The following is a 144,179-nucleotide window of genomic DNA, read 5'->3' as shown; positions in this document are numbered from 1 at the left end:
TTGCTATTCTTATATTATTATTTTTTTATTATTGTTTTATCTTGTAGTTACTGGATTCTCATATTATTTTATTATTAGTGTATAATTTCACTACTACTGCATTGCTATTCTTATATTCTTTTTTTTTATTATTCTTTTTATTATAGTTGCTGGTTTTCGCATTGTATTATTAGCATTGCTATATTATCATCATATTTATTCTCATTGTATTATTAGCATTGCTATATTATCATATAACCTTATAATAATCAGATATATTTGCAAAATGTTTTCGTGTCAATATTAACCTATTATTAATATTATTATTATAACCATTACTATTATTACTATTACTACTTTCACGATGAGTATCATATCCATATCTAATTGAACTACTACTGTGTTATTGTTATTGCTATTATTTTTTTTATTTTATAGTTACTCGATTCTCATATTATTTTGACAACTCTACTTAAGCTTCTCCCACTATATGACTACATACTTCCGACGGGCACTGTACTAGTACAGCTAAAGTCAGGAAATTGGCTTTTTTACAACGCAAACAAGTAATAAATTTGACCTTTGACTCATGCTAAGGGCAAAAAGTCTTTCACAACCCATGAGCAAAAATGGGTAATGATAGATGGATGGACAGTGAAACAATGCAGCATAAGAATATAAAGGTTTATTTTGGTGGTAAGACTTAATAGGAGTGTGAGTGATTGTCTTTCTGTATGTTGCCCTGTGATGGACTGGTGCCCTGTCCAGGGTGTACCCCCGTCTAATGCCTGAAGAAAGCTGGAGATTGACGAGCAGACCCCCACCACCCTGAAAAAAGGAGCAAGTGGGTCAGAAAATAGATGGATACTTCATATTTTGATCAATGATGTTTTAACATTTGTCTTTGTGTTTCCAGGTATTCCTGCTCATGTCTCCACCTCCCAGTGATGTCAATGCGTTTGTGTTGTGAGTGATTAGCTGCGTAATGTTTGGCACTCAGGTTTTTCTCGTTACCAATCAAGCCTCCCTCACTATTTAGCTGAGTGGTCACAGAACAATTGCTGTGTCATTGTCATATCTTGCCTCCTTAGTTTGAAGTTTCATTAAATGACTTCTTGTGTCCAAATCCTGGCTCTGCCTACTGCTCTGCATCTGGGTCCTCCAACACACATCTGTCTTGACACCTACAACCTGTTTTGTTATTTGTTACCTTGCCTTTCATCTTAATTATATGTGATGGGAAATTCAGTAGAATTTGCATTTAGTTTTCATGCAACTATTTTCTTCAAAAGTCCAAAAGCATGTATCACTGGATTTCTAAAATGGTCTGCCGTTCTATGTGCAGAAATAGACATCTGATCAGGATTAGAATAATAAAAGCCACATGGAATAAGAGTTTCTGTATGCATTCTGTGTACAAGCTGCATAATTGCAAAAAAGTTCTTGAATGACTCTGCAGTGGTTGGATGTATCAGAGAGAGGGGATGAGGTGGAGTATAGGGCTGCTGTTGGAGTGAGCTGAACCATCTACAGTTAAATGTGACAAAGACTAAGGAGCTGATTGTGGACCTGAGGAGAACCTAGAGGCCGATCAGCCCTGTCTCCATCCAGGGGGTCAGTGTGGACATTGTGGAGGAGTACAAATACATGGGACTGGAAACAGTTGATAAACAGGACTGTGGGAAGAACACTGACTCCACCTACAGAAAGGGCCAAAGCTGCTTCTATTTCCTGAAACTGCTGAGGTCATTCAACATCTGCAGAAAACAGCTCAGGATATTAAATGAGTCTGTGGTGGCGAGTGCGATTCTCTATGCTGTTGTTTGTTGGGGCAACAGGCTCAAGGTTGCTGACGCCAACAGGCTGAACAGACTCATCCACAAGGCCAGTGACTTTGTGGGGGTAAAACAGGGGTGACAGAAAGGAGGACGCTGTCCAAGTTAAAAAATCTATCTCGGTCAATGTGTGCCACCCACTCCATGATGATTAATCCTGATTATTCTGATTTCATCCTTATTTGATATTCAATCCTTATATGTATTAATGTGTTAATATAAACACTGCCTTGATCTCTCTGTTTACTTTTACTTTGTAGTCATGAATACTTTATTTTTTTGTACTTATTATATCTTGTCTGTACATGCTGTCGAAGGTCACTCAACACTATATATAGTGCAATCTTTTCACAACAGCAATGCATGTTTTATTATTGATATTAAATATTGACTGCATAATTGTGATCATCACCAGCCCTCCCTTAGAAAAGAAGGGTAAGAAAACTTTGTTAAAGGGATAATTTAAAAAGAGAGGGCAGTGCCACACCTACGAGGGGGAGGAGAACAGGGAAGAGGGAGTCAGGGTGGACTGGTAGTCATGTATACTTTGTTAGTGTTTCTTTTCACCTTGTTAGAATTTTTATAAGGAGCCACTGTAACTGAAGTATAACTTCCCTCTGGAATCATTAAAGTGATTGTGATTCTATACGTGTTGGAGCTGTAAATGCAAATTAGTCTCTGTGAACATTGCCTATGAAATCTGGAACTGAAAACCCATAAGAGCATAAACTAAAATAAAAATAAAAACTCCAAACAAAGCCAAAAGGGAATGGATTCATTAAAAAATCCCAGTTGTCTAATTCATTTTATACTGTGCTGCAAGCCACGTGGAATGAGGAGAATGAGGATTATTACATTTGATTATAATTGCAAATGAGAAAGTATTGATCTACAGCAACAATTTCATCAGGATAAGTGTAAATGAGGCTACTTAATGATGCCCCAGTGTAATTACCAAATAAAAAAATCTAAATAAAAAGATGTCAAGTGAGAATCATTTTATAGTGTAATCAAATATAAGTGAAGACAATCCCTGGCTTTCAACATGCTTTGCTGTAAGACTAAATAATAAGTAATTTATTCGACATCTACTGTATCTCTATTGATTTTGCTCCTGGAAATGAGCCGCCAACTCTGATGCTGGGGTTACACGGAGCCCCGAATCATTACAAATGCCAGAGCTTCATATTCGTGACAGAGTGCCTCACATTTCAAGTTAAGTGTAGAAAAACAGAATTGGTAGGGTTAGGAATCTTTAGACTTCTCACAGTTTGATTTGATTACAATGAAATAGACTGCACTTTTCACAGCATTTCTTAGTTTCTCACCGTGACCACTGATGAATTTCTGTTTTTAAAAACATTATAATTGAATTTAGATAGGAGATAAATGCACCTTTTTATTAAAGAAGCAGAGGCAGAGCTTAATTTTGAACGGCACTTATATGATTGTCTCCAGCTCCTCATTTTTTTTTTCAGAACCTCATTTGCTTTTAGGTGTTTTGATTAAGTATTATATTTGGACAACTGCATTTTTAATTGAGTACAAATCACTGGAACTTTCATTGTACACACAAAAAGGAAAAAGCACGAGTGAGGAACAGAGGGGAAAGTCAGGCCACGCCCACGTTACGTCTAAAGTGCGATTTTCTGCAAAAATTGTGTCTTATCAGCTTGGAAGACGGTAGAAAATGGCTAAAAATGCAGTTGAATTTAAAGAGTTTTTTTTAGCCAATAAGTGAAGCAGGTAAAGGTTGTTCCTGTGAAAATCGCACAGCAGCAGTTAGCAAAGATGCTAAGGCAGGAGAACTTGCCTCTCGCAGACAGGACACAGGAGGAGAACTATCCAGAAACTATCTCAGTTCAAAGCCAAGATGAGCTGCTAGTCTTGGCTTATGAAAGACAAGGCAAAGTTCTCCATGTCTGTTTTTTTTTTGCTGTTTTAGACAGACACAAGGTACGCACACGTTATATTTAAAATTTCTGCTGTGCTGCTGATTCATTAGAAGACTTATGGACTAATGTTATGGATGTAAAACTTTGTAAATACTTTGTATTTGTGGGTTTCGTGTCCTGAAAATGTAGTGGGCTTTGTGTTGAGTGGCTAAATTAGGGGTGTTTTGTGTTGTCCTTGGTGCTGAAACATGGAAGATTTGACAGCTGTCACTCAGAGTGAGAGAAGGATGCTCTGTAACGCCGATTGTCCGTGCGTCTTTAAATCTGATACATAATTCTTTTATTAAACATTTAGATTAATTGGTATTCACGTGATATTACTGGCCCATTTAGGCGCTTCAAATAATGTTTTATTTCGTGACATTTTTGTCTTTCTCTTACGCAGCCGGTGTTCTGCGACATCATGATTTACAAATTAAGCACTGAGCTGAGGATATCTGTAAACTGTTCAGTTAGAACTGTACTGCAAAGTGCCAAAATAGCAGCATCCATCTTTGTAACATATGCAATAAACAGAAAGGGCTGTTCTAAATGCTAGATTATTATACACATGTAAACTAAATAAGCAGCTCAGGTACTATAGTGCTTTAAAAACGTTAGTTAATTCATTAAAATATCCTTCTACAGCTTGGGTGTCAAACTCTGGCCCACAGTGTAATTACATTTGGCCCGCGAAGCAATACCAAATGATTACTAGGGCTGGCCCGCCAGTGCGTGGATGATTGCATACATCCGTGTGAGTTCCATAATGTAACAAAACGATCCCAAAAAATATCCCCACGTCTAGTGATGGCGTTCTCCTCCTTTCCTGCAGTTGTTTATATTTCACTCCAAGAGTTCTGAGCCGTCTGGCTCATCATTTTCTTTTAAATTGTGAGTTTATCGATGGGGAGATGGGGGATCTCCTCACACAAGGACCTGGACATGACTCAAAGATGCCAGAATGTAGAAAAAATGAAAATAAGTTTGGTTTCACAACAGACTATGTTCAAAAAGCCACATCACAAAGTGAAGCTGCTGTAAAGGCTAGTTTTACTGGCAGCAGAGGTCGCAAAATCAACCCGACCCTTCAGTGAGGGAGAGTTTGTGAAAAAGTGCATGAAGAACTCATTTGCCCACAGAAAAAGCAAGCATTGTCAAATGTGAGAAGGCTGCAAAAAAAAAAAAAAGAGGAATACTGTATGATCTTTATTTGAATTTTATTTAAGAAATTAATGCCATTGAAGTGTTTTTTTTTATTTGAAATTCTATTTTTTAAGACTGCAATATTTAATTATATACTGTATAGTATTGAACTTTGCTTGTTCTAAATTCAATGTAAAGCAAAGCAAAACTTGTGTGGTCCCTTATGAAAATGTTGTGTGAAGAAGATTATTACATAAATATCAGTGTTGGCCCACGACTTTGTCCAAGTTTTACATTTTGGCCCACTGTGTATGAGTTTGACACCCCTGTTCTACAGTATGAATATTGGAAATGTATGAATAATTGATTACTATGTCAGTGGCAAATTGGCTCTGTGATGCTGGGCTAGTGCGGATTGTCACAATACATTCTGTTGCAGTTATGGTAGATATTTTTTAAATTCATCCCATCACATCTTGGAAACTAGTTCACATCGCACCACAGTGCTCCATATTCTTCCATCACGTCATCAGGCTGCTGTTATGGAACTGTCAAAAACTTCCACACGACCGCTACGTGCTGATACATACCCTCTCCAGTTAGGCTGAGCTTTGTTACGAGTATCACGAATCACACAGATTTGACCTTGGTAACGTGTCGGGGCTCTGTGTAATCCCAGCATAAACTGCTCTGCGGTTAGAGTCTGTTTACTAGCATGTTTGTTATACACAATAGGGAAGCACATATACATGTCATTGCATGTCCAATCCATTTGAGAGCCCTGATTAAAAAGTGATCAAATCAACATTAGTATGATATACCTACATGGTCAATAACTGCAGGAGTCTCAATGAATAAGTGGAAGTGAGAACATCTCACCTTCTCTCCATCAGTCAGAATTAGAAGTGTTTAGTCATGACATACAGTACAACGGCTTTTTACCAGTTAATAAATTGTGATGCTCCTGACAGTGACAATAAACAGCATGCTAAAACACATTGATGGTTTGGTTGATTTTCAAGCCATTTATTTAGGCCCAGGTCTATCTGAGCAGGGTATGTATGTTCTCCACATACATGTTTGGGGTTTTTCCCAGGTTTTCTTACCACAGTCCATCAACTTTAGGAAATTAGCAGTCTCTGGCATTTCCAACTTGGCCATGCTTGTGGCCATGTCCCAAACATGCCATCCTACAGCACGGCAGACACGAGCCAAACAATCGGACTTTGAGTGCGCCAGAGGTGTCAAATGTACACAGGCCTAGCCTGGGTTGCCAGTGTGAGCACCCAGAGAGCGTGAAAAACTCATCAGGATGAATCAGTGAAACACTTTTAAATGAAATGCAGAGATGAGAAGAAAGATCACAGCTTTTGAGACATTTTATGTCTAACAGTTTGGATTACTGTTAATAAACATCCCATGTCATGCTATTTTTCACCAATCTCCATTTGTTCTAAGAAGCCCAAAAACAAAGTATTTGAGGTTTATTTTCCCAAACGCGTCTGTTTTCCAGAGTTTTTGCCTCTGAAAAGTCACTTTCTGAGCAACTCTACACAAACAGGGTGATTTGTGTCCTACTTATGCATATTCATTAGTGGGCGTGTCTACAGACGGGACACTGACTTCCTCCTCCCCGCACGGTGACATGGGACAAGAGGACAGCCCAACCTCCTCCCACCCACTCTGTAGCAGAGCTCACTGCTTTATAAACATGAGACAGAGCGTAGGGGCGGGGCATTCACCGTACATACATAGACTGTAGAAAATACATACATAGCACAGCGCGAGGGACGCTGAAATGCTAATTTTTGTGGGCGTGTCTGTTTACATGTCAATCACGATAGAGAGCTTCCTGGAGGTGCGGCTTCTCAGCTCAGCGCTGCGTCAAATTTGTCATCAAAATGGGAACGCGTCATCAAATTGGAGTGAGGTGTTTGGGCTCGCCCTGCAGTAAGAAAGAAGCAAATCACCCTCTAACTAAAGATTGAGGGAATCAATGAAAAAACACTTTGGGCATATGTATGAAGCCCTAATAGCACTTTGATCAAGTTTAAAGCACAGAAAAGTGAATTTAGCATAACATGGGCCCTTTAAGAACTATAATTAAGAGGTTTGCATGACTTTTATTCTATTGTCAAGACTGGTTGAAGACACCTCTACCTTAGTCAATCAATTTGCACTATTTACTGTATTTTGTTTAGTTGTTCACACCGGTGCTAGGACATTTGCCGACCAGACAGTTGCTCACCTCACATTGTGAAAAAAAAAAAAAACACTTGCCCACTGCTAAAAAAAATAATAAAGTATCTACTAACCAAACCTGGTAAATCATGCAGGTTTTACTTTTTACTAGTGGTGAGACTTGTTTAAAAACAATTACAGACTTTGTAATTAATTCATCTTGATTAATCTTAAGTAATCGCATAACAATATTTGACACGACAAGACAAAATTGTGTTTATTATTTTAATCACTGAGAACATAATGTGCAATATGAATAAAGAATATTATGATTGCATTGTTCACAAAGCACAAACTTCAATTTAAGTACACTATATTCATGCTTTTCAGGACTTTTTAAACTTAAAACTATTTTGTGTGTATGCACTTTGTACAGAACATTCCAGAGAAGTGGAAACTGAAGATTGCAAAACAGTTGGCATGAAATAAATAGACTAACTGTTGAAGCTGATGAGTTTAGTTTGTAATTGTCTTTCATGCATCAGATAATGCTATATGTAGCACTGCTTCTAGCCCCGCCCACATCCTCTACCACTGAGTGATCGACTGTCCACTGCAATCATTTATCCACTGACTTTGGTCATTTGTCAGTCATGGACATATTCATTTTGGATTTTTTTTAAACTATAATTAACGCTGACAAAGCACAGAAGCGACTTCTCCTCAGGTTCTCCTGTTTCTTGTATTGTAGTCTGTGCTTCAGTATTATGTGTATATCGGGAACTCGTGCAGTGAGAAAAGTTCAGTGCAGTTTGGAGTGAAAAGAAAGAGATTAACTGTGTTATTTTTCTGTAATTAATCGTAATTAACGCGATAAAGTCCCAGCCCCACTTTTTACTTGATATTGGTGGTGGACAAATATCAAGTGAGCATTTGTACAATTGGCAAACGTCCCAGCACCAAAAACTGCAGTCCCTGTAATTGGATACAGGCAAGCAAAATCACTATCAAAGTATATTAGAAGGAAGAACTTATGTCAGTATTTGTAAATTCAATATGTGTGTACTTTGAAGTTTGAAATATTTCAGACCCCCAGTGGATCTGCTATTAGAAACCGTTGCTACCTTTGGTCTATTCTCAGAAGTACATCAATGCATGCAACTTGCACTCCTGCTGGTTTAAAAGAGGTGCAAATGGGATGTTTCTATGTTTCTCAGGTTAGCTTAAACCAAACTGTCACAGGAGATCATCATAAAAGGTAAGCATTTGTTCTAATCAGCTTTCTGTTGTTCTCTGCCAAACAAAGCTTTTCCATTTCCCCCTACATCTGCCGGTGCACGACACACTGGTCCTAATTGCACATCCTCTCTTGCTAAATCCATCGTTATCTCCTGGGAATCCATGTCATCTCCAGAAGTCAGCTCCCATCAGCCAGATGTTGAGTAGTTAGCATTACTTCTCTGCACACGTCACTGTACTGCACAATGTTAGAACAGCTGGATGAAAAATAAACTTATTAAAAAAAAAAGGTCTGCAGGGGACAGTGCATTACTGCCATCTCCATCAGACTATCCTGTAGGCTCATCAACTGACTTTGCACACAGCTGAGGAAAAAGAGTTGATGTTGTAATCTGGTGTTACCATCAAAATAACAGTTGTTGGGTCTTTGGACCTTGAGCGATCCACAGAAGAATCTTCCATAATTTAGGTCAGAGTGCTGGGACTTTAAAGAGCATGAGAGCACAAAGCGGGACGTTTCCAAGCAAAGTGAACACAAAAAGGCTTAAAGTGGTGAAAGAAGCTTAGATCAATCAGGACAGCTGAAAAAGGGATCACATTCGTACTAGAGATACTTATCTCTTGCTGCCATTGCACCAGCTGAGGCACAACAGCCTGCATGCAGCTCACTGGCTTAACACACACCTGTACAGCAGCTCAAACCCACCAGCAATCATATTAAGCATATTTATACAGCATGCCAGTTCAGTTGGTGTGCAGCAAGCTGTAACTACTGACAGCAGTTATTAAGCTTTAAACAAAACAGACGGTCTTTATACTCAAATACAAAAAGGTATTAGATACTTATACTAATCAGCTGCTCAGGTGAACACATTTTCTTTTGTGAATTTCCTCACAAATGTTTTGGATTATAAAAGATGAAGTGGTCAAATTTGTACCAAAAATCAATGTGCAATCCAGGCATTTGCAATCTGAATTGAAATCTGCATAAATCGAGCATTTCGGTAGGCAGTGTAACTCTTCTGTAACTCAGAATGTGGTCAAACCCAGTCAGGAGACACCTCATGCCTCATGCAGAGTAAACATCTGCGCGTCCTTATTCCCCACATCATTTTAATTTCAATATCCATCTCTCTCTTCATCTCTCAGTCTGCGCTTTGTGGTATATCCCCTCCCTGCCATGTCACCGTCCCTGCTCCATTAGACTAATTGTGCTCTAATAATCCCCCCTGATGTGTGCTTGTAATATCTTGAATGGTCATGTTACCCTATTTTGATTACCCCATTTCCAAGCCCCTGCTGCACTCTCTGTAATCCATTGCCCTCTCTAAATGGTTAAAAAAAAAGTGTAATTCAGATGAGTGGGGAGTGTGGAGACAGACAGCAGTATACAACTGAACAGACGGTGAAAATGTGATGACAGTGGGATTCAAGGTTAAACATCATGGAAATCCCTTCATGGTCCTGTCCACAGAGTTGTGTAATAAAATATTGAATCATGGCTAAAATATAGGTATTTGAAGAATATAAAAATGTACAGTTCAACAAAAATATTGGCTCACAGCCAGAAGATTGCTCAGTATTTGTATGTTTGAAGTTCTTCAGTTTGTTCCACATTTTTAGGCCATGTGGGAGTCTCTGAACCTGTGTATGTGTGATTGTCTGCCTGTGTTTCTAACCAGTATACCCTGGTGTGAGTCCTGTGTCAGCAGGGGTAGAAGGACCAGTTCACTACAGAAGCATTGTCAGATATTCTACCATTTAAAGAAGTGTCGACGTAGCAGTTGAACAAGGTTAACACAAATTAAATGAAACAATTGAGATTCAGGCTGTATGAAAGCTCCAGACTTGTTTCTTCTAGATAAATGAAACAAGCTTCACAAAATGTTTTGAACTGTTAATGTATCTGTACGAGAAAGAAAAAAAAATACATGTTCTATAAATATTTTATCAGATGTGGTTTAATTTGTGTGGTAAAGTGCACGTTGATGATAGAGCTTTCATAAACGGTATCGTCTCTTTAATCATGTCAACATGACATGATCACAATAATTTAGTGACATTTAGACCAATGCTACATTTAGAGAGATTAGTGCCATGTTTTAGTGCACTTATCTAATTTAGGGTCGTTATATCGGAGGAGAGATTTGAAAAGTGACTGTGGTTGTTTTGTGTCAGAAATAGATCAAATGTGATGTTGAATTGTTGCATTGTGGGTTTGTGGGACACCCCAACATGATGTGATTACCTAAAGTCGCTGTAGGGATGGATTATCCAGAATCCTGCAGACTTTACTCGCTCCCTCTCATGCTCCACGGCCCGTTCACTGCCTAACATCCGCAGGGAGAACTTGTTGACTCCTGGCTGAAGCATCGCCCCAAACTGCCGGTGCATGAACCCGGCTTGGTACAGCCGCTCGTCCTCAGGTATGATCTGCTCCGTGCCCTCCAACTTGATGAAACTTGGCGGCTCGAACATTGCAGGTTGTCCCACAGTGGAGATCGGCTGCTGGGCCCCGTGGCCGGGCTCACCTGTCAAACTCTCCACAGCTCCGGTGTCTGCCTCTAGGATGAGGTGTCCATACCGCCCGCTGATGGAGGACATGCTGCCTCTGAAAAAGCGACAGTCCCCGTTTAAGTTGGTCTTCCCGGGCAGGTCTAGGTTCTCGCTCCTGGCCTCATGAATGCTCCCGCTGCTGCTGGCAGGAGACGTGGAGGAGAGATGCTTGAGTCGGATACTTTTCCTCCCGGTGTCCTTGTCGCCGCTGCCTCCTTCGAGTTTTTGCCCGATGTTCTGCGGAAGGCTGTAGAGCCGTTTGCGCATGGAAGAATGAAACCTCTCCATGTTCTGCAGAAGCAGCAGCAGTGCGCTCTAACGGTGATGAATCATGGAGCTCATGCCAGGCGTGTTTTATCCGACACACAGGACGTGAAAACATGAGGTGCGTCAACGACACGCGGTCAGCGAGAGATGCACGGAAATCCAGGTGAGCAGACTGAGCGCATCAGAATGCAGCATGCTGCTGCTGCTGCTGCTGCTGCTGATGCTGATGCTGATGCTGATGCTGATGCTGATGCTGATGCTGAGCGTTGGACGTGCTGGAGAGGAAGAGATGCTGCCTCTGAGGCTGCTGAGCTCCTCAATGACAAAGCATCATCTCCCTGTGCAAGGTGAGCGCACCATGCACTGAGCCTCCCTCTAATAAACATCAACACTGTCTGGACTTTTACTGGCAGTCAAAGAAGCCTGGATGGCACATGCGCTCAGTCAGCTCGAACTTCAGTTGCTGTGATTTTTCCCAAAACATGCATTTAACAAAGAGCAACAGTCACGTTTGGTATATGTGGGAAAAAACAAAGAAACAACTTAATCAGAGGCGATGCTTGTTTTCATTAGAGGGAGATGCTGGAGTTTGCATATTTTATTAGAAAAAACTCACCCTCTGGATGATTGGCAATATTCTTATAAATTGGGTGTTTATAAGAATAAATATTTGATAGATTGGTTGATCTATTGTCTGACTGATATGTATTATTAAACTTTAAAAGAAAAGAAAAATAAGTAAACAAAAAATAGAACATATGCACATTAAACATTTCATATATATTACCAGTGGTCCAAACGCACACACGTTAATACACATCTGAGAAGGGACAAAATGAAGCAAAGCATATCTAGTTCCTGCCCCTTCTTTATAGTGTCCAAAAATATCTTGAGGCCACTCAGGGGTTTCAAACTCTTTTGGGCCACATTCGGCCCAGTTGGACTCCGAGTGGGCCAGGCCAGAATATTCCAATACTTTCTGTAAATAGAAATAAGTTAAAATGGAACAATATTGTACCCTTTATCAAACGTGTAATTTTGTACTTAGAGAAAATCTGCTCAAGAGCAAAGCATTCAGTCACCAATGAAAATGAGCACTGTTGTGTTTTGCTTAGTTACAGTTTTTACTGTAATTTCTACTCTGCCAATGCTTCAAGCTGAATTGGATGAGATGAGGCCTGCAGGCTTTGAGTTTGACATTTGCAAATAAAACAATAAAAGGGACTATATAATATAATATTCAAACAATCGAATGAAATTGTAATCTTGTAGTTGACTGAAACTTTGACTAACTTTACATATGAATACTAAAATATAATAAGTTAATTTGGATAATGCTTGTATATTTATAAATGCACAGAGTATACTTATAAATAACCTATGTGTGCCAAATGAGGCCCGCCATCTGCTGTTAATTTTATAATAAAATTGATAACAATTGATAACAAATATAGTATAATGGCATATTTTCAAAAACTTGTATAAAATCAATGCCAATGAGTTATTGGTCCCCTTCAGTTGACGCCAGAAGCCCTCTCTCCTCGATGCTGCCGATGCCAGCTCCAGCTCCTGGGATTCTCAAACACCAGGTGGTGTCAGGAACGGCCCTTGTAGTAGTCCCCGCACCTGGTCTCCTTGTGGCCTGCAGTCTCCTTATAAGCTTTCCCCCAATCTGATAGGCTATAAGATCAGCCAATATTTTTCATTTTATGCAATTATTGTGATCGGGTGTAATGCCTTAATTCTCAGATCCGATCAATGATGTCATTGTCATGCTGAAATATTTTGTAGATGCTCCCATTGCATTGTTTCATTTGTTTAATTTACTCTGAAGACGTTCAACACCACCGACATGTTTGCTCTACAGTACGTGACAGTACAAGATACATATAATAGTAATAGGAAATGAACTGAGGTCGGTCAGAGTGGAGCAGCTATCCCCTGTGTCACGGACTGATTTTACCTCGTACTGAGATCAATTATGAGCATATATGCGCATGCAACCTTAACCCTAACCTAATCCAACAAACGAATAAAACAGCAAAAATTCATTTTCCGATAGTGTGCTCATAATTGATCTCAGTACGAGGAAAACTCAGTCCGTGACACCGGTCTGCGTCCTGAGTCTACCAGCTCTGAAAGCGGAGTCAGTGTCTGCAGTTAGCGTCTGTGTGTGTTCATGTTTTGTTTATTCGACCATGGCAGCCGAAGTGTGAAGAAAGAGTATGAAGAGCAGAATGAGGCACTCCCGTGTACTTTCTCTTCAATACAGGACATGAGCGTGTGTGTTTGTGTGTGCGCCACACCTCCACTGTGCACCTGTAAATAGGGACTTTAAAGAGTATCTAAACTCCTGCTTAATGCTGACCTGCCACTCGGGGGGAAATTTTAAAAAAATGCCTTGATTATGGGCATTACTCCTGAAGCAATAAGACACACCCAGTCACAGCGCACAGTGCTGGCAGTGACAGAGCTCTGTCTGCTCAATTACTACACACAATAGAGGGTTTTCACCGACGTCACTTTCTGGGCAGTAACCCGGATGTGGGGCCGTGTTGGAGGTAAGCGGATGTTGACATGTTGGAGGCTCACAGAGGTGTACTCTGCGATGGATAAATCACAGAAAAGCTCCTCAAAATGCATTATAGATGCAAAGGCATACAGGGAAGAACTTGATCTGCAGGAAAGGGTTTATTGGTGGTGCAGATCCAAACGAGTCAGCTCCCTCGTCTTGGGTCAATGACGACCCGGAGAGTCTTCCATCTATTATGTATCTTGATATCATCAACTACCTGGATTTCACCAAGCCCATACACAGGATTTAAATGCAAGACGGGAGAGGAGGCCGGCGGTGTTTGCATAAACACCAATAACAACTGGTGCAACAATGGTGAGCTAGTCTCATGTCACTGCTCTCCTGGTGTAGAACTACTGACTATAAAATGCAGACGTTGTTCTCTCCGATTTGTAACTTTTGGCATTCTATAAAACACCACATGTTTTTCACGGTCTGACCACTTGGTACAGCCAAAAACATGGCAATAGTTTACCATTTCCTCTCAAAATTCAGGATTTGCTCGTTTGTGTGCTGTTTGTAAACCTGCTGCTTATCTCCAAAATGATGACTTCCGGGTTGATGACACACCGTGAAAACCCTCTATACACAGCCCACAAGCATAAGCACACAGTCACAGCCCACAGACGCTATATATATATCCTAGCTCTAATCCAACCATGAGCCTCAGAACACCCTGGCCTCACAGACACATAAAAACACACACAACAGCTTTTAACTAATTATTTATTTATTTTAGGATCATTATCCTTCATGTTTTTATTATCTTTTGTTGTTTTTATAGTTTTAGGTTTGCTATCTTTTATGTTGTTTTTATAGTTTCAGACGTGTTCTTTTATGTTGTTCTTATAGGTTTAGGATTGTTCTTTTATGTTGTTTTTATAGTTTTGCTATGTTTTAGGACCACTATCCCAGTGTTTCCTAAGAAGGAGCCCTCTGCACTAGGGGCTGTGATGGGCCTTGGCTGCAGTGGTGCTGTCTCGTGGTCCTCAGTATTGGTGAATAGCTTCTACTATTTTGCCATGCTGGTGGCTCTGTCTCTGTCTCAGCGACCTGTAACCGCGGTCTATGTACTGGTGCAGACAGCTCTGTGTGTTGCCTCCTTACCTAGATCCTCTGTACCCAGCCATGTGCCATTGTCCTTATTTTAACTTGTGTGTCTTTATGTGGTGGATGGGGTTTGTACGAGGTGGGTGTATTTTTTAACTATGTAAAAGCACTTTGAGCTGCATCTTTTTGTATGAAAAGTGCTTTTTTATAAATAAACGCTGATTTATTGATTGATTGAAGTACATGCACATTCATGCACACGCAGAGACAAATGGGGATACACACACAATGTGTCTGTACATACACACATAGCTTGATGAACCCTCTGATTAGACCAGAATTTGCTCTTTATAGAAACACAGAGTCAAAAACGTCACCGCAGGAATGCACAGAGTTCCGCATTAGGACTGTCAATCAATGCTCTCTAAGGGGCGTGATTGGAGGAAACCCTCCCCTCTCCTCTCACATTTTATAGGAGGGGCGGGGCTAACAGTGACAGTTGGTGACACACTTGGTCACGATATTCCGTCTCAGCCAATAACAAAATTAAATTGCAATAGCCCACGTTCAACCCTTAGAGAGCAGTCACTCTGACATTTTACAACTAAATAAGTATAACTAAAATGTAAAAAGTTGGACAAGGACAAATCAACAGCACTTCTTAATACCCAAATACACATGCATGCAACAGTGGGTTTTTCCGAAAATATCAGCAATCTGCTGATGGAGGCTTCAGATGTAGTTCCAGTGTCGTCTGCCGCAGCAGCTTGATCTCCAACTCAAGGAGTTCAGGGGAGTAAATTAAATGGTTTTCAAGTGCCGGAGTGAAGCTCACATTTACATGTGTCATATCTTTTGCGTGGAGGTGTGTCAGGTGCTCAGTATGCATCACATTTAAAAAAGCAGAGCCATATTTTTTACTGCTTACTATCAGCTATGTACTGTATATACTGAACCCACAGCTACTGACGTCTCTTGTGCTTGCAATGTTGTGTTCAGGTCCTGCACGGGAAATCACCTACTCTTCCACTCCCTCACAGTCACAAGAATGTGTTTAGGTACAGAAACAAATGGTACCATTTGATTTCACAGGAATCTTACCAGGTACTGTAGCACCAAAGGAATTTCATCGGTACCTAAAAATTACAGAATTTGGTATACATCCCTACATATGATCAGATTGGTGATAATTTTTTTTTAAACTCACTGATCGGTGATCAGTCCTAAAATCCTGATCGTGTAAAGCCTACTCCGCCAATCCTGCATAGCTCACCATTAACCCCGCCGCACGGCAGACTGCTGAAAATACGCCTCCCAGTCCTGTAGGCCACCGAAACACTGAGGCCTAATCTTTTTAGATCTCCTTATTGAACTCTTACTGTCTTATGGTGTGTGTCTTACACCATTGATAATGGCCAATCTCCCATGCTCTTTAAGAACCCTACTAGTACCCTAACCTGTGTGCTTTCCTCCATTTTTAAAACATCCTTCAGTGTATACTCATTGACTCCTACCTCTTTTAGCCTCCTCCTCATCACCACTCTCTGTTGTTGTATGCTTACTGCACATAAGAAAAACATGCTCTACAGCAGGGGTCACCAACCTTTTTGAAACCAAGAGCTACTTCTTGGGTACTGATTAATGCGAAGGGCTACCAGTTTGATACACACTTAAATAATAATTAGGGAGATTTTCAAAAGAGCGGGGGGGGGGGGGGGGAGTTTGCTTTTTAAAGAGAAAAATGAAATAATTCAATTTCACAGTGTTCTTTTATTTGAAAAACACATATAAAGTAAAGAACAAATTCCACAGTACCCGTGCAAATGGTAAATGGTGGTAGTAGTAGAATAAATAAAATAAATAACATAAAATTAAACAAAAAAGGCATACATTGCATAAATTATCCATCAATCTATGCAATGTATGCTTGAAATAAAAATAATCAACAAAAGGAAAATTAAACATAGCCTATACAACAACGGCTATAACCATAACAGAAACACTTCCCTACACATGGTTGGATTTCTCCCGATTTCCTCACTGACATTGTCCGGGCGGACCATCCTTCACTGAGCGTCATTTCCGGCCGGACAATAATAACGATTACACCTCTTCTTATGCGGTGTAATCGTTATTATTGTCCGGCTGGAAACGACGCTCAGTGAAGGATGGTCCGCCCGGACAATGTCGGGCAGAAATCAGGAGAAAATCGGGAGGGTTGGCAAGTATGTATTAAACACAAAAAACACTTTACATTTTAAGTGTTTATATATATGTATTGTCATTTCTAAGTTACATGTAAGTGTGATTTAAACAAGAATAGCTAAATAAATAAATCTATATATATAAAAGCTCACTGGTAAGTGCTGCTATTTGAGCTATTTTTAGAACAGGCCAGCGGGCGACTCATCTGGTCCTTACGGGCGACCTGGTGCCCGCGTGCACCGCGTTGGTGACCCCTGCTCTACAGACTCCTCTTCTCGCAGCCCTCACACAGTCCTCTTTGGTGTTTACCTATTTTTTGTCATTGTTTTATTTAATGTACAGTACCCCAGCCTTAATTGTGTCAATATAATTTCTTCTCTTCTAATTGCACTTCTAACCCTTTCAGCTTTCACACTTTTCTGTATTTCACACACTTGTCTTCCTTTACTTCTCCACCCCACCTTTTTTTTGCCACAGTTGAATACTTTTCCTCCAAATTTCACATTTGAGCTCTTCCTTATTCAGATTAACATACATTTTTATGTTGGATTTCTTTAAAGCTCTCTATACCAATTCATGCACCCTTTCATTTCCCTTGTGTCCCTGCAGATAAGCCCAGTAGTTTGTAATCAGTTGCTTTCTTCTAATTTCCGAGAGTATTTTCCCCATTTCTACTTGAACGGCAGGTACAGATAACGTTCTCTAGTTTAATATGCAAGTATACAGTTATTCAGTGCAATGCCGCCACCTGCTGCTGTATAGGAGGTACTTCTTTCCATGGCTTTTTGGTCATACATTTATAATCAGCTGTTTCTGATTCTTTGTCATGTTTGTTTTTTCCCTTTCTACCTTTTGTATACTGTATGTTTATTTGATGATATGTTTTTTTGTTAAAAATCAGTGCTGTCATAGGTAGGCCGTTTCATTTAAGCGGTTGGAGGAACAGAGTACAGCTAAGGCCACGTTTCCAGGTGCAGACCAAAGTGTATTTATTAATGATTTCCAAGTAGAAAAGTATTTACAAAGAAATAGGCAAAAAACAAGGTTAAAACATGTGCAGAGCTCCAAACATAGCTCACATCCTGCAGCACTCTTCTTCAACAATGAAGCAGAGCAGCTTTTATAGGCCGACAGATGATTAAGTCCCAGCCTATTCTGCAGCACAGGAAAATTCTTAAAAACAACAATTTTATTCTTTCACACTATACCTTACAAATCTAACAATGTAAAAACATTTCATTACCTCTACCAAATATATATGTTTTATTAAGTTAACGATATCTACATTAAAACAAACATCTAATTTAGCACAACATTAAAATCAAACACCCCTCCTGCTCCTCACACAATGGTCCCTCCTGGAACCTTCTTAAGGTGCTCCGGCTCTCTGGGGAATCTTTTAGCCGGAACACCTGGGACCAGACCAGAGATACAAAGTAAGTTCATTTATCAGACAATTATACATTTTATATTTAGTTTCACTCATACTTTACTCTCTGTTGCAGGTCCACAACCATGGGAAAAGACAATCAATAAACATCCGTTTTACAAAGATAATATGCATGTGTCTTTTGTAAACAAGTAATGGACTTGCTTCATTACATTTCCTCCCCCCTCTCCTAGGTCACAGTACCTCTAGTCTTCATAAACCCTGGAAAGACAGTCAGCCACAGTATTGGTTTTCCCTGCTTTATAGCAGACAGTAAAGTCGTATGGTTGTAGGGCCAGGTACCAACCAGCGATTCTGGTATTGGCATCTTTCATCTTGTGAAGCCATTGGAGAGCGCGATGGTCAGTCTCGAGATCAAAGTGCCGACCCAACAGGTAGTACCGTAGAGACTCTATCGCCCACTTCATAGCCAAGCATTCTTTTTCTACTGTAGAATACCTGGTCTCTCTGTCCAGCAGTTTTCTGCTCAAAAAGGCGACCGGCCTCCTCTCACCGTCCATCTCCTGCAGCAGTACTCCTCCTAGGCCCACTCCAGATGCATCAGTTTGTAAAATGAACGGTTTGTTGAAGTCAGGCGTCTGCAGCAGCGTGTGTTGGTTCATTGCCTTCTTTAGATCTCTGAAAGCAAGGTCACATCGATCCGTCCATTTTACCTTTTTAGGGGCTGAGGATTTAGTAAGGTCATTGAGCACTGCTGAGCGGTCTGCAAAGTGAGGAATGAATTTCCTATACCAGCCAATCAGACCTAGGAAACTCCTAACCCTCTTTTTTGTAGTCGGAATAGGGTAGGAATGAATAGCCTCCATTTTCCCCACCTGAGGCCTGAGTTTGCCATGCCCAATCACAAACCCCAGGTATTCCACCTCTCTTTTAGCCAGACAGCACTTTTTCGGGTTGATGGTTAGGCCAGCTGAGTGGATGCACTGTAGGGTTTTTTCCAAATGAGCCATGTGTTCCTCCCATGTTTGGCTGTAAATCACCACATCATCCAAATATGCAGCCGAGAAATCTGAAACATCTCTCAGAACATAGTCCATCAGTCTTTGAAAAGTGGCTGGTGCCCCCTGGAGTCCGAACGGCATAACTCGAAATTGGTACATACCAAATGGAGTCTTAAATGCTGTCAACTCCTGAGCCTCTGGAGCAAGTGCCACTTGCCAATAACCTTTGCTCAGGTCGAGGGTGGTGATGTATCTGGCTTGTCCCACTCTCTCCACCAGCTCGTCAATCCTGGGCATTGGATAAGGGTCACACAACGAAACAGCATTCAAATAACGAAAGTCAATGCAAAATCGTAGTGAGCCATCCTTCTTTGGTACCAGAACCACCGGACTGCACCATTCACTGCTGGAAACCTCAATTATGCCCAATTCCAACATCAGTTTTATTTCCTCTTTCAAAGTTGGCACCAACCGCTCTGGTATTCTGTAGCTCTTTTGACGTGGAGGTGCCTCGTTTTTCAGCCGTATATGGTGCTGTACCCAGTCCGTATAGCCAGGAGTGTCCTTAAAAAGCTCTGGGTTTATGAGAGCATCCACCTGCTTCTGCTCAGAGATAGACAGATGTGACGTGACCACAACAGATGACTCACCCCGACTTCCAGGTATGAATTTCTCTTTGGTTTCTTCATCCTGTACAGCACGGATCAACAGCTGAGGGACAGATTCCTGGCGAGACTGAAAATCCTTCAACAGGTTAACGTGAAACGTCTGGTGCTTTCTGGTTCTGTCGGGCATAAATAGTTCATATGTGAGCTTACCCACTCTCCTGGTGATTTCATAGGGACCATTCCACTTTGAGAGAAGTTTGCTGTCTGAGGTGGGAAGAAGTAATAGCACCTTTTGGCCTGGTTCAAAACTCCTTTCTCTTGCCTTGCGATCGTACCGCATCTTTTGATTCTTTTGTGCAGTTTTCATGGATTCCTGTGCCAGTGCAGACATTTCCTCAAGCCTTTCCCTCATCTTTACTACATAGGCCACTACATTGTCTCCTGATGGGGATGGATTCTCCCAGTAATCTTTGAGGAGATCAAGCGGCCCTCTTACTTGCCGTCCATAGAGTAACTCAAAAGGTGAGAACCCCGTTGAGGCTTGTGGCACTTCACGATAGGCAAACAGTAGATACAGCAACCACTGGTCCCAGTCTGCTCCTGTGTGCGACACAAACTTCCGCAGCATGTTTTTTAATGTTTGATTATATCTTTCCACTAGCCCGTCCGTCTGGGGGTGGTATGGGGTGGTCTTAATACCCCTAATTCCCAACAGCTTGTAAACCTGCTTTAATAACTTCGACATAAAGTTGGTCCCACAGTCTGTTAACACCTCCTTTGGTATTCCCACCCTGGAGAAAAGTTGTAACAGACAGTTGGCTATATTTCTGGCTTTTATGGTCTTTAGGGGGAAGGCTTCCGGATACCTTGTTGCGTAGTCACACAGCACTAAGATGTATCTATAGCCTGAGCTGCTTCGTTCTAATGGCCCTACTATGTCCATACCAATTCTATCAAATGGTGTTCCAATAATAGGTAGGGGTTGCAACATAGCGCGTGGAACTTGACGCGATGAGGTAAGTTGACATGTTTCACATGAACTACAAAATTTTGAGATTTGATTGTACATGCCTGGCCAAACAAATCGGCTTGCAATTCTACACAAGGTCTTTTGGAAAGCCATATGCCCTGCCCATGGCACTGAGTGTCCAAGCTCCATTACTTTTGATCTAAATTGCTGGGGTAATACTAGTGCTTCTACAGTTCCTTTGCATTGGTAAAGAATACCCCCTTTAATGATATACATGGCTCCCTCCAGACACTCTGGGTTTCCCTGTTTAACCCCATCAACTTCTGTCACTTTCTGAAACCAGGATTGAAGAGTTGGATCATTCTTTTGTAAATTTGTAACATCTGATGGGATTTCAAAGTCTATTGGTTGAGTAGGTTGAGTTGTTTTTTCCTCAAATCTACTTAGAGTAACTTTGAATTTCTCCCTTCTTTTCTGTGCTTTAGATTTAAAAGCTTTTACGTTTACAGGTTCAAGATCTTCCCCAAAGAATGGCAACTGTTTTAGGGCCTCTTTTGAACTCTGGGCCCTAGTCATAACCATGCTATACGCTGTAGGTGGGGCATTTTGTATCTCAGTTTCATCAGGTAAATTAACAGGTATATTTTGAGATAGATTTGTTGACAAGTTTTCAGGTAAACTTTCACTTTCTTGTACCAAATCTAACAGAATGGGCAAATCATTCCCAAGGATTACATCAAACGGTAACTTTGGAGCTAAAGCCACTTGCATTAAAAATGTCTGCCCTCCCACAGTTAAATACACCTCTGCTGTAGGATACAGATGTTCATCACCATGGACGCAGCTAATGCTGGCCTTATCCTCACTCCACTTATCTCTGGATACTAAGCTGGACAAAACTACAGACTGAAATCCCCCCGTATCTAAAAGTGCTGTTGTGCGCTGGCCATTTACCAAAACAGGTGAAGTGCAGGCACCCCGAGTTTGAATAGTATGATTGGGCATAGCAGGTCTTGGCACTACACAGTAAAGAGAGGGTTTTGTCTTATTGTTTAAAGGACAAGAATACTGGGTGTGACCTATCCCATTACACAGGTAACATCTAACTTCTTTACCTGAGTTATATGAACTGTTAGCTGGGTTTGACTGTTGAAACCGGCTAGATGTAAACTGTCTATTTTTAAAAGCAACCCTATCTTGACCAAAACCCCATTCACCCCCATTGGACTTACTTTGGGTTTTGTCTCTATGTCCATGCTCTTTGTCCCGGCTTCTCTGGACATGGAATGTGTCATGTCCAAATGTGGGGTACTCGGATCCTTTCCTGGCTGTGATGAAAACCTCCGCCAGCTGTGCTGCATGCTCCGCGGTGTGGGGGTCATGCTCCCGAATCCAAACTTCCAGTTCTGGATGAACCATCCTCAAAAACTGTTCCAAAATCATTTTCTCTGTGATTTCTTGTTTTGTTGATTTTTCAGGTTTCACCCATTTCGAAAAATAGTCTTTTAGTCGCACATAGAGCTCCTTTGGGGTTTCATCTGGCAGGATATCTGTAGATCTGAATCTTCGACGGTAAGTCTCTGATGTTATTTCATATTTTGTAAGTATCGCAGATTTCACTTTCTCATAATCTTCAGAATCAGCAATGTCCATGAGAACATAAGCACTACGAGCTTTCCCAGTGAGCAAAGTTACTAGGCGGAGAGCCCACTCATCTCTTGGCCACCTACATATTTGAGCCATTCTTTCAAATGTAGTCAGAAAATGTTCAATGTCATCATCTGGTGCCAAAGGTAGAAGCTTTGGTTCTCTGTAACTCACTTGCTCTCTGTAAACTCTAGCATGGCCACGAGGATTTGGATCCTCCTCTTCATCCCCATCTTGGTCTACAGAGGGAGCAGTGTCCTGCTCTTGCTGCTGCTTACTTTGTACTATTTGATTGACTTGTAACTGTATTTGTTGAAATTGGTGCTGCATGTTTTTCCATCTAATTTCTTGTTGACTTGCCTCTTTTTCCAGACGCTGGTCTCTTACTGCTTGAGACTTTGCGAGTGACTTCACCAATCCAGCCAGCTCATCAAACTTGTCTCCAACGTTGCTGGATGTCATGGTCTCCTGCTTCCCTGATGCACATGTCCCCTCGTCTGGCTCTTCCTGGCACACCTGCAGTCGCTCTGTCTTTCTTGTATTCATCCTTCTCAGTTACTCTGTGACATGGGGCCCAGCTTCTGACACCACTTGTCATAGGTAGGCCGTTTCATTTAAGCGGTTGGAGGAACAGAGTACAGCTAAGGCCACGTTTCCAGGTGCAGACCAAAGTGTATTTATTAATGATTTCCAAGTAGAAAAGTATTTACAAAGAAATAGGCAAAAAACAAGGTTAAAACATGTGCAGAGCTCCAAACATAGCTCACATCCTGCAGCACTCTTCTTCAACAATGAAGCAGAGCAGCTTTTATAGGCCGACAGATGATTAAGTCCCAGCCTATTCTGCAGCACAGGAAAATTCTTAAAAACAACAATTTTATTCTTTCACACTATACCTTACAAATCTAACAATGTAAAAACATTTCATTACCTCTACCAAATATATATGTTTTATTAAGTTAACGATATCTACATTAAAACAAACATCTAATTTAGCACAACATTAAAATCAAACACCCCTCCTGCTCCTCACACAATGGTCCCTCCTGGAACCTTCTTAAGGTGCTCCGGCTCTCTGGGGAATCTTTTAGCCGGAACACCTGGGACCAGACCAGAGATACAAAGTAAGTTCATTTATCAGACAATTATACATTTTATATTTAGTTTCACTCATACTTTACTCTCTGTTGCAGGTCCACAACCATGGGAAAAGACAATCAATAAACATCCGTTTTACAAAGATAATATGCATGTGTCTTTTGTAAACAAGTAATGGACTTGCTTCATTACAAGTGCCCTCGGGCCAAATTCAGCATCCATTATGGCCCCCAGTATGACTTAGCTACACGCAGTAAATACACCAGGAAAGACAATAATTATTAAGTATTTATACTGTACATGTTAACCCCAGAGTGATTGCATATTCTACAGTTTAGTTTAGCAGACACTTTTATCTAAAGTGGCAACAAAAGCAGTTAGGGTTAAGGGACTTGCTCAACATGTTCCAAAGTAATAGCATTAGAGGCCCACTAACATGTTGAAAACAAATTCCTCTTGCCCAGTCAGTAGGTGTTCATTCAGGGTTATATGTGCTTCGGGTCAGGGATGTGCTATCTTTGTTTTATGGATCCCAATCTTTGTTTTGTTTTTTTGGGGGTAGCCAAAGAGCTTGCATTGAACAAGGACTCTAGCTAATCAAACCACATCTCATTTCCTGCCTTAAAAATCCCTGGAGTCCTTTATATCTTGACAGTTGCAGTTCCAACTCAGGTCAGTTGCAGACCAGACCACAGAGCCAGTCTCCAGCTAGCAGACAGAATGGAACCATGAAACCCTGAGCATTCTTTAATTGAGGTTGGGCTTTGGCCACCTCCAAATTTGATCTCACTTTATATTTTTATTTTTGACCAACCTTTTACTTTTTTAGCTTCATCCTTATTATTAACATTTTAAAATTCTCCACTGGTGGATTGTTTGTAATACCAATCGGGAACATGAGCTGGGTTAGACAGAATGATTACACAAACTAATTGATAATAAGGCCATCAACAAAGCTAATGAAAAGCTTTTAATTTTTTATTGTTCTTGTGTCTTAGGCTGTATCATTATTACCACTGTGCTATGCGAAACAAAAAGTTATATTGGCTTGCTTGTGTTGCACTTATATACAGTATGTCATCTATAAGTGCAACACTGATGGCCTCTGTGTCCCAGCTCCTATTGGTGATGTTATTTAAGAGGAAGCAGTAGATTTTACTAAGTTTTACACCCAAGACTGTGAATATTGATGAAATGTCAAGGATTTTGTTCTGCGCATTTTACTCCCTCACAAAAACTATAAAGATTTTGCATAACTCTTTGTACTAAGCATTTTGATCTGTATTTATCGAAGTCCTGTATTAAGTGGCAGTGGTGGTGTTTCATTCTATTCCGTTCACTCAGTCTTAAACCGTACAGAATGGACAAAATAGTTTCTCAGTTGAACTTTTATTTTACATCTTGCCTGACAACATACGTTACTGCTAACTGCCCTAGAACCGGTCAGTGTCACACACAAATCGGACCCCCTAGGAACACAACATCAACATTGCTCTTGACACATCCTTTTTCTTTTTTTCTTCCTTCTTCCAAATACTTCTTCTCAGTGCATTGGTATTTAAACAATAAGACTTCATACAACACATTCAAGTATTTGTGAACTCAAAAATATAATACATTGCCTGGTCACATCTTAAATGCATTTTTTTCTTCTTTTCGAAATACAATCGCAGTCCGTAACCAAATAGTAAACAATCCATCATCGTCACTTACAATAGTCTTTCAGATATGCCGGTGGTAGTAACAATGGTAGTATCAGCTTTCTCAGTAGTTACTACAGTCTGTGCCTTGGTCAAAGTCTCTGTTTTTGTGGGCGGAGTAGGTGGCCTGCGGTTGTGCCTGAGATGGCGACGGTTTCTCCTCAGGACACTACCAGACTCCAGCTCAACCTCGTATGTTCTTGGACTCACTTTTGCAGTTTTCCAGGTTTTGCAAGGATCAAATGTTTGGACTGGCACACTGTCCCCTGTTTTGAGTCAGTCCAAGTCCCTTGCTGTGCGGTTGTAGTATTTCACCTGTCTTCTTTTGCTGTTGATTAGTCTTTGTTTGTTGTTTGTCACTTTAGGCTCCAACAGAGACTCTTTCGTAGGACGAAGGGTCCGAGTCCTCCTACTCAAAAGTCTCTGGGCCGGATTAGTGTCAAGACCTTGGCTTGGACTATTTCTATGATCCTGTATTTAGACTCAGCTGTTACGTTGCTTTGTGGGTATCCCGGTGAAGATGTTTGGTGCTCAAATTTTCACTTTCGACTGAATGTCTTAAAGACCTGTGAAGAATGCTGCGGTCCACTATCAGAAATCAGCACATCCAGTATTCCCTGATGAGCAAAATGTGCCTTCAGCTTGTGGATTACTGTGGTGATCTTCGTATCTGGTAGATAGTCGACTTCCCAGAAGTTTGAATAATAGTCCACATTTACCATGTAGTCCTTGTTATGCCATGAAAACAGGTCACTTCCTACTCTGGACCAGGGTCTGTAGGAGACATCATGGGGCTGCAAAGTCTCTTTCTGTTGTCTGAGGTCAACTAATCTGCCGATGTCACACTTGGATATAAAAGTTTTTATCTGTTCAGTCATGCTCTGCCAGTACAAACGCTCACGTGCCCGTCTGAGACATCCTTCTACTCCTAGGTGTGATGAGTGTATACGGTGGGTGAGGTCGGCTCTGAGCGTGTCAGCGATAACTGCTCTTTCTCCCCTGAACACAATGCCGTCCTGGAAGCTCAGCTCGTCCTGAAATGCAAAATAGTGTTGAGTGTCCTGTGTAACGTCTTTTTTGTGCTTAAGCCAACCTTTTATGATCAGCTCTATCACTCTTTGTAACTTTGCCTCTTCTTTTGTTGCACCTCAGATAGCAGACGGTCTCTCGACAGATATAGGCAGGTAGGTTCACATGTTAACAGTCTCTAGCTCTAACTCTGTTTCACCCTGATTACTGTCAGGTAAGTACACTCTGCTCAGTGTATCAGCTAATAGCATGTCTCTACCTAGCACATAAGTCACATCAATGTCACATTTCTGCAGTCTGAGCAACATTCTCTGTAATCTCTTTGGTGGCTTTCTCACTATATTCTTAAGTGGTTTATGATCACTCTGCACTGTCACCTTTCTACCATAAGTATAGTGGTGGAACTTTTCCATCCCAAATACAATGGCTAAACATTCCTTTTCTTTTTGGGCGTAACCCCTTTCTGTGGAAGTTAGTACTCTGCTCACTAAGGCTACGGGTTTACCTTTCTGAGTCTAAGGCTGTCTCTTGCACTTTGGTCCACTCCCGCTTAATGTCTTTGTGTGTAAGTTGTCTCAAAACTTTGCATTCATCTGAAAGGTGAGCACAAAACTTTGACAGGTAGTTCAACATCACTACCAGTCTCTGTACACCTTTAACATCTGTGGGCCTGGGTAAATCTTTGATTGCCCATACCTTCTCCGGGTCAATCCAAAGGGCCTCTGAGGTCAGTAAATGTCCAACGTAAGGGACAGACTTTCTCCTTAATTTGAACTTGTCCGCATTCAACCTAATGTCCTTTAGTCTGCATCTCAAAAGAAAGCATCTCAGATTCATGTTGTGACTCTCATTTGCTTTGTCCTTGTGTGTCTCCCTCACCTGTTATAAGTATATTATCTGCAATGACATACACCCCTGGCAAACCCTCCAGTGCTTGCATCAGCTTTCTTTGGAAGACTTCTGGAGCTGGGCTGATACCCATTGGCATCCTGAGCCAACGGTACCGCCCAAACGGGGTTGCAATCATGGTGAGATAGCTTGACTCCTCGTCCAGTTTAACATGCCAAAATCCATGTTTCACGTCACAAACAGTGAATATCTTGGCTTTTGAGAGCTCTGGTAAAATGTCATCAATGGTGGGAAGAGGGAAATGACTCCTCTTCAGCGCTTTGTTCAGTGGTTTGGGGTCGATGCAGATCCTTGGTTTTCCATTTGGTTTTGTCACAGACACCACACTGCTTATCCAGGCTGTACAGCTCTCAATGGTGCAATGGTGCTTTTCTTCTCCAAGTCCTTTAGCTCTTCCTTGAGTGGTGCCATCATAGCAACAGGCACTCTGCGCTTTGGTAGTGTCACAGGTGGGACGCTTTTGTCTATTTCAATCTTATACTCTCCTTCTAGGCAGCCTACACCAGTGAAAACGTCTCTGAACGCCATCTTTATTTTTTCAATATTTGACAGTTCCTTACATCTTCCTTGTGTCTGCTCCGGACATTGCTTAGTCACAATGTTGGCTATCGTCAGGATGTTCCCATACTGCACTTTGATAAGCTTCATTGCCTCACTAGCCTTTCTACCAAGTTAGGGGATCCTGTCATCCAGGTCTACTACTTGGAACTCTCGTCTGTACATTGTTGGATAACCGGGTCCCACAGCCAGCGGGAATACTGGTGCACGCTCTCTCGTGCTCTCTCTCTACCAATCTGTGGAACCTTATTAGTTGTTAGTTAACCTCTCTTTAACATTTATCATCCAGTGAGTTCTGGAATGGGGTTTTAATGGTACTGTCATCGGTAGGCCGTTTCATTTAAGCGGTTGGAGGAACAGAGTAGAGCTGAGGCCACGTTTCCAGGTGCAGACCAAAATGTATTTATTAATTGCTTCAACGTAGAAACGTATTTACAAGAAAATAGGCAAAAACAAGGTTAAAACATGTGCAGAGCTCCAAACATAGCTCAGTTCATGTGGTGTGTGATGATTAGGCCCCGTGCTATACTGGAGCACAGGAAAGTTCTTTAAAACAACAATTTTATTCTTTCACACTATACATTACAAATCTAACAATGTAAACACATTTCATAACCTCTACCAAATATATATGTTTTATTAAGTTAACTGTATCTATATTAAAAAACAATTAAATCAAACACCCCTCCTGCTCCTCACACAATGGTCCCTCCTGGAACCTTCTTAAGGTGCTCCGGCTCTCTCGGGAATCTTTTAGCCGGAACACCTGGGACCAGACCAGAGATACAAAGTAAGTTCATTTTTCACACAATTATACATTTTACATTTAGTTTCACTCATACTTTACTCTCTGTTGCAGGTCCACAACCATGGGAAAGACAATCAATAAACATTTGTTTTAAAAAGATAATATGCATACGTCTTTTGTCCAACAAGTAATGGACTTGCTTCATTACAGGTACCTTGGGATTGTATACAGTTTACTCTGTTTTGCTAGTGATTTACCCTGTCTAGCTCCCGGTAGGTCAGGAATACATCCAGTGACTCACGATATCTCACCAACGTCAGTCTGCCAATGCACTACGTTGCTCTCTATTTCTTTTGAGAAATAGAGAGGATATTCTTACCTGGGTAAGGCGTAGTCAGTCCTGGTTCCTTGGTCTTCCTGAATCAAGAAAAATCAGTACTAAAAATTTAAAGTTTAAATATATCTGAACAAAATCAGATATATTTCATTTATTTGTAAATTACAAACAGGTGATACAATTTCCCTTCAGAAAGGGATCCTCAAGAAATAAAAATAAAATCTTTCTCAATTGAGTGAAGTCCTCTTCAGGTAAAGAAATATGTAAAGTTATGCGAATTCCCCGAAATGGTAGATAGCTATAAGTAATTTGTTCAATAGGTTTTAAGCAAGTAAGCTGAGCTTCTCAAAAGACGCTCTCAAAAATTCTCCCTTGAAGAAGGGCTCTGCTCATTATCACTGTTTCTTTCATCATTGAGTATCACATTCCACAGTCTATTTGGAAGTTAATCAACTTTTTCTTCAACATCATACCTGCAAAAAGCTGTTGGCTTTTACTGTATGCCTCTTTCACTTGGTTAATTGTCTCTTGGTTTTCACACACGTCCGTTATGGTCATGATGTCCTCACATGACTCACTTGACACAGACAGTGTGTATTGGTCTGCCTTTCTTAGTTTTCTCTGTCTTGGACTTAAACTTTGAAGCAAAGTAGTTCTCTTTTCCACATTTCTGACACTTCTTGCCAAAAGCTGGGCATTTGTGTTTGTTTTTCTCATGTAGGTTACCACAGAAGTTGCAGTTGATCTCATCCTTCGTGTTTCTCCTTGGACTCCTTTTTAATGCATTTATTTCTTCCACCGTCTTCCCTTGTATTGTTTTGTTGTTCTGTCTGCTGCTCTGCATATTTGCATGCACTTATCCAGCGTTAAGTTTTCCTCTCTTAATAGTCTTTCTCTCATTACAGAGCTATCTGTACCACACACAATGCGGTCTCTTATTAATGAGTCTTTTATGTCTCCAAAGTTGCATGTGCTGGCTAAAACTCAAAATATTTGTCTATATTCTCATCTTGTCCTTGGTTTCTGACAAAAAAACTTATATCTCTCAACAGTCATTTAGTTTTGGATTAAAGTGTTCATCTAACAGCGCCATCATAGTACTCACTGTACTCCTGGCGGTCGTCCTGCCACTCTCCAGCGTGGTTAAAAGCTCCCTTCCTCTCTCTCCGAGGTGGTAGTTGAACAATTTACTCTTGTTGATTCCTCCGTGCTGGGCATAGTGAGGTCCGTGTACAATGTGAACTCTTCCTTCCAACTTTTCCATGTTGGCAGAGTCCAAAACTAGTGTGGGTGGCGGCTTCAAACCTTTCATCGTGACGTCCGCTGCTCTTTACTCCTCACTGTCACTGATCGTGTCCGACCCTGTTATCGGCCAGTCACTCGCTCTCACTTCTGGGCTAGGCTAACAGCTAATAAGCTAGCGGCACTCTTCTATCGCGACAAAACTCGTGCCTCGGGTACTTTCATGACCGCTGCCACCATGTTTCATTCTGTTCCGTTCACACAGTCTTAAACCATACAGAATGGACAAAATAGTTTCTCAGTTGAACATTTATTTTACATCGTGTCTGACAACATACATGCTACTGTTAACTGCCCTAGACCCGGTCAGTGTCACACACAAATCGGTCCCCTAAGGAACACAACATCAACATTGTTCTTGACACAGGTGGCATAACGGTTCAGGAAGCGGGCTTGTAAATGGAGGGTTACCAGTTCAAATCTAACCTGGGCCATGACTGTGGGATGTTGAACAAGTTTCTTTTTTATTTTTATTGTATCTTTTATTTGGAATGAACAAAATATCAAAATGACATCATCTGCATAGACAAATACAAATGACCATCCAGTTTTGTGATTATTAGTCCAAAAAGCAAGCAACACCATCCAGCTGAGGGAGTGAGTCCAGATACAATGTTCAGTCCCTAAACCAGGGTCAGATTTCTTCTATTCTGTGGTGGACCCACCCTTCTCTGATAAATCAAACTTCACAGGAATTTCATTTGAGTAGTTTCAATGGAGAAAAATAATAACAAAAACAAAAACAATCAGCCACTGCTGCTGTCTCACAATTAAACAGTCACAACATAAATGAGTGTTACAATATTTTTAAACCAGTAGTATCAAGCAAAGTCTGACCTCGTGGGGGCTATAAATTAAATCCAGTTATTCCAGATCTGGTAAAAAGTATCCTTTTGGGTTTTCATTTGATCGGTCAGTTTTTCCATCCTGAATATTTCTAAAATGATTCCAACGCAATCATCTGGGGTAGGTAGTGTAGGGCTTAACCATCTTTGTGTAATTGATTTCTTACTTGCCACCAAGAGTATCTGAAGCAGCTTTATCTCTCTCCTGCTTTTCAAAAACAGAACATGACCGGGATATAGTACATCAACACTTAAGGGTATTTGAGTTTTAAAGACTTTGCATACTGAAGACTGGATTCCCCTCCAGAAGCCTTTTAACTTGGGACATTCCCAGAAAATATGATAGTTAGCAATTGTCGAGCCACATTGTCTCCAGCATAGCATCTTTACACTTTAGTATTTCTCCTGATATGGTGTTTTAAAATATCTGACAATGTTCTTCCAGCAGTGCTCCCTCCACACCATGGAGCTAGATGTTGTCCACTGGAATGACCAAATATCGTCCCAGGCCTCCTCAAAAATCTCAATCCCTGATTCCCTTTCCCATTTACCTTTTATGTATAGAGTGCTATTGTTGTTAGCAGTTGAGAGGGCCGAGTACAGCTTTGGATTTGGAAGGAACAGTAGTAAAGGCGTTTTTCAGAATGTGGTGAGATTGTAATTCAAAATCTGATTGCAGGTATCTGTAAAATTTGTTTTGTGCAAAGCCAGCTGCACGAAACACTGTGTTTTTATGAGTGAATGAAAAGAAAGTTGTGAGACCAAACGCTGTCCGTGATTTAAAGCTAGAATCCAATCTATTGTGGATAAAATCAGTGTCATACGCAAACCATCTGAATATTCTCAACATGCTTTGTACCCCCAGAGTATTTATCCACTCTTGCCAAACTTGAAGGATGTGGGTCAACAAAAGATTCCCCAGTTCCACCAAGTGACCTATCAAACCCTTATCTGCTATTGCTAGGATTGGGAACTGCGTTGATATATTGGACTCAAGCTCCTTCCATTTAGCTACAGTACATATGTTTCATTGCACCAGTATAGAAGTTGAGCTATTTGTGCAGCAAGGTAGTAATTCCTTATAAGTATTGCATATAAATCTATAGATTTTAACAAGTTGCTTAACTAGGGGTGTGACAAAATAGTCAACTGATGATAAGGTATAATACGATATAGGGCTCACGATATGAAAAAAAATGTCCAATGAAGAGTAACAAATCTTTGATGAAAAATTATTTGACGGCAAAAGTTGGAGAGAGTGTTGGAATTGTTTTGCTTCACAAATGAATAATGAAAATAAATGCATCAATCTAACTGTTTTTTTAAATTATTTCTCATTTCTGTAACATAGAAGTTTCGAAAGCTTTTGTCTTTTTACCATTATACTTTCCATTCATTTACTCTTCTTTCAATATTGCACCAATGTTTTGGCCCGTGTGTGATTCAAATATCACTCGTGTTTAACTTTGGAGCACGGAGCTTTTCATTTCCCAATCATCCTCTCTGATATGTAATGACAGAACTCTTTCCTGGTCAGAATGCCCAAAGCAGGCCAGATACCATTATACACTTATAACATTCACTAAGGCCTTTGCCTACAGAGGCTCTGCTCTGTTTTGACTACACTATCAGCAACGTACATAACACTGAGAGGATTGAACAGTAGCATTCACTGAGGCACACACGCTGAAGGCTTGTTAACATCTGAGATCCCAGACCGGTCTGTTCCCCAAAACCCTTTGACATAATATGGGGTATAATAATAATGGCACACCTCTAATATATACCGTGCAGGCCTGAGTAACTCTCTAACTACCTTCATCATGACCCCTCACCAATTGATTTGATTTGATTCAATTTTATTTCAATCATGAACACAATAGCAGTGTATTCACCACAATGAAAATGATGATAATGGTAATTTAAGAAAAAATCAAACAAAGCAAAGTGAGAATAGAGGGTTTTCACAGTGCTTCATCAACCCAGAAATCGCCATTTTGGAGATAAGCAGCAGGTTTACAAACAGCACACACACAAGCAAATCTCAAATATTGAGAGGAAATGGTATAATATTGCCGTGTTTTTGGCTGTACCAATCGGTCAGACTGTGAAAAATGTGGAGTTTTATAGACTGCCAAAAGTTATAACAGATCAGGGAGAACAATGTCTGCATTTTATAGTAAGTAGTTCTACATCAGGAGAGCAGTGACATGAGACTAGCTCATCGTTGTTGCACCAGTTGTTATTGGTGTTTATGCAAACACCGCCGCCCTCATCTCCCGTCTTGTATTTAAATCCAGCTTCACGTACTCCAGTTTGTTCTCCAGGGAACGGACATTAAAACACAGGATGGAAGGAAGCGGCGTTCCCTGAGGATTAGCTTTTAGCTTGGTTGCTAGCCCCACTCCTGCTTCTGATCACACCGCTTACATCTCCTCCGATGACGGACACCGCTGCTTCCTAGGCCGCTGGATGTAGTCAGTGTAGCAATCTGAGGCTCGAGGTCCTGAGTAGTTGCATCTAATGAAATATAACTGTTTGATTTATCTAAATCTAAGATTGCCTGGCAGTCGTATACCATTTTAGAGTAACTACGCTGCAGGTCCACTGTGAGATTATTAGAACTGACTGCGTTAGCTGCCGATATACAGTATATCCGTTGCTAACGCAAGCCTCTACAGCTGCAGCCGACCTTCAAACTTCTATAAGATTGAAGGTCTTCTGCTGTGTATGGGCTTGGTGAAATCCAGGTAGTTGACAATATCAGGATACATAATATATGGAAGACTCTCCAGGTCGTCATTGATCCAAGACGAGGGAGCCGACTCGTATGGATTTGCACCACCAATAAACCATATTTTTTCCAAATATCATGCCCTTTCCTGCGGACCAAGTTCTTCTCTGTATGCCTTTGGATCTATAATGCATTTTGAGGAGCTTTTCTGTGATTTATCTATCGCAGAGTACACCTCTGTGAGCCTCCAACATGTAGTGTCAACAACCGCTTACCTGCAACATGGTCGCGCATCCATCCGGGTTACTGCCCAGTGTCGTCGGTGAAAATCCTCTATAAATGGATACAAAATCCTGCACATGTTTGAATACGAGTAGATGGAAGTATAAACTTACATGATCCTACCCCTTGTAAAAACAGATAACTTTTGGCTTTAAAAAGTAAGGTAGTGACAAAGATTAAAAACAACTTTAGCTTTACTTCACTAAATTTGGCCCAAGCCCGGTCGGACACACATTAGTCAGGTTAGGGTCAGGCTTCAAGATTTATTTTATTTTATTACAATAATATAATTTTTTAATAAATACAAAAACACTTCTATATTATTGTGGTATCATTTCTAAAGTGATTTCTGCTAGTAGTGGGGCGGGATATTGACGGTGTTGTGTTTAGTTGTTCAGCGTTCATATTTGTCACACAGGAGGGTGAGTTTTTGTGAGTTTTCAAATTGTTTCATCAGCATGTAAATCATCCACTGAGAGAAAATGAGTCACGTCCAGCTACCTTGCAAACCATTTATTTTGTGTTCTCTTTAACAATAAAAATAGGTAGGAGGCCAAGATAAAACATTCTTAAAGAGTTTCACAGCAAATGCAGTTTAAAAGGTCATTTGGTCCATCCAAACCCGTATATATTCCTTTTTCCTTAATTAAAGTTTGTCCGAGTCCACCATCCACAAGAGGGTGCTGCGCCAGGTAGAGCAGCCAACTGGATCTGTCACCCCAGTGCTGCTCTGAAGTCCAGTCTATACGTCATCCGTCCGTGGTCCTCTTCGCGTCAGCTGCAATGAAGCAACATACAGAGTCACCTTCTGATCGCCACCCACACATCAATGGAACTCTTCCCTTCCACTTATCTGGTCACGGCACTATACAGTGATCATGCTGTGTCAGATGGAACGAGCAAATCGAACTGTCCCTCAAGCGCGGCTCTGTAGCTTCAATGCGACGAGCCCTGCAGTACCCTACCACCACCGAGTCCGTGATCCACTTCCTGGCTGCGACAGGGAGGCAACACAGTCATCTGATTTCCACCCACCACAGTAGAGATCCCATCAGCACAGGTAAGTTGAGCACTTCACTTCAACTTAGCTGTCATGCGCGTTGTACGGTGATCTTTCCTTTTGTCCGTCCGGGTTCCCACTCGTCCGTCCGTAACCTTCTGGTGCCCGTCCCGGTGAAGACTGTTTGTCCACGCGTAATCCCTTGGACTCCTTGTGTCCGTGTTCCTTCCTCCTTTGCTGTTCCTCCTCTGCCTTTTCTACCCTTTCCAGAAAACACCCACACTTGTCCTTAATCAGCCGTTCATTAGTCCCATAGCGCAGTAGAGTCTGTCACTTAGCTGTTTATAGTATTCACACCCAGATATCAATCTTAATGCAACAATCAACACAAAATACACACAGGCATGAACACATCACATCAAAGTCTTATTTACATATTTGCATACTGGGTTTTCATACCATTGACAGCTTAATGTTTCCACATTTCCCCCCTTTTTTAATGGACGTCGTCCCGACCTACTGTTCATTACGGTACCGGGCTGGGGGTATGCCCAAATTATCTTGTTTAGAGCGTCGTACAGTGGGTGGACTATGCGGGGCTGCAGGTGCTGCTGGGGTGTCAGGCGGTTGGACCACAACTGCACCTTGTTCTCTAGTAGGTAGTTGATAGTTGGTGGTGGTTACTAGGCCAGGAAGCCACCAAGTTGGAGGTGGGAGGTGATCCACTAGAGGATGGCGGGTCTTCTGGTTTGAGTCTGTGCTGAAACATTTTCAAGGGGCAAGATTGAAGGTTATTTTGATGTACAGTACGAGTGCGCGCTTCATAACCCTCTGGCCGAAGTACATAAACGGGGTGATTTTCCCGGAGCTGCTTGACCACCACATATGGTTCTGGTGTCCACCTCAGATTCAGCTTCCCTTTAGCTCTTCTGCGGAAGAGCACCCGTTCTCCAGGGAGTAGCGGTGCCAGCCTTGCTTTTCTGTTGTACGTTGCTTGGTCCCGGTCTTGTTGTTGTTGGGTCCGTCGGGCTACAGTCTGGTAGGCATGGCTCAAAGCCTCCTGATGTTTCTTTACCCAACCTGCCTGATTTTGGGGCCTGGTTTCCGGTTGTAAGCCGGTCACCCAGTCCACCGGTAGCCTTGCATGTCTCCCAAACACCACGTAGTGAGGGGTCATCCCAGTAGTGCTGTGGACAGTGTTATCATAGGCCTGAACAAGAGCTGGAATCAGACTCGGCCACTGTGCGTGACTGGCTTCCTCCAAGGAATTCAATATTCCTAGCAGCGTCTGGTTGAATCTCTCGCATACTCCATTCCCCTGGGGGTGGAAGGCTGTGGTGCGGCTTTTCTGGCAACCGTAGAGTTGACAGAGGTCTTTCATCACTGCAGATTCAAATGATGCCCCCCGGTCTGTTAGGATTCGTTCAGGGCAGCCAAAAACTGCATGAGGTTGTTATACAAGGCTTGAGCCATGTTATTGGCCGACTGATCTCTGGTAGGCACTGCAAGAGCATACTTTGAAAATAAGTTCGTTACAACTAGGATGTAGGGATACCTGTCCTCAGGCCGGCCTAGGGAAAGATAGTCCACCCCAACCAACTCAAATGGGTAGCCAGTCACAATGGATACAAGCGGAACCTTTACCACCGGTCCGACCTTGGTACAGACGCATTGAGTGCAGGTAGTTGACCACTCCCTCACGTCTTCTGGCATCCTTGGCCAATAACATAGTTGTCGCAAGATGGTAAGAGTTCTTTCACTGCTTGGGTGTCCCATCTCACCATGGTAAGCCTCCCATACCTTCTTGGCTTCTTTCTTTGGGACCACCACTTGGAAGACCTCTTCTCCAGACCCAGCTGCCTGATGTAACCTTCTCAAAATGCCATCTCGTAATATTATCCTGTCCCATTCTCGACATACTAGTTTGAAATATGAAGATGAAAGATTACTAACCTCTGGGGGCGGCAGTCCTTGTTCCTTCCTGTGTCGTATCTGCAACAGTTCTGGCTCATTGGTCTGTAGGTCTGCCCAACACAGCTCTTGCTCCACCATCACCCTACTGGCCAAGGAGGGTATTGGGTCTTGTGGTTCTGGTAACCTGGAGAGCATCAGCATTTTTGTTTTGGGTACCTGGCCGGTACTTAAATACGTACTTGAAGTTGGCCAGCTGGGCCATCCACCGTTGTTCCACTGCCCCAAGCTGAGCAGTGTCGAGATGGACCAATGGGTTGTCATCTGTGAATACAGTGAACTCTGCCCCACACAAGTCATCCTTGAATTTCTCGGTAATGGCCCATTTCAGGGCTAACAGTGCTAGCTTAAAAGAACTATAGTTCTGATCATTTCTTTCAGTTTGCTGGAGGCTACGGCTGGCATACGCAATCACCCTCTCTTTCCCATTTTGCACCTGAGCCAACACCGCCCTCAGCCCATCTAAGCTGGCATCAGTGTACAGCCTAAATGGTTGTGAAAAATCAGCATAAGCCAGTATTGGTGCAGTGACAAAGGCTTCCTTCAGTAGATCAAAGGCCTTTTGGCTATCAGGTGACCATGTGATTGAGGCAGCTCTGCCATGTCTGGCAGTATCACGCGTCAAAGCATTCAAAGGGGTGGCAATTTTAGAGAAAGCAGGTATGAAGCGTCGATAGTACCCTGCAAATCCCAGAAAGGATTTTACCTGTTTCGCAGTCTGGGGTACTGTCCATTCTCTTACTGCAGTTGTCTTTGCTGGGTCGGTTGCTACGCCATGCTCACTGATGACATGCCCGAGGTATGTCACTTCACACTGGAACAAGTGGCACTTTGCAGGTTGGAGTTTCAGCCCGTGATTGTGCAGGCACTGGCATACTTCTTCCAGATGGCGTAGGTGGCTACTGAAATCAGGAGAAAATACAATCACGTCATCCAAGTATATCAACGGTGAGTCATTTAGCAAGTTGCCTAGACAACATTGCATTAATCTTAAAATGTAGCAGGTGCATTACATAGTCCAAAGGGCATCCTGTAAACTCGTACAACCCAAATGGCGTTGTAAATGCAGTCTTTTCTCTGTCCAATGGATGCATTTCCACTTGCCAATAACCACACGCAAGATCTAGTGTCGAATACCATCTGGCAGATTTCAGTCCAGTCAAAGCCTCCTCAATACGGGGCAGCGGGTAGGTGTCTTTGTGTTTAAGAGCATTGAGTTTCCTGTAATCGACGCAAAATCTCCAGCTGCCATCTTTTTTCTTGACAAGCACTATTGGGGCTGCCCAAGGGCTTTTGTGCTCCCTCACCACACCGCTTGCCAGCATATTCTGTAGCAAAGATCTCAGTTCTACGTACAAACTTGGAGGAATAGGTCTGTACCGCTCCCGACTGGGAGGTGCAGAACCTGCGGGTATTTGATGTTTAACCACCCCCGCATGGCCAAAGTCTTCATCATGGCTGGCAAATGCTTTTGACCACTTCCGCAGCAGGTTGATCATCTCCCTTTGTTGGTCTGGAGTCAAACCGTCGCCTTATAGGGCCAGCGCTGGGTGTGATTCAGGTGCATCTTCAACCCCTACCTCACCTCAACCTCCACTATATCTGCTGATACACTGTTGAGGACAAGCTCTTGGTCCCCTTGTACATCAGTTGCTGCCACTTCGGTCACTTGTGCCAATGGTTGTCGCTGGGGCACCTCTACTGGGTACGGGTTGGGGTTACACAACCGCAGTGGGACCCTTCCACCAATCAACTCTGCCAGGGTGCGACCCACTCGCCACTCTGCGTCACTTTCAGGGAGAAGTTCTATTATTACATTACATGCCTGTTTGGGGAAACCTTCTGATACCTGTGTCCATACGAGCATCTCTGTTTGGGGTGGGATGACCACTGGTTGCTGGCGTGGTAACTTTGTCAAGCCTTGGTAAGGGGGAAGCAGCTCTCTGGTGGAGATGCGGTGGCACTCTGAAAACGCTTGAACCCAAGCCTGGCCTTCAACCCATGGTATGATCGTCTTAAACGCAGCCAACCCTGGATGGTTCCCTTGAGTGAGAGCAGACCAAACAGAATTAATGATGTTCAGTCCAATAATGCCCTTATCGGGCCCCAGGCATTCATCATTTACGATTATGAGCCCCTTTCCAGACACGTGAATGCTCCCTACTCTGCAGTCGACCAGAGTCTAACCATGTATGGAATCTTCCGGCCATTCGCAGCACGTAGGTTCAGCCAGGAGGTTTCGCCAACATTGGTCAAACAGGTACCTTCAAGGTATTTCTCAAATAAACTTTTACTCAGAAGAGTAACCTGTGACCCTGTGTCAAGCACAAACGGCACAGCAATTTCATTCATTTTAACAACAACATCAGGACACTCACCGATCAAGGCGGACTTATTTTGTGACATGGGCCCCACTTCCTGGACGACAGCCCCCACTACTTGGCCCTCAGTTGTAGGGGGATTTAAAAATACCACTGTCTGGATGGGATGTGTGGGCACAGACGTCGCACATGGCCAGCTGTGCCACAGCCCAAACAAATGGGCCGGCCCTCTGCATCCCACTGGTAAGTTGGCCTGGTTGCTTGTCTTGCCTGAGGCACATGTGCTGGGGCTGCAGAACCATGCATAGGTCTAGTACTGGGATTTGGTGGTCGTTTCAAGTCTTGACCTCCTCCATCAGGCTAGTCAAAAGAGCCTTCATCTGTTCGTGGACCTCCACCATGAAGCCCTGTTGTAATTCCTGGCGTAGCTGGCTTTTCAGTTGTTCCAGGTTACCACCGTCATTTCGTGGTGGGGCTATGACCCTACAAGCAAAGGCAACCTCCTCTCCTTCTTGAAGCTCCAGTTCGAGGGCTCGCGCTTCTTTGCAGGCCGTACTGAAACTTAAGGGTTCACCTTGCTGAAGCTGGCGGTTTAACTCCTGTTTGATAGGCCCCACACGTAGACCAACCAGAAGTTGGTCTACGTCTCCATCCTCAGTTCCATCTCCATCCTCAGTTCCATCTGCATCTCGCTCCTGCCATCTGGAAAAAGATTCTCTCAGTCTTAGAATGTAATCGCTCACATTTTCTTCTGTATGCTGTTTACAATTAAAGAAACTAGCTCTCAACTGTGCCTTGATGGCTGGTTTAGCAAATAGGGTTTGTAATTGTTGCAATACTTCCACTCCAGTGTCCTTTCTTGCAGGTTCAACAAGATGCAATTCACGCTTAGCATCCCCTTCTAGAGCGCCCATCAAAAAGTCTGCTTGCTGTTGTTCATTAAGTCCTTGGGCCCTCAGCATGGCCTCCACCTGAACCCTCCATTCTCCAAATTTAGCTCTGTTACCATCAAATTTTGGGATCCATGCAGCCCCAATAAACCATGGCATGACACACTGGGCCATAATGGCTGGACTATTGCTACCCTCTGCTGGTGGGTGAATGCTAGTACCTGGAGTTGAATCCATTTCCTATCAGTAGAGCTGGTGTCCTGTCCGACAACGCCAAAATATATCACACAGGACGGTGAGTTTTTGTGTGAGTTTTCAAATTGTTTCACCAGCATGTAAATCATCCACTGAGAGAAAATGAGTCACGTCCAGCTACCTTGCAAACCATTTATTTTGTGTTCTCTTTAACAATAACAATAGGTAGGAGGCCAAGATAAAATATTCTAAAAGAGTCATTTGGTCCATGGTCCATCCAAATATTCCCTTTTCCTTGGTTAGAGTTTGTCCGAGTCCACCATCCACAAGAGGGTGCTGCGCCAGGTAGAGCAGCCAACTGGATCTGTCACTCCAGTGCTGCTCTGAAGTCCAGTCTATACGTTATCCGTCCGTGGTCCTCTTCGTGTCGGCTGCAATGAAGCAACATACAGTCACCTTCTGATCGTCACCCACAGAGAGCACACACACACACATCAGCAGAACTCTTCCCTTCCACTTATCTGGTCACGGCGATGTACAGTGATCGTGCTGCGTCAGATGGAGCGAGCGAATCGAGCTGTCCCTCAAGCGTGGCTCTGTAGCTTCATTGCGACGAGCCCAGCGGTACCCGACCACCACCGAGTCCGTGATCCTCTTCCTGGCTGCGACAGGGAAGCAACACTGTCATCCTTTGATTGCCACCCACCACAGTAGAGATCCCACCCGCACAGGTAAATTGAGCACTTCCCTTCAACTTAGCTGTCATGCGCGTTGTACGGTGATCTTTCCTTCAGTCCGTAACCTTCTGGTGCCCATCCCGGTGAAGACTGTTTGTCCAGGCATAATCCCTTGGGCTTCTTTTGTGTCTGTGTTCCTTTCTCCTTTGCTGTTCCTCCTCTGCCTTTTCTACCCTTTCCAGAAAACACCCACACCTGTCCTTAATCAGCCGTTCATTAGTCCCATAGTGCAGTAGAGTCCGTCACTTAGCTGTTTATAGTATTCACACCCAGATATCAATCTTAATGCAAAAATCAACACAAAATACACACAGGCATGAACACATCACATCAGTCTTATTTACATATTTACATACTGGGTTTCCATACCATTGACAGCCCAATGTTTCCACATTTCACAGAATATTATTTACTGATTTTGCTCATTCCTCACTTGCTACTGGAGCACAGGGAACAAATATAATTGTGTGCTTCAGTCAGGTCTGCGCTCCACACACGGGCCGCGCGGTCTGGTCTGCAATATTGTAAGGACTGGGTTCTATGTTCTGGTTATGTTCCACTTGTGTGTATTCAGTGGTTACCTGATGCTGAGACTTCCCATGGCCGAGAAAGCATCATGGTTACGTGCAGCTTTCTCTGCCAATGTGCGTCTTTGTTTACATGTGTTCTGAGTGTTGATTGGCTGGGAGGCTGGGGAAAGGGCGGGCGTAAGCAAGGAAAAGAGTGAACAATTTTCTTCCCACCTAGTGATGGAAATTCCAGGTCTTTTTTAGAGAACCGCTCAAAAAAGAGAACAAAACCTGTGTAGTGCTGACTATTAGAAATGCTTCTTTATTGACCTATTTTATCTTTTGTGAAGAAGTGTGGTCAGAAATGTTGAGGACTGGAAGAAATCAATAGGAATATCAAGAAGAACAAACAATCTGGTGTGTATAGTAGATTGTATGTTGTTATTTTTTTGTGATACCACTCATACCCTTGACGATACATCTTGTATGTTTTAATATTGCAATATCTTGTATACACACACACACACACAACATTGTCCCACCTTTATTCTTAAATTAATATTTAGTATTTTGGGTCTAATCAGTGATCTTATCTGGTCTTAATCTTGCTTTGACTATGTACAATCTGTGACCCGGCCACATTTAAATGAAAACCAACTGAGACACTTTGATTTCTTTTTCAGTTTTTTATTCTTAAAAATGATTTGAGATTCTTGGAATTGCTTCACGTGTGTCAGCACTGACATGGGCTTTTCTTTTCTCCCTCAGCTGGAAAGAATTCATGCAGCAATGTAGTATGCCATTGGCGCTCTGCAGTGATCCTACTATTTTAAAGCTTTGCCATAGAGGAAATCAAAAGCTGTGAAGATTTTTCAATATATTGATATGAATAATAATTGCATAGGATAATAGCCATGCTGTACAATACACATTAATATAAAACAATATGTTAGGGTGATTAGTACAGATCTCCTACAGTAGTTCTATACACTTTGTTTTTTTTGAATATTTTCAACATTTAAGTGCATTATATCATATGAATAGTCTTTATGTGGCGGTCTGATACATAGTTATTAGTGATTTAATACATACAGTACATACATATATTAAGTTAAGATTTAGAGGGACATTGCAAAGCCCTTAGAAAGTAATCAATATATTCTGATATGATATTAGTGAATGGCCAGTACGCAGAAGAATGATGGATTTGTACACGTCCGTCATATTAGATTACGGTGGTTTTCACAGTACAGATTATCGAAATGAAGCCACTCTTGAGAAAGAAGAAAATAAATTCTGTATCAAACAGAAGCTCAAAATCTTTGCATGCATTACTTTTAAAGTAGTAAAAAAATGTTAAACCAGTAAATCAAAGGGGAAGAAATATATTAATGTCAACATCGGCATGCAGCAACAATCAATATAAGGTTAGCAACTCCATCAAGGGACCTCCTGACTCTTAAAATCATAAGGCATGCCTCATTTAATTCCTCCACAAACATACTTTTAATGGCAGATATGTCATATTCAAAACTGGATGAAGTCCCCTTCTTGTTTACCATCATGTGGTCGATACTTGTGTAATGAGACCTGCAAGTTAAAGGACAAATTCAAAGAATCACAGGTGTGGAGTTCAAAGCCTTTTTTAACAACAGCGTTCTGGAATGAAATTACAGGGTTGATCAAGCCACAGGCTGGTTGTGCATATTTATAATCAGGATAAATAATTCAGTACCTACTCAGCAGATGAGCTGCTCAGTTTGTATTCCTCTGACGCAGATTCTTGTCTTTGTGGTTGTTGGTTGAATTAGTTTTCCTGTGACAAGAAGCAAAATACATGATCACTCTTCATCCAAAATGCTAGTCAGCCATTCACATAGCAAAAAACTGATGTATGTACAGTAGGCTTGTAAACAATCAGGAGGTACTTTAGAAAGGTAAAACCATGCAGCAACAAAAACGGCTATTTAATTGTCTTTGAATGTGATGGTATTTTAGGAACTGCAGAGCGATCAATTTTCACCAACAACTATCTCAGAGTTTGACACAGAACAGTCAAAAATCATTAATATTCAGCATACACAGGGAAGGGACGTGCCCACCAATGTAGTCTATTACAGGCACAAGGCATTCATAACATTACTAGATCATACATTATTACAAACAACTATTATTGACTGAATTAGTGGTTAAATTTATTGATTTTACTATGACAATGTAAATGAAAACTAATGCAGCTACAAATGTCTCGCTCATGTCATCAGCATATACACATTTAATGGTATTTAACATTAAAGGAAGGATAACTGCACACACTGTAGGCCACTGGTTTTCTAGTGAAACTGCTGTCAATTTGAACTAATGACTAACCATATATAAAACAAGCTAAAACTCACTGTTGATTTACAACATCCCAAGTTTGACTCATTCCACCACATCATCTCGTGTACCTCCGAACAAATTTTCTGTTAATAATGTTTTTATGGAGGTTTTATTAACTTTACTCAACAGCATGAGTTGCAGACACAGTCTGGCTTTGCTTTCTCTGTCACTGAGGGCTTCTGAGGGTACAGGGGCTTCACTATCATTCTAAAACTACCAAACATCCTGTATTCAAGTAACGCAAATGCTCCTTCTTACTTGCATCTAAGTGGTAAGATTTATTAGTAAGAGTCCACTGCTGGATTGCATGATCACAAGTGAGCAAGACAAAATGATGTTAGACGGAAACTCTTAATGATCAAAGGTGTAATACAGTTTTAACTATTGAATAAAATATGCTGTGCAAATGTAAGAACTGATGTCACATTCCATCAATGATAGGAGCCAGAGCTAAAGCACTGAAGAGCTGCATTTGGTTTGATAGATGTACGTTTTATTCAAGCACTTGCTTTTGCTCTTTAGAAAACATATAAAATTAAGATGACAAGACCTAAATAAATTAAAGCTGTGTATAAATACTAAGTCCTCCATCAGTGAGAATGTTAGGTTCCTAAACAAGCCTGATTTGATCCAAACAGCCAATAATGTGTGGGACTGGGAAGATACATTTACTGTTTTACAATCTTTTTCCAAAACTTTTTCCATTAAGATGAAAACACAGACACCTGTTTAAATGTTTGAAATTGTCAGTGACACAAATCCTTATCCTAGTGGGGACACGACAATCTGTTATTTTTCAACTCCACTCATTTCCAGTTTTTATGCATGATTACTTTCAAACAGGCTAGTGGAATCAATTAAAATAAACTAAGACATATCTAGACAAAAATGTAATTTAATGAAGGTTTGGCTGGTTGTTTTCTGTGATCTAGATTCACCACACACTGTACAGTGTGCTCCACTGAAAGTCAGTGTTGAAAAAGTCAATCATTTCAACTTGTGCTTGAAAACAATCAGAAGTGGTGAAGTGTTTGTACTTACACTGGTCCAGCTAGATCATCATCTGAGAAAAAGAAAACAGAGACATGAACACAGGAAGCATCACACAATAGTGAAATAACATGTTCAGACTGTTGTCCTGCATTGAGAGTTACTCACAAAATAACAATCTTAATCTTTATGTCATCATGCACTGACAGGTTGCAATCACAAACACCAGTTCACACACAAAGAAAAAAGACATGATAAAGTGGCAAATGGCACCTAAAATAATTTTGTTTTAAATCCTCTAAGCAATTTTTAAAGAGTTATAACGTAATAAAAAAGGGCCATCCTTTAGGTACTTAAAACCAGTCAAATTAAAGCCTATATAGTATTTATAAATAAAGTAAAAGCCAGACATTAGTAAAAAGCCAAACAAAAAAATCCATAAAGAAACATAATCCCTATCCTGGGAGCAAAAGAAGTATATCCACTTAATGCTTAGATTAATTGAGAACATTACTGCAGTAGCATAGAATGTGATTTTCAGCCTGGTTGTCCTTACTTTCTAAAATGCATACATCATTTCAAACGGGCTATCTGCAGGATAGAATGTACCCCTGACAATTTTCTAGGCCCTTTTGGTTCAGGTCCTCTAGTGTAGGGAGGAATATTGAGGTTTTGGGAAGTAGCTGATAAAACTTTGGAACATTTATGCTATGTTCTATCTGTTCCCTTAAAGATGTTTTTGATACTCGTTTATATTAAAATGTTACCCCTATAAGAGTTTTGCAGATAGATTATGTCATTTCAAAATAAAGTTGGTGGGAAAAAAAAGAGGATGATCAGCCGCTCCATCATCATCATCATCTGTCCTCTGCAGTAGCTGATAAGTCAGTGAAGCTGTATGAAACAGGCCACAGCAGAGTGATGCAGAGCAGTTAGCATTTAGTATAATAAACATGCACTTGACACTCGTGCAGGAAATGAACAAGGCTGATTGAAATTCATGAGCATGCAGTCTAACACTTACCAGCAGCATGGAGTAGGTTAGGCGGTTAGGGAAGAGGAGGAAGGATGGGAAACATTACAGCATGATGCAATCAAACATCCCAGCAGGAAAAAACATAATTAACAGAAATAGGAGAAATCTTGCTTTCCTTCACTTCACCTTTATCTATATTGCATTAATAGCTGGAGTGCGTCTCTCAATGAGGACCAAGAAACATGTGACGTCTATTTGTAAATCAGCAGAGTTCAATGTGGAGGTATCTTTTCTAAATGACAAAATGCTACTAAAGCAATAATGAAATTAATTAACCACTCTTTCCTGTAACGTTTTGAGAAAGGAAAACATTGGTCCTTAAGGATGCTTGCTATCCTGCAAAAGTGTGTCAAAACCTAAGCTTATGGGCCAAATACATCATGGTCTCCTGGAATAAGTGAAGAGAGAACTAAAAGGAAAACATTGTTTGGGAAGCTAAAGTCCCCAATAAAAAGGAAGAGCCCTTGAATTTCACCCTGCAAATCCCAGTGACCAACACAAAATAGAGTAGGGCTTTAAGGTGATGCGCTTTCTGGACCTGAACGCAGTTTGTAAACCCTTTCAAACAAAAATGACATACGGTATGTAGAATGCATTTTAAATTAGATAACTGTCACCACAGGTGACAGAGTGGGTAGTTGCTTTTAAGTTGCAGTTTTTGTACATAATATAAAATATTCGATAAGAAAAGGTAATATGCTAGAGCAGAAAACTGTTCTACATAAGCATGTAAAACTAGTACCTGTAAGTGCTAACTGAAAAGCTTCACACACAAACTATTTTGTGCGCAAAATAGTTTCTGGTAGAGGAGATTATTAATGATACTGTGGAGTATGTTTCTCTTCCTGATAGAAAAGGCATGGAAGTAGACGTACAACTTTCTTTAAGAAAGTGATGATTTAAAGGGTAACACTCTGCATCAATGCACTCATAACAGCAATAACTAAATATCCCTGTTGGCAGAGCAAGGGCAGCTCTAAATTGCCACTCTTTTACTGCCTGCTGCACCTGATCTGCATGTGACAACTTTAGAATTCAGTTTGAGGAGAAAAGGTCGCTCAAATACCAGTAATGCATAATGTATCAAAACTCTTCCACTGAATGAAGCTGTATCTGAAAGGTGCGGAAAGGAGAAGAGACCTTGTGGCTATGCTCCCTAAAGGGATGACAGAAGGTCCCTGAAAGCTAATTATTATTTTAAGTTCTGTACATGGCAGCATCGTCTTTCTAATGAATACTGAATGGGTGAAAATGTCCTGACAAGGTGAGATCTACTGCTATGGTGTCTCCCTATCAGGTCAACGTGTGCCGGTTGAATTACAGCATAGGAACTACAGAGTGTCTGATATCTGAGCTTGTGCTTCAAAGCAACAGTTTGACATCACCTGAACTCACAGAATACTTGGATCAAAAACTTCAAGATTATGAACTAAATTAACTGAGTTTACAGATAAAACTGAGTTAGTAAACTTAAACATGTCTAAAGAAACCTCAAAACAGAAGTCAGCTAAAACCTCCATGAGCTAAATCATAGCCTACTTACCGTCTTGTAAATCCTCTGGCTTCTTGCGCTTTTCATAAACAACAATAATAATGACCAGGATGATAATCTCAGCCAAAACGCCCAGAAGAGGCCACAGGGGGGCCAAGTGGCTGCGGACCCTCAGCGTAGACTTCTCATCGCGGCTGCCAAACATGTTGGTGGCGTTACAATGGTACTCGCCCGGATCTGAGACAATGTCCAGATTAGCGATGTAGAGCTCAGTGTAGTTTTCCCGGCTAGAGATGTAGAAGCGCCCGGTGGTGTTGTCAATCTCCTGAAGAAAAATAAATTGACAGGTTTAACGGTTTGAGAATTCTTTATATTCTCCATCAATCAGCCCAAACAATATGACCACATGCTTAGAATTGTATTGACAGATTACAACTTGGACACCATGATACCTATAAAAGTGTGTTTCCAGGTTTAAAATCAAAAGAATTTGCCTTAATTGTGTACAGAGTGCATGTTGTCCCTGGGCTCTGTACCCAGCCATGTACCATATGTCATTATCTTTATTTTAACCTTAGACAAAATGAGTCATATTGTTTGTCTGCTTTATTAAAACTATGCATGCAGGTATCTTTTAAGTTCATCAAAATGTTATTTTAGGCTGAAGGAAAATCTGCAGCATTTGGAAATATTACAAAATGTGTTTAATGAATGAATTGTGCCTATCGGTGTGACTCACCCTAAAAACGCCATTGTCGAACTTACGCCAGGTCCACATAGGGTGAGGGAAACCAACAGACTTACAGTAGAGCACAGCCTGCTGGCCCTCATTCCTGTTCTCACTGCGTTTGTGGCCTCTAATCTCAGGAGCAGCTAAAACAGAAGGACCAAAGATGATTTCAACAAAAAGCTCCTAAAGGTCGAAAACAACAGGCTGTGGTTTTTACAAGGAGGAGTTTGAAATAAATTATCAAGAATAACAACATTTTGACTATTGACTTTGACTCCTAGGATATAATTCAGTTCAGTGCACACAATGTTCTCAATCAGAAGAACTTATGCTGGTCTGACAAAGACCAGCTTGTGATAATAAGACCAGTGGTTTTCAACCTGCGGTACAGAAATCCGAAAGGGGTACGAGTGCATATTGAGTAGGTCCGTGAAAACATCAGATCAGAAAACAACAATCAGTGTTTACATTTCACAATAGCTATGCATCAATCAATCAATCAATCTTTATTTGTATAGCGCCAAATCATAACCAATGGTATCTCAAGACACTTTACAGTAGAGCAGTCTTAAGGATGGACTCTTCATTTTATGGATACACACATATGCATATATACGTATATACACATACATATGTATCCCACACCCAACATGAATTCATCATGGCGGCAAGGAAAACCTTCTGTTAAGCAGCAGGAACCTTGTGTGGATCCCATTCCTATGATGAACAGCCATCCACGTTATGCTGTGTTGGGTGTGTGCAGAGGAAAGGGTGGAGACAGAGTTGTTGAGACTCTGTAACTCCACACTAAGGATCCCACGGACCTGCAAGACAAAAGCCAGAAGGAGTACAGGAGCAAACACACAAGGGAAGAAGCAGACATAGAGGGAGTGTTTGAGAGAGGAATGGGACCCTCTCCGGTCCCTCTCTAACCTCAATGACCTCTCTCTTAACGCCCTCTCCAACCTCTCTCCAACCGAGCATGCCAGACCCCCCCCCCCCCCCGGCAGTCTATGCCTATTGCATCTTAATTATGAGCTATGAGCTGGTTCCTAACTAAAAGCTTTACCAAAGAGGAATGTTTTGAGCCTAACCTTAAAGGTAGAGAGGGTGTCTGTCCCCCGAACCGTGGTTGGTAGATGGTTCCAGAGAAGTGGGGCCTGATAACTGAAAGCTCTTCCTCCTATACTACTTTTAGAGACAAATGGAACAACGAGTAGTCCAGCATTTTGAGAGCGTAGTGTTCTGGGGGGTTGTATGGCACTACAAGCTCCTTGAGATAGACTGGTGCCTGTCCATTTAGGGCTTTATAAGTGAGAAGAAGAATCTTGAATTATATTCTATATTTTATGGGAAGCCAATGCAGAGAGGCTAATACAGGAGTAATGTGATCTCTTCTCCTAGTTTTAGTCAGTACACGTGCTGCAGCATTTTGAACCAGCTGAAGTGTCTTAAGCGACTTGCTCGGGCAGCCTGCTAAAAGAGAATTACAATAATCCAGTCTAGAGGTAACAAAAGCATGGACTAGTTTTCGGCGTCGCCCTGAGACAGGATAGATCTGATTTTAGCAATGTTACGGAGATGAAAGAAGGCAGTTCTTGAAGTTTGTTTTATGTGAGAGTTGAAGGATAAATCCTGATCAAATAGAACCCCAAGGTTTCTAACAGTTGTGCTTCGTGCCAGAGTAATGCCAGCTAGGGCATACAAATGCATACATTTTCAGTTCCTGAAGCATCTTTTGTATAATCTGTGGAGCTATCTAAATCTAAACACTGTCTGAATGAGCTGTTTGTATTGCTTTTTTGGTTGTGTCTAAAAACAAAAACTCTCTAACTGTTTCAGGACAGACAATACAGTTGTTGTCTTATCTTTTCATTAGTCAGACCACAACACCAACTTCCCTGTCTGCTCAGTGGGATCCAATTGTTCTAGTTAAATCAATACAAGAAAGGGACGAAGGGACAAATCTACACTACCGTTTTAAAGAGCTCATGTTATGCTAAATTGACTTTTCTGTGCTTTAAACATGATCAAAGTGCTATTAGGCTTTATACACATGCACAAAGTGTTTTTTTTCATTGATTCCCTCGATGGTTAGTTTAGTTAGAGGGTGATTTGCTCCTTTCTTACTGCAGGGTGAGCTCAAACACATCGCTCCAATTTGATGTTCCCACTTTGATGACGAATTTGACGAGACACTGAGCTGGAGAAGCTGCGCCTCCAGGAAGCTGTCTGCCGTGACTGACATGTAAACAGACACGGCCACAATGGTGAGCATGTCAGCATCCTTGGCACAGTGCTATGTTTGTATTTTCTACAGTCTATGAATGTACCGGCAAACGCCCCGCCCCTACGCTCTGTCTCGTGTTTATAAAGCAGCATGAGCTCGGCTACAAAGTAGGTGGGAGGAGGGCGGGCTGTCCTCTGGCCCTACGTCAGTGTGGGCCAGAAGGAAGTCAGTGTCCTGCCTATAGACACACCCACTTAAGAATATGCATAAGTAGGTCGCAAATCAGCGTGTTTGTGTAGAGTTGCTCAGAAAGTGACTTTCAGTGCTTAAAACTCTGGAAAACAGGCGAGTTTGGGAAAATAAACCTCAATTACTCTGTTTTTTGGGTTCTTAGAACAAATGGAGATGGGTGAAAAATAGCATGACATGGGATCTTTAAATCATATCACGACGTACACACAAAAATAACATGCTGAAAGAAAAACAAAACCTTGCCTACATTTGATTTCTGACCACTCACACAACAGTTCTTGCAGACCCCTGGAGGCTTAGAAAATAACATGATGTCAAATCATGCAGAATTGCAGGGTACTGCACTCATCAGAAGAGGAAAACACGAGATGGATTTCATTTTGTACATTTTCATCATTGTAAAAAAATAATAATCAAAACATACATAAACTAAATGAGTAGAAAATGTAATTGATCGTGTTACATTTGCCTAAAGGTCTCTAAAATATGTCTTTTCAAAATGACATTAACATTAGGCCTACTGTATGTTGTCTACTGAATTAGACAACATAATTCTGTGTTGGACTGTGATTCAGACAAATAGAAACCTGGCAAAAAATAAATAAATAGGATCCCGCCCCCAAATCTAGTGTTCCTTCACATCAAAGCATGTGTCGGCTGAAAAGGCCAACCAGATAATCCTTTCCCATCAGACAAACAAGACACCATCTGCTGCCACTGAGCCACGCATTGGCTGGATGGAGGAATCAAGGATGCTGCTGCACCCTGAGCAACCAGGACAGATCCTCACGACAGGCCCTAATAACTGCTGTAGCTCACATAGATCCACAAATTATCACCTACATTTGACTTCAATGGTGGCATTGCCCGAAGGACTTGATAGAAAGGTGAAGACACACATATACACTCCAGCATTGTCTCCTCGTGGTTTTTTAAGCCTGTTGGTGCAAAGACAAACAGAGTCAAGTCACATCCTGTTGCACAATATTACACAGCTTTTCTGCAATTACTCACTCGTACTCCATGTTCATCTTGTTGGTGAGTCGCGTTTCGGAGATTTCCTCACCGTTCTTCATCCAGAAGCTTTCCTGCAGGACGCTGTGGGCGCTGGTCAGGTTGCACTGCAGTGTGAGTCTATCACCCTCCACAGGAAGTATGGCATGTTCAGAGGCAACAATTGACGGCTCTGCAATTGACACATCAATCAGCTACAGTAAAAAATAGGCAACAGCGAAACGTACAAATCAAAACCCAGTCCTAGAGGGCTGTAATGCTGCAGGTTTTAGATGTTTATCGGCTCAAACACTTGAATCTGATTTATGTGCATTCATGCAGTTTTGTAGAAAGACATGTTGGACTGCAGTCGTCAAGGACCAGGTTAAGACAATTTGGCCATAGGTAAGTGTTTCCCAACCAGGAGTATCTGTACCAATAACAGACTACACTACTACAGAATTCTATATACTATAGCAGACTACAAGGGGTTCATAAAAACAATCATCAATCTATTTCACATAACTATGTCATTTGAAAACATCCCAAAATAGACTAATTAATAATTTAAAGCTACTCCAATCACAGGGTATAGCGTAGGGCAGCTTGCTCAACTACACCCCCCCCATTGTATTTGTTGTATGTGTGATTTGATAAAAAGTCTAAGAGTGTACAAAAGACAAAAATAGATGATTGTGAAAAGAATAATCAAACATGAAAGTCATCTAAAAAAAAACTCTGGATTTCATCTCCAGAGTGGGATGAGTAATTCTGGACATCTGTCTGTAACTAGTTACTAACGTATAGCTATACGCAATGATTAGCAATAAGATTACGAGCATGACCAATCTGAAGTGTTCATTTAATTCATCACCACTTCTATTTACAGCATGTCTTATGGCAAAACACCCAGTCCATATGTGAGCCAATGATCCTGTTAATTACTCATTTTCATACTGACAGCTTTGACTTGTTTAGAAAACCTGAAATCAAGTCCTCAAACAATGGCTATTTTAATTAAGGAGTGAGCGCAAAGGATAATCCTGATTATCTACAACTTGTTTACACATGTAGAAACCAGTTTACCTTTTAATCTGTTGTCACAGCATGAAACCTTAAATACAATGAACTCTCTCCATCTTTAACACTGACAGTATTACTTAATTACTGTCCTTAGTGTTTTCTTTGCTTGTATTTTGTTATTGGTTTAAGCACCATATACAAGTGGAACATTGCAGCACTAGTGTGTTTTCTACTGACAAATAGCTAAACATTTACTATAATAAATATTTTGAGCAACTAATTAAATTGTATTGTTTTACACTGCACATCAGAATAACTCTTACTGCCTTTTACATACAGACACAAAATTATTTTGTACATAAAACAACTAATAAATGGATAAATGGAGGGGGTTTTCAGAGTCCGATACTGATGCAAAATTGGGTGCTCATCATTAAAAGAAATGAAGGTATATATATATATATATATATATATACATATATATTAGGGATGTCCCGATACAACCGTTTCACTTCCGATACGATATTGATACTGCAGCCTTGAGTATTGCCCAATACCGTTATCGATTCGATAACAGCACAAATCATAGATACTTTAATTATTTTTACTATTAATATATATATATATATATATATATATATATATATATATATATATATATACACACACACATAGCAGAAACTAAAATTAAAGCTTTTTGACAAAAAAAAAAAAAAAATATATATATAAAATAATTGTTATTGTTTTATTGGTCATTATTTTGTCAAAAGGCTGAACTTACAACAAATTCACTTTTAACATTTTGTGGTGATTCGGTGAGATGACAGTTATGGAGTACTATGGGTTTGTCATGATCCTTTCATTTTTACTTTTAGTAGCCGTTAAACCGCCTCGTATCGCCTCTGACATGATCTGACGTGTTTGTGACCCAACGTGACACAGCGCTAGGACAAAACAATTGTCTTAAATGGACTATTCCTGTGGTTAGAAGAGGTAAGGAGGAGAAGAAAGAGACATAGCAGCTCATGTGAGTGTTTGAAACAGCTGTTCTAGAGTTAAGGAAAAGGATAAACACACGCTGAAGCAACGTGTGTGTTTTCAGAGGGCTAAAACTCCAGAAAACAGGAGAGTTTGGTAAAATAAACCTTGAAATAGTATGTCGTTGGGGTTCTTAGAACAAATGGAGATGGGTGAAAAAAAATAGAATAATACTGGACCTTGAAAGGTCCAGTATTATTCTAGTCAATCACCGACCCTCAAGTCCTCTTCATAATATATACACAGTATATATATAATTTTTGAAGTTTAACCTTGTTACAGAATATGTTCCAACTAATTAGGGTAACATTAAAAGAGGAGTTTACTGTAAACGATAAACAATAAAACCAAAAAGGGGAAATGCTACTTTCCCTTCAATTAACTGCTTATTAGTCAAAAACCTTAACATGCATTCAAAAACATGTTGCAAGCAGCATTTTTTTATTCATAAACATAAAAAGAAAGATTGTGATTAGAAACATGGGGAAAACATTTGTACTTTTGATGAGTAGTAACATAAGAAATAAGGTGTACAACCCTTGGTGTGAGAAGCTGGTCTAGGGGGGAGATGGTGACTACAGGGAAGACTTAAGGGACACAGTCACAGTGGGATCTTCTACTCTTGACCACTCACTCTGTAGCACCATTACAGTGGCCTGAGCTCGGATCCAGCTGGTGGTCGGGTTTTGGTGCAGCTCGTTGCGTCGGAGGTCATTGCTTGCCCTGCACTCGTAGGTCCCAGCATCATCCAGTGTGAGATGGGAAACCCGCAGAACACTCACAGCACTGACGCCATACGCCGTGTTAATGATCACCCGTCTCTTACGGGCACCATCCCACAACTGCCTAAAAGAGTCCGCCCGGTTGTTCTCAGAGTACCACCACTGGATCTCAGGGGTGGGGTTACCTACCACATTGCAATTCAGCTCAAAAGTGTCGCCTGTGAGTTTGGTCTCAGAGAGAGGAGATTTCATGAAGCCCGCTGGTGGAGGAGGTTTTTGAAGAGTAAGAACCAGGGATGTGGCGATGAAAGAAAACAAGCACAGCATGCAAAGAAAGGAAAATAAGAGGGCAAATTAAACAAAAAACCTGACACCATTGAGTGATTGGAGAAAATGTAAATAAAAACTAGAAAGAAACACAAAAATGTGAAACATTGGTATTTTAAATGTTAATGGATTATCTTCTAAAACCCCAATATGTACTCTACCCTGTCTTTTTTGTATTGTGTTTAAATCATGTGTCAAACTCAGTACCGTTGAATGATTTTGCAACAAGTTCCAAAGTATTGATTATTAAGTAAAATGTATTATTGTTTTGTTCCAGATATTTATTACTGAATGTTTGTGATAGCATCACACAGTTGCTGCAGATAGGATCCATACTAAAAGTGTTGGTTGACGTAAATGCATTCATTTTCACTTAGAGCCCTAATATGAACATATTTGCATTATGGCCTAATAGCTCAATTAATGGAACACACTTATAACACTGCAGGCGTGGATATTTATCATTACACAGATTTCTAAGTCTGATGTGTTATGACAATAAGCATATGAGAGGAATCTTGCTTCAATTCACCACCTCAAGGTGCTGCCACTTTTCCATGGCTCCAAAATGTTAGTGCACAAGAATGAAAATTGGCGTGCATCGGTAGGCTCATTATCACCCAAGTTTATTTTCTAAAATCACAACCTTTGCACAGGATATTACTTGTGGATTATTTGGACCCCGTTTTTGATGTAAGCAAGCGTTATAAAAGAGGCCCCAGCCCTGGTGACTGCAGAGCTCATGTTTGATATGGTTTACCCTTTGAGGCACAGGGCATTATCCTAATGGGCGACCGTGGCTCAGGTGGTAGTGGGTCGTCTTCTGATCGAGAGGTTGGGGGTTCGATCCCAGTACCTGACTATGTGTCGAAGTGTCCTTGGGCAAGACACTGAACCCTAAGTGGCTCCCAGTGGTTGACTAGCGCCTTGCATGGCAGTCTGTCCCACTGGTGTGTGAATGTGAGAGTGATTGGGTGAATGAGCTGATATGTAAAGCGCTTTGAGACTGCTTCAGTGTGGGGATAAAGCGCTATATAAAATCAAGTCTATTTTACAATTGCAGTTAATAAAGTACCCAAATGCTTCCCATAACTGGTCTAAGTATAGTATAATACTCTGTTGTTCAGAGCACCCACTTTGACACAAAAAGCCTTATGGCAGAAAGAAAGAAAGTATTTGCTAATAATAGAATAGTTATTGCATAGTGCTGGTGGTGGAGAATGATGGAGGACAGCAAAGGCAGCAGCCATCAGTCTACAGGCATCGTGGAGCGTATGAGATTGAAATGAGATTTATAGAAGCTGAAGCTCTTGATCTCTGGGGAGCATGTGGGCGCATGGTGAGAGACCCTCTCCCGTTTCCATAGAAGCGCTCTACAGCAGCAATGCAGGAAGATGGAGAGCTAGCCAGCCAGATTGGATAGGCCATCACAAAACTGAGCATCCCATGTCTTCACGTTTAAGTAAAGCTGACATCATTAAACTGCTGATCAGCCAACAATTATCTCCAGTACTGTTGACACAAACAGACCAGCAAACGCCACAACTAGAAATCCAAAACAATGCCTCAGCTGCGACAAACAAGTGCTGAGAGATGGGCCTGACACCTCAATGTCTCAAAGGTGCTGAGCCAGCATGCCTCGTCCAGTCGTGTCATTAGACCGTTCACCTCTGAAGGACTCTCATATGAGCTGGTGTCAATTTAGTCACTTTAAAAAGTGAGATCTTTGAACAGGAGCTTAACCCTGGTGAACCATCACATGATGCAATGCAAAAAACATGAAAGACAAATTCAAGGTTTAAGGAATAAAAATTTGAAATGGAAGATTGTCCAAATGTTAAAAACTGCTATATTAGGGCGTGAGATCTTTAAAACATGGCATTGCAATCCTGTTCTCCGTATCACGGTACAAAGAAATGTTGAGATCGTGATCACTGACCTGTCGGTCTCTGATACCTGGCCCTCTGATGAGCTGTTACAATTACAGTGGCTGAAAATAAACAAGAGCCAAATATCGTAGTGCTTTCATCCATTCATGTGGTTGAAAAGGACTGGATTACAACATTACTAAGAGTGATGCTGATGGAGGCCTATAGATCACTTACTTACTCTCAACCTACAGTTTATTTGTTATTTTATAAAATACCTTAAAGTCACTGTATATATCGGTACATTCCTAATATTTTTGGTGGAGTTAGTGTTAGCATTGATATGCTTCCACTCCTCCCAGCTTGAAATGCAGTGTAAAAACCTGGAACCTGCATAGAGCTAGCTTCTTCTTTCTGCACTCTGGCATCCAAAAACTTGTGGAGAGCAGATGGAAGCATTAATCCATATCAACTATTATAATCAATTCAGATTCAAATGACTTCTATAGTGATATCTCCATCCCAGGTAACTGCCACATGCAAAATAAAGTGGAGGAGCAGACGCAGCAGAGGATCCTAACAACAAGCATGAATACCTCCTCTCTACTAACAACAGCTTTTGAATGGGTCTTCTAAAGGTGTGCTTTGGTATCTTCAAATGGACCTGAACAGCAGATTCGTCAAGATCTAGAAGTTGTAATTGAAGCCTCCACTGATCAGGCTTCTGTGTCCAGCACATTCGACAGATGTTTTATTGAAAGCTTAAACAATTTGACGCCCAAATCAAGATCTCAAACTGATCTTAGCACTCTTTAAACCATCTCTGCATGGACATGAAAAGTCTTTACACTGCCTAACACAATCCTTAGGAAGAGGGTGTGCTATAACTATAATGTAAAAATAGATGATGGTTCATTCACTGCCAAACACAGCAAACTAACTGCCTTCTTCCGACTGGGAATCCTGGTGCCATGAATCCATTTTGAATAGGGCTGCACTAAAGAAACCGATTCATCGGTTTGTTTCTTGTTGATTAATCTATAAATTAGATGAGTGCAGTTTTTTAGTTTGTATGCTTAGCTAACAGAATGAAACAAAACAATTGACAAAAAATAAATAAAACAATTTTACAATCCCTTTAAAAAAAAAAAAACAACTAAATCTAAAGATCTTTGTCTCTCTATTCTTCTACATGTGTCACTGAGTAGTGCAGGCAGCTTGTGCTTCACAAATAACTAATTAGGCTAGTACAGTGTGCTAAGGAGCGGAACTCAGTCGGCAGGTCCATTGAGACTGGATATAAATGATCCATTGATCTGGATTATCTAAATTAAGTTTTAATTAGGTTTTTAAATCAAAGAAGCATCAGCCCTACAAGTTATATCAAATAAACATGTTTACTTCATTTAGTCCACCTTTCTCGTGGCTCTTTGGTCCAGTTTCAGTTTGTGTTCACAGGTCTTTAGTTGGTGCTTTTAGTGGTAGTCATGGGTCAGTCAACCATGGATATCCAAACTTATGTCTGACTTATCGGCAGCTATGCAGTTATATATAAAACAAACATATATGGACTTTGTATTCTGACACCTTTCTATCATAACTGGCATTACCTTATTCTAGATTCTGTGCAGACACGAGATCAGCAAACCCTAATTCCCAAAATACATAGTTTTGCTGACTAAATGCAATGTGTCCTGGTTCTACGCATCAACTTTGAGAATCTAAAGTCCACCTTCTGCCTAATACATTCTCTGCCAGGTGCTGGAATAATTATTTCCTCAGTTTTATGCACTTCAGCTCATAATGGTCATGTTTTTATGGTAGTTCAGTGTTCATGCTTTTGTTGCTATTTTAAAACCATGTAAATCCCTGAAGCATTCAAATCCAGTTTGAAGAAATCAGTGTTTTTTTGTTTAGTTTATTACATAAACAATTGTATGGCTTAAGAAACACGAGTTGCAATAAGGAATGTAAACATTTTTAAAAAACATGTTTCTTTAACTCAGCTAGGATCAATCAACAGCACTACCCAATACCCAAATACATATGTATTCAGCTGAAACAAGTGGGTTTGGGGTTTAGTTACTCTTTAAATTAACATTTTACTCCTTCAACGTGGAGAGGTGAGTGCACAGAAGCATAAAATGAGGCAAGTGGACTTCTCTGTCTGCTGCACAAACATTCAATAATGTAGAAAACAAAATAAACAAATACAAATTCTTTTTTTTAAAAAAACTTTAAAGCCTAATGTCACTCACACTCTGACACGATCTGACTGCTAACATTGTACGTTCATATACGACACGTCGGGGTCTTGTTTCCGGAAATCCAACGTACAAATTAGAAGAAGAACTCTGAAGCGTCGCCATTAAAACAGAAATAGAAGAAGAACCCGGAAGCAGAGACCCTCGCAAATCTCAGCAAAAAGAGCTTTAAAAATGAAAAGACGGCGATATGATGGAGTCACACTTCACAGTGTTTAAGCCTGTAACATCCTATTTTGGCTCTACAAAAATATCTGTCTGTAAGTATTTAAATGATAGTAATCTTAGCTTCTATTAGATACCAACGTTAGTCATTTTATCATGTTTCCAATTTGTAATTTGTAAGAAAATATTCGGCGCTAATACCGCTAGCATCCCTATGGCAGTTTCCATGTAAATTAGCATTGTGCAAATCGCTTGTTAATGCTGCTGTTTTTTGAGGGTTTTAGTTCATTCTAAGCTACTTATTTTATGTTGCAATGTATATTTGCCTATTAAGATTGTAATATGCATTTTCTTTGTTTCTGTATGTGGCAGTTTTACAGTCTTTCCAGTAAAACACACCAAAACAGCGAGACGCTTCCTGGTCCTCTTCGCCATATGTAAAGCTAGTTCACACACACTAGAACAGGCAGAATACCATGTATACTACACAATGCATGACACACGATTTAGCAGAGATTTGCATGATCCTACAAAATAGACGCTCAAAATGGGCTTGTGCTGCAATCATGCTTTTACAGTGTCCTCTGGGTATAAGGATTCCTCATATCTACCTAAAAACCATTAATTATTATTTATAATCTTGTTTTTATTGCGAATGTGAAACTTCTCCCACTCTCGCTCATATTGAAGGCGAGATGTGTTGTAAGTGGGTGTTCAGTATGTGTATTGTACGGTGGCTGGTAAGTGTCAGGTGAATGCATTTACAGAAACGAACACAAATGCAAACTGGCCACAATGGAAGTGTTTCCGACAGACCGGTATTACAGACGGACGGGTATTATGATATGATAGCCTGATATGAAAAATATAAGAGTATCCTAATCAACTTACTTTCATACGCGTTTCGATGTCTTCTTCTTGTTCTTAACTGTTCTGGTGGGTTAAAAACATCTGCCAGAAACGTGTCCGTCTGTAATACCGGTCCGTCGGAAACACTTCCGTTGCGGAAACCCGGTGGCCGGGAAGTGTCAGGTGAATGCATTTAAAGAAATGAACACAAATGCAAAAAGGTCACAACACGAATGCTGTTTCACTGCAAACATCCCTCTGTATTAAAGCAGGACGCTCTGTGGCCGGGTTATTTCTTCATATCAATGATCTGATCAAATCAACCTGTTATATTGTTTATCAATGACGGCATTTCATATTCCTTCAACCCACCTTCATTCACAGACTAAGTGGTTTTGCTCTACTTACGCGCGGTGGGAGTGTCAGGAACCTGGACCAGAGTAAAAGAGAAGTCTAATAAAACAAAATACTGTGATGTTACAATAGACCCCATAGTGAATAAGGTAGCGTTTTGTTTGCAGCCCCACCAAGACTTATTTCAGTGTTACAGGAATTACAAATTGCGATCCTTTGCTCTCTTTTTTTTGTGTAATACTGCAGAACTGCCGCCAAGCTAAGCTAACCGTGCTGTTGTTTGTGAACCCAGTTCACCCAGTTTGTGAACTTATAGTATTTAACACTTTTTTTTTTTTTAGCATTGTAGACAAGTCAGAATAAATACTAAGATTATACCAATATATATATATATATATATATATATATATATATATATATATATATATATATATATATATATATATATATATATAGTACTGTATTCTCCATTAGACGGCCAGCAGAGACTGATACATATCTGTTTGGTTGGGGATGAGATTGATGAACCAAGGGTCATTTGGAAAAGATGAGAATTAATGTAACTCCGCTGCGCATCTCAGGAGTTAACATATCCACGGTTGAAAGAGGACATTAAAGCCACGGTTCCCTTGTGCAGCATCTCAGCTCTAAAAATAGAAACATGCAGCAAAATGTACTGGTGCTATTTACAGAGCTTGCTCTGCTAAGGTCTAACATCTAATTAATGCTGCAAAGCAGAGCTGTGGATTTCTTTGCGTGCATGTCTGACCCTAGTGAGACAGTGTGCGGATCTGTGCATGTACAAATGTGTGTGTGTGTGTGTGTGAGAGAGAGAGAGAGAGAGAGAGAGAGAGAGAGAGAGAGAGAGAGAGAGAGAGAGAGAGAGAGAGAGAGAGAGAGAGAGAGAGAGAGAGAGAGAGAGAGAGAGAGAGAGAGAGAGAGAGAACGTCTTCATCTTTCACACCAGATTTTAAAGTTGCGCATTTTTCCTTGCGTGCACCCCGCCTTCCTAAACTCAATATTCAGCTCAACATATCAAAAGACATTTTCGGGACGTCGCACAGGCCTCAATGTGGCCCACTTATGCAGATTGTAAACCCATTCATGATTTATTCACCCCTCTGTCGTTGTGATTCGATGTGAAATTAGGATCATTTGAAAAGCCTGGACTGATGTAACGAAGGAAATCTATCACATCATGAAGATGCGACCTGTTTTCTCCTGCTGTGTGCTTACTACGGCGTGTATGTAAATGTGATGCTCTCACCGTTCTGCGATGAGACGGACTGCAGCATCAACGCGCCGAATATCAGCAAGGAAAAGGACATGACTGCAGCGTCCTGTCCGATAGGTACCATCCTCTGAAGAAGAGCGCTGAGGTGACCTGGAGATGCAGGCTTTCTCTGCGGGGATCCTATGCTCTGCGGGGCTCTACCCTCCTTGCACTAGATGGTGGAGGGTGGAGGTGAGAGCAGTCCTACCTGTGCGTATCTCTGCTGGCAGCCCCGTGCAGCGCCAGAGGCACCTTTTATAAGCCCCGTTTTAAGCCGCAAATCACGCGAGATCTCAGTGCAGCACGGAAACGGAGCTGCGCGGCCATAGACATTATTTACGTAGACGCTGCATCGACTGCTGCAGCCCACTTGAGCGGTGCGTCTACAGGGCGGCCATCTTGGAACGGTGCCACTCTACATCTATAGAGGAATGATGTGTTTTACACCATTAAAGTTGTCATAAATCACTCAATTCTCAAGCAATTTTCACGGAGTTTGTTTGTAATAAACGTCAGACATAGATAGATAGATAGATAGATAGTATTATTATTGTTGCTATTGATATTATTATTATTATTATTATTATTGCTATATTTATATTATATTATATTCTTCTTCTTCTTCATCTTATTATTATTATTATTACTATTATTAGTCACTATTAATTAATTAATATTAAATCCTTATCATCATCATCTTTATTATTATTGTAGCCAAAGAACTGAAATAGAAGAACATAAACAATCCTCACAAATAAAGAGTCTACAAGAGTATTTAGTGATTGATTCCCTGTCTGACAGTTTGCTCTGTCCAGTCAGTCATGTGTGTTTTAGTCATCACTGCAGAGCACAGACCTCTCAGATGCCAAAAAACCTCCCGTTTTATGCCAGTTGCCATTGTCTCATTAAGGTTTTCCAAAGACTACTGTCTTTGGGAATCATGTAACCAGATGTAAAGAATTGTCTACAACAAAATATTCCATCATTATCAAGGCCTGTTACTAGCTCTAATAGATGCTGTATTATAACCCATCAATTACTGCAGTTAGTCTGTTTTCATTCTGTGTAACAGGCTGTTACACGCTAGATTAATAACATCGATGCTTCTGTCCGTACTGTCGGTGTTTCTATCACTATAGCTATAACAACCTGCTGACAATATAACATGTCCATGCACCGCTGCCTCCACCAGCACCGTTCCAAGATGGCGGCGCTGTAGACGCATCCCTCCACAGTCGATGCGGCGTTTAAGTATATTATGTCTATGTGCGCGGCAGCCGGCAGCCAATCAAGAGACGGAGCACATGTCGACTTAAAATGCAAATAAATAAAATATATAGAACATCTCAAGTTTTACTTCACAAATAAGGAATGTTTAGAAAATATGAATGTTTTTATTATTATTTCTACTTTCTGTAACATAAGTTTTGGAAGCTGTATTAAAGACTTGCCAAAATAAACGACACCGCTTGTATTCAGACACTGAGCGTGGGGTTTGCTCGTTCGTTGTTCCAGTCGCCTTGTTTTCTCGGTGCATCACTACAAACAGCAGACTTTTGAGCCTAGGGAGCACCCACAGTGTCCATCATGTTGTAAACAAAGCTCTGAGGTGCTACTGGAAGAAGGAGGCTGCTGGTCCTTTAAAACTTTTTTACTTGATTTTATTTTGTGAAGGTTTTCATTTTATATTGCCGTTTTTTTCATTTGATAGTCACTGTGTTTTTGGCACTTAAAATATTTGTATATTATGTGCATTATATTAAGAATTTTTGAATTTGGGAAAACTTAAATGAACATTTTTTATCAATAAAGGGGCAATAACCCCGCAAACTCTGCATATGACATTTATTTACATTTCACCACAGGCCTCCATTTTTGGATTATTTTATTCATTTCATAGCTTAAATCTACAAAGCCCCAGATATGACATGGTAAAAAAAAATGTGGCCAAGGAATGCTAATTAATAACGTTCCTGGTGGTTAGCGTGACTTGTTGCTGGAGCAACAGCAGATGCAGTCAAAGAGGACTATTGTTTGAATAAAACCTGCATCAAAACTTTTGAATCCCTGCATCTGGGTCCTACTGTCTGTTTAACCTGGTCGGGACACAGGTACCAATCCATCCTATACACAATTGTGAAAGAAAATGAAGCAATAACCTGTAAGGGGTAGACAAGGAGTGAAATTACATTAATTTGCCTTGAGGTGTCATCCAAGATTGAGTTTATAGTGCCTTGGCTCACTAGTTATTAATAGTTATTAAGACCTTGTCATTCAGGGTGTGAATTATTGTCAAACTGTCTACTCTCCAATATAAACCATATTATATTACATTATTGCATAAACCACAAACAAATAGTCAAAATATAAACATTTATTAATCAAACAAGTTAAACCTGTTTACACAATAACTAAAAGAGCACTACGCTCACTAAGCTAAGGATAAATGCTTGAGTATATACAATTTAAAAGTAAAAAGCTAGAAGAAAGAAATAAATGAAATGAAACAGAGCATGGTTTCAGTGTGTGTGTGTGTGTGTGTGTGTGTGTGCGAACAATGATGTGATCAGCATGGAAATGAGAAATATGGGACTGTAATTACTTTTAGGCCCAAATAGATTTTGAGATTCAGAGTACCTTGAGTTCTGATGAAAGATCTGTGGTCCGGGTTGGTGAGAAGAGTCTGAGGCCGTAAGGCGCGGCTCTGGACCACTGAGTATGTTCAACATGTCTGGTTCTGGACTTGGTCAGCCTTTCGCTGGTTCTTCAGCGGGTTTCACGGTTGGTGTCAAAGCTGGTTTCACAGAGTAAGCAGGTTTCAACTGGTTCCGGCTCGTGAGAGGCCTGATGGGCCTGGTCCTTGTCCAGCACATACAGGCTTTGTTCTTGTGTTGCTTCAGTTGTTCAGTTCACAACAGTGGGAACAGAGGTTTTTCTCTGGAGCGTGCAAGCTTAGTTAAAGTCTAATAAAACAAAATACTGTGATGTTACAAAGAAAATATAAAAGTACATTGCGATGGGGTTACTCAGCGTCCTGCACCGACAAAATCCAAATATTTAAATTTTGTGCTTGGTTTTATTTTGGTGATGACATACTGCATCTGGGTTTAAGCAATTACCATTGGTTGATGTTTTGGCGGCAGCCTATCAGATTGCTTTCGGTGATTTATGGGCTTGTGCATGGATGTGTTCATGAGTGGATGAAAACTTCTTAAGAAAATACATTTTTGTGGGAGGGAGGAGGACAAATAGAGGTTCAATTCACTGTTCCTGTGGTTAAAAGGTGTGCCATAGTATCTGTGACAAGTTACAGAAAAGGTCTCCTACAAACCACTGCATGAACCACTCAGCCAACTGGGCGGTTGTGGAAATGTGTACATTTTAAAGGGGACATATCATGGTTTTAAATCCTTCCTTTTTAGATATAAATCATACAGTTGTGGTCTATATAAAGCAGAACTGCAATGCTTAGGTCTGAATTCCTCATTATTAGAGCTCCCCAGACCCCTTTTCTACCCCTTTTCTGATGTGCTTCTTAGAGCAACTCGTTTTGGTGCTGTCTCTTTAAATGCAAATGAGACACTTCATACCCCGCCCCCTCTCCAGGTTCAACTCCACCCTGCTCGGCCATTTTTGTAGTTTGATAGAAGAGATATGGCTATGTAGCAGCGCAGAAAAACTTTATTCACACGTTATTTACAAAATGTCAACAACAGAAGACTTGTCCATCCAGCCTTACATGTTCGAGCCAGAGTCTGACCCGGTGGAGCGAAATGAAAATGAAGATGATGAACCTGCAGAACCCTAACAAGTGAGCTAACACAAGCACCGAGCTAACGCTAGCGCCAAGCTAACGTCACGAAATGCATTTTAATAGTCTTTTCGGAGACAAAAACGGCAAAATAAAATGACTAATGAAAACTTCAGACTTAAATTAAATCACGTAGGCCATATCATCAAGGATCTAAAACGAGCACACAGCGCTAACATATGAAGACAGTGCAACTGCTAATGCTAACAAAACAATGACAGGGACGTCTTATCATCACACTTTTTAGCGTTATTTACAGCTTACCGAAGTGCTCTGTTCGTCGTCTCCAAAGATAGAAGGAATTGAACCCTCAATCAGACAAAGTCTTTCGGCAAATCCTTATTTATACTGGTGGAGGTTGCAGAAGCAGTCATCCTTGAAGTGCTTCGCGCACACAAAAATGACCTTACCCACAGATGTGGGTACATTTCTGTGAAAAATAAAACTCAACCAGGCACTTTGAAAAGGTTCTGATGCTGGGAGACGGTGTAATGAAGCGTGTGGGTTACTACATCCAACAACTGAACATTTTGACTTATCCTCTCGTAACTTCTGCATCCTGGAGCTTGGACTACAAAATAAAAGCGAGAAATAAAAATGGCGGATTGCTCGAAGTGTTGGACCTGGAGTCGATGTACTAATTTGGCAGTTCCGCTGACGTTATTGTTCAAAAAACGTAATAGAGAATCGAAAAATCGAAACAGATTGAAAAATGTGACCAAAACAGAATATAAAGATATCAACGGAGCACCTGAAGAGATTAATTTGAACTTTTCTGTGCTTCTAAACACTCTAAATATACATCAAAATGCATTTAAGGGCTAAAAAAGTGGATTTCGCAAGATATGTCCCCTTTAAGATAGAATAAAAATTTAAGCGACTGTAGTTGCTTCAGTCGCATTCCTTTAGTAGGAGTGAAGCACTGTGATTGTCATTACAATATGGTGCAGGCATGAAATATATCTCCACTGATCCAAGTGATGATGAAGTAAATCAATGTTTTGTAGAAGTTCAGTTAAATTCCAAAGAGTGAGAGGCACTGCAGCCGGTGACACAGAAAGTGTCGAACACAGGGCCTTTTTGCTGTGATGCAGAATTCAGAACATCAATTCTCCTTCAAAGAAATCAAAAGACCTACTATATGGCTACTATATGTATCCTATCCAAAAATGTAATTGTTGCTAAAGCTAAATCACTATGGTGTCAATAAAAGCACAGTGAGGCCATACTCATGTGGTGATAAAATGCTTGTTGGAATCAATGATAAATAGCAGATAAAACAAAAGTATGACTGAACATAAAGAAACTGCAACAAGGCATTTATTTGCAGAAATTATGGCTTTTGTTTTGAAAGCACATCAAAGCTTGTATGAGTATTGTCCAGGTAATTCAAAAATGATGTATGTTGTGTTGTTTAGAATAAAAACATTGGCTGTAAAACTGAAAGTGTGGTAGTTTCTATGTGTTGGCCCTGTGACAGGCACAAATTCTTGTCCAAGGTATCTTTATCTTTATGCGCCAACTGGAGCTTGTATATGTACCTGCAGACTCTTGCAACCCTATACAGGATAAAGTGGGTATAGAAATGTGTGTAAAATGTCTTAATAATAATAAACATGCAAACATTAAAAGGTATTTAATTTAGTCACAGAGCTTTGCTTTATTTTAAAATAGGGATTCTTCCAGATTTAGAATCAGTTTTATTTGACAAGTACAGCTTAACAAACAATACAAACAATTTAGATTGGTGAATGGCGCAAAGAACAAAAAACACTATAATAACAAATAATAAAAATAATAAACACAGTTGAATATGGTTCAATTCTTTTGGTAAGATAATTTGTGACAGAACCTATTAAGTATTTCAAAATCTAGCTTAGTATTAAGTCTCCAGTTTATACAGGAGCCACCTAACAATAATCCACTAACAGGCAGTAACTGTGCCATGAGTCCAGCAGTTTCTCACTTAGGATGATTAAGCCGAGACCTTAAGAGCCCCAGTGGCTTTAGAGCAGACTTTTAATCCCATTGCTCTTTAAGCAACTGTCAAGCTCACACATACAAAAAGGTAACCACAGCAGCACATTCTTTTCCAGTTGACTCCTCTCTCCCTGATAACTACAGGCCTATATTCAAACTCCCTTATTTTTCTAAGGTCCTCGAAAAAGTGGTTGCTAACCAGTTTATATCTGTCTTGGATGAGCACAACATGTTAAATAAATTTCAGTCTGGTTTCTGCCAGCGTCATTCAATGGAAACTGCCCTTCTTAGGGTCAGAAATTATCTCCTAATGCAGGCTGATGCTGGGAGAATGCTCAGTCCTGGTGCTCCTGGATCTCAGTGTCGCTTTCGACACTGTGGAACATAGTGTGCTGATTGAAAGACTCCAGCAGTGGGTGGGTGTCTCTGGAACAGCCCTAGACTGGTTCTCTTCTTATTTTTCAGATAGATCGTTTTCAGTTACTGTTGGTAAACATGCTTCATTTGTAGAAAGCTACTTTCTTTTGTTCCCTAAGGATCTGTTTTGGGCCCTCTGTTGTTCTTGTCGTATTTGCTCCCTCTGGGGCATCTTGTAAGAACTTTTAAAGATGTGTCCTATCATTGTTATGCAGATGACATTCAGTTGTACATGTCTTTTAAACAACAACATGTCTCCAAGCTGTCTGTTCTGCTTGACCATGTAAAATGCATAAAAGCTTGGATGTCAAGTCATTTTCTCCAGCTGAACACTGATAAAACATAGGTTCTCTATTGTATCAGAACTATCTCTCCACCCAGTTACATATTCCATATGTACGGGGACTGATCCCACTGGGACAGTTGACGTGGATATTTCTTTAAGACACACCACTACGTGGCCCATGCACAGGCTTAAAAGCCCCAGGTGTGCATGCAATCACTGATTCATTGATTTCCACTCTGGCAGTAGGAGACGTGAGGACAGACGTGTGAGGGAGATTAGCGCTTACCGTGTGTGGGAGTAGGAGTCGAGAGTCTTCGGAACCCTCACGGGATCGCTTGTCTGCCCTTTATTCTCAGTAGTGAATTGGCGAAGGGGTACCGTAGGGCGTATTGCATGATCCGCTCTGCTAACGCGCCCAGGTACAGTCCACCCCCGAAGCCGACCTGGTCGGCAGGCGTGGTGCGGCGTCCCCTCTCCGCCTGGCGCTGGAGTGACTCGAGGTGTATTGCTGGCTGTTCGGCTTCCGCACAACAGTGTGTGTGGGCTCGCTGCTGTGTCTTCTGACAGCGGTAGCAACTGTTAGCTGCTTCGGCTACAAACAAAACACAGCGTGCGAGAGCACTTCCTGGTTTGCCTGCTACGTCAGTATGGCAAGCCGAGCGGGACCTCCCTGCAGGGGCTGCGATACGAGAATGCCTGCAGAGGACGGCCATGATTACTGTGTGATGTGCCTGGGCAGTGATCATGCATTTATGGCAAGGGATGACCCATCCTCCTGTATGAGCTGTTTTTGCTTATCGGTGAGACTGAGGGAGGCCCGATGCCATGTGTTTAGGGCACAGCCGCCCACACCTGTGCATGGACTGCAGTCGGCCAAGCGCCCTAGGACTGTGGCTCCAGCAGCACAGAGCTCAGCCGGCTTGTGTCCCCCTTTGCCCCCTAGTGGTGGGCTTCTGTCGGGGCACGTGCGATCACAGCTGGCTGGTTTGACAAGCCTCCCACTCCTAGGCCCCCAGCTATGTTCTCGGTGGGGGCAGAGAGGGGCCGCCCATCTGACTCAGAGTCGGATGGTGAGGTCGATGTGTTGAGCCTGGAGCCCTAAGACAGTTATGCCTTCCCATTGGGGGAGGAAACGGTCGTGGAGGAACGGGCGGAGCCACACCCTCTCCTCCAGGAGTTTGTGAGCAGGGGGGCAGCGGCATTAAGCATAGAGCTGCCATCTGACCAGGGGCCTCCCCCCTCCCGGTTCGATGACGCGGAGGGGAGTCGTTCCACGCACTTCCTCGTCCCTCTCCTCTCGGACTTTGAGGAGGTGCTCCAGAAGCAATTCCAGTCGCCGTCAGGTCGCTGGTCTGGGCTCTGTAGACGCCTAGGGGCGGTTCACAACCATGAGAGGATTGGCTGTGGGCCTTTACCTCCGGTGGACCAGGCTTTAGCGGCTTTGGTGTCGCCGTCGCAATCGGTGCTCGAGAGAAGTAGCTGCCCCAGTAAAAACTGCCAGCCTCCTCAAACTGCCCGTAGAGCCGTTGGCAATGTTTGGGCCGGGGGGCAGCGGCCATGCTCCAGCAGGTGCAGGAAGCCCGCCGCTGCGCCCGAGAAGTAGCAGGATCCCTGAAACGGAGCCGGGACTGGCGGCGCCCCCAGCCACCGCAGCCAAAACCTCCTCAGCCTGACTGGAGTCAGGGGGATCTGAGGGGCCGGCTAGAGGCGGGCAGGCGAGGTAAGTTTAAGAGGGGGAGACGAGGCAGCGGCGGCCAGAGGCCACCCCAGCCTCAGCCTCAGGCTATGCCCTCCCACACCGGACCCTGTCCTCAGGGGGTCCATGCAGCGTGGGAGGATCTGAGGGCAGACCCCTGGGTCGTGTCTACAATGCCCCTGTGACTCGGTTGGCTGTATTTTCTGTAATCACAGACCTGCAGCACAGAGGGGCTATGCGTTCAGAGGTCTCCTCTCTCCTCGAGAAGAAGGCCAGAAGGGAGAACCATCAGGCGGGGTTTTATTCCTGTTATTTCCTCATCCCGAAACGGGATGGTACCCTCCGGCCAATATCAGACCTCAGAGGGCTGAACAAGTTCCTCCGGCCTCTGAAATGCAAGATGCTGACCATACCGGGAGTGAATCAGGCTGTCCTGGTAGGCGACTGGTTTGCAACCGTCGACCTGGAGGATGCCTATTTTCAAATACCAATCTGGGAAGGGCACAGGCGGTTCCTCAGGTTCGCCTTCGAAGGCAGAACCTTCGAGTTCTGCATTTTCCCCTTCGGAATCTCTTTGGCCCCCCGCACCTTCACCAGATGTATGGATGCGGTTTTGGGGCCTCTGCGTTGCCGGGGTCTCCGGGTGATGAACTACCTGGACGACTGGCTAATATGTGCACAGACGGAGGAGCGGTGTCGCCGCCATCTCACAGTCTTACTGGCACACATCACGAGTCTGGGACTGCGGATCAACAAAAAGAAGTGCAGTCTACAGTCGGCACAGGCCACCCAGTTCCTGGGCATGTGGTTGGATGCCAGGACTGGGTTAGTGACACTGACTTGGGAAAGGCAGGAATCCCTCAGGATCTGCCTCTCCCGGTTTTCGCTGGGTGCCAGGGTTACCTGGAGGCTTTGTCTTCGCCTCCTGGGCCTTATGGCGGCATCGGTGCAGGTGGTGCTGCTGGCACTCCTGCACATGCGCCCAGTACAGAGGTGCCTCTTTTTCTGGGGGCTCTGTCCACAGAGGCACCTGCGTGCCAAAGTGGGGGTCACCAGGAGACTGCGTTCAGCCCTAACATGGTGGGATACACCGGCCAACATCGCCAAAGGGAGTTTGCTGGGTCCCGTGCTCCACTGCCAGGTGATCTCTGCGGATGCATCCCTGACGGGATGGGGCGCGGTCCACGAAGGCGAAGGTGCCAGCGGAAGCTGGACTGGTGCCTGGCTGGCCCGGCATATCAATGTCTTGGAGCTGAGGGCCATCTTTTTGGCTCTTCGGCACTTCGAACTCAGCTTGCATGGCCGTCACGTACTTGTAAGAACAGACAGCACAGCGGCGGCGGCTTACATCAACAGGCAAGGGGGCCTGGGTTCCCCGGGCCTTTGCAGGGTGGCACACAGTCTGTGGACATGGGCAGGCACGAGGCTGGTGAACCTGGGGGCGGACCTGCTCTCCAGGGGGGGGCCCGGCCCCGGGAGAGTGGCGACTGCACCCGGAAGTAGCCGAGGAGATTTGGGGTCGGTTCGGCAGGGCTGTCGCCGACCTGTTTGCATCCCGGAACAACACGCACTGCTCGTTGTTCTTTTCCGTGGGGAGGGACGACCCCCCGCTGGGCGTCAATGCCATGGCACACCAATGGCCCCCGGGGCTGCTGTATGCTTTCCCCCCTTTCGGTCTCCTTCCCACCCTGCTGCTGAGGGCCCAGGTGGAGGAGGCGAGGCTAATCTTGGTGGCTCCGAACTGGCCACACATGATGTGGTTCTCGGGATTGGCTCCTCTCCTGGACGGGAGTCCATGGGAACTTCCAGCTCGCCGGGACCTCCTGAGTCAGGCGCAGGGGACCCTGTTCCATTCCTTTCCCCAGGGGCTCAGGCTCTGGGCCTGGCCCCTGAGAGGGCCAGCCTGTTGGGCATGGGGTTAGCCTGGTCGGTGGTCCGGACCATCCAGGGCGCTCGAGCACCATCGACTAGAGCAGCCTATGCATACCGCTGGGACCTCTTCTCATCATGGTGTAGGCTGAATCGGGCTGATGCGCTGACCTGCTCGGCCCCCGAGATACTCTGGTATCTACAGGAGCTGCTCGAGGCAGGGAGATCACCTTCCACCCTTAGGGGGATGGTGGCTGCAATCAAGGCCGCTCGTGTTGGCGATAACAAGTGTGCCGAGGTTGACTGCGTCCTCGTCTCACGGTTCCTGAAAGGCGCTGCTAGGCTCGCCCCCTGTAGAAGGTTGGCTGTCCCGACGTGGGACCTGAAGCTGGTGCTGGCTGCCTTGCGACTGGGACCCTTCGAGCCCCTGGAAACGGTGGACATGAAGTGACTGTCACTGAAGACTGCGTTTCTCATAGCGGTGGCATCAGCGCGGAGGGTCGGAGAACTACAGGCTCTGTCGATGCACGAGAGCTGCTGTAGATTCCTGCCCGGCGGTGCGGGTGTGCTCTTACGCCCAAATCCTGCGTTCTTGCCGAAGGTGCTCTCGGACTTTCACCTAAACCAGCCAGTAGAGTTAATGTCCCTCCGCCCCTCCCGGGACCGGGATGGGCAGGAAGGGTCGAGGCTATGCCCAATCAGGGCGCTTAAGGTATACATTGAGCGAACTGGTGCTGTCAGGAAGACCGACCAGCTTTTTGTTTGTTTTCAGCCCCGGCGCCTAGGTCAGCCGGTGTCTAAATCCAGACTGTCTCACTGGATCGTGGAAACGATCCAACGGGCTTACACAGACTCCGGTGCTCCGGCTCCGGGAGGGGTACGGGCGCACTCCACAAGAGGCGTTGCCGCTTCCTGGGCCCTGTGTGTGCGGCCGCTACGTTGGCGAGTCCGTCCACCTTTGCAAGGTTTTACAGCCTTAATATGGCTACCGGCACCTCCTTTGGGAAACTTGTGCTGGGTACTAGTCCAAAGTGACCAGGGTCTCTCCTTTACGCCCCTGCAATGGTGAGCTAGAACTAGGTGGCCTGGTTTTTCATATCCGTGGGCCTAGCGGCAAGGAAGGCCGTCCGGCTACCCCTCCATACACATACGCCCGATCCTTGCGTCTGGCAGGGTCGGCCATACCGGGAGCTGCGTCTGGCGACTCGGCTGGGGGTAGGCACATGCGTCTGGCGGGGGACCACGTATGTGTATGTGTATTATGTACATAGCATGGTTTTGGGTGTCATTGTTCACGTGCACTGTTGGAACACTCTGGTGGCGGTGACGTCTCATTCGATTACCAGGGTCGGGGACCCCGAGGGGGGGGGTACTAGAGGGGTGCGTTGCTCTGTCTCCTCAGTCTCCTCGCGGTGTGTCTTACAGGGTCCCCGTACATATGGAATATGTAACTGGGTGGAGAGATAGTCTCAATACGATAGAGAACGTTCGGTTACGTTGTAACCTTGGTTCTCTGAGTGGAGAGACTATCTCTCCACCACGAGGCCGCTCAGAAACCGTTCCAATCAATGTGAATCAGTGATTGCATGCACACCTGGGGCTTTTAAGCCCGTGCATGGGCCACGTAGTGGTGTGTCTTAAAGAAATATCCACATCAACTGTCCCAGTGGGATCAGTCCCCGTACATATGGAATATGTAACTGGGTGGAGAGATAGTCTCTCCACTCAGAGAACCAAGGTTACAACGTAACCGAACGTTCTTATCTCTGCTCCTAAGCATGTTGTTCCTAAGGTAAAGAAATGTCTTGGTTTTCTTCCCTCTACTGTTAAACCTGCCCTGTGTTATTTGGGGGTCAATATTGGTCAGGCTCTGAGTCTAGACCAGCATGTAAATAGTTTGGTCCTGTCATCCTTTTATCACCGACAGAATCTAGCGTAACTCAGAGCTGTTGTATTCAGAAGCAGTGTTAGGAATAACGGCGTTTAAAAAACGACGTTGGGTAACGGCGTTTGTTTTTCAGTAACGGGGTAATCTAACTAATTACTTTTTACGCCGTTACAACGCCGTTATCATTACTGAACGTTAAATGCAGTGCGTTACATGTATTGATTGAATAAACTGTGATCCGAAAGCATCCCCGGCTTCCTACTCAGCTGTAGTGAGGAGGTGGGTTAAAAACAAGGTGAGTGATTATGATTGGCTTAGGCCGCGTCATGTTTCATAGTAGCCACTCAGAACCAGTGTTTTTACACGTGCCAGCACACACACACACACACACTACAGATTGGATGAAGCAGCAGAGATGGCGAGCGTGGAGCAGTCCGATGAAAAGTTGACATTTTTAAGGTGACGATGCAAACACTACTTTAAATTAATTGTGGTCAAAGACAAGAATGTGTATGTGAAGTGTTCATTATATCCAGGAGTGAAGACTTTGTCCACATCTGTTGTAAGCAACTCAAATTTAATGAAGCACCTCACGATACACACATCTAAAAAAATTTTAATTCTTTGACATATAGCAACTTTTTTTTTTTAACAGTAATGCAAATAGTTACTTTCCTTGGTAATGAGTTACATTTATTATAGAGTAATTCAGTTACTAACGCAGTTACTTTTTGGAACAAGTAGTGAGTAACTATAACTAATTACTTTTTTAAAGTAACGTTCCCAACAATGTTCAGAGGTAAGCTGGAGATGATTGTCCATGCTTTTGTTTAATCAAGACTTGATTATTGTAATTTACTGTTTACATGTCTTAGTGTCACTTCTGTGAACCGGCTACAAGTGGTTCAGAATGCTGCTGCCAAACTATTGACTGGATCATCCAGACGGTCTCATGTGACACCTATTCTTAAGTCTTTACACTGGCTCCCTGTCAGTTTTCATATCCAGTACAAAGTTCTTATTATTGTGTTTAGAGCCTTGCATGGTCAAGCTCCAGCTTATAACACTGAGCTGCTGAGGCCTTATAATACCAGCAGGTCCCCAAAGTCCTCTGACCAAGGTCTGCTGGTTGTTCCTCGCACAAGGTTAAAAACCAAAGGAGACTGTGCCTTTGAGGTTGTGGACCCCAAAACTTGGAATAGTCTTCCCCCAGAACTGAGAGGCCTGATCTCTGTGGACATTTTTAAAAAGCAGCTGAAGACCTATCTGTTCAGACTCGCCTATGTCTAATCTGTCTGTATACTGTGACTGTTTTTGTATTAACTCTGTTTTATTTCTCTGATTATGAAGCACTTTTACTTACTTTACTTACTTACTTTGAACAAGTAAAATGGACGCTACAGATCACAACATTGAGCGGCTCTGACAGATATCAGGACTAAACGTTTAACCACAACACTTTCCACTCAGTGTGGAACTTATTCTATGCAGCATACCATAATTTTCTTCTCACATTAATATTATCTTAGTCACTAAAGTAATCCACTACAAAAATAAGACAACAAACATTAAAATGAATAACACAAATGTATCAATAAGTCTAAGTCAATATATACTACTGGTCAAACGTTTTAGAACACAATCATTTTTCCAGTTATTTATTGCAATTCAAGTCATGCCAGTCCAATAGCTTGAAATGGTACAAAGGTAAGTACTGTCACGGCAAATTTGCGGTTGACCTCATTTGGAGACATGATTTATTGCTCTGGTTGAGTGATGGAGTCCAGGCGAGGCATTGATGATTTTATAAAAAAAGGTTTATTATAAAACTAAATAAAAAGGAGTACAAAGATGGACAAAATTAGTGACCGCCCCGGGCGGACGTCCGATGACAGAGTGGCACAGTTCTAACTCATCACGTATATTCCCCCTCAGTCCCCCTCCCTCCCCCCCCAGGAGATAAAGAGAACAGGGTGGAGGTGAAAGAAGAGGGTGAAAAGAGACAGTTTCTTCTTTAGTTCAAAACAACCAGTTCTCTGGTATCTCCTGATTGTCGTGAGTGTTGGAGGTGTGTGCGTGTATGGTGTTTGTGTGTATGAATGGATGTGTATTGGGTGTGTATGTGTGACTATGTGAGTGTGTGTAGGCATGTGAGTGTGTCATGCCTCTGTGTCTGAGGGACAAGATGTGTTTTGGGAAGCTGACCTCGAGAAGAGAGCAGAAAAAATGAGACAGCAGAAATGAAAAGTCTCAACTTAAAGCCTTAAAAAGAATAAGGTCTGTGAGTAAATATGTTAATAAACATAACTAACAATTTTGCCCTGACAGTACTGAACAGCCAGAGGTTAAAAGAAAGGTTTGGTTACCCAAAACTGAAAAATAATGTACATTTCAGAATTACACAAATAGGCCTTTTTCAGGGAACGCAAAGTGGGTTAACAATGTAAAGCTGTTCTACAGCAATGGAGGTTGAATCAGCCTTGAAAGCCCAAGTTTGAATAAGTAGGGACACAATTAACATGACGCAAAAGCCCCGGCAATGTCCTTTTGCAATGAGATCGTCTCATCTGTAACGGCTGGAAGAAGTCTACCGGTGCGTGTTAGTGACTCTTTTTGCAGCAATACCTGCGTGATATCCTCCAGATCCAGGCAAAGGGGATACAATACGCTGTGGAAGGATATATTTAAAATATTAAAACAAATGGCAAGGGGACATTACAACTATCGAAGCAAAAGCATGCTAAAGGAGAAAAAAACCTATGATCTCTTTCTCAAATGCAAGGGGCACAGTCTTGTTTACAGTGACGTGCTGTGACCACTAGGGTTGGGTAGGCATGTTGCAAATTGAGACCACCAATGACAATTTCATATGTTTCTGCTGGCAACTGTTAATTCAATTCGTATCAACTTTATTTGTATAAAGCAATTTACAACAAAGTCATCTCAATGCGCTTATAAAAATATAAAATTCATATTAAGTAAGAAAAAAACCAACAAGATCCACATGAACAAGCATTCAGCCATCTAACAAAATCAACATCATAAACACCATTAAACAAACATAAACAATTATTCAATATAGCCTCCATACTCTCCCAACAAGATATATCTCATGACACGGCAGCGCATCCATTGTTTGTGTTGGAAACACAGAAACATGGAGAAAATGACAACAACAACTCAGAACAGCCTCAGTGAGGAGCATCCACAAGGTCAATCCTTCCTTTTGTACCATTCACTGTGAAAAGTATGAAACATTTTCTGACCTTACCTTTGCTGAAGCTCTGGTAACTCAGATGTTGGTCTCCCATCTTTTAAAAGCTGTCGTTTTTCCTCAAAAAAAGTTTCTCTATTGTCTCTAGGGCTGTCATCCTGCCTGTGGTGTTTTCCGGCCCACTCGCTAGAGCGAGAGAGAACGTAGCAGCAGCGGTAACATGGGATCAATTCACTAATGTACTGTGAACTTACTTATAGCATTTATCATAGCGCAGTTAGAGAGCTGCCTTTGGACGTAAATGGTTGTCATCTTGCTGAACTGACTGCGCATGCGCAAACACGTAAAAACACGCTATGGGAACAGAGGCAGAGCAGCGGAGTGAGACTGCAGCCGTTCCAGGAAATAGCGCTGTTTAGTAATTTGGGCTATGAAATGCACAAAATGCTGGCACTTTCAAACTTATAGATACTGTAGGCTATTGGAAATGGAAAAATAAATCATTTATAATTATTTTATAATTAAAACAAATAATCAAAATATCAATTCACCCTTGGGTAGACACTGCCTACCTTGCCTACCCTGACGGCACATCACTGCTTGTGTACCAGTCATGCTTCTGCACTGCTGGGTAAGTTTTCTTATATTATATTGCTGGTATCCTCCTTAAGCCAGAAGAGCGTTACCACAGCTAATTGGATAGCTAAAGGCTAATAAGATAGCAGCTATTAACGCTGGTAAGTGCTAATAAAGCCTGTTAACATAGATTGGGAGAATTGTATGTTTCAGGAGGATGTCAACTGAAATATTGATAGTAATATAGTAATATGATAGTTGCTAATAACTGTATACCCCAGTCATCGCCGTTGTCATCGTTCCCCCCACCCCCCTGTCAAGACACTGTAATATCTTTCAACACCTTATTTAATCAAAATCCAATCAAATCAAGCTATATTGTCATTTTGCTGAACATACACATTAGTGCAGACAAGATGAGAGATCGTTTTTTCTGGATCAGTACAAAACATACACATTTCCCATACTACATAATTATACACACATACTCACACACACAACCCTGAGACGTTTTTATAGTTTTATAGTCCATTGTAGACATTGCTCCAGTTGTGTTTTCGGCTTTGGGAACGGAAAGAACACGACTCCCCCAGCCAAACTCTTGGGGTACCTGGTATCCGACCTGCAATAGCACACCGCTTCAACCCTTCATCATTGTGACTGCTCTGAGCAGGTTGGACCTTGTTTGCATAGTAACGGTTGCTCGAACATATGATTGGACAATGACTGTTTGTGGGTGGGGTCTTGCAAAAGGTCAATAGGGCCAAACTGCATTCGGCAATGGTTAATGGAAACATTTTAAAAAAGAATATCTTGTAAATTGCAGGGAGATGCTATTTTTTTCCTCTAGTGCACACAAGAGACCTCTTGTTGCAAGTCAAGCCAGTTGGTTAATGGTCTAAGAATAAAGGAGCAGAAGTACAATTTGAAATTTGGGACTGCAAGGCCACTGACTGATTTCCCCTACTGTGCTGTGGAGGATTTAACACATGGATGCTTCCTGTTTCTAATTAATTTGGAGATTATTGGTTGGTTTTTGTTTCAGTATCCAGCAGATTGTGATGGGTGTTCTACAAAAAGTAAAATATAATTTTGATAAAGTTATACATGATGTTGTATACCATAGATGGATATAGGTCTGAAAATTAGACTTTGCAATTACCTAATCTCGATTATTCTAAATTAATCGCATAACAATGTTTAACACAAGAAGCAATGGTTTCCAATTTAAATGGATTTTGGTATGACTGAATCAGTGAAAACAGTAAATGAGCTTAAACAACATAATAGTGTTTATGATTTTTATCAAGTGTTAACATAATGTGTAATGTGAATAAAAAACATTATGATTGCATTGTTCACTAAGGATTTTTTTTTTTTTTTTTTTGCAAAATATGCAAAACAAATGTGTGTATGTATTTTTTTTTTCTTTATTAAAAAAACAAAAACAAAAAAAACATTGCTTAGTTCAGAACATTCCAGATAAGTGGAAACTGAACAGTGCAAAACAGAATATCTGTGGTGTGAAATAAACAGATCGATTGATGAAGGTGATCAATTTAGTTTGAAATAGTATTTCTACATACTGTAGCTGTTGAGAAGTTTGGTCAGAAGATGCTACCCTCAGCAGCGCTTCTAGCCCCGCCCACATCCTCTACCACAGAGTGGTCGACTGTCCTCTACAATCATTTATCCACTGACTTTGTTCATTTGTCAGTCATGGACTGCTATTGCTCAGCAGGAAAAAAAAGAAAAAAACAGTTGCCCTATGTATGACATGTCCTATACAAATAGATTTGCTTTCTTATATTGTGTTCATTACGCATATCTGTCTGTCTATCTATCTGTCTGTCTGTCTGTCTGTCTGTCTGTCTGTCTATCCCACGATGAGAAAATGTTGTCATTGCAGTATAGCACACGTGGGTGCAAATAAAACCTAAATGCAAATTGTTCACAAGATGTGGGGTGTTTTTCCCCTACCTTGCACCAGTCGTCGTTTAAAATGTATGTTTGAAATTGTCAGGCTACGTTTATTTAAAAAAGAAAAAAGAAAAGAAAAGGCAGAACAAGCACTATACGTCTATACTTCCTGTTAGTTCCTTATAAACCACATTAGAGGGCGCAGCCGGATTGTTATCCACTCAGTAATCTCTGTTTATTTCTCATTATTTGTATTATTTATTAAAAACAAAAAAACTTAATGTTTAAATGTTACCTCATAGTAGCCACTCTTCGCCAATTTATGACGTATTTCAGGGTCTGACGATGACTTCCGCCCATCCTGTTCCGTTTAGGGAAGTTGCCTAAAAACAGAGAATCCGTCACTGAAAGGGAGCACGAGTAAACACGGTTTATGTATACTGTGAATTAGTCTTATCTCTCTGTAGTTGTCCGGAGAATCACGTTCAAAATGAATGACGCGCTCAGTTCACACACCTACATCCGTCAACTCAACTTCAGGCTCCGAAGCCGTCTGTCGGACTTTTTGGACTCCCAGGACCGTTGGAAGGCGGTCATCGGGTCGCTACGGAAGCCGAGCGGAGACCCTATGTATTCCCAGATGCACATTAGGTGAGACATAGGCTAATCCCAACACACACACACACACACACACACACACACACACACACACACACACACACACACACACACACACACACACACACACACACACACAATCAGTGCTTTAAACAGTGACATTAATGTATTTACCTCCCTATAGGCTACATGAGGGGGCCAGTGCACTACTGTTATAGTTGGAGTAATTTACCATCTCATTCATATTTTTATATATTATAGTTGTTATAAATTGAGCAGGATTACCAATTAGCTGGAGTTTCCTAAATTGCATTTTAGTCGAGACGTAAAAAAAGAAAGAAAAAGCATTAAACATCTACTGTACACCAGCAAATGGCATGAGTTTAACAAGAGATAATAAAAAAAAATACACAACACAAAAAAGAGAAAAGAAACTACAAAGCAAGGCTATTCATTTAAGGCATAATACAATATTTAGAATATACAAAATGTGTCTATAATTACATATCTACAATTACACACATTTAAGCATACATACACAGATTTACAATTTTTTGGGTTTCTTTTAAAACTTCTTACTTCAACATATCTCCACAAAAACTGTCAATATAATCTCCTGTATCAAGTAGGCGCGACAAAGACAGAAAAAGTGATTTACCCTTAACTGTACTACAGATTTATTTTATTTTATTTTATTTTTTTTCATTTCCTTTTGTGTACATGGTATTTTCCCCCAATTATCACTATGTTACAATGATTTTGTTGTTTTTTTATAGCATCAAACCTCCATGGAAATCAGACTCATGGTGAGGCCGTCCGCTTTCACTGACTCATCAGAACAAAAGTATAACAGGGTAAAAAAGAACATTAAAAATCCCAAACTGCTTGGTTAAGTCACCACATATTAGGAACCATTATCACATATAGTTGTTGTTTTAGTAAAAAAAAAAAAAAAATAGTTCATGGATGTTATTGGTTAATTCAGAACCATTTGATCCGAAACAATTCAGTGACTTGAAATTGATTCAGTAACTTTTTAGCCAAAATATGAATTCAACCAGTGTGACAGAAATAAATACCTGGATACTGGACAGTGCAGGTGAGGTTTCCGAGATTCCTGTTCTGTCTAGTAAAGGAATCGCCTGTGAATTATAAGTAAACAACATTTAATAGCAAATGTATTTACATTTTATTCGAATAAAGTCCAACCAACACAACAGCAGTTTTAATGAACAGGATGTTCACTTTTCTGCTCACATTTTCAACATGCAATACATTTTCAATAAAAATACATATGAGGTTTACCTGACTCTATCGCTTGTTTTTCCAAACATAAAAATAATACAATATTAATAAAATATTAAAGCATATTTTTTTATCAATAAAAAAGTGCAACCTGCTACTTTTTGTTTTAACATTAAGGCTTCTACAGAGCTAATGCTACAGTGAACGCTGCCAAAAAGGCCTGGTGGTTGACAGTCAACACAGTCCTTTGAAATATCTCTGACTGTGCTAAAGCCAAAGTGTTTCCAAAGGTGGATTGATCATTTCTCGCTCGCCGGCTTCTCCTCAATAAGCCTTTTCACACTCTGATTATTTTTACCTTTAGAGCATTGATTCCTTGAAAGATTTTTTGTGGAAACGTGGTATCGGTCTCCATGGCAGAAATGCCGAGTTAGCTGCTAAAGTTAAAACAACTACACAAGTCATAAATAGAAACTAACAATAATAAAGGTGAATACAGAAAAAAATACATAACAATCACAGCTTGGGAGAAGGAGTAGGAAACAGAGGAGGTCTGTCGCTTTGATACTGTTTTTCTCATCGGTTTTACAAAAGTACTGAGATATGTGCATCATTCCGGGGTAGAGAACCCAAATTCCGCCCGCTGTAGACCCAGGTAGTCTGTGTTTTCGTCCTGTAACCTGTGTGGAAGCGAGGGGACTGCCTCACTTCGATACTGCTGCTGCTGCTCCCATCGGTTTTTAAAAGTGCTCAGATTGGCCGAAAGTAGCTTCAGCGGAAAACCCTGGACACCTCCTCGAGTCTGAATATGTGTAATAATAATATAAACACTATTAATATTACACATATTCAGACATATAAACACTATTAAAACACTAGACCTCTGGAATAAAATTACAAATGCTGTTTGGTTGGAAATATCAACAGAGTGAACAAGCTTGTTTCCGTTTATATCCCTCTCGACCTATGACCCCGCAGGTCGCGCATGTGCAGTTCCAGAGTGTGAAAAGGCTTAGGTTGTGTCCTAATAGTGCCTCCTATCTCCTTTCCGACCCACTGTTCATTCACCCCTGGAAGTGGTTTAGTGGCCATGATAAAGAGCGTTCGGTTCTCTTAAGCTGAGGAAAAGAGGCTCAATGCTTCCTTTTTTTTTTTTTTACCTCCTTTAGCCTAGGAAACATTGACACATCCTTTACCAAAGGAGACGAGATAATGCTGACCCACAATTCCTTGCTGTGACAACATTAAAAGGGAAATGCACACCGGAGCGCTCACAGAAACTCACGATAATTAATGGCGCTCATGTAAGTCACCAATGCAATAATATGCTTTGAACACAACTTTAAATAATGTAAAACCCATATATTATTATATGTAAAACATATTATCAGATTATAAATGACATAAAACAGACACTCAGTAGTTCAAGAAAAAAGGATCAGAGACTTTTAAATTTAGATAAACGCTATGTGGAGATGAGGATGGAGAGCTGACAGCTGATGCAGTGGCCCAGCGGTTAATGTATTTTACAAAACCTACAATCTGTATAATGTGTGTAAAACAATTAACATGTATGTGAACTATCTCATAAAAATAAAGAAAGATTGTAGATTTAGTAAAATACATTAATTCATTTCTTTGGCTCAGTCAAAATCAATCATCACTGTTTTTTGCTTTGGTTCATTATTAGTTCTTTATTTTAGCCAAATATGGCCTTTAAACAAAAGTCAGGACTAAGCTGGTTCTCTTTGAGCATGTTTTAGTCGTTCGTAATAAACTGGCTAGTCCTCCCACGTAGTAGGCCGTCTTCCCGGCCTCGTGTGCACATAGTGGTACAGTTTTATTTGTCTCTCATGGTCCTGTTTGGACAGGTCCTCCTTGAACCGTAGGCTTGTTGCTGCAGGTGGGGGCACGTCCTCGCTGCCTTCTAAACAGCGTCTTTGCTCTTCTCACACACACGCACAGCACTGGCGCCAGGTGGAAAGTAAACTGGCCAAACTCATGTTTAACTACAGGAAATAATGACTGCTTTAAGACTTCTACTTAGCATTATTTTCATAGGTTACATGTTTTAATTTACCAGTCATTTTTTGTGAGATCATTTTACATTTTCTTAAGTATGACTTTTGACTATCTATAGATCTATCCTGGTAATTATTCAGAAGTTGGAAGAGTAGTCCTAAAGTAGAGAGAGTGCTGGTTTCCTGCACTGAAGCCCTGCCTATCTTCTGTCTATAAAAAAAGTCCTAATATTTTTGCTCCAGGCCACTTGAGTTTCAGTTAGGCCCTATGTGGCTCCTGAACTACAAGGAGTTTGACACCTGATGTAAATCTGTTCTGTTGTATCTATGTGACTGTCTTGGACCTGTCTTTCCATTCCTTACTCCTTCTGTCTATCTGTAGGAGGTTTGAGGGCCTCCAGTTTCATGGTCGGAGTCCTACCCATGCCTTCCTGGAGGACTGGGGAACCACCAACAGCACAGTGGGAGAACTGGTGGAACTTTTAAAGAGTCTGGGTGAAGTAGCAGCAGCCCGTGTCCTGTTGCCTGGTAACACTATTTCATCTACTGTGGAATTTCATTCTTAACACCTTTCCTCCAAAAACTTTCCTGGGTGGAAACATCCCTCCTTGCCACTCAATTTTGATTCCTCTCTGTGCAGAAGCAGAGCAAGACGTTTCCTCTGAGGAACCACAGAGTGCTCCATGTTCCTCACAGCAGGAGGACGGACAGACGCAGCCTCAAACACTCACCTCTGTCCGGCGGCCAAAGAGCCCAGAGGAAAATACTGAGCCCGGATACTCAGGTGCAGACCACTATTTATTTACTGAACAATAGTTACAGTTCCTCTCCATGATTTTCCTCCCACAATCCAAAAACACATTCCTACTAGTTTACATGTAGCCTTTATTTGCTGTAGGAGTGGATGAGGGAGTGAATGGTTGTCTGTCTTAATGTGTTGACTGTGTGGCAGACTAGCATCCTTTACAGAGAGTACATCGCTTTTCACAAGGACAATTGATGGTTGATAGATAATAACATTTTATCAAATAATGACAGTCGGCGAATTGAGAGGGGTGGTGTCTCCCTTGTTTGCAAAATGACCAAAATGCGTCCCTCTTGTTAACCATCTCCTCTCTGTCAGGGCAGAGCTGGGATGTTTTGCCTGAATCCCTGATCTTTCACAAGGTTTCCCATTTCTGTATTCAACTGCAGTATATCTTCCCTGTGTAATTACTGCAAGCTGTCATGTTGCTCACCATCATCTGGTGTGGACACTAAAGTTGAAGGATTTAGGATTGTGCATTGTTCAATGGTAAGATGTGGTTGGCTAACCAAAATGGTCATACAGAACAAATGTCTGGCAGGTGACGGGTATGAACAGCCAAGCTCAGGACACAGAAACAGTTCTATTGTTATTCACTAACATTGTCCTGCAGGTAATTGTTCCTTACTCAGTCCGGTATAAGCAAACATAATAGAAATATTTTCAGACTGCTCCAGACAACTAAAATTGCATGTTCATGCATAATGCATTTATAGACAACACATAAACAGTCTATGCTTGATACAGAACTGGACTGGACTGGATGTTCAACTGGACTGGAATGTGGGAAAAGCTAGTAGTTTGAGACCATGCGTCAACACAAATATATAATCTTGGAAAAATACATGTTGTTAATGACGTCGATGCATTGTCCCAGCTCTAGTAGTTCATTTGCACTTCAACAGATCCAATTTCTAATTAAATTCTAACTATTGTTTTCTATTTCTTATATTTTAGGCCAAATTATGTTTTATTTCCTGAAGGAAAATTAAATCTTGGCTAATTCTGCATATTATCTGTAGTTTGGTGCAGTGCAGTTGGATCCAGTGAATCTAGAAGAACCACAATTGGCCCTCCTTATTCAGAGGGATGGTACTTGTCTCCTATGAGGTGGATTTATCATTTGAAGTCACGTCCAGAGGACTGGGTGGGAAATTCGGACTCCGAATTGCAGTACATAATGCACACAATCTGTTCTAGGCAATAGAGAGATATGAGTTTGGGCTCAGTCTTTTTGGTTTTGGACATTAACATTAAAATACTTGAAATGAATGTTTATTTTTCTTTACAATCTTACTCTAGGCTCCTTTTAAAATGATAAAGATTTGTGTTTTCTTAAATTTTGTGGCATATTCAGTAAGAATGTGCGATATGTTATCATTCACGATATATTGCCAAAAACATTCTCACCGATAAGAATATGTCATCCCACTATAGAAACAACAAATTCCCAGTGTCGGAAATTAGCAAGTGCCATTGGCCATTTGTGCCTCAATTTAGCCAACAATGCCCCTAAAAACCTAGTTTCACGGACTAAAATTGCCCCCAAGTTTGTTGTCAACAACTTATTATTCTCTGGAGCAGAACGCTGTTCACGGAAGCTCCGCAACCACCGGCCCCGCCCCTCACACACGGCGGTGGTCGTTACAGCTGACCTAAAGCTGCCGTGCAGATATACATCATGAACCGCTACTTCGTTAAGACCAGATAATCATCCAACAAAGTGAACCAGTCCAAGTCCACAAACACATTGACAGATGTACCAGCAATTATTATGAACTGAAAACTCAATTAAAGCTAACTAAGCTAAGCTAACCCACCGACACACTGACTGGGCTAATAGCTAACGCTAACCACTCCATAGAATGAATCGACAGAGTAAAAAAAACACGTCTTTCTGTCATAAAACCACAGAGAGCTATCGATTTGTTTATGGTCAGATTTAACACTTGTATAGAAGGAGAAAAGCAAACACGTCACATGTCATAATGTCACTATTCATCCGTCCCAACTTGTGAAACACAATTTTTTTAAATTATATTTAATGTGTTCACAAGACAAAGCTGGTCCCATTAGACAGTAATGTAACTATTGTGATTATTTAACCAAAATATCCTGAAGTATTAAATCTTCAGCTTGATCTGGTTTAATTATAGGAAATCAGAATTATTTATTAACCATAACTTTATGTAACTCATTATCTGATATAAAATAAACATGATTCATGATTCAGCAGCTGTAAAAACACTATTGGAGTTATTTTTGCTTTTCATGTGCTTTTTTTTTAAAGAAAATAATTTCATTGTAAGTGAGGAAATAAATGAATTACATACAATAACACTAATAGAGTGACCCACATGCACAAATATATTCCATAAAATATCAGCTCATGAACTCTGAGTCATCAGATATTGTAGCCTTTTTTAATGTGTCTATTGTTGATGTTTTTACATTTATTTGTGTTTGTAAGGAACCTGTTTACACTTTAAGTTGGGAACTGTTTTATTTATTTATCGTGTTTTTTATCGTTACCATGATAAATACCAGAAATTATCAGGGGATGTTGATGACTGTCTTCTTGTTTTAAGTGTAGCTCTGTGGGAAACAAAGCTTTAAGTTCATACCATTCCTTTAGTATAGAATGGACAAAGTTAGAAAGCAGGGCCAGAAGGAAGAGGAGGCCTTCAGGTGGAGGATGGAGGAAGCAGTTACCGTACATAGTAGGATCACACAGAGGACACACAGTTTGATTTAGTTATTATGAAAACTGGAGTATATGGTTGCAATAGTAACAACACATCAGTTATGATAAAAATAACTTGTCTCACGTTCCCTGTCGTCATTTTTTAAAATGTTCCGGTAGATAACCAATTATATTAACTGTCCCATTTCAAATAACCTGCCTATCATTCAAGTATGTCAGATTATTTCTGAGGTGTGTCATAGTGCAATTGAAGGCACCATGGCTTCTCACAGGCAAGTGTTTTTTAGTGTAACTTACTGTGAGAAGTAGGGGAGTTAACATGGTGCATCCTCCTTGTAAAAAAAAAAAACAAATCACTTACTGAATAATGAAACATTAAAATCTTTATTTGTAAGATTTGAAAATTTAACAAAAAAGGATTTATTTGTACATTACGGAAAAGTTTCATTATACAGAAAATTCACGGCTAAGTTTATTGAGAACTATTGCATTTTATTATTCTATTAAATTATTGCAGTTATTCATTTATTTTAAGAAATATAATTTATTTGTATTTATTTCATTATATTGGCACGTCAAAGTGTTGTTGCCTAAAGTAATTAAAATGCTCATAAAATGAACTCCACCCTGTGACCCTGCACAGGAAGAAGTGGGTCAGAAGATGAATAAAATGAACACCACACACAAAAACATTATGTTTTTGCTTTGTGTTTCTTTTTCTTCAGGTTTTTACATGCTCCCGTACAGTGAGCTGAAGAGAATCACTGGGAACTTTGACGACCGTCCTGCATCCAGCGGAGGAAGCCATCTCGGAGAGGGAGGCTTTGGCACCGTGTTCAAAGGATGCTTTCACAACAGAGCTGTGGCAGTGAAGAAACTTAACTCAGTAAGTTTTAAACACACTAAATGTAGTGTGATACCTTCTCATGTCACATGTCAGTCTCAACTCATTCAGGTGGAGGACGTTCCTCTGGAAAAGCTACGAGACCAGTTCAACCAGGAGATCAAAACTTTGCAAATGTGAGTTTCACACATCTAAGAAGCATTCAACACAGTTCCTCCTCATACAGCAATTAGACAGAATGGTCTTTTTAATCTGTGTAGCAGTGTGTACTCTATCTTTGCATTGTGTTACTCATGAGAATGCAGACACAATTTTTGCCAACTTATGTTTAAGAGTTTTCTGGCAACTGGAATCACATATTTTAACTCTGTCCTGCTTGACTCCATTTGCCCATCAAAAACCAAAAACAAGACTGACCTGTAAAATACATAAATCACAAACACACCAGACACAGACAACATATCAAGAGCAAGAACATGTAGATTTTTTTTTTTCAAACAAAGTGTACAGTACTGCTGATGTTATAAAGAGAGAAATTCATTTTTAAATCTTACGGAGAATAATAACTTACTTATCAACTATATTGTATTTTGCAGGTACAAGGTATATTACAGAAAACGTTGAGTACTGTACTTTTTAAGTATGCTGAAGTCAGCCCAAGTATCCTCTTTTTTGGGAATCAAAATATGCTCACCCTAAATTATATTAGTTTATTAAATTCCTAATCATTAATAAACCTTCCCTAATAATTGTGTAATCTATTTCACTTAAGGTCCATGTGGACACCAGGATATTTTATTACATCAATTTTCTTTATATTTAAAGGTATTGAGGAGGATTTTCTCGAAGTTTAGAAAAGAAACCGTCTCCACTTTGAAAAAATGCACATGTGCAACACTCTACCTGCTCCCAAGAGGGAACGCCTAATAGAGCGTGGACAAGCCCAGTTTTCCTCATACACAGCTCTGTTTACAAGTTGGTGTCGGCATTGCTCATGCAAGCTTACTTTCCAAAAGAAGATTTGCACTTTTCCCACTGTCAGACTCGCCACCGGGAAGTGAAAAGTAGCACGTACAACTCGACGGCCTTACGTAAACATATCACCAGAATGGTTGACAATTAGGACCAATAGTTTTGATGATTCAGCCGAAATTTGAAGCCAAAATAACATCCTCCACAATACCTTTAACCAAAATGTCTGTCAACACGTATACGTGTTGAGTTGAGGTTAGTGTGCTGACAAGTATAAACTGAATCAAAATATTGATATACTTTAGTTGTTTTTGATGTAACACGTACACACTTACTTACTGATAACTAAATGGTTAACATCTCCATTACTAATAGATGGTTTTGTTTTTTACAGAAATCATATATTGCTATGATGTAATTTAGATATTTCACTTACATTAATTACACAATTTTGAAGGTGCTGTGAGGTGTAATTCAAAAGAGAAGTCAAATAATTCAGCAGCTGACTGATGTTACATGGAAGATCAATAATAAGCAATGATCAAAATTGCAATTCATAATGGTTTGTAATCCAAATGAGACTTGAATATACAAATTTACCTTACGAATCAGGAAATTGGACTGATCAACCCCCCTGCAAACAATACCCTTTGTGTTAAATTCACAGAGTGAAGAAATAAGAAATTAAAATGTAATTAAAAAATGTGTGAGTTGCTGCATATTCTTGTGTCTATGAATAAATATTGTCCGTGCTTCCAAATATTTTACTTTAAGAAAACGTGCTCCTTGGAAAACATGTCAGCGTAGAGCCCTGCTTTGCATTATATGTATTGCATAAGGTAAATTTACCATCATCTATTCAAATTGTTCGATTCTTTTGCAATGAAAAAAAGTAAGAATTTGTCATTATCTAACATGTCCATTTCTACCCAGTGCTCATAAATTGGGATGGCTGATTGATGTATGTTTTATGCACAAGACTTGTTTTCAGGATAGTTGTTGTACTTCAGGTTGAAACACAGGAACCTGGTTGACATGATTGGGTTTTCCTGTGACGAACACCTTTGCCTGATGTTTGCCTTCATGGCTAATGGCTCTCTGTTGGACCGACTGGCCTGCTTGGTGAGATCCATTAATCCTTCTGGATCCTATGCTTCTATACAGCTCCACTCATACTTTCTTCATGTTGTTACCATTTAGGACAGAAGTTATCCACTAACCTGGAGACAGCGATGTCTGATAGCTGAAGGAATAGCCAGTGGTTTGGAGTACTTGCACAACAACCATCATGTCCACAGAGACGTGAAGAGGTATGAAAAGAGCTGGAGATAGTTTAGGAAATGTTGCACTCACTTAGTTTCATCCGTTTTACAATTTATGGTATCCAATAACATTTGCATACAATAAAAGTATGTAAACACATCAATACTAATTGTTGGCCAATATCTCGTGCAATGACATGTTGCGATATTAAAATGTGACAAGATTTATTGTCATTGGTATGAGTGGTATCGCAATAAGTCATTAACCTGTGTGGGAAAAATCCACATGGGTCAATGCCCAAAGGTCTCAATTACTGCCAGAACATGTTGACATGCTGATATTCTTGAAAAAGAAAATTTCCACATCTTAAATCTAGGCTGTGTAGACTGTATAGTTTGTCTCTGTTTTGCACTTTAAATATTTTTAACCTCCATTTGACCCTATTTTTTTTAGTGAGAACTAAACATATTAAAAAAAAAATGTTTATTTGTTTCATCAGTTAAATAATTTTCAGTAAGTATAACATGTCTGACAGCTAATTTGTTGATGATAAAGCAGCTTCCAAAACTAAGGATCGCTTTCATTTTAACATGCTTTGAATATATTTCAACAAAAACATTTGAATAGTAAATCAGAAAAAAAAGGAGACTGTTTGAAACAAATCCCAATATGGATTCACAAAATTCCTCTAATTATCGATTCCATCTCACTGATCTGATCAAAGTGACCTGTTGTTTTTTCTCTCTTGGCTTTCAATACCAGCGCCAACATCCTGTTAGATGAAGAATTTGTGGCTAAAATTTCTGACTTCGGCCTCACCAGAGCATTGGTCAATCAAACCTCCACCACTATGACCACAGACAGGGTTTTGGGTACTCGAGCATACATGGCACCCGAAGCACTAAGAGGAGAGATCACACCAAAATCGGACATATTCAGCTTCGGGGTGGTAAGAAAACCATATTTACAGTGCACATAAAGACATTGCTACACAATTACTTTGTCATTTAGCCCAGGTCTTAAATACATTTTTGCTGGGCTACATGATTTCCATGCTGGGAGAATTACAAAAAGATTAGTGAGTAGAACCTGAGAGTATAATCTGACACAGGTATGTACAACCTTAAACTTTAAGGTATTAGTAAATAGTAATAGGTAAACAAAGTAAAAGGAAATTGGAAAAAAAAATCTGTTTTCTTGGAAAATGGCCTGCCCATTGTTAGAAGATCCTGGTTGGTGCAGATCTGACAGCTGCGTGTAGGAAAGAAAGTGGATAAATGCAATCCTTTCATTTATCTGATGACATCCTTTAGAAAAGATATATTTACATCTGATGGACTGATCCACAGTCAGCTGTAGATGAATGATTGACTTCCTGTTTGGTTTTGGGCGTGGGTCATATGGTAACTTTTTGCTGATTCTGCGGTCAAGAATATATGAGAGAATCTTGTACATATCGGTCAAATCTGCTGGTCGTGCGGTTCCATTGCAATGTTTGTGTCATTAATGCACGCTGCTGGCGCATGTTTTTGACGATCTATTTGTATTGCGCCAAATTATCAAAATTTTCATCAGGCCTGAGGTGCGTGCCAATTTTGGTGAGACTTTGGGCATGCTCAGGGGGTCAAATTAATAAACCCTATTGTAATTGGTTTTATCAAAGAATAAAAGCAATTACAATGGGGTCCTTCTGGCCATTGGACCCTAATAAACCCAACATTTCAGGGCGCTGTCCTTCCGTCAGCCTGTGAAATCACCTTCAGCTTTTTCTGTATTCTAAAGGGGACACAACTTTTTCTACCTGTGTCAGGCACGCAATTACTTCACATTCAGAGCTCAATGCCTGGTAGGATTTTTACTGTTTCCAAAAAGTGTGCGTTTTGCCTCCTGGATTTACATGATGTTTATGTTTGAGCAGTGCATGAGCATGTGTGATACTTTGCATGTACTCACAGTGTGTCTGAGTACGTGCGTGGGTGAGACCGAATATTTCTCTCCATCACTTTTAGTTTTTCTTTTGATGAAGATTCAGTATCTAACTTTTTTTTAATTTCTTTTTGAAGTACATGGAAAGTGGACATGAAAACTATGAGCTGACTCTCCACAGTTTCTCCATTAGCTGGTCTCCATAGGCAACAGACAGAATAAAGCTCAGTCAACATGGGACAATGTCGCTGCAAACTTTAATGGTTAATTATGGAAGTGTATATACTTATGGTTTTTTTTTTACTGTTCTGTAAACTTGTTTTTTGTTATAGTTTTAATTTCTCAGAAGCCATTTCTCTCATATTGTTTCAATTATTGAGATCACATATTTCAGATTTGTTTTAAGTCTTTGTTATAACAAGAGAAATGCTTTTTTAAACCTTTTGGAGATAACAACTTATTTATATACTATATTGTATTTTGCTGGTGCAGGGTATATTCCAGAAAACATTGAGCACCTTTAGAGTATGCTGGGTTCGGCCCAAGTGTCCTCTTTTATAGAAATCAAAATGTAGACCCCCTATCTTCAATGTCATGTCTGCAAAGCATGGCCTGCTGTTGACCACAGCCCAGTTGTACCTGTACTAGCCAAGATGTCAGAAATGCTTGGCACAGCCCAGACCGTGTGGTCTGAGAGCACCATTAGACTGAATTCATATGTAGTGAGTTATATTTTGTAAATCTCAAATTCTCCTCATGCATTGTTAAAACTTGTGCTTGTGGAAAACCAGACACACTCATAGAATTCAAAAAAAAAAAACATAATTTGGTGAGATTCGCACATAGAATGTGGAAATGATGGGGCGCTAGGGGGCAGTATTCCTCTCCCCATTGAGAGCATAGATGGGGTTCTAACTGGGCAGGAAAAAAGTTTAAGTTAAACTCATTATTTCCATTACTGTTCATAGTTAATTTGGTGATGTTATGATAACATAACCAAACCGCTAGAGCGGATCTTGGAGTCGCCGTTAGCTTACCAGTAAACGGGAAGAGATTTGTCACTTTTATACTAAGTATTGACTAGGCCACTGATAGTGAGGCCCAAGGCCAAGACAGGCTGACTTGATGATACTGTATCATGTTTTTCTGCAGTCAGTGCCTTCTCTTCGTCCTTCTCTGTCTTTTCTGTTTCAGGTGTTGTGAAGCTGATGATGGCAGTTCCTGATCTGTGGTTCACGGCTCAATTAGTCTGAGACACTCTGATGTTCTATCTCTCTATCCTGTTCTGTTGGTCCTTCTGTCCACTAACCCCAACCAGGCGACGCAGATGGCTGCCACCTCTGAACCTGGTTTTGCTAAAGATTTCTTCCTGTTAAAAGGGAGTTGTTTCTTTCCACTGTCGTTAAATGCTTGTTCATGTGGACTTGGAGATCTACAAATATACACTATAAATGCACACACAAAATTAAAAAATGGTATAAATTGTTGATATATTTATAACAGTAAATTCATGTGGGGATGTTTACATCATGTGTACACTATCACTATCTATAAAATGCAGTTAATTTGACCTTTATTTATCTATTCAGTTTTTTTTTAATTTCTGATATTTTTGCGTATCTGACCTGACATGATCAATTGTACAGTGTAGACTACAAACAAGTCCTAGGGTTCATGGTACCTTTTTTATTTGCATTTAGTGCTTAGAATATTATAAAAACGAGTTAAGACTGATGTTCTCGCACATTGAGATGGGAGTGAAGGCATTATGTGATTGACCTCCTCCTGTCCTCCATTCACAGGTGTTGTTAGAAATTCTATCAGGGCTTCCTCCAGCTGACGAAAACCGAGAACAGCAGTTCCTGGTGAGCAGCACTGCTTTTCAGAGTTAATACAGCTATTTTGTGATGATGCAAGAGATGAAGAATCATCTGCCTTGTGTCATGTTTATGGATCATTACAAAGTATATTTTCCTTTCTAGATTGATATTAGGGAAAACATTGAGGACGAGGATGAGGAACTGACCCTGCATGGCTTTGTTGATCCAAAGATGAAGGACTGGGATCTGAGCCAAGTGGAGTGCATCTACATGCTGGCCTCTAACTGTCTCCACAACAGAAAAAATAGACGGCCGCTCATCAGCCAGGTAGGAGGGCACAGACACTGAGGAGATCTCTCGAGTCTGGAGATGCACCATCAACTTGTAGACCAGGACCTAAAATGGGTCATGGGGGTTTTACCTGTCAGAATGAAGAAAAAGATCTTGTGCTTTTATTTTGAAAGGGATTTATTTTGTGAGTTAGCCGAAATTTAGTACAACTATTAATTACCTACTAAGGTAGTTAGACATTTTAAATTATTTATTATCTGAATTTAACATATTCAGCTTGAAGAAATATAAATGCAATCTAAGATGCAGTCAAAAATGTGTTGCATGGAGTGCTGCATGGGTTTCTTGTATTGAAAAGTTGCTTAAAAAAAATGTTGTCTCTGGTGCTCTTCAGTTTGGGGATCCAACTTATTGTTTTGAAAAGATCTGAGGCCCTCAGAGGGACTGTTGTTGAAAAGCCTTTATTCCCTTAGGGCTATTTTTCAAAACTCAAAAACGCTATCTAAGATGCATTTTTTGATAAAAGGAATCAAATGTTTTACATCACCACCTGCCTCAAGATATTTAACTAACTTCTGTTCGTTAAATTTCTGTTTGCTTATTTGTAATATTCTGTAATTTGGGATTGAAACGGCATTATCCTGTATTTCAATGCTTGGCTTCTTAGTAGGAGGGGATGGTCGTTCCCAAATCTGAACAGTTGAGAACCAGTGTCTTAAATCAACAGAGTGCTGACATAAAGCTCTGACTGTCTGAGTGGTTTTTCATCCAGAGAAAATCAGTTTTTGAGCTTTTGATTCATAGATGTGAAATCTCAGTTTTCAACAATTTCTTTAGAACAATAATTTAATTATATCAGACATATCTGTTGTAAATCCTTTACAATTGTATATTGCAGAATCAGCCATTAGATTATGATCGGACTGATATTGTGCTTGGATGGGATTTGAGGTGCTATGACCCACTTGTCGAGTCATTACAATGTAGGGCTGGGCAATTTTGCCTTTAAAAAAAAAAAAAGCGAATTAAACATGCCTGTGACACACATATAGCCTACTCAAAGGATAAACAAATAGGGGGCTGGCTCACATAGAGCTACCATAACCCACAAGGGTGGTAGTTAAAAAAAAAAAAAAAAAAAAAAAAAAAACTGGTGGGGGGAGAAATTTAAAAAAGTTTTTTTTAAACTCGAATTTGCAAAATAAATTGTTTTTATCTAAAAATTTGATAAATTGATTCAAATTTTTTTGGCCCAGCGGAATTACAATGTGATCCTTGTTTAAAATCAATATTTCCTAGTTTGGCATATTTCAGGCTCTTACATTTTCCTCTCTCTTTAACAGGTTGTCTCTGAGATTCATGGAGTAGTCAAAGAAAACGCACTAAAGTGTCCAGAATGAGGAGCAGATTTTAGGTTTTTTCAGAAGTGATGGAGATCTTTTTTTTTTTTTAGCAGATTATATATGTCCTTGAATTTTACACCAGATGTTTTTATTTTTTGTATGATTTTATTATGAAATAAACAGGACACATGATTTTAACATTTTATTTCTCTTCTTTAAAAAGACACATTTGTAAGGAAACAAATGAGACCAAACATGATTTTCCATCAAATAACCAAAATCATATGAATTCAAGCTCAGCTCAGTAGTTTCTCCTAAAATCAATCAGATAGCAAAACGTGAAGACGTTCGATCAGACTATTCCATTTCTAGCAGTCGTTTTCTTCCCTCAGTAAAACCAGACACGTATGGGTGTTAATGGAAGCCCTGGTCTTCTTTACTATATTCCTCAACAGATCTGAGCTGACTATCACATCACCAAGCATCACACAGCTACATATGTACATTTACAGTACTTGCATAGAAAAATAATTTGTCAGCAGATTTTTTTCATGTAAAAAAAGTTGGTTGCTAATATAAAAAGCACTGTTAAAAGGAAAGGTTAGAGCATTTCTGTGAAAAAACAATTGGACAAATAACACATTTGACACAAAAACAATAATACATCAACAGAATGATTGCAACTTAACAACTTAAGGGAATTTCATCATATTGCCAAATGTTCCCATTAATGCCTGCTTTCAAGCTGGCACTGTTGTGGAAACCTTGACTGTGACTTTGGAATCATGGTGAAGTGTTTTACATGAAGGAATTTTCAATTGCTTCCAGTTGGAAAGCTACACATGGAAACCAGTAGTCGCTGCTCAGTTTTCCTTGGCGTGCATAGCTGGGTGAACTCTAGAGGTTTTCATTCTTTTCTCTAAAACAAACCTGTCAAACATGATTTCCACTGTGGAGCGTGCTGCATCGCCCTCTAGTATTCCTCCTCGCCCTCAGCGGGGGGTCTAGTGATACGGCGCCCCCCTCTCTTGCCGGCAGGACCTTTGGGTTTGGCAAATGCCGGCTTGTAAGCATGCTGCTTGGGATGCACCTCATCGTACAAGAAGTCGCTGGTTAGCTCGTTCCCACTGTCAATTTCCAACTGCAGATCAGAGAATAAAACATCTCTGAATGGTTTACACACAAAGACGGTCTGTGAATATTATCACAATAAGTTTTTGCATTGTTTCCGCATTAATTCATTAAAAATTATATATTTTTTTAAACTGTACAATAGAACACTGGGAAGCTTTAGCCAAACTTGTATTTGCATTTTCATGAACATGCCAGTAAGAGTACGAAGATATATACATTTTTTGTCAAAGATTGTCTTCTGACGTGTTCTTAAGTACAACACTACATGGTAATCCACTGTGTTGAATGAAATAATGAAGGGCTCAAACAGGGTTTTCTGCGCCATTAATGAGCAGTGGGCAGAAGTCCACTCCAGACAAACTAACAACAAAGTTACAGAGGCTATCGCTAAACGGGAACTAGAAGCTGCCATCCTATTATTGTGGAGGAAGATCTGGGACAGAGAGGTGGGTGGGTTGGCTTCAGCCTCTGCATTGGAGATGCATCTTGATGACCACTGATAAATTGCTGGGGTTTTCTTTGAAAACACATTAGTATTTAGACACAGGAGACAAGTTACCTTTTATCAAACCTGCAATGAATATATGTAATCTGTTGAGTTAGAACTGCGTGGTAAAGGGACAAAGTATAGCAGAATTTGAACAAAAAGGCCTGTTCTAAATTATAGATTATAAAGTGTATTATATATTAAAAAAAATAAATTGGGAGTTTATTATATATAATAAACTAAAGTGGGAACTCAACTATAGTGCTTTAAAAAAATATCTGTTAGCATTCCTTAAATAGCAGTGTTGAGGGCCTCATTTTAGCCGACTGAGCTTGCAACTCCTTCACTTGTGCATTTTGGTTTGGTGTGCATGTGGGCTGTCATCTTGGTTATGTCTACTATAGGTTACATCCACACACTTTACAGAAGCTTGTGTGGAATTGATTACTGTTAGTAAAAAGATCTCATAAATCTTTTTACTGTTTACAGTCTCATCTCTGCATCGTCTCAGTCTTGCACATCTTGTAGCGTGTGAGACAATCAATGTCTGGCATTTTACTTTTTCATTTTTGAATAGAGCAGCAGTTCACATCTTTTACTTTGGTTGTGACAAACCGGGCTCAATTCCCAGGTGGTCAAAAATATCCAGTGTGGACCCTTAGGTAAGGTCCTTAAAGGGTACCTGTAGTGGAACTGTACAATGGTGTGAAAAATGTTTGCTCCCTTCCTGATTTCTTACTTTGTTGCATGTTTTCTACACTTAAATGTTTCAGATCATCAAACAAGTTTAAACAGTCAAAGATCACACAAGTGAACACAAAATGCATTTTTTAATTACGGGTTTTATTAATGAGGAAGAAAAAATCCAAAGCTACATGGCCCTGTGTGAAAAAGTGTTTGCCACCTAAACCTAACTACTGTAATCTTGCGATAACTTGCAACGTGTCTTTTACAACACTGTGGACCCAATGATCTTGGCAGAATTGTTGTAATTTAGCGACATTGGAGGGTTTTCGAGCATGAACCGCATTTTTAAGGTCATGCCACAGCATCTCAATAGGATCGAGGTCAGGACTTTGACTAGGCTACTCTAAAGTCTTCATTTTATTTTTCTTCACCCATTCAGAGGTGGATTTTCTGGTGTGTTTTGGATCATTGTCCTGCTGTAGAACCCAAGTTTTCTTCAGCTTGAGGTCACGCACAGATGGCCGGACATTCTCCTTCAGGATTTTTTGGTAGAAAGCAGAATTCATGCTTCCATTTATCACCTAGTGGTTAAGGACGCTGGGCTTGTAATCGGAGGGTTGCCGGTTCAAGCCTCACCGGGGCCGTCACTGTGGGATGTTGAGCAAGTCCCTTAACCCCGAACTGCTCCCCAGGCGCCGCAAAATGGCTGCCGACTGCTCCTCAGGGATGGGTTAAGTGCAGAAGACAAATTCCAATAATGTACTAACATTACATGGCCAATTAAAGGCGAAAGCCCGATTTAATCTATTAATCTATTAAAGTCTTCCAGGTCCTGAAGCAGCAAAACAGCCCCAGACCATCACTGCCACCACCATATTTACTGTTTGTATGATGTTCTTTTTCTGAAATGCGATGTTATTTTTATGCCAGATGTAATGGGACACCAAAAAGTTCAACTTTTGCCTCGTCAGTCCACAAAATATTTTCCCAAAAGTCTTGGTGATCATCAATATGTTTTCTGACAAAAATGAGACGAGCCTTAATGTCCTTTTTGCTTAGCAGTAGTTTTCGTCTTGGATTTCTGCCATGCAGGCTATTTTTGTCCAGTCTCTTTCTTATGGTGGAGTCATGAACACTGACCTTAACTGTGGCAAGTGATGCCTGTAGTTCTTTAGATGTTGTCGTGGGGTCTTTTGTCACCTCTTGGATGAGTCGTTGCTGTGCTCGTGGGGTAATTTCTGTCGGCCGGTCACTCCTGGGAAAGTTCACCACTGTTCCGTGTTTTCACCATTTATGGATAATGGCTCTCACTGTGTGTTTTTTTGCTGGAGTCCCAAAGCTTTAGAAATGGCTTTATAACATTTTCCAGACTGATAGAGTTAAATCACTTTTTTTCTCATTTGTTCCTGAATGTCTTTGGATCTCGGAATGTTGTCTATAGCTTTTGAGGATCTTTTGGTCTACTTCACTTTGTCAGGTTGGTCCTATTTAAGTCATTTCTAGATTGAGAACAGGTGTGCAGTGATCAGGCCTGGGTGTGGCTACAGAAATTGAACTCTGATGTGATCAACCACAGTTATGTTTTAACAGGAGCTGGGGGGCAAACACTTTCACACAGGGCCATGTAGCTTTGGCTCATTAATAAAACCCTTCATTTAAAAACTGCATTTTATGTTTGTTATCTTTGACTAATGTTAATGTTGAACTTCCGTGTACATCGGACATGTCGTGTATGTGCTGAGAGGTGCTCTTGTGACCCCATAGGCACGCTCTGAGACTTCAGCAAACCCAAAACTGGATGTGGGCGGAAGTGAAAATAATGTTTCAAAATTACGGACTAATCAAGCATCACTAGGTTCTTTTATCATCAGAAAAGATTATGTTAGAAGCATAAGGTGTCAAAAATGGTGAAATATAGACTAAGATTTAAATTTGAGTAACCCTGTTCTATAATATTTTGTATAATCTACTATCTAAATAATTGATCATAGGAAATGTATTCATTGATTATACTTGGGTATGCGTTAGAATTACGATACATCGAATTATCAATTATCTCTTGATGATGAAGAGGGAACAAAGTATTCTGTTCTCTTTTACTGGTTGCAAAATATACATTTAGGAAGTGGTAAATTAGCCATGCATTACGGCTGCCTTTTAGAAGTGAAAAAGTTTTTTTTTTAACCTTTCTACCTTAGGCCTTGTCCACACGTAACTGGGTATTTTTTATAAACGTACATCCACCCTCCGTTTAAAAAAAAAAAATAAATTACGTCCACACAAGACTGCATAAATGTGTTATCCACAAGTGAATGGATGTCACTCTCTGTTGTTGGCAGCTTTATGTATTGGGGTCCTAAGTGCACCGTTATACTCGGGCCCTATAAAATCTGTGTTAACGGGATAGCGGACAGAATTGACCAATGAAAACATTTAAATGCAAAAATGGACAAGAATCTGCATGAAACGCCGTCACCGTGGGGCAAGGAACGTTTTTTTTTTTTTCAATGGGGAAATGTTTCCGTGGACCGCTTATTAGGTGCACTGCCCTCCCCCCTCTTGTCCTGGCTGCATTAAACTAATTTTAAAGCACCACAAACACTGTCTAAAAACAAAACAAATCATCAGTGACTTCTAAATACAGAGCCACCAGTGCCCGTTTAACTTTGCTGTGCCTGTAAAGTTAAACACTCAGTCTGTGTTGTCCTTCAGTTCTTTTTATTCCAGCCTTTTGTCCGTGCGTCGTAGGTCCACATTCAGTCAGCAAGCTACCTCAAGTACAACTGTTTCAGTGGAAACTTCCGGTTTACAAAATAAGTCAGTTGGAGCAACGTTATTAGGATGTTACATTTGACCAACATCTCATCAGAGCTACAGAAGGTAGGTTAATTTAAATTAGGTTAACTTAAACTAAATTGGTCAAAACTTAATCAATTTATCCCTGAGAGGAAATATGGTGACATTAATGCTGTTCTCATACGTTTTTACATGACATAAATAATTAAAAAGGAGCAGTCAGAATAATCCATGTTTACTACAACTTATCTACCTTTTAATTTTTATCTTACTTTATTTTAGACATACATTTTTGTTTAATTTGGTGTTTTATTATTTATTAGTATTTATTTTGTTTCCTCACAGGGGTTAAAAACTAATATTTTCTTTAAAAAAATGAAGAAAATAAAAACAAAAACAGAATTATAAAAATTAAAGTGGAAAACACGGAATTTGGGAAAAAATAAAACTGTTTTTATAGGGCCCTATTATAGCTTTGCACACCTGCCTAACAATGTTTGAGACTCGGCCCATGTAGGAGATCTGTCCATACAGCGGACCACCGGAGAGGGTAGATGGTGCAGACGGCACGCGACACTGCGGGCCCCAGGGACGCGCCGTCCAGGGGGCGACCCCGGCCCCGAGCAGTCCGCCCCGCCGCAACAGGGAACGACCACGCATCAGAGAAACCATCGCTTGCACCAGGAGCAGCATAGGCCCGCACGGCCCCAGGATACAACGCTGTCCACAGGGGGGTAGCCTTGGCCCTCCCCCCAACAAGAGAAGACGCCATCAACCGCCCAAGCAGCGCCACCCCGCATTCCACAGACCAACAAGCAGGCTTACCAAATTACCTTATCCTGCGTTTGTGTGGATGACAGGCCAAACCGTAGAAAAATATCTTTGATTTAGCAGATACTCGGCAACGTGTGGACAAGGTCTTAGTTTGACACCCAAAGGAAAACAACTTTCAACATAAGACCATTTCTGACCTTTTTCTCTATTTCCATCTGTAATTGTTGTTCCAAGATATCAATCAGGGAGTTTTTGCAGCTAGAGTACATCATCCTCTCCTTGATTCCACACTTGTACCCGGGCATGGAGTAAATGAACACTAGTGGGCGAAAGAAAACACAAGGTGTTTCAGGGCAGAACAGGGTTAGATGAGCACCAGCAGTGCAGGATGAACTCAAATAATGTGGTCACCTATAGATTCCAGGTAGTCACCCTCATGGGAGTGTTTGAACAAGAACAAATGGTAGCGGGCCTCGCCGTTGGGGACTTTGGAAGGCAGGTCTTTCACCCCTATTAAGTCACCATGGTCCAACTGGATCAGCTCCTTATCAAGGTTGATTTTCTGTTGATAAAAGAGAAGGTTGGGGAAGGTGAGAGATTGATCAAAATCATTCTACTTGGAACATTTGAATACCACAACCAGTGTACATGGTAATTATTAGTCAATTTTGAATAAATTCACATGTTTATAACCCACTTTATAAAACAAAATATGGATTTGCACATGAGAAATTTTCCACTTAGTTATTATAAGAACACTTAAACACAATGCAACTCCAAGTGAGATAGCAACAGTGATTGTGAATCATTTTCACCTGCGGTTATGCAAACAGGACAGACAAGAGGAAGACAACTACAAAAAGGAATGGTTCTGCAGTTGGTGATCACAGACAATTTCTTTGTTCTGGTCCTTTCTGTCGGATTTTTTGTCACTTTAACATTTTGCCTTTGCGCTCAGCACTAAAGGTGGCAGGAGGCAGTGTCTACAACCCACAGAAGATGCTCAGGGAGTGCAGCTCATCCAGGCTGAGATGTTAGCACAGTGTTGATAGCATGGAGGAGATACCAGGAGACAGGTCACTACACCAGGAGACAATCTGAGAAAGCAACTTGTTGTATACACGTTAGTGACTCTTTGGATAAAAGCATCTACTCTGCTAAATTAAACTGTACTTGTTTTTCACACAGTCCAGCACAAGGTGTTTCCATGCAGGCAGACCTGCCAACACTGGATCCTGTTTTTCTGCAGTCTGTACTTTCTCCTCGCCATCCTGGCTCTGATACTGATGTTCTCACTCTATTCTGTTCTGCTCTCTGTCCATTAACCCCAACCACTCCGGCAGATGGCTGCCACCTCCAAGCCAGGTTTTGCTGAAGGTTTCTTTTTGTTTAAAGGGAGTCATTCCTCTCCACCTCGCTGATGTGGAAAAGTTTTTTTTTCATCATAGCTCTATATTTTGTGATGATTACTTGTTGTATTTGGCACTGTATAAATACATTTGAATCGAACTGAAATTTCTTAACTACAACTACACAGTGATTTTTCTTAACAATACACAAATTCAAACAGTTCTACACTCTAAGAAATGATTCATGGGGTTAGTTAGTTGAGCTTAAAATCAAGAGATTTTTCAACATAAAAGAATAAATTTGTTACATGGACTTATTAAAATAAGTTATCAACTTGTTATAATAAGTTGGTCCAGCTGAAAATATAGAAAACTGTTAACTTAAATATGTATACATTTTCAACAAAACGTTTGCCTGACCAAAGGGCAAACCCAAAATCAGTTCCACCTCCTTCATTGTCTGAGCTGAATCACAGCCAGCAACTGGCAGATGATAAATAACTGAAAAATATAAATTTAAATGAATAAACAAAAAATAAGTAAGACAAAATGTTTTCCTAAATGTCTAAGGGCTGAATTTATGTAAGACTTTGAAATCATGCTTTAAGTAGAGATGTTCTCTTTCATAAGTCTTAAAGAGGTGAGGTTATATTCTAAGGTTTCTTTTGAGGACCTTTGAGCAACCAACCGACCACATTAAACATCCGTTATTTCAAAACAAAAGCACTGGTCATGTTCATAGTAATATGAGCTTTTATTTTGAAAAAAAAAACAAAAAAAAAAACAGAGGCTTGAGCTGATTTTTATCGCGCAATCACATACAGAGAGGAGCCAATGCTTCAGGATTTACACCGTCAGGGGATGGAGATTAATGTGGGTAATGTTTTGAATAAAGTTAAAATTATTATGACTTAGGAAAAGGATAAAACTTTGGTTCATCCTCCGATACAGTAGGTGGCACCTTTCGCTGATGAGCGCCACCCGCCAATAAACCACAGAAGAAAGAAGAAGAAGAGAGGCGCCAGGCTGCGACCGTTATAACGTCTGTAGGAAAATTTAAAAAATCAGAAGAAAACAAGAGTTTCTATAGAGTATCACTAGGTAAGTACCTGTTTTGATTTATTTTGTTCATAACCGCTACTAACTGTATCAGCAACCCGTACAATAATTCGTTTTAACACAGACAACGTTGATATTAAGCTAATTTAGTGATTGTAAATGGTAGTCCCTTGGCTGCTTCAGCAGTGACTTCCCTCCGCGACACAACCGCCCCTCAACCGTTTATTCTTGCCGAAGTGACCGTCAAACTCCGACGTCTTCTGCTGCATGGTTCATGTTTTTGTTTACTGTGGCAGGCAGCCGAATGATTTTAATTAATTAAATTAATTAATTAATTAATTAAACGTTAATTGTGTCGCTGCAAAGGTACGAGGGATTGGTGTTTTGTTTGGTCCAAATTTAAAGTTTGCACTACATTGAAAAAGCTAACCGGTAGGTTAGCTACACTGTGCATGGTGATAGCTGATCGCTTGACGGTCTCAACTAAACCTGTAACAAATTATTTTATGAGAGAAGATTAAGTTTTAAGTCTATACGTGTTGGTCTGTGTTTATGTGCAATGCGTTAAAACACCGACATTACTTGTAGAGACGCCATAGAAAAGGTTTCATTTTGCAGTAGGCCTGGGTATTTTTCTGTTTTGCTATTGAAACGCATAGCATTTTCTGAAGTTAGGAATGATCAAAATGTATGTGTAGTCAACACAACTTCTGTTGTTTCATTTTCATTATTTTTTTCTTATTAAATTCACTTTAAGAAAAAATATCTTTCAACATATTAAGACAACAACAATGGTCCAAACATGTTTAAAACATTTTATAACCCAAGACAAATGCTAATTTTTGTGCAGTTAGTTGCCAGCAAATTTTTAGTTTTTCCAAATTCAATTTAGAAACACATCATAGGCTACAAGTTTTTCTAAAAGTGATGCTGCACAGGTTTTAAGCACCATAGCAATTTAAAAAAAAAAAAAAAAAATTTAAGCAGTTTAGACATGAGCTTTGCTTAGTTTTAAAAATGAATTGGACCTGTAAACTTCGCAAATTTGAAGTGTCAAGAAGAACTGATCTTTTAAAGCATTATAGACTTAGACATGGCCATGGTGGAAAATTTCTCCCTTGCCTCTATTGGGAGTGTTATTGCTCGTTTAAAACATGGGGCAGCCTGAGAACACATCTGTCAAGAAGCCATTCAACACGTGAGACGGGACATGCATAGAAGTTCTGTCCTTTAAATGTTCATGTTGTTCTTTAAACACCATCTCCACAGAAAGAGAATACTTTGAACACATTGGCCGTCATTTAAAAAAGCAGGAAACTGTCTTGTGTTTTTGAAAATTGCTCTTTTAAAACAAACATTTATGGAACATTTGCCTCTCATAAGAGCCGGAAACACACTCCTCATTCCCTGGATGACTTCAGGCCTGAGCTCTTGCAGAGGTCTGTTAATCCTTCAAATACAGGAGACGATCCTATTGAAGAGGATATGGAGGGTACAGTGAGTGAAGATCCTGAAGATGAAGAAATGAGAGAATTGCCTAACTTAATTGAAAAAAAATGTTGCCCACCTGCTGCTGAAAATGGAAAGCATATTCAATGTACCACAAAGGTATATTGATGAGTTAGTGGAAGAACTTCACTTTATTTCTTCATCAGCTTCAGGTCCTCTTTTAAAAGATATTTTACGGTCATGCTTAAAGAAGCATAATTGTGAGGTTGATTATTTTATCATATCAGAGATGGCGACAGACCTATGCAAGTCTAACCCACATTAGCTCTAGGACATAATGCTCCTCTGTCCACCTCCTACAAAAGAAGAGTATTTCAAGGAGCATTTTCCATGGTGGGACCTATAGAGTACATTCTCAGTGCGAGGGAGAAAAGAAGTTTCCAACATGTACCTATTTTAAAGTCCTTACATGAGGTTTTAAAGAAGAAAGAGATCCAGGATTTGCTCAGACATAGCTCTGAAGCAGACAGCAGGTCTCATACTCACTTCTACAAATCATTTCATGATGGCATACATTTTAAAAACAATACATTGCTATCAGAAAACAATCCAGCCATTTCTCATTCTGTATGTGGATGATTTTGAAGTGTGTAATCCACTTGGCACATCAAGAAAAAAAACACAAAATTACTGCTGTGTATTGGGTTTTAGCTAATGTGCCACCATTGCTCAGATCCTCGCTGACATCAATCTACCTTGCCATTCTCTGCAAGGTTGATGATGTTAAAAAAATTGGCTATAGTGCTGTTAGAACCAATGCTAAAAGACCTTGCCAGCCTAGAAGAAGAGGGACTTTACATTCCTTCACTAGGTCTTCGAGTCAAAGGTACTGTGTATTGTGTCGTTGCAGATAACCTTGGTGCCCACTCTATCGGAGGGTTTGTGGAGAGCTTCTCAAGTACACACATCTGCAGGTTCTGTCTTGGTGAAAGATCCCAATTCCAGGAGAGTGAAGTTAAAACAGGAGCATAAGAGCACAAGGTGCATCTTCAGACAGCGCAGAGAGATACAAGTGCATCTCATTGTTATGGAGTAAAGAGACAGTGCCCACTGACTGACAAACTAAAATATTTCAATGTTTTATCTGGCTACCCACCTGATTTGCTACGTGATCTATTTGAAGGTATTGTGCCTTTAGAGTTAGCACTATGCCTAAATGCCTTAATCAAAGGGAAATATTTCACACTCGAATTAAATAACTTAATCAAAGCGTTCCCATACAGATGGGCAGGAAAAACGGATGCACCACAACCAGTTCCACTGACTTTTGCTGCAAGGGAAACTGTTGGTGGGAATGTCCATGAAAACTGGGCTTTGATTCGCCTCCTTCCTTTGATAGTTAGAGAAAGAATCCCTGAGAATGAACCAGCATGGCTGATCCTTCTGAACCTTAAGGACATAGTTGAGCTTGTCCTTTCTCCTGTTCATACAGACCTCACTATTTGTTTCCTTGACAGCAAGATTTCTGAGCATCGGCACAGATTCCTGGAGGTTTTCCCTCAGGAAAGACTTATTCCGAAGCATCATTTTCTTGAACACTACCCACACCTGATAAAGGCTTTTGGTCCACTTGTGTCTTTGTGGACTATGCGCTTTGAAGCTAAGCACAGCTTTTTTAAGCGTGTGGTCAGGCATATGCATAGCTTCCGAAACATTCTGTTGTCTCTTGCAGTGAAGCATTAGTTAATGATAGCATACCAACTACATGGCAGTAACATTGTTAAACCTCAACAGGTAGCAAAACTGTCAACAGTGGATTTGACTGTGCTGAGGGAAGACATTAAGAAAGCAGTGGAATCAAAATTCCCTGGTGAATCATTTGTCCACATGGCAAACACAGGGTGCAACAATGGCACCAGTTACACTACTGGCATGATCCTGGCACAAGGGTCAACAGGTGGTCTGCCAGATTTTGTAGAATTGATACAGCTTGTGGTCGTAAATGGGAAGGTTGGCTTCATTGTGAAATGTTTAAATTCATGGTATATTGAGCATCTTAGAAGCTATGAGCTTGAAAACACAAGAAGTGTTAAACTCATTGAGCCTAGTGAGTTGTTTGACAACCTCTCAGCATACTAGTTTATATGATAAATGTGATGAAAAGTCCAAAGCTTGTATTTATCTAGAGGATTTAACCTGGGCTCTAGTGGTTAAGGACGCTGGGCTTGTAATCGGAGGGTTGCCGGTTCAAGCCTCACCTGGGCCATCACTGTGGGATGTTGAGCAAGTCCCTTAACCCCGAACTGCTCCCCAGGCGCCGCAAAAATGACTGCCCACTGCTCCTCAGGGATGGGTTAAATGCAGAGGACAAATTCCATGTATGTAATAACATTACATGGCCAATTACAGGCGAAACCCCCGATTTAATCTTTAAAATCAGGGCGATCTGTGATATATTCAGTAAGTTTTGTTTTTGTCTGAAAGCAAAAGTAATTTTGAACTGGGCTTTGTGGGCAGTGTTTGTGTTTAAAGTATGCCATTAATATTGTTTGTTTTGCTACTAAATGGCAATTCCCTAAGCCCAGGTTTAATCCTGAAGTTATCCCTTAAGTTCAGATACACTGCATTTTTGTTGTTTTTATATATGACAAAAAACACTGACATTGATTCTGACCTACTTATACCAGGATGGTGATGAAGTGATGAAGATTGCTGTGAGCAGAGGGGCATCTAAACCAGCCAACGCAAGGGTGGTGATTGAGGGAGCAGAAGTCCTGGATCAATCAATCAATCAATCAATCTTTATTTGTATAGCGCCAAATCATAACCAATGGTATCTCAAGGCACTTTACAGTAGAGCAGTCTTAAGGACGGACCCGGCAGTCTATGCCTATTGCATCTTAACTATGAGCTATGAGCTGGTTCCTAACTAAAAGCTTTATCAAAGAGGAATGTTTTGAGCCTAACCGTAAAGGTAGAGAGGGTGTCTGCCCCCCGAACCGTGGTTGGTAGATGGTTCCAGAGAAGTGGGGCCTGATAACTGAAAGCTCTTCCTCTTATACTACTTTTAGAGACAAATGGAACAACGAGTAGTCCAGCATTTTGAGAGCGTAGTGTTCTGGGGGGATTGTATGGCACTACAAGCTCCTTGAGATAGACTGGTGCCTGTCCATTTAGGGCTTTATAAGTGAGAAGAAGAATCTTGAATTCTATTCTATATTTTATGGGAAGCCAATGCAGAGAGGCTAATACAGGAGTAATGTGATCTCTTCTCCTAGTTTTAGTCAGTACACGTGCTGCAGCATTTTGAACCAGCTGAAGTGTCTTAAGCGACTTGCTCGGGCAGCTTGCTAAAAGAGAATTACAATAATCCAGTCTAGAGGTAACAAAAGCATGGACTAGTTTTTCGGCGTCGCCCTGAGACAGGATAGATCTGATTTTAGCAATGTTACGGAGATGAAAGAAGGCAGTTCTTGAAGTTTGTTTTATGTGAGAGTTGAAGGATAAGTCCTGATCAAATAGAACCCCAAGGTTTCTAACAGTTGTGCTTTGTGCCAGAGTAATGCCATCTAGGGCAGTTAGGCTAGCATAGGTTTCTCTAAGGTGTCGCGGGCCCAGTACAATGACCTCAGTCTTGTCTGAGTTGAGAAGAAGAAAATTTTGGTCCATCCAGGCCCTAATGTCCTTTAGACAGGCCTCAAGTTTAGATAGCTGATTTGTCTCACCTGGCTTCATTGATACATACAGTTGGGTATCATCAGCATAGCAGTGGAAGTTAACAGAGTATTTTCTCATAACATTACCAAGGGGGATCATATAGATACAGAAGAGGATTGGACCTAGCACAGAGCCCTGAGGAACCCCGTAGCTTACTTTAGTGTACACAGAAGACTTATTATTCACGTGTACAAACTGGTACCTATCAGATAGGTAGGACTTAAACCAGTTTAGGGCAGTCCCTGTGATTCCAAGTAATTTCTCTAATCTCTCTAGTAGAATATAGTGATCTATAGTGTCAAAAGCTGCACTAAGATCTAATAAAACCAGCACTGAGAGTCGTCCTTCATCTGAAGCCCAGAGTAGATCATTAGTTACTTTAACTAAAGCAGTCTCTGTGCTGTGTTGAGCTCTAAAGCCTGACTGGAAGTCCTCGAACAGGCTGTTGTTTTGAAGAAATTCACAGAGCTGAGCTGCCACAACTTTCTCAAGAATCTTTGAAATAAAAGGAAGATTAGATATAGGCCTGTAGTTTGCTAAAGTGCTGGAATCAAGAGTAGGTTTTTTGAGAAGGGGTTTGATTACAGCTACTTTAAAGGACTGTGGCACGTAGCCTATTGATAGGGATATATTTATTGTCTCCAACAAAGATGGGCAGACTAGGGGAATAACTTCTTTAAACAGCTTAGTTGGGATCGGATCTGAAAGGCAGGTCGATGGTTTGGAGGATGAAATAATAGAGTTAAGTTCCTGAAGTCCTATATGTGTGAAACAGTTTAGGTTAGGCCTATTTACATTTAATGGTACAGCAGGCCCAGGTGAAGGCAGGGAGTGGCTAATTTTATCTCTAATCTTGTGAATTTTATCGTTAAAAAATGTCATAAAGTCCTCACAGCTGAGGGCTAGAGGAATCATGGGCTCAATAGAGCTCTGACTTTGTGTTAGCCTGGCTACAGTGCTGAAAAGGTACCTCGGATTATTTTTATTTTCTTCAATTAGTGAGGAGTAGTATGTAGATCGACTATGTCGTAAGGCTGTCATGTATTTACTATGGCTTTCTTGCCAGAGTATTCGTGACTCCTCTGTTTTATTGGAGCGCCACATTCTCTCTAATTTACGGGTTGTTTGTTTGAGTGTGTGAGTTTCAGAGCTAAACCACGTAGCTTTCCTCTGACGTTTAATAGTTTTTTCCCTCAATGGGGCAATTGAGTCCAAGGTGGATTTTAGTAGACTAGCAGAGCTATCGACAAGCAGATCCAGTTGAGAGGGGTTATAATTAATGTCATAGTTATTTATTGGATGGTGCACTGAGTTTAAGGCAGCAGGAATGGCCTCTTTAAATTTAGCCACAGCACTATTGGACAGATTTCTACTCGTAACTATTTTATTGCACAGTGCGAGATCCTCTAGGATAATGTTAAAAGATATTAAAAAGTGATCTGATAGAGGATTTTCAGGGTAGACTTTTAGTTCATTAATATCAAGGCCATATGTTAGAACAAGATCAAGAGTATGATTTAAACGATGAGTAGCTTCATTAATAGTTTGAAAAAAGCCAACTGAGTCTATTAGGGACATAAAGGCTGAGCTCAGGCTATCACTATCTTTGTCCACATGGATATTAAAATCTCCTACTATCAGTATTTTATCAGAACTGAGGACTAAGTTTGATATAAACTCAGAGAATTCTGATAGAAATTCAGAATAAGGGCCTGGAGGACGGTAAATTATCGCAAATAAGACTGGCTGGCAGGTTTTTGATTCGATATGAGATAAATTTAGAACCAGGCTTTCAAAGGAAGTGTAATTGGCCTTTGGTTTAGGATAGATTAGGAGAGAGGAATGATAAATAGCTGCTACACCACCTCCACGGCCTATGTCTCGTGGCATATGAGTATTTAAATGACTGGGAGGAGTGGCTTCATTTAAACTAACATATTCATCTTGATACAGCCATGTTTCAGTTAAACAGAATAAATCAAAGTTATTTTCTGAGATAAGGTCATTTACTAGTAGAGATTTGGATCTCAGTGATCTAATATTTAATAGAGCACATCTAATGGTTTTATGTTTTGGTGTTTCTAGATTTGAGATTTTAATTTTTTTCAGATTTTTATAATTGATAGCTCTTTTATTTGATTTTATGTTAAAATCATTGTGAAATATGGGTTGGGGGACTGACACCATCTCCATAAAATAATATTCATCACCATCACAACAGTTGTCATGGCGATGAACACAGCTATCCTGATAGCAATGGGAGGGAAACTGTCCTAAGGCAAGCGCAGAGGGGCGTGGAGGACTCCCCCTCTGTAACATGGTCTCATTCATGAGATGTCATAAATGTGCCATGTTTTCTGATAGTAGAGATGCTCCCTCCAAAGTAGGATGGATTCCATCTCTTCCTATCAGGTTCGGTTTTCCCCAGAAGGATCTCCAATTATCAATGAAGGCCTGACTGTCCCGAGAGCATGTGCCTTGCTCATGGGAATAATATATGCATTCAACCTGAGCTACCCAAAAGAACTAAAGAGCACTTTTGAGGCATTTCAAAAGATATTCCTTGAGCTGGATGCTCTGCGAGCTAGTCCCAAGGTAATGTCTTTAAAAAGTAAACTGCTGTTCTAAAATGTAGGCTGCATTCTAATTCCACAAACGTTGCACTGTTATGTGTTGGTTTTTGGTGCAACATACAGAACCTGTATAGTTGCCAGTTGGTTATTGATTAGATACACCCAGCTAAAACAAATGCAGTTACATACAACAGTCACTTCATTTAATTATACATTTCAAAAGTAGATTGTAATTTTTTGTACTTTTGAGATTTTATCAATATTTAGACTTTAACTGAAATACATAGAAAAAACTAAACATATAGATATAATGCATTATAGTTTTACAACAAGCACAAACCACAATCTAGGCAGCATAAAAAATGATAAAGCTGAATCAACACTTAAAAAAAACTGCATCGATTTTAGCTAGGTATATTTGCATTTGTATATGTTGATTTACACATTTTTTGAACTATTAATGTGTTCGACATGTATAGAAAATGTGTTTTACTATTATTCAGGGAGGACACGTATAGCCATTTGACATATTTTTTTCCAAACACCAGCAACATTATTTTATGCATTCCTTTTTGCATGACAGTGTTGTTTCCTTTTTTGTTATTTAACATGCAGAAAGTGACACATTGGATTTAGTTCAGGGGATCAGTCTTCCAAAATTCAAATATTAATTTGAATTCAAGTTTTTTTTTTGTGTGTTTAACAGCAAACTCCTGCAAATATTTGACTTCATGTCTTCATTTGGAGCTCCTCCATCCTTTGATGGTTAACAGTTGGACAAGTTGGCATTTGTATACAATGAACACGTTTGACCATTAAACTGACTGAACTGTCTTAATGTTAATAAAATCAATGTTATTGATAAGAAATTGAGGAAAATATTTGAATTGATATTTGTGATGAGAAATGCAAAACAAATGAGCTGGAGTAGCTTAAATTAAGTAAAATGATACCTTAATTGAACATGAACCATTTTATTAAAATTAAGTTGGTTCAGCTTAATTAACTGTTTGCAGGATGAAGTAAATCATGTTGGTTGTCCTTAAATAACTGAGTTTCTAGCGTTAAACGTCTTGTTGGATTTTCTGAAAAGTTTTAGTTGAAATTTATTAAAAAGATTGATGCAAATTGTTACCTTAATTTCTTCCATGTTGCTGGATGCAGACGAGGAGTCGCCAACGTGTGTTTAACCAGGTGCTTCGTCAGATTAGAATTATCTCCTTTGCATCACAAATATTGCAGTGAGTGTAATCTGCACTGCACTGCCTTGCTCATGGGACTGCCATACTTTCACTTTACTGCTTTCTATCCCATACTAGCTAAACCCGCATCTACCGACGTCTTTGTCTTGTGCAATGCTGTGTTTAAGAGCGGCACTCTTCCACTCCCTTGAGAGTCACAAGGATGCGTAATAAAGCATAGTACCGTTTAATTTTATTTGAATTTTCTTTACTCAGGCATACTGAAGGAACTCGCTTGGCGCCTATAAAAGTGCGGCATTAGATACTAAGGGTGCTTCCCAGTATCGATTTTTTTTAATTGTATTTTTTACATTTTTGTGGGCGACCACCGGGTGGCGGTAATGCACACGATGAAGACTTGCAGCACGAAGAAGAGCTGCAGCAGCTGGGATTTAAATCAAAAGTATGGACATTCTTTTGATCGATTCCATGGCGAACAGATGTAGACATGACCAAAGCTGTATTAAACTCTGCTCCGGACAAGTAGCGCATTGTGTAACACAACAAACATTACTGCTCATCTTGTCAGTCATCAATGAGACAAAAAGCTAAAGCAAGCACACCCGGCAGCAGACCCTGGATGGGATAATGAATAAACCTATCAAATAATGAAGCCAGTCAAGGTAGCTATGTGCGTTATGTCAGATGAGGTGGAGGGATGGTGGCTGCTGCTTCGCTGAACAAATCTGCTGTGTGCCACGGTACGCACGTCAGCAGCAGCTTGTTACAATGAAACTCTGACAGACATCAGAATGATGTCCACGCTGGTCAACTATCTTAAGACTGTGTCCAACGTAAAGCCACAGTTTGATCCACTACAGAGTAAACAACAAGTGTAACATTGATAACAGATGATGATGATGACTAATGTGTGCTAATCTTTTCTGAATGTAGGAAGTTAATAAAATCAGGCTTTCTACACAAACATTCTGTCATCAGTATGAGGGGAAAAGAGAGATTTTAACTGTTGCTCAGACAGAAAAATAAAGCCAATCTTCACACTGCAATACATTGTGACTTCCTTTTGGAGCAACCTAACTACCAGCATGTTGAGCAGCTCCTGTTCCTACACAAAAATACACTCCAAAGCACTAGCTTGATGAACATTAAAATTTTCAGATAACAAATTTCAAGAAGTTATGAACAAATTAGTTTTTTTTGTACATGTTTACCTCCTTCCTGATGGATGTTTTATTATATTTATTTCAATATAAATTATTATAAATCCATCCATTTTCCTCCGCTTTATCCGGTGCCAGGTCGCGGAGGCAGCATTCTCAGCAGAGATGCCCAGACCTCCCGCTCCACGCACACCTCCTCCAGTCGTTCTGGGGGGACCCCGAGGCGACACCAGGCCAGCTCAGAGACATAGTCCCTCCAGCGTGTCCTGGGCCTTCCACGGGGCCTCTTCCCAATAGGACATGCCTGAAACACCTCCCGAGGGAAGCAACCAGGAGGCATCCGAAACAGATGCCCGAGCCACCTCAGCTGGCTCCTTTCGACGTGAAGGAGCAGCAACTATACTCCGAGCTCCTCCCGAGTGACTGAGCTTCTCACCCTATCTCGAATATTTAGTGATTTATTTGATTATAATAAATCACTAAATAAATAATGATAAATCAGTGAATTACTGAATGTGATGTGATGTTCATTGTTGCTTAACAGAAGGTTTTCCTTGCCGCCATGATGAATTCATGTTGGGTGTGGGATACATATGTATGTGTATATACGTATATATGCATATGTGTGTATCCATAAAATGAAGAGTCCGTCCTTAAGACTGCTCTACTGTAAAGTGTCTTGAGACACCATTGGTTATGATTTGGCGCTATACAAATAAAAGATTGATTGATTGATTGATTGTTTTTTCGGAACTGTGACATTTCTAGAAGTTTAGGATTCAACTTATGTTTGGATTAGGAAAAAAATTGTGATAATCGCCACTGTAGAATCGCAATACTTGTAAAATAAGAATCACAATTTAAATCGAATTGGCTCCCAAGAATCGGGATTAAAATCAAATCGGGACAAAAGGGTATCGCTCCATCCCTATTAGATACCCATCCCTAATAGGAAGTGTGGTCAGATATGGGATATCTGCTTGGTTTGGGTCTCCATCTGTTCAATGTAAATCTAAGATTGAATTATTATTTTTTTTTTTAAATGGGCTGTGAAAGTAATTGGCAAGAAAAATTAACTGTCCCGTCAAATTATCTTTGAAAAAACAGCCATCAATCAGGCACAAAAAACTTTTAAGGATTTTTCGTTAGAATATGAATTATTGCCCTCTTGTGAATGGTTCATAGGTAGCAGATACAACAGTAATCGCTATAAGCAGGGACTTAATGTTAAGTCAGTCTCAAGAGTTTGGCTGGGGTCAAGACACACACTAAAATAATATTTAAAGTGTTTTGACAAAGGCAAAAAAATCACATTTTATTGTGTCCGAATAAAATATATACCTATGTTTCTAAGAGATATTATTCTAATTTACCAATTAATGAAACGAGATACGTAGGGTGCAGGGTCAGTTTACTGTTTTATCCATAACAAGAATTATATTTTATGTGAGATTGTGAGAGACGTGCATGCACAGAGTACTTTAAAGGTTCAGTCTGCAACTCTCATAAAAGTGTCTTTTTGTCATATTTGCTAACGCTGTCACTATGCAAGGACAGCTTTACAACAAACAAGTAGTTTATGTTCATTGAGCCCCCCCCTGCTGCTCCTGCAGCTTTTGGCAGATTGCCAGAATGCACCGCGACCGAGCAAAAATAACCAGTCAGAGCCAGTATTGTGTTTGATGGACTGTCTGACAGCTGTTGCTCACAATCCCCGCCCCTTTTCCGGGCTGGGAGCGCCGTCTTTTTTACAGTGTATGGTCTGGAGAAGTAGGAGATGGAATTGGTGACTTTTCTGCTTGAAAGGTAATTACTGCTGCTTGATTTACATTATGTTTGATTTGTAATTGTTACATTAGAACTCTGTAGTGCATGTGTTGTTTGTGTGTGCGCAGCAGCCTCTGAGCTGTAAGTGTTGTTGCTGCTAGGTTGATGTACTGTGGGCACAGAGAGAGAAGCGCTGCAGTAATATGCTTTTAACAGAGCATGTTATATTACTGTAATGTTGCTGTCGGACTAACTTTAGCTTGTTAGCTCCTCTGAGGGAGGGACTTTAGAAAGATTGGAGGCAGGACAAGAGAGCAGCGGGCAGGGAGCGGGAGAGAGAGATCTGAGAGTTGCGGACGGCACCTTTAACAGACTTTATCTGGCTTCAGCAAGTTTCCCCCCGACGGTTGGATGTGAGGAACTTACCAGCTGGACGTAGTTAATGTTCCTTTGTAGAAAACATAAAAGTGCGTCACGAGCCTCTTGATCAATCGGGAAGGCCACTCCAGTTAGAGTCTGCTGCTTGGTGTCAACACCGATGTCCGTCTGCACCTGAACACACAGCAAATTCACAATAGTCTATTGGAAAGGGTGAAAACCTTAAGGTAAAACTAAATATGAAAAAACTGTTAGCAAAAACATTATGAGTACATGTAGGAACAAACAACATTACCCGAAAGAAATTGGTGTGGACCATGAACAAGTGTAAAGGGGACATATCATGCTAAATCCACTTTTTTAGCCCTTAAATGCATTTTGTTGTATATTTAGAGTGCTTAGAAGTACAGAAAAAATCAAATAAGTCTCTTCAGGTGCTCCGTAGATATCTTTATATTCTGTTTTGCTCATATTCTTCAATCTGTTTCGATTTTTCTATTCTGTATTACGTTTTTTGAACTATTACATCACAGTATTTGCAGCGGAACTGCCAAATTAGTACATCAACTCCAGGTCCAACACTTCGAGCAATCCGCCATTTTTATTTCTCGCTTTTATTTTGTAGTCCAAGCTCAAGGATGCCGAAGTTACGAGAGGATAAGTCAAAATGTTCAGTTGCTGCATGTAGTAACCCACACGCTTCATTACACTGTCTCCAAGCATCAGAACCTTTTTAAAGTGCCTGGTTGAGTTTTATTTTTCACGGAAATGTACCCACATCTGTGGGTAAGGTCATTTTTGTGTGCGCGAAGCACTTCAAGAATGACTGCTTCTGCAACCTCCGCCAGTATAAAGAAGGATTTGCCAAAGACTTTGTCTGATTGAGGGTTCAATTCCTTCTATCTTTGGAGACGACGAACAGAGCACTTCGGTAAGCTGTAAATAACGCTAAAAAGTGTGATGATAAGACGTCCCTGTCACTGTTTTGTTAGCATTAGCAGTTGCTTAGCAGTTGCACCGTCTTCAGACTTCATATGTTAGCGCTGTGTGCTCGTTTTAGATCCTTGATGATATGGCCTACGTGATTTAATTTAAGTCTAAAGTTTTCATTAGTCATTTCATTTTGCCGTTTTTGTCTTTGAAAAGACTGTATTAAAATGCATTTTGTGACGTTAGCTTGGAGCTAGCGTTAACTCGGTGCTTGTGTTACCTCACTTGTTAGGGTTCTGCAGGTTCATCATCTTCATTTTCATCTCGCTCCGCTGGGTCAGACTCTGGCTCGAACATGTAAGGCTGGATGGACAAGTATTCCGTTGTCGACATTGTATAAATAACCTCTGAATAAAAAGTTTAAGTGCCGCTACATAGCGGTATCTCTTCTATCAAACTATAAAAATGGCCGAGCAGGGTGGAGTTGAACCGAGTGTCACCTGAAGAGGGGGCGGGGTATGGAGTGTCTCATTTGCATTTAAAGAGACCGCACCAAAACGAGTTGCTCTCAGAAGCACGTCAGAAAAGGAGTAGAAAAGGGGCCTGTGGAGCTATAATAATGAGGAATTCAGACCCAAGCATTGCAGTTCCGCTTTATATAGAACACAACTGTATGATTTATATGTAAAAAGGAAGGATTTAAAACCATGATATGTCCCCTTTAACTTTGTCTTTAAAGACATGTGGAAAGTCAGTGTTCATCTCTGGTCCTCTACCTCGTTTCAGTGTAGGAAGAGAATGCTTTAGCCATCTCCTACAGCAGCTCTGCTTCTTAAAATTCTGGTTCAAACTCAGTAACTTCACGTTTATTGATAACTTGAACCTTTTTGAAAATGTGCTGACCTAACTAACTCACATGGAGCCCTTCTAAAATCAAACTTACAGTTTGTAATCCACAACTCAACACATACATGACTACCTAAGAATAAGCTGGCACCTACAGACACCTCCTTAGATCAAGCTCTCATTCAAAATACAGAGCACTTACATAGACACTGTACTGGTCTGTAAAAGGCAGCACTCAGAGCAAACTAAAGGCCAGTAAACTTGAAATTTTAAATTAAGATTAAAGTGTAAGTGCCCCCGAAATACATATATGATTGGGTGTGAAGCCAGCTTTTGCAATTTAATTTTTCTATTAGCTGAGATTAGATTAGTGATGTCTTTTTGGATCAGCAATGTCACTAACTCTCACTGTTGGCCCCACCACTCCTATAAAATATGGGAGGAGGGGGAAATGGTTTCCTCCTTTCAGCCCTAAGTGAGCATTGATTGACAGCTCCATGTGGAATTGTGCAGCGCTGTGAGAGCGGAGCTGCTGTGACTGGATATGTTTTTAACTAATTAAAGGCAGGGTAGGTAATTTTCAAAAGCTAGCATGATTTTGAATGTAGCATCCCCCGAGGGCTCCACCTTTACCCCCTCCCCCCTCTGTGCTCCACGCCCCTCACTCACATGCACGAGTGCCAGTGCTCCAATAGCGCACCTAAGCTCATCGCTTTTATTGTGTAGAAACTTAGTCGTCTCATGTCTCATTCAGCAGTAAGTAAACACTAAACTTTATCATTATATATGTTAAAAAATGTGACCAAAAACTCTGTTTTAACTCTGTCACTGGTGATGCGTTTTGAGTGTTGGTTCGTGCACGCAAGATGTCGAGAACGAGCAGGGAGGCAGGGAGATGTGATTGGTTAAAAAATGAAATGTCTTTTTTCATTGGTCGAAGTTTTTACAGGTTTACAGCTGCTACCGATGACAAATTTTCTTTGTTCCTTTTTCAGAGCACATAAGATCTTAATCTCTGTCAGGACATAAAGACAGTTTCAACCAAAATCTTAAAAAGTGTATCTGGAGAAAATTGCCTACCCTACCTTTAAGGAGCAACAACCATAATGAAGGCATTTTTTCCCCAAGTGGCAGGTCAGCAAAAACCCGGGGATGTAATAATAATAACAATAATAATAGATTGGATTTTACACAGCCAGTCATACCAGTTATAAGTCCTGCCATGTCCTCCATGAGACTGGTTGGATAGGAGAAGGGGGAGTTGCAGCAGTTTTTCCAACACTAGCTTGTCAGTCATTCTTAAAACCAAACTATCATTTTAAAGCCTCTCTCTTGACATTTGTAATCCCAAGAATAAAATAATAATAATAATGTATCAATTTTTTATAGCGCTTTATCATAGACACTCAAAGTCGCTTTACAGAATTAAGGCATTACTCTTTCACTCCACACTTAGTGGTGGTAAGCTACTATTAGACTGACGGAAGCGAGGCTGCCATAGTGCGCCATCGGCCCCTCCGACCACCACCAACACTCACTCACACACTACATTCATACTAGGCAATGTAGGTGAAGTGCCTTGCCCAAGGACACAATTACAGAATGATAGATACCACTGGGGTGACTGCCACCCCACTGTGGCACCTGGAATTCTCAGTGGTCTCCCATCCAACTACTAACCCGGCCCAGACGTGCTTAGCTTCCGAGATCGAACGGGATCGGGCAATGACAGGCTGGTGTCCCTCTTACGTTATAGTTTACAGTCTTCTGGCTTCATATTCAGAGTTTCTCTCTGAATTCTCAGACTTTCTCACTGATCTGGTGTTCAGTACAGATAAAGTTACTGTAGTGGGTGACTAACATTCTTGTTGATGATTAAAACAACAGCAGTCTTAAAACAGGCATCGCAAAATCTGGAAAGGAGGTGGCTTTCATCAAATAGGTGCAGTTATTTTTAGCCTGGAGAGAGCGTTTGTTAGCCTATGAAAAAGTTATCTGTAAAGCTATAACTTCTTATTACTCAACTTAACAGAGGAAAAGAAGGATAATCCGCTGTCTCTATATAGTACTGTAGCCAGGCTCACCAAAAATCAGAGCTCTGTCAACATGAGCAGTGATGTCTTGATGAACGTCTTTACTGATAAAATGTTAACAATTAGACAGAAAGCTAATGTCTCCCCTGCAGCAGTGGTAATTTTTTTTACACATAGCAACCCCTGAATTAAGGGCCCAAAGGCAACCAGGAGATGACACAAGCACCAAGCCACACCCAAGGAGGCACCCCCACGCACCGCCAAGCCAACGCTGCCCGAAGAAACCCCGCGAAGAGAGCATTTTATTAACCATGTAAAAACATCCTCTGCATACCAAGTTATTAGTAGAAAAACTACTGAGAGATGTGAACAGTGTGAGACAGATGAACAGCTGAATACTGCTAAACATCAAGGTATCTCTTAAGTGAAGAATCAAAAGAACCAAATCACTGAAAATAAACTAATGAGCAATGGAATCAATGTGTCGCATTTCTAAGTACTTAGAGTACTTAAAGCTATGAACAACAAACATTTGGACAATAATCAGTCCTACAGTCCAACAGGCAGGATCATTATTCAAAATAAACATTCAAATAATAAATCAGTCATTAGAATAAGTGTTAAGCACTAAGTAACATTTTCAGGCCTCACACTTTACAACAGAGAGATGCTTTACATTATTACTGAATGCAAAGCAGTAAAGCTTTGACTACTACCAATACAAATGGAACAGCCATATATTCATTGACAGATACCATTACTTAAGATATAAAAACTCACTTTTTAATGTCCCTTGTACCTTTTCACACACACACTTCACACAGTCTTCTCTTCAGTTAGCCGAGTCATCTTCTCCATGGATAAATCTTCTCTGCCCTGAAATCATTACATCTTTCCAAACTAAGATGAGAAGCTATTATTAGCTTGTTGAGCTGCCCAAATATAGATTAGATACAGAATTGTGTTTTTCGGCTGGGGTTGTTAGAAGACAGTGTGACAAAGCTCTCTGGTGAATATCTAACTTGTACAATGTTGTGACCAACTGGTGCTATGGTTGGATGAGAGATCACCCGTGATGGGCAGAGCTCAGAGAGAGAGAAAAGGGGTTTATGAGACAGAAAATGGCGCTACGAGAGTTGATGCTGAAGTTCCCACCAGCGCACACTCGACCAGAGTATGTGTGGAACTAAGTGGACTATTGAGAATGTCGCGATGTTGAGAAAAAACAATCAAAAAAAAAAAAAACAGGGCAAGTGGTGACATTCGGCATGTCCGGGAGAAGGAGGAAGTTGCGTGTGTGGAGACTGATGGGGGAGAGACTTGGAGGAAGGCCAAAATACAGTAAGAAATCCATACAACTCTGACCTAGATAGAAAAATAAAAACAATTTTTACATCAAAAGCCCAGTCTCAGTGTTGTTTTTGCAGTTTTATAGAAGGAAACCAATGATGAGGTGTCCCCAAAGCAAAAAAAAAATGCTTCAAAGTCACTAATAGATTTTTTCAGAAAAAGCCTTTTTCTCAGCTTTTTGTCACAAACTGACGATTTGTGTGAAACTTGCCTCTATTCAACTGCTGATTACGGAAGAATGAAACTAGCTAGAAACAAAATTATTTTTTCTGATGAAAGTAGAGAGTGTAATCTTTCTGGTTTCAGATGTCAGATTGTCGTAGTGTGGGTCTTTAAAAATTTGTCAAAATGCTCTAAAACGGCAGGCACTGAGGGGGGTAGAAATTTTGGAAATGGTTGGCACTGAATAAGGTAATGAGGTCCTGCTTCAACCTTGTCGATTACAGTTTGCATTGCAAGTTTTGCATCAAAACTTGTCAGCTTTAAGCGAAAAGCCTTTCCAGACAGTGCAAGTTCCCTTCGAGCAGTCATTGTCCCACTTACTGCACACCAGCTCCACGCAAGGGTGTTAATGTCCACAATCAGAGCTTTCATACTCGCGCAACACCGCATAGTGGATTCTAGTGAAATCCTACATTTCCCTCAATGTTGGTACTTTCGTAGCTCACTTTAAAGACTCTCCTATTGTCACATTTAATGCACACAACTGGTGTTGTGTAACACCAAGTGTGTGGATTGGAGTCCGCGCGGTGGTAAAATCTGAGCTTTGCACTTAAATGGCCTGGCCCGCTCTACGTATCTTCCGCTCGAGTATGTTTGAGCCTTAAGCCAGTGAAAGAGGGTGACTTTCAACCACAATGCCTAATAAAATGCTTGTGTTAGAGGAGCATTAAAACATATCCATTTGCACTTATACCAACACGACCAGATGTATGTCACACACATCAAAAGGAGGAAAGCTTATCACTATAATGGTTATCGAGCTGCTAACTAATGTGCATCTCTACTAGGTACATAAATAAAACTTATCATTTACTCCAGAACACAATGTTCAATAAAGACCAGCAATATCCAAACCCAGTCCTGGAAAGCTGCAATCCTGTAGGTTTTAAGAAATGTTGAAACGGACATATCTAAAACCTGCAGGACCTAGACAAACAGTGACACCCTGACTGAACGAGATATCTTAATGGTTTTGTGGAGTTTGTGCATTTACCTCATCAAGTTTCATCTGTCTCAGTTCCTGCTCAGCAGCAGTGAAGGGCTTTGGCGCAGCCTGTGATTTTAGGTGCTTTCTGTAGCCTTCAAGGCAAATCTCATCCTGTGAACATTTAAAATGAAATATCACTAAAGGACACAGATAATAAACAAAGTGACAACATTCATAAAATAAATGGAATTTCCTCTCGGATGTGTTCACCCAGAAGGTCTGCCTTGTTTTGGCTGGTGTAAACAAGCAAACAAATTCTAGAGTGGATCAGACAAGCAAATTTTAAAGCGTTTATTCTCCCCGGTCTCTGTGCGTTCGCAATAAAATTCACACGTTTGATAGAGAGCTGACAGCTGCAGCACGAGTAAGGAGAACACTATTAAGCAGTGAGTGGGGCAGTCATGTATCACTGTTTGAAAAAAAAAAACTCAACAGAATAACACGGTTTTAGCATTTTTTTAGGGTAAGCTAAGTTTGTCTAAGATGGCCGCCTGCAGGGACAACGGGCTGTGACAGTGAGATGGTCACTGAGCTTTATCCTGATGTTCTTTTTGCTTTTTAATGCTGAAAATCATAGCCACACAATATGATTTTACAATCTGAGTTTAAGATCATCAAAAACAAGCGGTGCTGTTTTGCCACACAGATGCGTTACTTCCACAAGAGTGTAAAAGCCAATGATAGTAACTATGATGGGCAGATCATCCTCGCCTGGAGTGAGCTTTAGCTAAAATAATCAATAACTCGTATCTCAGTAAGAAGCACCTAAAAGACACGCTGTGTAAACAGTTGTAGAGTGATTGAGAAGAGAGAGCGGTGACAGTGAGAAAGCCACTTAATGGGATTGAGAACACATTTTGTATAAGGATACCCTTTTGTCCCGATTCGATTTTATTCCCTATTCTTGGCTGCCAATTTATTATTATATATAATTATACTGAAATAAATCAAATTCAACTTCCATCAGAAAGGAGGTAAACAACATTTACAAAAAGAACAATTTGTTCATCACTTTTTGAAGTTAGTAAACTGAAAATTTTAATGTTCATCAACTTAGTTTTTTTGGAGTGTCTAGGTTTTAGTGTAGGAACAGGAGCTGCTCAACATGCTGGTAGTTAGATTGCTCCAAAAGAGAAGTCACAATGTATTGCAGTGTGAAGATCTGCCTCATGTTTCTGTCTGAGCCACAGTTAAAATCTCTCTTTTCCCCCTCATACTAATGCCAGAATAATGTTTGTTTGTGTAGAAAGCCTGATTTTATTAACTTCTTACATTCAGAAATGATCAGTGCACATTAGTCGTCATCATCCGTTTTCAACGTTACACTTGTTTACTCTGTAGTGGATCAAACTGTGGCTTTACGTTGGACACAGTGTTACAATAGTTGACCAGCATAGACATCATTCTGACGTCTGTCAGAGTTTCATTTCACAAGCTTCTGCTGACGACGTGCGTACCGCGGCAACAGCTGATTTTGTTCCGTGACGCAGCAGCCACCATGCTTCCAAGAAAAGGAGTGTACAGTAAAGATAAAATATAATTAAATGTAACCCATTTTGTCCTGCCTAAAACTGGTAAATTTGAACTTTTTAGAAATGCTGATGGTCAATCTTTTGGCGTGCTTGGAGGAGCTGCGCGTGCAGCAGGGCTATGATAGACAGGGGTGGATCCGTCTCATCTGACATAACGCACCTAAAGACACCTCGACTGGCTTCATTACCTGGTTAAGTTTATTCAATACCTGAATAATTTTACTCAATATCCCATCCAGGGTCTGTTGGTCTGCTGCTGAGTGTCTCATCTTGCTTTAGCTTTTTGTCCGGATGGTGACGGACAAGATGAGAAGTAATGTTTGTTGTGGTACACAATACGCTACTTGTCTGGAGAGTTCTGGAGAGTTCTGTAGAGTTTATTACAGCTTTTATGGAATCAGAACAGTATCATAATGAATGAACTCTTGCAGGGTTTTTCATGAATGCACATGCTTTGTTTCGCAGTTGTATTTCAGATTCACAAATGCTCACGACCTGTTTCGCAAATGCACACACACTGGTTCATAAATATATATTTGTTTCACAGTTGTATTTGAAATTCACAAACGCACACGATCTGTTTCGCAAATATATATTTTATGCAAACTAGTAAGATAAATGCTGAAATGCACATGCTCTACTTCACAAATACTATTTTGAGGCACACTTGTAATATAAATCCACGGATAATGCAAATTGCTGTATGTGCATTTGCAAACTACTTTTGTGCTGTGAAACCCCTTTGCGAGAGAAATCTGTGTGGTGAATTTTGAGACTGTCCTGACGTCGCGGGTCAACGAACGTCACCAACGGCTGATAAAAGTGAGTGTGTGCAATTGCGAAACAGATCGTGTGCATTTGTGAATCTGAAATACAACTGCGATCTGATTCCATAGCTTTGGTCGTGTCTTAATCCGTTCGCCATGGAATCGATAAAAAGTATGTCCATACTGTTGATTTAAATCACACAAGTGAAAGTTAAATCACGGTTGTTGGTTCGTTTGCTAAAGGGAATTTAGAGCTGCTGCAACTCATCTTTGTGCTACAAGTCTTCCTTGTGTTTTCACTCACTTGATGGTGCATTACCGCCACCCAGTGGTCGCCTACGAAAATGTGAAAAATACAATAAAAAAATTTCAAAAAATTGATATTGGGTAGCAGAATCGATTATTAAAATCGGCACCCAAAAAATAGCAATAAATCGTAAAAATCTGTTTTTTTTTTTTCCCCCACCCTTATTATGTAGTGATTGTTTGTGCTGTTGAATGTAATCGCTGAGAAACAAACTTGCCCACAAACCTCCAGCTAAACCTGCAGCTACATCTCTGTGCTTACTATGGAGTTTTTACTACCATGACAAAGAGCATTTTGCAAAACTGTCAATTTTTTATTTTTTTTTTCAAGACTAAAATTAGATTAAAAATAAGACCAAAACTAAAGCTCATTTCTACTGACTAAATTTTAACTAAAACCAAATTAAACTAAATTAATCAGGGTTTGAATAATGAACGGTACTCTGCCCAGTCGACACAAGACCAGGACTATCCTGGTGAGGAAGCAGCCTAAGGCTACGTTCGCAATTCTGATTTTTTTTTTTTTTTTGCTCAGATTCTATTTTTTATTTGGAAGTTCACATTATTTAAAATGTGACCTGTATAAGATTCCAGTATGAACTGTTTGCAGCTCCAAACTGACCCACATGTGCAAAACAGTAACAATGATGTCAGATGGCACATGCCATTGCACAATGTACACATGGAGGATATCAGAATTTTCATGTTGTCTCAAAGTTTATGAGCACAGGGAGCCAAAGAATGAATTAACAGGTGCAGAGGAGGATGGGGATAAAGAGAGACAAAAAATGGTTTGTTTTGGCTTTTTGCGATGCTGATATGCTTTTATACACAAACCAGTTACTGTATAATCCTTCAAGCTTTGCTTGTATGAAAGTGTCACCCTAAATACTTATTAGGTCCAACACCTCGCTGTCCCTCCATTGACATGCTCCATCATTGCAATCATCCATTTTTCCAAGGCTCCCACTGGGCAGAATGATGACATGTCACTACAAAGTGATGTATCAAACGCACATTAAAACCGCCTCGGCCATTCACACCGAGGTCACATTGAAAAATAAAATCTGATCTGTATCTGATTCAGGACCACATATGAAAGTTGTGTAAATCTGATTTGAGAAAAACAGATATTGAAATATTTTTCGTTAGATGCCTTATACAGAAACTCATGAAGCCAGTGTTGATGTTATGTTACACATCTAAAGTAGAAATTTCTGTCACAGATTCAATAACCAAGGCTGACAGGCCGTGATTCTGACTCCCTTTTAAAAAAGTCACCGTGCAACAGAGGAGGTATGTCTGTACAAACTGACCTTTGTGGTGGCAAAAACCTCATCCTTGATGTGACCTCCTCCAAACTCTTTCTTCAACGTTGATCTTGTTGCAGCATATAACATTTTACATCGTACCTTTTGAAAAAATTTAAAAAAAATTATTACTAGGTCCACCAGAAAACAATGCAATTATAGTTCTTTAAAAATATCATATTATGATTTGAATTCTTGGTTATCTTTCTTTTCTTTACAACAAAACAATGTGTGGATTATGGCAAAAGTAACTGACAAAGCCTACATCAGTACCATGTATGGGAAAAAAGGTCCCGAACATTTGTCCCACTGTAATCTTGAAACTCCTCAATAAGTAAGCATCAAATTTTTAGATTATAAAATACGTTTCAAAATAGTGGTTAGAAATGCTGTTTGGTAGCTAAAAAGTCATAGGTTTTCCACCTGGTTGCTACAACTCGCTTCAACTGTGCATGATGAAGATGGAATGAAATACTGCAGAGGTTAGCAATGCTGGTTATGAGCAAGGAAAAAAAAGATGTTTGATCCTCCCCAACAGGCCAAGCTTTTACAATGACGGTGGTTTCCATGCACAACATAGCAAATCTTAGACTTCTATCTTCTCCAACATACCTGACAGACTAGCTACCAGACTTTCTGCAGAGTTGGACAATGCAAACTTTCTAGGGCTTTGGGTGCAGGAATTTTTTTTTTTTTTTAGCATTCCAGTCAATCCGCTATTGATTCTTGAACTCTAATTGTCCTGGATGTATTTGGTTCTTCTGAGAGGACAATCCCAAAAAACACCAAAGCAGATTAAATTTTAAAACTCATAAAAACATGCTCGACAGGACTGACTCAGTCAGGTGGGCTTACATTGATTGCAAAAGGATTTGGTAACTAGGCAAGCCTCGACTTGCAACACTGAACAGGACAGGAATGTTGAGAATGATGGCTCATCACATCATTTCCTCTCTACATATAAACAGTTTTCACGGTTTACTTTCCAAGCTGCAAGTCTGATGCTTGTTTCTTTACTGTGACACAACTTTGCATTACAAGTAAGCCACTAATGCCATTACACTTAAAGGCTCTTATCAGAGGGATAGTTAGAGTCGTGTAACTTGGCAAACACCACAATTTTCTCACATGAACATTTTTGGAGGCCAGAGTGGGAATGATGCGGGAAAAAACAGTGTGGCTGGTTTAATATGGAGTGTATGTTTAAAGCTTTGTCTGTCTCTTTGATTTTCTTACAGAGGAACAGTCCGGAGTCCAGGCCAAAAGAATCCACTCGTAGCCCTGGTTGTTAGTGGAGTCGAGTCGGTACAGAATATAGCACGGATTAGTTTCCTCAGTTTCGCTTTTCAAAAAGTCGTCATACTCCTCATCCCACTTCTTTGATGCCTTCTTGGTAGATGCCAGAATCATCTGCTCTGGAAAGCAAATAAGAGCATTTTTCAGTTATTCTAATACATCTTACATAAGACTTAATGACAGAAAATGAACACAGCCTTACCATCCTGGATGATAACTTTCAACAAACGATAATCTTGTCCAGTCCTTGCTGAGGCAAAGGTTTCCTTCAAGTCATTGTCCGCTGAGAAGAGAGGCAGAAAGCATCAGTATAGTTGTAATGCCAGGACTATTAAGCCCAATTACTAGGGATATAAGAATATATCCTCAATCAGCTAAAAGTCAATGCAAATAAGAGGGGATTAAAATCGATACAGCAAAGTATGTGCTTCAATACACTGCTTAAACTATAGGGGGTGCTGTCTGCTGTGACTGTTTTAGTGCCGACTGTTTAGACTTTACAGTTTTGGTTCAGCCCCCACAACCAAGAGTAGACAATAGGACAAAAAAAGAAGACCTGACTCGAGCCCGACAGAACACGCCCGAACCCGTCCAACCCAAATGAAGTCAAATCTCTTCAAGCCCAAACCCATCTCAACTCGACACTATTAACATCCGTGCGCATGCATGTAGAATGATCCAAGGTGAGTCAGCATCTGTTGTGCATCTTTTTCGTACTAATGGAAACATCACCTGATTTACAGTGCAATATCTGAACCCGGCCAGAGCTGGTCTTCGTACTGCCTCCGCCCACCTCCTACCTTGGGGGACCGGCCTTTGCTGCTGTCGCCCTCGCCCTCTGGAACTCACTCCCACAATCGATCAAGAATACAGACTCATTATAAAACTTTAAAACACTCCTAAAACCCTACCTTTTTAAACTTGCTTTTCCTTAACATTTTTACTTTATTTCTTTATTTTTCTGTATTTTGTGAAGCAGCTTTGAGTCCCAAAAAAGAGCAATATAAAAATGATGTATTATTATTATTAATAAATGACATTCCAACAATACTCAAATAAAACACAATAAAACTTTTAACTCATACATTGAATACCATGCAGGTCTATAACTGACTGGGCTGCTGAAAGAGAATCAAATTAAATATGTTATGTCATTATAACACAATAACAAAAAATACACTGTGATAATGCAGATGTATCACAGTCTGATCCTGACTTTCAGCTCTTCTTCTCCTTTCCTGCTCTGTGTGTAGTAAGTAGTGATGTTTTTAATGCGAACTAAATACAGTCGTGATGAAGTGCAGAGGATCTCTGTGAAATGGGTTGTTTTGGTGAATAAAAGTGTCAGCTGAAAAACGTTATTGCACTTTTGGGCACTTTCGGTGGCCGAATTTTCGTTGCATCATTAGTGTCATATTTCGTATCGTGAGCCCTATATTGTATTGTATTGTGGGTTGACTCGTTCCGCCCCTAGTTTTGAGTGATTTATTTAATATGACATGTAATGTATCTTTAGGTATCTATTTATTCCTTTATCATCATGGCAAATTATTAGCCACGTTGACTAATAATCGGCACTAAAAAAAACCTTATCGGTCTATCACTAGTACCAACATTGTTGAGTGACCTCAGACAACTGATTCTCAAAAAAGTCGGGGTACGTTTTTATTTCAAACTTTACTGAGTGGGAACTTTGACATCAGGTGACGTTTCAAGTCACTTTTTCCAGTAGAAGGTTGAAAAATCACAAGTTGTCTGGAACACAGAATATGGTTAGTAGCACTGGTTATTACAACACGGATTAAAAACACACCCAAAAAAGCAGAGTACTTATTTTTGTAAAAATCTCGAATCTAGAGTTTTTTTAACATCTACTGATTGTCTAGCACAAGTCGCTAGTCAGTGAAAAGGCTTTCTATGACTAATGATTGAAAACAGGAGCGGTACCGGAACAATGCTAATAAAAATCACGTCGGATACCATCTAAAATGAATCCTGTACTTGCCGTGTGCGGCAACCTGGGGGCTATTGTACACGTTGGATAAATACATCCAGAATAAATGAGAATGTGTCTTAGACAAAGTCTGGTCGGCGCTATCTTAGATAAATTGGTTGCACCTTTGCTGAGCCAGGATGAAGAGACGAGGCTTAGTGAAGCCAGCTATGGATGTTTGAGATAAATGAGCATTCACGTTTTTTTTTTTTGAGAAGACCATGAATATGATCACAGAATCACCAATGGATGTATGGAGCGCAGCTTTGTTTACACCTGCCAAACAACGTATGAAGAAATGAAAGACAATACCGAAAAAAGTAACAGCAGCGCTGCTTAAATAGGAAAGAGAAAAAGGCGAGTAGACAATAGTCGACCGCTTTAATGCGTAAATAGCCCAAACATGTAGAATTAATAAAGTGAAGTAATATGGTTACAGTAAGAGGAAGTGGAGGTGATCACTTTCATAAATCACTGATTCTTTTTTCTTAAGTTTCTAAAGTGGATATGTATTAGCCGGGATTCAAACTCGGGTCTCCCACATGGGAGGCAAGAAGTGAAGTCAGAATAATGCGAAACCTTTCAGATCCAACAGTACAGTAACTAGGGATGTAACGATTAATCGTAAGGCAGTTAAAAATCGATTCATAGGTATCACGGGTGATGTTGATTTTCTGGAAATTGAATCGCAGTACTTTTTTTAACCACCAGAGCTATCCAGAAATGTTGGCGGCGGGCTGAATCTGCTAATACTTTCTTTCTGGCTGCCTTATACTCTTAAACATATTCATAAATGATTCCTTACCCCTTTAGCACCGAAAGAATATCTGTAATATTACGTGAATATCTGTAAAAGTCACGTTTTTCTATTATCTCTGTCTGCTAGCATAGCATCTCTTCTTCACTGCTCAGAATAGCTACATCCCAACCGACCACTGGGTTACCAGCGCCCTCTGCTGGTCCAAACAAATATCTGACGTAAATACAATGTAGACTGGTTTTTTTTTTAAAGTCCAATTGTTAAGGCACAAAATACATTTTCAGTTGCACTTTTAAAAAGAAAAATAACTATTATGCAATTTTGCATTGTTTACTATAGAACCAGAATTTAAGTTAATAGGCTTCTTCTTCATTTGTATTATTCCTTTATTTATTTCATTCAAGATTTATTTTTAGTTAAACTGCATTGTTCTGAATAGTTTATCAGGGATTCTTTTGACAATGAAAAATAATATAGTATTTTCTAGTTTTTTTCCAAAAAAAATAAAGGAATATTTTTCAATCATTATTCGTCTACAGTCCCATTTTGTAAAATATATCGGGAGAAAATCGTATCGTGAACCCAGTATAGTGAATCGTATCGGGAGTTGAGTGAATCGTTATATCCCTAACAGTAACCATTGTCTTACCTTTAGGACACATTTACAAAATATATCTTCTGTCAGTTACACTGCAGTCACAATAAGGAAGGTCAGATTATTCTGTATCTTTTCAAACTTTTCAGTGTTCGTGTTTTATTAATAAAAAAATATTCTTAACAAACCATCTGTCTGACTTGGAGATAAGTTTATCCAGGATAGCCAATTTTTCCAGGCTTTATCCCTTATCCTGGTTTTGTGCAATACCCCCCAGGTCCAGGACCTGCAGCAGACTTCCCAGAACTCTTTTGTCCTTTCCGCTCAGAGAGAATCTGCTCTGCGGCGTGCTTAAGCGGTCACGTCTGTACGGTAGAAATGGGTACCGAATTCAATACTTTTTAGGTACCGACCGAATTCCTTTGGTGCTACCTGGTACCAATTCATGCATAATTAAATGGTATGTTTTGGTACCTGAACACATCCTTGTGACTGTGAGGAGTGGAACAGTACCTCAACACAACATTGCACGCACCACCATCAGCAGAGATGTTTCCTGGTTCTGTGGTGCAGGTGCAAATGTACAGACACGCACACGCATGCGCTCCTGTGTCAAACAAGCTGCTGAAATGGACAGAAATGTTTGGTATGAAAAAGAAAGTACAAGGGAGCGCCTTGCTCTCCTCTTTAATCAGGCCCTCCCTTTACCTTGCGGCTGCATAAACAAAACAGGCTCCTCTGCACACAAGGTCCTTAAAATGAAGACCTGGTTCTTTATCCTAAGTAGTTAACTAGTTCTCAACTGACCTTACCAGTTAAAATAAAGGTAAAAAAAATAAACTCGATTAGAACCAACCAATCTCTGGCACTAAAATTTGCAAATAAAAAACTCTTCTTCTTTTGACCGAAACACGGCAACCAAGAGACACGTCTCAGATGCAAGTGATATACTCTCAATATAGAGCCCTGCCAGATAAAGCTGCTTTTTAATTTGTGCATTATTAAAATATTTTTCATGAATGTTGCTACAATACAAACAGTTGGATGTTGGTTTGATACTTTGTTAGTTTGTTATTATTATTATTATTATCAATATGAGAAATAAATATGGTAAATTGGACGATTTTAAGATTTTGTTACTTACCATTTATTAATGTGCACACACAGCTAACCACTAATGAAAGCAAGAGAGAACAGTGAAAAAGGGAATTGTCAGTTGTCTTAAAGGGGACATATCATGCTAAATCCACTTTTTTAGCCCTTCAATGCATTTTGTTGTACTGTATATTTTAGAAATACAGAAAAAATCAAATTAGTCTCTTCAGGTGCTCCTATCAAACTACAAAAATGGCTGAGCAGGGTGGAGTTGAACCTCTGCAACCTGGAGAGGGGGCGGGGTATGAAGTGTCTCATTTGCATTTAAAGAGACCGCACCAAAACGAGTTGCTCTCAGAAGCGCATCAGAAAAGGGGTAGAAAAGGGGCCTGTGGAGCTATAATAATGGGGAATTCAGACCCAAGCATTGCAGTTCCGCTTTATATAAAACAAAACTGTATGATTTATATCTAAAAAGGAAGGATTTAAAACCATGATATGTCCCCTTTAATTAGTTTTGGTTTGTGGCAACAGACGTGCAACAAGTGAGTGCACGCCACACGTAGGGCTGAAACGATTCTTCGAATAACTCAAATATTTCAATTACAAAAAAGCTTTGAGGCAAATTTTCTGCCTCCAAGCTTCGTTTAAAGGGGACATATCATGCTAAATCCACTTTTTAACCCTTAAATGCATTTTGTTGTATATTTAGAGTGCTTAGAAGTACAGAAAAAATCAAATTAGTCTCTTCAGGTACTCCGTAGATATCTTTATATTCTGTTTTGCTCATATTTTTCAATCTGTTTCGATTTTTCTATTCTCTATTACGTTTTTTGAACTATTACATCACAGTATTTGCAGCGGAACTGCCAAATTAGTACATCAACTCCAGGTCCAACACTTCGAGCAGTCCGCCATTTTTATTTCTCGCTTTCATTTTGTAGTCCAAGCTCAAGGATGCCGAAGTTACGAGAGGATGAGTCAAAATGTTCGGTTGTTGGATGTAGTAACCCACACGCTTCATTACACCATCTCCCAGCATCAGAACCTTTTCGAAGTGCCTGGTTGAGTTTTATTTTTCACAGAAATGTACCCACATCTGTGGGTAAGGTCATTTTTGTGTGCGCGAAGCACTTCAAGGATGACCGCTTCGCCAGTATAAAGAAGGATTTGCCGAAAGACTGTCTGATTGAGGGGTCAATTCCTTCTATCTTTGGAGACGATGAACAGAGCACTTCGGTAAGCTGTAAATAACGCTAAAAAGTGTGATGATAAAACGTCCCTGTCATTGTTTTGTTAGCATTAGCAGTTGCACCGTCTTCAGACTTCATATGTTAGCGCTGTGTGCTCGTTTTAGATCCTTGATGATATAGCCTACGTGATTTAATTTAAGTCTAAAGTTTTCATTAGTCATTTCATTTTGCCGTTTTTGTCTTTGAAAAAACTGTATTAAAATGCATTTCGTGACGTTAGCTTGGCGCTAGCGCTAGCTCGGTGCTTGTGTTAGCTCACTTGTTAGGGTTCTGCAGGTTCATCATCTTCATTTTCATCTCGCTCCGCCGGGTCAGACTCTGGCTGGAACATGTAAGGCTGGATGGACAAGTCTTCTGTTGTTGACATTTTGTAAATACAGTTGTGTGCGAAAGTCATGGCACCCCTTTAAAAACAGCATATTTTATATATTTAAAAAGTTATATTCATATTTACTGTCTCTCTGGTATATGGGAAAAAAAGACAATATTGTCAGGAAACATTAATGCATAGTTACATTTTATTTTATAAATTGAACAAAATTACAAAAATGAAAAACAAAATTTTGGCATGTTCAAAAGTCGGGGCACCCTACAGCATCAGTACCTTCAGTACTTAGTAACACCCCCTCTGGCAGATATCACAGCTTGTAAACGCTTCTTATAGCCAACAACAAGTCTCTGGATTCTATTATTTGGGATTTTTCCCCATTCTTCCTTGCAAAAGGCTTCCAGTTCGGCAATATTCCTAGGACGTCTTGCATGCACAGCTCTTTTAAGATCTACCCACAGATTTTCGATAATGTTTAAGTCGGGAGACTGTGAAGGCCATTCCAAAACCTTCAGCTTGCGTTTCTTGAAGTAGTCCATGGTGGATTTGGAGGTATGTTTAGGATCATTATCCTGTTGTAGAAGCCATCCTCTTTTCAGCTTTAGCTTTTTTACAGATGCTGTGATATTTGCCTCCAGAATTTGCTGGTATTTAATTGAATCCATTCTTCCCTCCACCCGAGCAATGTTTCCTGTCCCACTGGCTGCAACACAACCCCAAAGCATGATGGATCCACCCCCATATTTAACAGTTGGCAAGGTGTTCTTTTCATGAAATGCTGCTCCTTTTTTTCTCCAAACATACCTTTGCTTATTGTGGCCAAAGAGTTCTATTTTAACTTCATCAGTCCACAGCACTTGTTTCCAAAAGTCATCAGGCTTCTGTAGATGTTCTGTTGCATATTTTTGACGTTGTATTTTATGATGAGGTCGTAGATAAGGTTTTTTTTCTACAGACTCTTCCATGAAGGTCTTGTTTGTGCAAGTATCGGCGCACAGTGGAAGGGTGCACCACCACTCCTGAGTCTGCTAAATCTTCCTGGAGGTCTTTTGAAGTCAAATGTGGGTTTTGGTTTACCTTTCTGACCAGACTACGAGCTGTTCTCTCCGAGAGTTTCCTTGGTCTTCCAGATCTCTTCTTGACCTCCACAGTTCCCCTCACCTGCCATCTCTTAATTATGCCTCGCACTGTGGAAACTGCAAGCTGAAAACGCTTTGCTATCTTCTTGTAGCCCTTCCCGGCATTGTGGGCATCAATTACTTTCATTTTTTCTGTCTTACACAGCTTCTTAGAGGAACCCATGGTTGCTGAGTGTTTGTACAAGGTTTGTGGAGTCGCCGTATTTAAGAAACCCTCAAATTGGCACTAGCTGGCACTCCCTAATGACAATTGTTGACACATGCTTCAGGACCAATGAGCTGGTAGAGGTCTGAGCTTTTAAAAATAATCTGACACTTTGAAACTCTCAGGGTGCCCCGACTTTTGCACATGCCAAAATTATGTTTTTCATTTTTGTAATTTTGTTCAATTTATAAAATAAAATGTAACTATGCATTAATGTTTCCTGACAATATTGTCTTTTTTTCACATATACCAGAGAGACAGTAAATATGAATATAACTTTTTAAATATATAAAATATGCTGTTTTTAAAGGGGTGCCCTGACTTTCGCACACAACTGTAACCTCTGAATGAAAAGTTTATGCGCCGCTACATAACTGTATCTCTTCTATCAAACTGCAAAAATGGTCGAGCAGGGTGGAGTTGAACCGAGTGTCACCTGAAGAGGGGGCGGGGTATGGAGTGTCTCATTTGCATTTAAAGAGACCGCACCAAAACGAGTTGCTCTCAGAAGCACATCAGAAAAGGGGCCTGTGGAGCTATAATAATGAGGAATTCAGACCCAAGCATTGCAGTTCCGCTTTATATAGACCACAGCTGTATGATTTATATGTAAAAAGGAAGGATTTAAAACCATGATATGTCCCCTTTAATTCATGTCACCAAAGTCCGCTTCACGGCCGCTTTGTACACGGTCTCTGGATTCACCCAGACTGAATTAATCGACGCGCATCATTTTCCCTCTGGCGGAACACGTGAACACCGGTGGAGTGCAAAAAAGACAGAAAATGTCTAAAGTGTGGGACTATTTTATGCTTTGCAAAGCGGACAATGTAGTCCAGTGTAGATACAGTATGGATCTAGTCTACCATAACCGTACTTCCACGATACTGCAACACTGGAAAGAAAACATCCCCATGTGAATGCCACTTCTGCAAGCGGAGTCGGAGCCTCCACAAGGTAATGCATTTTAGCCGGATTTATGAGTTAATAGTGATGAGGAATAAGTAACAAGAGGTCAAATGCGCTAAAATCTCACTCACATAAGTTAACTCTTCACCTCTCCCGTGCGTGTAGCGCTACACAAAGACACACATGGTAATTATAATAAAAATATATTAAATGAGTAAAATAAAACAAAAAACTAAACATTTATACTAAATATACACAAAACAACAGAAACGCACAAAAATAGACAAAAGGACTCCAAAAACCCACAAAATGACTCCAAAAAACACACATTACAGAAAAAATACACTAAACTACAACAAAAAACACAAAACTAAATATCGAGCCCCCTGCCCGAGACCCCAGCAGAAGAGTCAAGACCCACGCCCAGCAGACGGCCAAAGCCGTGCCGAACGGGTAGCCGACGGGCGCCCAGGCCAGAAGGACCCAGAATGAAAGCAGCACAGAGAGCAGCCCCCCAGGGACGACAACCAAGCCCATTCCCGCCTAGGGCACCAAGGGGATGCTATTATGACAAACCTAAGGAAATAGGTTGTATATTTTTCTTTTTCCCCTGGCATTTGTTTACTGTCAAGTTGAAGTATTGAAGTTTTGAAAAATAATTTTGAATAAAATTTTGAGGAATAACTGGCATGCTCATTTTAAGAGGTCTCATATTTCATAACACACTATTGATAAAGTTGTTTATAAACATAAAAGTGTATTTTATCCGATTACTCGATTAATCTATGAAAAAAATAAACAGAATACCCGAAACAAAAATATTCGACAGCTGCAGCACTAACTGCATGGTTTGTCTAAAACTTGTTGCAACACAACAAACTTATTCCAGCATCTAAAATGGAGACATCCAACCAAGTGGGTGAAATGTTGCACTTTACGAGGTGAACAAGACCGCAAAAACAAACCCCCACTAAAAAGCAGCTGACAGTGGTAGAACAATTGACTACAAAGTATGATAAGAAAGGGGCCAATGGAGAGTGATCACTGAAGCAGTCAATTTGCACATCGCACAACAACAATTCCGGGGGAAAAAAAATAAAAAATCAGCAGAGTCGTTTAAAACAAAGTTTAACTAATGTCTTATTTATTTGCATACAATGTGCTATGCTACCTTATTGTTTTGTTTACAGAAGTTGGTTTTGCCTCCCTGAGGAGGCTCTTTCTTTATATTTTTGAAAATGTGTGGCATTGTTGGAAAAGTGTGTCACACAAAACACTGCTCTGCATGTATTGACCCGCATTAAATGTAACACCGACCTGCATTTCACCGCCTAGTGAAACAAAGCAGGGAGATGAACACGAGCTGCGAAAGTACCAACACCTTCAAAGCACGTCGCAGAGAACTGTACTGTTTTCCTTTTATTTTTCATTGTCAAAAGAATCCCTTGATAAACTATTACAAACAATGCAATTTAACTAAAAATAAATCTTGAATGAAATAAATAAAGAAATAATACAAATGAAGAAGAGGCCTATTCATTTAAATTCTGGTTCTATAGTAAACAATGCAAAACTGCATTATAGTTCTTTTTCTATTTAAAAGTGCAACTGAAAATGTATTTTGTGCCTTAACAATTGGGCTTCAAAAAAAAAAAAAAAAAAAAAAAAAAACAGTCATTGCAATGTATTTAGTTCAGATATTTGTTTGGACCAGCAGAGGGCGCTGGTAACCCAGTGGTCGGTTGGCATGCAACTAATCTAGCAGTGAAGAAGAGATGCTACGTGCTAGCAGACAGCTAATGCAAAAATGTGACTTTCACAAATATTCACGTAATATTACAGATATTCTTTCAGTGCTAAAGGGGTAAGGAATCATTTATGAACATGTTTAAGAGTAGAAGGCGGCCAAAAAGAAAGTAGTAGCAGATTCCGCCCGCCGCCAACACTTCTGGATAGCGCCCTCTGCTGTTTAAAAAAAGCACTGCAATTCAATTTTCACAGTATCGATGTGAACCGTGATGCCTATGAATCAATTTTTAACTGCCTTACGATTAATTGTTACATCCCTAGTACTAATCCTACAGTACTACAGAGAAGTGCTAAGAATCATGGGAAATGTAGGATTTTAATGGAAACTACTGCAGAGCAAACTAGCAAACTCTGGTCCTGTGAAAAATGTGAGTCTCAGTTCGCCTTAAGCGAAGCATGGCGCGGTCTTTAACTATGTGAAAAAGCAAACCAGGACCAAATATAGGACATTATGTTGAAGCGCAATAGTGTCAGAGCAACTCCATCGGTGACAGGGTAGCAGCGGCACACAGCAATCTCACACTGCCGTCGCGGCAAAAGGCACGCACACACTCACAACCCAGCACTTCAGCAGGCAGCGCACACACAACTATCCATCCATCTATTTTCAGACCCACTTTGTCAGCACACAAATACGTCTCTCTCTTCCTCAAACTTAGGGATAACAATCAAAAACCGGTTCTTTCTTTGAACCGGTTCCCAGTAATCAAATTCCTCGGAACAGTTTGTTTGCCTGTCAATTCTGCTTATCGATTCCTCTAAAGTCGCAAATACGTAATAATAAACTCCTCCAGGTCCTGTATATTGTGTTTATGTGAGCACCAAGTGAAGCTCCTTCACCATATAGTTGTTTGTAAGGATGCACCGAATATTCGGCCGAATATTGCAAAAAAAAAAAAAAAAAAGCCACATTCAGCCTTCGGTTTAGTGAGTTAAAAGCAAGGCCGAATAGTAGCGTGTGACGCAATTACGCAATCAAATAATGTGCAGTGATTTTGAGTCAGAAAAGTGTGTGTGCGTTGCTGCAGGACCACAGCAGCAGCAGCTCCTCCTTTCCGCACACAAACAGTCAGACTCTCTCCTTTCCTCTTATTGCTCTCCGTCATCCGTCAGCGCGTAAAATTTGGAAGCCGTCCAATTCCACAACCGAGTCCATTGTTAGCGCTGTCAACCACGAATCCGTAAACAACCCCATTGTTTCCTCCTCAGTTTACAAGCGATGTCGGGTCTCGCTGCATAGGCTGGTGTAGCATTAGCACAGAGTGATAACAGCTAAAATGTGTACACAATGGGTCCGTGGCTCCAAGCAGTGCCTCCCAACACAATCGGCAGCAGGAAAAGTAGTACAGTTAGGGCGTCCAGTAGTGCAGTTTGCATTTACATATATGGAAATAAAGTATAATATATATTCTATATTAAACAGCAGTGATTGTTTTAGCTGTTAGATAGTTGGAGAGGGAGGAGCTCACATTCTTGGAGGCGTGTTAGGTGACGTCACCTGCCCACGTGGGCAAAATCCAACTCACCCGGTTGGAGCTGACTTTTAACAAAATGTGGAATAACAAAGGAGGGAGGAAACAAAACTTTTTCAAATTTGTCCCTCTGAATGAGGCTAAACTGATGTATATCACTGCAGTTAAACCATTATAAAATGATTTTTTTTTTTCATCATACCTCCCCTTTAATGCGCTTTAGTTTTTTTTGGAATGCATGTTTTGTTTTATTTGAAGGCCTAATATAAATGAAAAACTTTGTTGTGCTTTTTTTTTTGAAAAGCAAAGGCTACTGGAATATCTAAAAACTGTCAGAATATTCAATAAACATTTACTTTCTTTAAGATACATGTCTAAAAATGTATTCTAGGCTATTTATGAAATATTAAAAAAAAATAGTGAAAAACTTAACAACCGCATTCTATATTCTGTCAAGCGTTTATATTTTATTCAGCTTCGGCCACAAATTTTCATTTCGGCGCATCCCTAGTTGTTCACGGAGAATTCAGCTCCTCCACCCACAGCTGTGCTGTCCTCCATGCTGTGTTTGTAGCATCTCTGTTGCTACGCTAGTCACTTCCGGGTTCTGTACACTCGCGCAAAAGTTGCTTCTTACACGGACTTTTCTTCCGAAAAACAAACTTCCACAAGGACACACACCTCGTCGCCAGTTTATGTCCTCATAAGTAATCAGACAAGAGAGACGGACTAGTACAGATCGTTGTTTTAAGTTTGCTTTCACACACACACGGCTGCTGACGTCACATGTAACAACGGGGACGGCGTCTCTGAAGGTCCATTTATAGAAATGTAAACTAAGGCTAAACTAAAGCTTTACCGTTTAAATACATAACAATAAGTAATCTCCCTCCTCGCCCACCAGCGTGTACATGGAAATGCCCCAGCCTACCTAGGAACTTCTTACCCCCCAGACATCCTCACGCACCCTCCGTTCCGGCAAAGCCATCCTCCTGAAGATCCCCAGAACCAAGCTGCACAGCATGGGTGATCAAGCCTTCTGCTCGACTGCTCCCAGTCTGTGGAATGCTCTCCCTGACCATCTGAGAGCTCCACAGACTGTGGATTCTTTTAAACGTAGCCTAAAGGCCTTTCCATAGCCTTTTTATATGCCTCATTGTTTTTGGTTTTATACTGAAATCACACAAGTCACGTCGCTTTAGGGGAGCTAACTTGAGGTCGCGTGATTTACATTGATTATAATGTAATCGAGTTCAGTCGCGTTCGGTGTGAAAGCACCTTTATGCTTTCTTTGTAGCACTGTGAGATTTATTTAATGTAAAGTGCAATTGGTATTGGTATTATTATTATTATTATTATTATGATGTTGCCTGTGTTATCACCGTGTCAGGATGGCCGAGTGCTCTAAGGTGCCTGACTCAAGGTTTCTTCCTTCTGCTGCCGGGGGTTCGAATCCCACTTTTGACATATATATTTGTTTTCATTTTAATATATTTAACATGGCAAATTCCACCTTTAAAAATACATATACAAAAAAATAAACATTTGTGGTGTTTCCTGTGTTAGGGCTAAAGTAAAAGAGTTAGCGGGGTAGCTAAAAATATATATAAGCTAAAATAAAACTGACAGAACTTCAAGTCACGTGGTGCCATCTATCACGTGAGCTAAACTGGCCAATGAGGGGAACTGCGTACGAATAAACTGCCAGTCAATTAACACGTATTACGTACTGATAGCCACTGCCTAATATTAACGACGTTTCTGTGGGGATTGTTTTAGGATTACCTTTGGAAAACACAGGAAAGCAGCAGAGCAGTCACTCAAACTGTCGTCATGGCAACAAGCACACAAACATGAACACACCCAGTGCTCCTCCAACACATATATACACATCACAAAGATTTCCACACTCATTGTGTTTATGGGTCATTTTGAATCATTAATTACGTTTCTGGGGAGTTTTTTTTGAGAATTTCCTTTGGAAAATGCATTTTTCTGACAGAAGTGTTGTTTTCGTCTATGGAGGTTGAAGTATTCTGTCCAATAGGCGACCGAACGTTTTGCCCATGTGACGCTCAGAAAGTTTGGTGCACTTGGCAAATAGAATGTGTGAAAGCGCACCTGACCAAATTAAAATGCAACAATGTTGCAGATTCACTGCCTGAACCACACCGAGTCCACCGGACTATATGTGTGAAAGCACCCTTAGTCTCTTTTTAAACTACAAATTTTATTTTACTTTTTAACTAAGTAACTATAATATTTTATGTATTTTTTGTTTGACAATATTATTACCAGGCAGCACTTTACAGGTATTTTCATTTGCTGTATAATGTTAAATACATTGTTGGTTTACTAAAGTTTTGAATAAACAAGCAAATTTATGTTTTGCATTTTGTTCCATACTGTATTGAAAAAGAACCGAACCGTGACCTCAAAACCGAGGTACATATCGAACCGTGATTTGTGTGTATCGTTACATCGCTAGTATATAACGTCACTGGGTTCACAGTAGCGTTACAAGTAATTGTAAGTTGGAAAGGACTGCTATGTTTATGTTTATTACAGTTTCAGGAGAGTCTGCTGCATAAACTTCCCTGTGAATTTTTTCTCCGGAGTTTCTCCAGTCGAACCAAACTTCCTTCTCCCCACTGTGTCTGTGTGTGTGTCTGTGATAAAGGGGAAATATAGATCACGACATGTACAGCTTCGGCTTAACCTTCATAACGTGATGTCTTCGTGCTAACCAGCAATGGCTAACAGGGAGCTAACCTGTCGGTAGAGCACTTACCGGCGCTTAAAGTAGGTCTGGCAATCACAGACAAGGACAAATACCAACACAAACGGACACAATTATACCAGAAGCAAAGATAAGAACATACCCTGAATTCCCGTCTGATGAGACATGATGTTCGGTGGAATGAACGGCTGACAGCAGCTGAACAGACAGAATCAAGGCAGAGAAGCAGGAAGTGGAAGACACCACGAAGCCGCGCCCTGACAGTTCTTCTTCTTCTTTTGCTTTGTATGACATCCTGAGAGTTGCATTACTGCCACCCATTGGATTCCGTGTGAACCAAGGCTAAAAAGGTGACCTAACCTATACCTCATCTAACTTGAAATAAAACAACAATAGATAACCCCCTCCCATTCCAGCTACACTCCCAGCAACCCACCGCATACATGCAGTACATCACCATGGAGTGCTCACTACAATGGCTTTGCTGTCACTCTCCAACATCATGTTTACCTCACATGACTGCTCCTTCAAGTAAAAAAAAATATATCTGCCCCTTTCCCAATTATTTTAATCTTTTCTGTTTTACCAAATGCGTACAATTGATCACATATGCAATGAATAGTATTAATTGACCTATCCATTGATATGTTCCACTGATGTGTTTTCTCTGGTTGATTCCCATTCATAGGTGGAGTTTGAGATTCTTGCTAAAGGGAGCAGAAAAAAAAAAATTAAATATTGCTTTACAAATAAGGAATGAAAGCAAATGTACTTATCTCACGATTTTTATCATTAATGTTTCTCATTTCTGTAACACGTTCTGAAAGCTGTATTATGGAGCTGCCAAAATAAATCCAAAATGCAGCTTGAAATGTTCAGCACCCTCTATAACTTAAAGGGGGGTATCATGTTTTTTTTCAGGCACATAATACCATTCTATAGCATACTCAAATAGCTATGCTACCCAAAATTGTTTGGAAAATGCAGCAAATATAAAAAATAATTTAAATAAATTCCCCTCCTTAGCATCACTGTTCATGACGTTTCAATTTCGCCTCTGTCTCTTTAAGAAACTCTTTCCCTCTCTGACACTGCCCAAGAACACTCCCCCTTCAAACACGAAATATTGTATTATTAGCATTCATCACTTTGATAACCATTCTAATGTACTGTAGCAAGCTTACACTGTACCATTCAACATAATGTTTGAACTCCCTCACTTCATCGCTCCAGTGAGTGATGCAATGATCAGGGAACAATGTGTGTGCAGCCTTCGGCCGCAGCCGCTTTTACGGTTTAACTGATCAACTTATGGGGTTACTAAAGGATGAGTTCACCCAGAATGTAGGTTCATTCAGTAAGTTAACCACTTTATGTCTGCCCCTGTAGAAAGTGTCAACCACAGCCATCCCTCTGTAGCTCTGTAGTGAGAGGGAGAAGCTGCTGCCTCGGCTTTACAGACAGTGACAAGGAAGGGAGCAAGTTTTTAATTTATGTTTTCATTTTTATTATTAATGCTATGCACGCAATGAGTATAGACAACATAAGCCAGGGCTTTCTTAGAAAAGTATTTAAAATAAGTAAATTAAAAGCTAAATCTGCAGAGGCGGGTGCTGTGGGCTGACCTAAGGAAGAGAACGTAGGAGGGGGGAGGAGACTCGTCCCCTCGAGCAAAATGGCAGGAAAATGGCTGCGAGCAGCAGTGACGTGCAGTCAGTAGGGTTGGGCATTGTTTGGATTTTACCGATTCCGATTCTCAATTTCGATTCCTGTTCTAAACGATTCTTGATTCCAATTCTTTGAGTTGTGCAGGTCAACAGGTCACAGATTTCACATTTTATTAATTCACTTAGTTGATACAGTTTAATTTGGTTGCTGTAATGTAACTAGGGTATTCAGTAACAACGGTCCCAACTGTAACTGTAAAAGTGAACCTTGCTGAAATAAAACTACAAACAAGTTGTCAGCAGTCAAAAAAACAAAGAGCTACAGCCCAGGTAGATGTGAAACTAAATAAATCAAACTCAAACCCTGGATCAGTCATGTGACAAATCAATCAATAGTTCTTGTTGAGAAAGATTATTATTTTGGATACAGTGGAAACAGAAACAAAAAAAAATAGTTATATTGTGAACCTATTTATAGTGTACGGAACATATTATATACATAAATGTAATTGGAGTCTAAAGCCAGAAAAAACACCACTTTAAAAAGAAAATAGACTAATATAAGACCTCTTTACAGTTATTTGGGTGCGCGTCTTGCGGCGATGACGCGCTGGTGACGACATAATCCAAGATGGCGGCGGACAGGACTACAGCCGTAACTATTTAATAAGAGCCTTAAAAGACATGGATATAATAAAAAGAGTGGATGGACGGAGGCCTAAACATGCGGACTTTAACACGGACTTATTAAACACACACAGACCTCGGTAAATAGAACAGGCAACACCGACTGGCAGGCACTAGGACCCAGAGGCGAAGTAAATGTGTCACCGTACTGCATGTACAGGCTGTAATAT

General features: G+C 40.6%; 4 protein-coding genes and 2 long non-coding RNA genes across 9 annotated transcripts in view; 3 read left to right on the top strand and 3 right to left on the bottom strand.

The window, feature by feature from the left end:
* The window catches only part of LOC114464454 (potassium/sodium hyperpolarization-activated cyclic nucleotide-gated channel 3-like), a 48,376-nt gene extending 37,187 nt beyond the window's left edge, over window positions 1-11,189 (bottom strand). Inside the window, exon 1 of the mRNA XM_028448654.1 lies at window positions 10,563-11,189. Coding sequence (XP_028304455.1) covers window positions 10,563-11,158 — 596 coding nt within the window. The 5' untranslated portion in view covers window positions 11,159-11,189. The remainder of the gene's footprint in view (window positions 1-10,562) is intronic.
* Window positions 11,190-18,088: 6,899 nt separating this feature from the next.
* Window positions 18,089-18,524, top strand: LOC114465547 (uncharacterized). Its single transcript, XR_003674317.1, has 2 exons — window positions 18,089-18,403; window positions 18,473-18,524. It is a non-coding gene; the product is annotated as an uncharacterized LOC114465547 (long non-coding RNA).
* A 4,868-nt stretch (window positions 18,525-23,392) lies between these two features.
* On the top strand, window positions 23,393-23,828 carry LOC114465935 (uncharacterized). The gene is made up of 2 exons (XR_003674366.1): window positions 23,393-23,707; window positions 23,777-23,828. It is a non-coding gene; the product is annotated as an uncharacterized LOC114465935 (long non-coding RNA).
* Window positions 23,829-41,776: 17,948 nt separating this feature from the next.
* LOC114465057 (neuroplastin-like) lies at window positions 41,777-62,027 on the bottom strand. 4 transcript variants are annotated; one of them, XM_028449807.1, is made up of 8 exons: window positions 61,731-62,027; window positions 51,875-52,046; window positions 51,704-51,798; window positions 48,388-48,521; window positions 47,700-47,973; window positions 45,172-45,193; window positions 43,484-43,564; window positions 41,777-43,338 (listed from the first exon to the last, which is right to left on the bottom strand). In XM_028449807.1, exons 1-7 carry the CDS (start codon window positions 61,819-61,821, stop codon window positions 43,504-43,506), a joined length of 849 nt encoding a protein of 282 aa, XP_028305608.1. In that variant the 5' UTR covers window positions 61,822-62,027; the 3' UTR covers window positions 41,777-43,338; window positions 43,484-43,503. The 4 variants fall into 4 exon arrangements, with proteins under 4 accessions (XP_028305608.1, XP_028305607.1, XP_028305611.1 ...); XM_028449806.1 differs by having other exon boundaries at window positions 43,488-43,564; XM_028449810.1 differs by having other exon boundaries at window positions 45,172-45,181.
* A 17,640-nt stretch (window positions 62,028-79,667) lies between these two features.
* irak4 (interleukin-1 receptor-associated kinase 4) lies at window positions 79,668-95,443 on the top strand. The gene is made up of 11 exons (XM_028449804.1): window positions 79,668-80,044; window positions 83,660-83,805; window positions 83,918-84,061; window positions 87,512-87,672; window positions 87,742-87,806; window positions 89,613-89,724; window positions 89,803-89,912; window positions 90,628-90,814; window positions 93,594-93,656; window positions 93,774-93,938; window positions 95,246-95,443. The coding sequence occupies exons 1-11, from the start codon at window positions 79,884-79,886 to the stop codon at window positions 95,300-95,302; spliced, it is 1,371 nt and encodes a 456-aa protein (XP_028305605.1). The 5' UTR covers window positions 79,668-79,883; the 3' UTR covers window positions 95,303-95,443.
* Window positions 95,444-95,718: 275 nt separating this feature from the next.
* twf1a (twinfilin actin-binding protein 1a) lies at window positions 95,719-141,950 on the bottom strand. The gene is made up of 9 exons (XM_028449805.1): window positions 141,798-141,950; window positions 127,560-127,640; window positions 127,298-127,476; window positions 126,068-126,163; window positions 122,153-122,257; window positions 115,826-115,951; window positions 101,535-101,685; window positions 101,321-101,442; window positions 95,719-96,386 (listed from the first exon to the last, which is right to left on the bottom strand). Exons 1-9 carry the CDS (start codon window positions 141,820-141,822, stop codon window positions 96,219-96,221), a joined length of 1,053 nt encoding a protein of 350 aa, XP_028305606.1. The 5' UTR covers window positions 141,823-141,950; the 3' UTR covers window positions 95,719-96,218.
* Window positions 141,951-144,179: the final 2,229 nt, after the last annotated feature.

This window comes from Gouania willdenowi, chromosome 6 (assembly GCF_900634775.1).
Source record: "Gouania willdenowi chromosome 6, fGouWil2.1, whole genome shotgun sequence".
NCBI classification, from domain to species: Eukaryota; Metazoa; Chordata; class Actinopteri; order Blenniiformes; family Gobiesocidae; genus Gouania; species Gouania willdenowi.
Note: the sequence above shows the minus strand (reverse complement) of the source record. Positions and strands in the feature narration are given on the sequence as shown.

Bases quoted from the DNA above. Each gene is read 5' to 3' on its own strand.
- irak4 (XM_028449804.1), top strand. From the start codon at position 79,884: ATGAATGACGCGCTCAGTTCACACACCTACATCCGTCAACTCAACTTC. The intron at 80,045-83,659 runs GTGAGACATAGG...GTCTATCTGTAG, and splicing joins TATTCCCAGATGCACATTAG to GAGGTTTGAGGGCCTCCAGT. The intron at 87,673-87,741 runs GTAAGTTTTAAA...CAACTCATTCAG, and splicing joins CAGTGAAGAAACTTAACTCA to GTGGAGGACGTTCCTCTGGA.
- twf1a (XM_028449805.1), bottom strand. From the start codon at position 141,822: ATGTCTCATCAGACGGGAATTCAGG. The intron at 122,258-126,067 runs GTCAGTTTGTAC...AAATGTTCACAG, and splicing joins AGGTTTTTGCCACCACAAAG to GATGAGATTTGCCTTGAAGG. The intron at 96,387-101,320 runs GTCAGAAATGGT...TCTGATCTGCAG, and splicing joins AGATGGAAATAGAGAAAAAG to TTGGAAATTGACAGTGGGAA.
- LOC114465057 (XM_028449807.1), bottom strand. From the start codon at position 61,821: ATGGTACCTATCGGACAGGACGCTGCAGTCATGTCCTTTTCCTTGCTG. The intron at 51,799-51,874 runs GTGAGTAATTGC...TTGCACCAACAG, and splicing joins AAGATGAACATGGAGTACGA to GCTTAAAAAACCACGAGGAG. The intron at 48,522-51,703 runs GTAGGTGATAAT...CTTCTGTTTTAG, and splicing joins TGCCACCATTGAAGTCAAAT to CTGCTCCTGAGATTAGAGGC.